The sequence below is a fragment of the Rutidosis leptorrhynchoides genome, chromosome 5, assembly GCF_046630445.1.
Source record: "Rutidosis leptorrhynchoides isolate AG116_Rl617_1_P2 chromosome 5, CSIRO_AGI_Rlap_v1, whole genome shotgun sequence".
Classification (NCBI taxonomy): domain Eukaryota; kingdom Viridiplantae; phylum Streptophyta; class Magnoliopsida; order Asterales; family Asteraceae; genus Rutidosis; species Rutidosis leptorrhynchoides.
Window position 1 is genome coordinate 403,749,063 of NC_092337.1, and position 144,179 is coordinate 403,893,241.

General features: G+C 33.4%; 7 protein-coding genes across 9 annotated transcripts; 6 read left to right on the forward strand and 1 right to left on the reverse strand.

Annotated features, from left to right (window-relative positions):
• Positions 1-51,255: 51,255 nt before the first annotated feature.
• LOC139847185 (uncharacterized) lies at positions 51,256-56,230 on the forward strand. Of its 2 annotated transcripts, XM_071836817.1 has the most exons (6): positions 51,256-52,333; positions 53,242-53,297; positions 53,810-54,040; positions 54,119-54,413; positions 55,138-55,334; positions 55,802-56,230. In XM_071836817.1, the coding sequence occupies exons 1-6, from the start codon at positions 51,278-51,280 to the stop codon at positions 55,953-55,955; spliced, it is 1,989 nt and encodes a 662-aa protein (XP_071692918.1). In that variant the 5' UTR covers positions 51,256-51,277; the 3' UTR covers positions 55,956-56,230. The 2 variants fall into 2 exon arrangements, with proteins under 2 accessions (XP_071692918.1, XP_071692919.1); XM_071836818.1 differs by lacking the exon at positions 55,138-55,334 and having other exon boundaries at positions 55,802-55,938.
• An 8,384-nt stretch (positions 56,231-64,614) lies between these two features.
• LOC139847248 (uncharacterized) lies at positions 64,615-68,556 on the forward strand. 2 transcript variants are annotated; one of them, XM_071836909.1, is made up of 11 exons: positions 64,615-64,806; positions 65,000-65,237; positions 65,392-65,461; positions 65,617-65,741; positions 65,873-65,981; positions 66,412-66,475; positions 66,571-66,626; positions 66,752-66,859; positions 66,937-67,086; positions 67,177-67,347; positions 68,032-68,556. In XM_071836909.1, exons 2-11 carry the CDS (start codon positions 65,002-65,004, stop codon positions 68,263-68,265), a joined length of 1,323 nt encoding a protein of 440 aa, XP_071693010.1. In that variant the 5' UTR covers positions 64,615-64,806; positions 65,000-65,001; the 3' UTR covers positions 68,266-68,556. The 2 variants fall into 2 exon arrangements, with proteins under 2 accessions (XP_071693010.1, XP_071693011.1); XM_071836910.1 differs by having other exon boundaries at positions 64,617-64,777.
• A 479-nt stretch (positions 68,557-69,035) lies between these two features.
• On the reverse strand, positions 69,036-73,776 carry LOC139850270 (DNA repair RAD52-like protein 2, chloroplastic). The gene is made up of 4 exons (XM_071839855.1): positions 73,340-73,776; positions 73,197-73,234; positions 70,382-70,473; positions 69,036-69,371 (listed from the first exon to the last, which is right to left on the reverse strand). The coding sequence occupies exons 1-4, from the start codon at positions 73,666-73,668 to the stop codon at positions 69,231-69,233; spliced, it is 600 nt and encodes a 199-aa protein (XP_071695956.1). The 5' UTR covers positions 73,669-73,776; the 3' UTR covers positions 69,036-69,230.
• Positions 73,777-79,665: 5,889 nt separating this feature from the next.
• On the forward strand, positions 79,666-81,208 carry LOC139847727 (histone-lysine N-methyltransferase ASHR2). The gene has a single exon (XM_071837451.1). It carries the CDS (start codon positions 79,707-79,709, stop codon positions 80,892-80,894), a length of 1,188 nt encoding a protein of 395 aa, XP_071693552.1. The 5' UTR covers positions 79,666-79,706; the 3' UTR covers positions 80,895-81,208.
• Positions 81,209-82,977: 1,769 nt separating this feature from the next.
• On the forward strand, positions 82,978-88,825 carry LOC139849897 (DNA replication licensing factor MCM2-like). Its single transcript, XM_071839512.1, has 17 exons — positions 82,978-83,273; positions 83,372-83,550; positions 84,140-84,351; positions 84,457-84,649; positions 84,740-84,959; positions 85,048-85,255; positions 85,327-85,461; positions 85,556-85,747; positions 86,307-86,479; positions 86,559-86,747; positions 87,139-87,255; positions 87,351-87,435; positions 87,526-87,675; positions 87,900-88,025; positions 88,109-88,291; positions 88,370-88,531; positions 88,630-88,825. Exons 1-17 carry the CDS (start codon positions 82,978-82,980, stop codon positions 88,744-88,746), a joined length of 2,937 nt encoding a protein of 978 aa, XP_071695613.1. The 3' UTR covers positions 88,747-88,825.
• A 2,341-nt stretch (positions 88,826-91,166) lies between these two features.
• LOC139847011 (uncharacterized) lies at positions 91,167-94,476 on the forward strand. Its single transcript, XM_071836608.1, has 2 exons — positions 91,167-91,547; positions 93,872-94,476. The coding sequence occupies exons 1-2, from the start codon at positions 91,228-91,230 to the stop codon at positions 94,290-94,292; spliced, it is 741 nt and encodes a 246-aa protein (XP_071692709.1). The 5' UTR covers positions 91,167-91,227; the 3' UTR covers positions 94,293-94,476.
• Positions 94,477-101,634: 7,158 nt separating this feature from the next.
• On the forward strand, positions 101,635-102,281 carry LOC139849898 (uncharacterized). Its single transcript, XM_071839513.1, has 2 exons — positions 101,635-101,824; positions 101,932-102,281. Exons 1-2 carry the CDS (start codon positions 101,635-101,637, stop codon positions 102,279-102,281), a joined length of 540 nt encoding a protein of 179 aa, XP_071695614.1.
• Positions 102,282-144,179: the final 41,898 nt, after the last annotated feature.

Genomic DNA, 144,179 nt, shown 5'->3' on the forward strand with positions numbered 1-144,179 from the left:
TCTCCGATCACTTACTCCGTTCATTTTTCTTTGCGTGGAATAACTTACTTGCTACTAAGGTGAACTTCATAGCCCCACTTTTTACTATTTCATAACTGTTTTACAACTTTGGGGTGAGACACATGCTTGCTTTTAAAATGTTTTACGCTTAGACACAAGTACTCAACTGTTAACTATGCTGTCTTGCTTTGATTCATGCTAAATCCCTACCGTAATATCGTTAATTGCTACGTATAAATGCAAACTTAATTATTGTGAGTAGGCCAATTGAGAGTAACGTCTCTAACCATTCGACTGTTAGTCTTTGGTTACATAATAATAATTCCACGACACTGACAGTACAAGGTGTCATAGGGTAAATTGTTTAGTAGCGATATTACAAACTACAGCAACACTTTTAGATTGATATATCTATATTGATCAACTTTGAACAAAATCTTGTGGTCTAAAACTTTGGATATTATTTATAAACCTGTGAATTTCACTCAACCTTTTTGGTTGAAACTTTAAGCATGTTTTGTCTCAGGTGATGATTGAACTAGCTGTTTGCAACTTTGTGACGATAGATTTGATGCTTGCATGGAGTCCACATCGCATATTATATTTTACTTCATAAACATTTATTTTACATTTTAATAATAATGTAAACATTTATTACTGCTTCCGCTGTTTTATTAACAAAGGATTTTTTTTTTAAAAGTCTCATATAGAGTCGTTCTCGTTTATACAACTGTGTTATGATATGATTGGTCACAATTACCCCTGGTCTATTTTGGGGGTGTGACATTTATAAACAACTAGATACTTACCATCGATTTCGATCATATTGAGTCTTCTAGTCATCGTATCAGCAAGATGTGTGGGGACATTCTTGTAACGAACGAAACCGAAGTGACTACCGTTCTTCAACCTTTTCTCTGGCATATAAACTTCTGCTATATCGCCATAGTGTTTGAATAGGCCCCAAAATTTGGCAGAAGTCCAAGAGTCTGGAAAGTTGAAGAAAAGGTAGGATGTGATGGGGTTGTGACCGGTTTTAGGCGGTGGGTTATTAGGGTTTCCAAAATTTTTAATCGGGCTTTTGGCATGTTCCTGGGATTTAAAGCGCTGATATATTGAGTAGTTTACGGTATTCATGTTAGTGAAGGTGGGGGTTTTAGGGTTAGTATGTGACGGCCCGGAGATTTCCGATCAAATTTAAACTTTAATCTTTATATGAATTCGACACAATAAGCAAAACCTGTTAAATTGAATCTCAAAATTTTGAACTGTTGTTATACATTCAATTAACCTTTGGCCATTTCTGACGATTCACGAACAATTAATTGTAAATAGAGATGTGTGTATATATATATATATATATATATATATATATATATATATAATAATTAGAAATTTAATTTGAAATATTATATGTTTTTGTTATTAAAATTAATTATGATATTATGATAACTACTATTTAAAACACATCTATATAAATAAAGTATATTAAATATATATTTTGTGATTTCGAATCTATTTAGTAAATGACGGTAACACTCAATTGTCATTCGATCAATATTAAGCAAGTTAAATTCGAACCTATGTGATTATAAAATAAACGGTGATTTGAAAAAAATGAGTTATATAAATTATAGGCTTATTAAAAGTATATTTAGGATTTAATTATTAAATTTTAACACTTTTTATATTTTACTCAGGATTGAGCACGGACAGTTGATGTAATTTTTTTAAACAATTAATAACCGTTTTTTATAAAATAATAATTATAATAATTAAAGATATTTAATTTGGGATTTTTCCAAAGACTTTTATCCGCCGTTGAGCAACAACGGAGTACAAAATTCAATCCGTGAATGAAATAGTAGACGACGTCTAACAATTCACATGTTTTATTTTAAATTATATTATAATTATTATTATTATTATATGTTCTCGATTATTTCCGTGATTTGAATCTACACACAGTGTAATACTATTTCCTTTTGACTATTAGGATATCAGGTAATTTTTTTTGTTACTGTTCTTGTTTGTGTCACAATTGAGATATTTACTATAGTTTACTAGTCACCTTTAATTAAAGGTTAGTAAACATACATGCATCTCCAGCCATAAATCATTATCATATTTTGTTTCTTTGCTTTTGATTACGAATAATGACTACCCCATTAAGTACTTGTTGTCTCCTATTCCTCTTCTTATTTTATCTCTTTCCATTCTAGCACGGAACAAAAACTCATTCGATTATTATGTTGCTATCGAACTATTATTTATTTCTGTCATTGTAAACAACACATCATCGTGAACTACTACAGCTGTTCAGTTTCTATTTCCAACCCACCATCTTGTTCATTTTTTTTAGATCACCAACACAGCCCAATCACCACTGATAAGGCTAAAAAGGAACATATATTTCATAGCATTATCCCTCAAGAAATACAAGATTTTAGTTGCAATTGTTCCATTTTCAAGTAATATTCGTTTATATTAAATAAGTGCGAAGACAAAAGGCGAAAACGACGAATTGAAGACACAAAGGTCCAAAAAGCTCAAAAGTACAAGATACAATCAAAAAGGTTCAAATTATTGATGAAGAACGTCTAAAAATGACAAGAGTACAAGTTACAAAACGCAAAGTACACGATATAAAATTGTACGAAAGGGCGTTCGAAAATCCGGAACCGAGGCATGAACCAACTTTCAGCGCTCGACGCAACGGTGTAAAAATTACTAGTCAACTATGCACAAGAATAAAATATAATATTTAAATAATTCATAATAAGAATAATATTAAATAATAAAAAGTTGTTAATTGAGCATAGTTCAGGGGTCGTAAATGAAAATTTCAATTCTAATTTCGCCTATAAAAGGCTATGTAATACGATCAATTGAATCATACCTTTTTTCGATCATATTTTCTATCTATATATCGATCCATCTATCTATTATCAATATCAATTTTCAATATCTATATTCTATATCTCTATCATAATGTTAACTTAATAAGATATAACAATAATCTTAATTTTAATTTTAAATTATGATAATAATAAGATTTATGATAGAGATCGTTTGAGTGTGTAAGTCGAAATTCTGTCCGTGTAACGCTACGCTATTTTTAATCATTGTAAGTTATGTTCAACCTTTTTATATTAATGTCTCGTAGCTAAGTTATTATTATGCTTATTTAAAACGAAGTAATCATGATGTTGGGCTAATTACTAAAATTGGGTAATTGGGCTTTGTACCATAATTGGGGTTTGGACAAAAAAACGACACTTGTGGAAATTAGACTATGAGCTATTAATGGGCTTTATATTTGTTTAACTAAATGATAGTTTGTTAATGTTAATATAAAGATTTACAATTGGGCGTCCCTATAAATAACCATTTACACTCGATCGGACACGATGGGCGGGGTATTTATATGTACGAATAATCGTTCATTTAACCGGACATGGGAATGGATTAATAGCCACTAGAATTATTAAAACAGGGGTGAAATTATGTACAAGGACACTTGGTATAATTGATAACAAAATATTAAAACTTTGGGTTACACTCAGTCGACATCCTGGTGTAATTACTAAACAAAGTATTAAAATCTTGTTACAGTTTAAGTCCCCAATTAGTTGGAATATTTAACTTCGGGTATAAGAATAATTTGACGAGGACACTCGCACTTTATATTTATAACTGATGGACTATTATGGACAAAAACCAGACGGACATATTAAATAATCCAGGACAAAGGACAATTAACCCATGGGCATAAAACTAAAATCAACACGTCAAACATCATGATTACGGAAGTTTAAATAAGCATAATTCTTTTATTTCATATTTAATTTCCTTTATTTTATATTTAATTGCACTTTTAATTATCGCACTTTTATTTATTGTTATTGTATTTAATTGCACTTTTAATTATCGTACTTTTTAATTATCGCAATTTTATTTTATCGCACTTTTATTTATCGTTATTTACTTTATGCTTTAATTTAATTCTTGTATTTATTTTTAATATTTTACATTTGGTTTTAACTGCGACTAAAGTTTTAAAATCGACAAACCGGTCATTAAACGGTAAAAACCCCCCTTTATAATAATAATATTACTTATATATATATATTTGTATTTTTACAATTATTGTGTGCAAAAAAATATAGTGTTATACTTCACGAGCTCCCTGTGGAACGAACCGGACTTACTAAAAACTATACTATAATACGATTAGGTACACTGCCTATAAGTGTTGTAGCAAGGTTTAAGTATATCCACTCGATAAATAAATAAATAACTTGTGTAAAATTGTAGCATATTTAATAGTATTTCGCACTAAAAATAATACTATTTTGTATACACCCCCTACGACATCAAGTATTTTTGGCGCCGCTGCCGGGGAACGCTAAAACGCTATATTTTTAATTTATATTTGTAAAAATAAAATTATATAAAACAAAGTAATTTTGGGGACACGTTGTGTCTAATAGATTTTTTTTTAATTAGTTTTTATAGATTTTCACTAGATTTCACTAGATTTTCACCCTTCTTTTTCTTTGTTTCTATCGTGACCACCAAAAGCAAAAGCAAAACAATGGGTCCCACTTCTTAATTGCCTACTAAAAATACCTTATTCATTTTCTTGGATGCTGTGCTTTAATAGAAATCAAAAAAAGAACGAAATGAGATTTGGTACAAGTTAATGACTGTAATTAATTTAATTGTTAATAAATCTAGTCGCAGATCATTTATATGAGATTTGGACTTATTTCATTTATAAAAAAAAAAAAAAACGTAAAAAAAAAAAACAAAAACAAAAACGTAAAAAAAACAAATTGTGTAAAAAAATCGTGTTTTTTTTAAAAGAAAAAAAAACGATATGAGTCCGCCAAGTGTAATTTTGCTAAATTAATAAAGGAAGTGGACAAACGCATTTATAATTATGACCATGTCGTTATTTTTACTAATAACCTTATACAAGTTATTTTATTTATTGTAAATAAGTCTCCCCACACTCAAATTTACTAATTACACAAAGTTATTTCGTAGTAAAAAAAAAAACGGGCACATTTATATTTATAACGACATGACCAATGAAATATGTAATTTTGCTACCTAATTATTAAAGTATTTTTTTTTAATAACACTCTAGTTACAATTTTTAGTATTAAGATTAGTTTTGCCATAGTTATTTTTATTTCTAGATTTTTTTTAGGATTGCCGTAAAATCCCTTAAGTGCTTATTCCTTAAACTAAGTTTTAGGCGCTTTAGAATTTTGCGACGCCATTTTTCGTGCTACTTTCTTATTTTTATTTATCTTTCGACGCCGTTTACCTATGTATCAATTACAATTCCAATTAGTGATCTCTATTTATAGTTTTAATTTTAAGATAGTGATAGTTATAAGGTTGGATTAACCGCGTGTTTACAAACCACTCTTCGTCTTTTTCATTTTTCGACACTTTTCGACGCGCACTCTTTTTCTCTCTTATTTCTCGCCATTCTAGTTTTTAGGACTTAGATTTTTTTCTACTTCTTCTCTAAATTTCTTAAAATTACGAAAATTTATTTTAAGTGGTTAAATTGATAGACATCAAAATTTTCTGGTTCGTAGTAATAGTTGGATTTGTACGTGGACCGGGTTATTGGAGCCAAACAGTACTCAATTATATTGAGACCAAACGAATCCTGCCCCTCTGCTGCATCTTTTGGCTATTCGAAACGTGGGCAAAATCAGAAAAGTCTATTAATTGGATAACTTATTATAATTTTTCTTTCCTTTTTAAAACTAATAGGATATTCAGTGAATGCACCGAGCAAGACGTTCACCACCTTTTGTACGTTCACCACCTGTAACTAGATCAAGACATTTAGCAAATATAACCGCCGTTGATTTTTCTTTAGAATCGTCATCCAGTAGACCAAGTACTTCAGTTCAAATTTCCGATAATCTATTTTTTGAACCCAACCTCACAATTGAGAATCCGGAAAATATTCAGGAACGGTTCGTAGATCCTGAACCATTAAACTTTCCTCCGGAGCCACCAATCATTCAAACAGAGATTGTTGAGGAACGAACCATTAAATCAGAATCATCTAGTGATACCGATTCAACAAATTCAATTATGGAGAATCTGGAACCTTTAAGTATGGAAGACCGAATGAGAGCTAAACGCACTGGCCAAGGTCACGCAATTACTCATCCTGACATTAATGCGCCAGATTATGAAATCAAAGGACAAATTCTACACATGGTGACTAATCAATGCCAATTTAGTGGTGCACCGAAGGAAGATCCAAATGAACATTTACGTACCTTTAATAGGATCTGCACACTATTTAAAATCCGAGAAGTGGAGGATGAACAGATATATCTCATGTTATTTCCCTGGACTTTAAAGGGAGAAGCCAAAGATTGGTTGGAATCGTTACCTGAAGGGGCGATTGATACATGGGACGTTTTAGTTGAAAAATTTCTTAAACAATTCTTTCCTGCATCTAAAGCAGTAAGACTTCAAGCAGAAATTGTTACGTTCACACAGAAACCAAATGAAACTCTATATGAGGCATGGACTAGATATGGAAAGTTATTAAGAGGATGTCCGCAACATGGTTTAGACACCTGTCAAATAGTACAAATATTCTACCAAGGATGCGACATCACTACAAGAAAAGACATAGATATAGCAGCTGGTGGTTCTATTATGAAGAAAACTGAAACTGATGCTTACAAAATTATTGATAACACTGCTTCCCACTCACATGAGTGGCACCAAGAAAAAGACATCGTTAGATCATCTAAAGCAGCTAGAGCCGATTCTAGCCATGACTTAGATTCCATTTCTGCAAAGATAGATGCTGTGGAAAGACGAATGGAAAAGATGACTAAGGATATTCACTCAATACGAATTAGTTGTGAGCAGTGTGGAGGACCACATTTGACAAAAGATTGTCTCAGTATTGAATTAACAATGGAACAAAGAGAAAATATTTCATACATAAACCAAAGGCCTGGAAATAATTATCAGAATAATTATCAACCGCCAAGACCGATTTACAATCAAAACCAGAATTATAACAGAAATATTCCATACAACAACCAACAAGGTCCTAGCAATCAACAAGTATCCAATAATAATTACAATCAGCAAAGACCGAATTTTCAAAACAAACCACCACAACAAACCGATGATAAAAAGCCGAATTTAGAAGATATGATGACAAAGCTAGTTGAAACTCAAACGCAGTTTTTCACATCTCAGAAACAAACCAATGAACAAAATGCTCAAGCATTTAGAAATCAACAAGCTTCTATTCAAAATCTGGAACAAGAAGTAAGTAACCTAGCAAGATTAATAGGTGAAAGAAAACCGGGAAGTCTACCTAGTGATACAAATGCTAACCCCCGGAATGAAACAGCTAAAGCTATTACCACAAGAAGTGGTACAACACTTAAACCACCTGAAATACCTGTAACTTCTGATGAAGCTATTCCTATTCCACAAGAACCACAACCTAATCAAGATAAGGAAAAAGAACCGGTAGTTGAAAAGGTTAATGAAGATAACACAGTTAAGGATAAACCTTATGTTAAACCATACCAACCACCACTTCCTTACCCGAGTAAAATGAAGAAAGAGAAACTTGAAGCCGAGCAATCCAAATTCTTGGATATGTTTAAACAGATAAATGTAAATCTTCCTTTCATTGATGTGATTTCAGGAATGCCTAGATATGCTAAATTCTTGAAAGATCTAATCTCAAATAGAAAGAAAATGGAAGAACTCTCGGCTGTTACCATGAATGCTAATTGTTCAGCAGTGCTGTTGAATAAGATACCAGAAAAACTATCTGATCCAGGAAGTTTCACAATTCCATGTTTTTTGGGTAGTCTTAGTTCAATAGAAGCATTGGCAGACTTAGGTGCTAGTATAAATCTAATGCCGTATTCACTATACACTAAACTAGACCTTGGAGAATTGAAACCAACAAGAATAAGCATACAACTAGCCGATAGATCAATAAAATATCCTAGAGGAATAATGGAGAACATGCTAGTTAAAGTTGGTACTTTAGTATTTCCAGTAGATTTTGTTGTCTTGGACATGGAAGAAGATTTTCAAGTTCCTCTCATATTAGGAAGACCATTCTTAAACACGGCTAAAGCAATGATAGACGTGTTCGGTAAGAAACTGACCCTAAGTATAGAGGACGAGAGTGTTACCTTTTCAGTTGATAGAGCAATGTAACAACCGCAATCTGCAGATGATACATGTTATTATATTCAAACTATAGATGCACATGCAGAATTATTAGAAGAATTTCCAGAATTACAAGGAACAGGAGAATGTTCTTTAGGAGAAGGAACAGAACAAATTGATGAAGCTGAAATGTTAGATACACTAATAGCTAATGGATATGAACCAACAACAGAAGAAATCCAAATGCTAAAAGAAGAAGACAGATATCGATACAAATCATCGATAGAAGAACCTCCGAAATTAGAGTTAAAGCCACTTCCAAACCATTTGGAATACGCTTATTTACATGGTAAATCTGAATTACCTGTAATAATATCGTCTTCTCTTACTGAAAATGAGAAATCACAACTCATTTCTGTGTTGAAAGCTCATAAACCAGCCATTGCATGGAAGATTCATGATATTAAAGGAATAAGTCCTTCGTATTGCACACATAAAATCTTTATGGAAGAAGGTCATAAAACGTATGTGCAACGCCAACGAAGACTAAATCCTAATATGCAAGATGTAGTTAAGAAAGAGATTATTAAACTGCTAGATGCAGGTTTGATATATCCAATTTCTGATAGTCCATGGGTAAGCCCAGTTCAATTGCGTGCCTAAGAAGGGTGGCATGACTGTCATTACAAATGAGAAAAATGAGCTTATTCCTACTAGGACTGTAACAGGATGGCGTGTGTGTATTGATTATAGAAAATTAAATGACGCCACCAGAAAAGATCACTTTCCCTTACCTTTCATAGATCAAATGTTGGAAAGATTAGCCGGAAATAGTTACTATTGTTTTCTAGATGGATTTTCCGGATATTTTCAAATTCCAATAGCACCCGAAGATCAAGAGAAAACCACATTCACGTGCCCTTATGGTACTTTTGCTTACAAACGCATGCCATTTGGACTTTGCAACGCCCCTGCAACCTTTCAAAGGTGTATGATGGCGATTTTTCACGACATGATAGAAGAATGCATGGAAGTATTCATGGATGACTTTTCAGTCTTCGGTGATACATTTAAATCATGTCTAGTTAATCTGGAACGAATGCTAATTAGATGCGAACAATCAAATCTAGTTCTTAATTGGGAGAAATGCCATTTCATGGTTAAAGAAGGCATCGTTCTTGGACATAAAATTTCAAAAGAAGGAATTGAAGTGGATAGAGCTAAAGTAGATGTAATTGCTAAACTTCCACATCCCACCAATGTTAGAGGAGTTAGGAGTTTTCTAGGGCATGCCGGTTTTTACCGACGTTTCATAAAAGATTTTTCTAAAATTGCCACTCCTATGAATAAACTCCTAGAAAAGGATGCTCCATTCATCTTTTCAGATGAGTGTATCAAATCTTTTAATATTCTTAAAGAGAAACTCACTAATGCACCGATCATGATAACACCAAATTGGAATCAACCATTTGAACTAATGTGCGATGCAAGTGATTTTGCAATGGGAGCCGTCTTAGGACAAAGGATTGAAAAACGATTTCAACCTATATATTATGCTAGTAAGACGTTACAAGGAGCACAAACGAACTATACAACTACTGAAAAAGAACTCCTTGCTATTGTCTTTGCTTTTGACAAATTTCGATCATATCTCGTTCTAGCAAAAACGGTGGTCTATACCGACCATTCTGCTCTTAGATACCTATTTTCAAAACAAGATGCTAAACCAAGATTAATCCATTGGATCTTACTCTTACAAGAGTTTGATATTGAAATCCGAGATAAAAGAGGAGCAGAAAATCTCGCCGCTGATCATCTTTCTCGTCTTGAAAATCCCGAATTAGAAGTTCTAAATGAATCAGCCATACAAGACAACTTTCCTGATGAATATCTATTGAAGATAGATTGTAAAGAAATCCCATGGTTTGCAGACTATGCAAATTATTTAGTATGTGGATTCCTTGAAAAGGGATTATCGTACCAAAAACGAAAGAAATTCTTCAGTGATATAAAACACTATTTCTGGGAAGATCCACATTTGTTTAAAAGTTGTCCAGATGGAATAATACGCCGATGTGTATTCGGAGATGAAGCCAGTAAAATATTAAACCATTGTCACACAGGACCAACAGGAGGGCATTATGGGCCTCAACTAACAGCAAGAAAAGTTTATGATGCTGGATTCTATTGGCCTACAATTTACAAAGACGCACACCTTCTTTGCAAATCCTGTGATGCATGTCAAAGGGCCGGAAAAATAAGTCAACGTGATGAAATGCCACAAAATGTCATCCAAGTATGTGAAGTATTTGACATTTGGGGTATTGACTTTATGGGTCCATTTCCAAAATCTCATAATAATCTATATATACTCGTAGCCATTGATTATGTATCTAAATGGGCGGAAGCACAAGCTCTCCCAACTAACGATGCACGAGTTGTAGTCAACTTTTTAAAACGTCTTTTTGCAAGGTTTGGAACACCGAAAACTTTAATAAGTGATCGGGGTACTCATTTCTGTAATAATCAACTTGAGAAAGTTCTTAAAAGATATGGAGTAACTCATAAAATCTCCACCGCATATCATCCACAAACAAGTGGACAAGTTGAAAATACCAACCGAGCCTTAAAATGTATTCTAGAGAAAACCGTAGGATCAAATCCGAAGGAATGGTCCATTAAATTGGAGGATGCACTCTGGGCTTTTAGAACAGCCTACAAAACTCCAATTGGAACCACACCTTTTAGACTTGTTTATGGAAAAGCATGTCATCTTCCAGTAGAAATTGAACACAAAGCATTTTGGGCTTTGAAATCATGTAATCTTGATTTACATGAAGCTGGACGTCTACGATTAAGTCAACTAAATGAATTAGAAGAATTAAGACATGAAGCATACGAAAATTCGTTAATCTATAAGGAAAGAACGAAGAAATGGCATGATAAAAGAATCAGAAGTTCAAAAGAATTTAAAAAAGGAGACAGAGTTCTTCTTTTCAATTCAAGATTCAAGCTATTTCCTGGAAAATTGAAATCAAGATGGTCTGGACCATTCATAGTCAAAAGAGTTTTCCCATACGGAACGATAGAATTAATAAATTCAAATGGGATTGAATTTAAAGTTAATGGTCACAGAGTTAAACATTACATACATGGTCCGATGGAAGTCGACAACGAAGTTAATCACAATTTCGACACCACAGCTAACTAAGTGTGGGGGGAATCAAGTCTTTAAAGGATAATATGTATTTCTGTTAGAGTTAGATTGTCTGTTTTCTTGTAGTTCTCGAAAATGGAACCCGAATGGTCTTTCTCTAGCAGACCCTAAAGAACTAGTCTTCTCCCCCCATTCTGAATTTTTATTTTTTTTTAGGTTTTTACAAAATGAAGACTGCCTGTGAACTAAACCATGGTCTAATGCTACACGCTTTGATCACTAAACGTAATAATGACATACTCCCGAGTAAATTAGTATCAGTAATCAGAGAAAGAATGAACGGAGTTAGAAAAGAATCCAGATGCGAAGATAATAAATTACAATTTGGTAAAGGAAAATCAAAATCCGCAGCGAAAAGAAGAGCACGACACCTAGAAAGATGTCACAAATGCGGAAAATGGTCACATGGAGGTAAATGTTCAAATAATCAAACCTATTCAAACACCGAATTTGTTACTTTATGCAGAGACGGACCGTTCATATGTTTAGAAGAAAAGACACTGAATGCTCGAGGTTACGCCTATGTAGCCATGGAAAACCAATTAAACCGACTATCTTATGAATGGGATAGATCATATAACTAAGAAATCTATTTCACAGGTATGTCTGTACAGTTTTTATTTTTATTTTTATTTTTAACCTTTTGATAATAAACGCTAATTTGTTCGCTAAAAAGTATTAAATTGGTATTGAATAAAATTAGGTTTGGCGACCGAAATTATTGATATCATTCAAAAATTTATTATATCACTGCGAAATTTAACGTTTATTCTTAAGGTATAAATATCTTTAATCAATCAACCCAAAATATTTCAAAAATTCGTCATGAGTTAAATTAGGTCTTAGAATCGAAATTACTTTACCGAAAAGAGGGGCGCATATTTTTGATAATATTTGATTGATTAAAGTGGGATAAAAAGCCAAAAAGATTTTTAATTTTATTTTTACCATATTTTTAAAATTAATATATAAATCTTAAATTAATATTGTAAACTTTGTAAAAACAATATTTTTAAAATTGTAAATATTTGAAAAATTAATATAAGTTTGGTGTGAATTTATAATATGAATTTTTAAAATTAAGTTTGGTGTGAATTTTTAATTTTTAAAATATGAATTTTTAATTTTATGCATTTCAAATTTTTAAGTTTGGTGTGAATTTTTAAATTTTGAATTTTACATTTAAATTGTGTGAATTTAAAAACAAAAATTTACTTTATCTCATTAAGTTAAAAATATGATTTTTAAAATTCGTCGTAAGTTGAAGACTAGGTCATTGAACCGAAATTGCTTTACCCGAGGGAGGGACGAGAGTTATTATTATCATTATTTTTAATCTTATTGATTTAAAGTATGCCAAAAAAATTAAAAAATCCAAAAATCTAAGCTTTTAAAACAATTGCTTGAAAATGACAAATTTTAAAATTTTGTCGAGGGACGGACTAGGGCATCGTTCCGAAACGCCCTCATTCTTAAAAGAAACAAATTTTTAAAATTAATTAATATTTGTTTTATAAGTTAAAGGTTTTATAAATAAAAAAAAATAGTATGCATATATTTGTTTGTAGTTTATCTTACAAGACAGGGTAAAACAACGCGTTTTCAAATACTGGCATTAAGTTCAGCAAAAGCAAGTAATTTTGACGACAAGATGCAAAATATGTGTGAAATAACAAACAAGACGAAATAAACAAATGACGTGCACCATTTATCATTCAACAAACAAACAACAATATGTTTGAAACTTTGGTAAAATTTAATCACTTTTCTACGCTTATCACCCTCAATAATTTAAATTGTTACTGATTTCTTGCAAATGAGGGCATTGCAAGATCTTAGGTGTGGGAAAGGGTTAAATTCTTTCGGATTTTAAAAATTTTTTGATTTAAACACTTGGTTACCATTAAAAATACTAGTAACGCAGTAGTTGTATTAGAATCTAGTGCTCTCTGATAACAAGGAACACCCCTAGTCTTATATACTGACTACCCACTTCTAGTAAATTTTTCAAAATTTTCAACAAAATGGATTCAAAATCATGTTTATATATATTTATGAACGATGAAAACTAGGTCATTGAGCCGAAATTATCGTTACCTCGAAAAGGACATAAATTGAGAAACAACCCAAAATGTTAGAATTCATTTAAGAATGGAATAGAGGAGAAAAAGGCAAAGAAAAACATAAATAAAAGCCAAGTGTGGGAAAACTTTACCAAGTTATTCAAAATATATCACATATTTTTGTACAAATAATTGAAAATACTTTTGTTTTGAACAATAATCAATAATCAACTGTTTTATCCGATGAAAGAAAAGATAAAAAGATGGATCTACACGATGAATCAATTCCATCATTTGAAGGAAGTAAAGTCTTCCGAAAAAGACACACGCTTCTTGATTTAGGTCAAGAAGTTGTCATCCAGACCAGCTGTAGGTTGACGAAAAATCTAGAAAAGTCATCACTAAAATCGGCTGGAAATCCACGGACCTCAGCATCAAACAGGGTAGCCAAGTGGTCAGATTTATCCTAACCATGAGAAGGATTTATCTCGTACAATGGGGGGGCACCGTGCAAATTAGCTGGATAAGACTAATGAATCAGATCCCCAGAAAGGATAATCTCCTTAAAGATTAAAAATCAGCTTTTAAGCCTGATATTAATCAATCCTTGAGATTGACCTTAAAGATTGAGAATTCAAACTCATGGAATTCGATGATATCTAAACTCGAGCTTGAACGAGAAAATATTTTGATCAAAAATTACAAACCGATTTGTTTTCTGAAAAACCATTTTCAATGCGTTCATTACCATTGAACGTAAAATCCTAGGAATTCACCTGGAATTCATTAGGTCACTTGAACCAAATCGGGTGTCAACCGTAAGAACGGTGGTTGCATAGCATGGTCGGAGACAGGACCTTGTGCCAGACCGAAAAATTATAGGATGATCTTTACTATTGCTCCTACCAAGGATAGTTCTAGCATCCGACACGTTAAAAAGACCATAATCAAATGCATGTCATTAGACATTGCCTTAACAGTTTCTTGTTCATCGCTTTCCTTTACAACCGGAAGGTAGTTTACCAAAAGGTAATATACGGAACAAGTAAACTGGATGTGTGCTTTCCGATACCGGGATAGCAGTGGATTACATGAGCCTAAAAGTTTTAGCCAAAATAATGATCCACAAATATATTTTGCAACACCGATGGTGGATCAAATCAGAAAACTTGTCTAGGGTAAAATCTAGCTTGAATTTTCAAAAGATCAAATGTTTTCATAAAGATCCAATTTCCTTAAAGGATCTAAATTTTTATAGTCATGTGGGACTGTAAACCGCCTTTCAAATGTGCACTTTGCTTTGGAAACCGAAAGTAAATCGGCTATTTGATTGCAAGTGTCGTTGACCTAAACCCAAGGCAACTGTGGATGACACACCCACCTTTAACCATATCGTTACTACCATTGTTTATACCGCCGTATTGAAATCACTGATGTACAAAGTGTGAAGAATAAAGAAGTGATTCAAGTGTTTTTCAAGACTATATTGCTTGAGGACAAGCAACGCTTAAGTGTGGGAATATTGATAAGGCTAAAAAGGAACATATATTTCATAGCATTATCCCCCAAGAAATACAAGATTTTAGTTGCAATTGTTCCATTTTCAAGTAATATTCGTTTATATTAAATAAGTGCGAAGACAAAAGGCGAAAACGACGAATTGAAGACACAAAGGTCCAAAAAGCTCAAAAGTACAAGATACAATCAAAAAGGTTCAAATTATTGATGAAGAACGTCTAAAAATGACAAGAGTACAAGTTACAAAACGCAAAGTACACGATATAAAATTGTACGAAAGGGCGTTCGAAAATCCGGAACCGAGGCATGAACCAACTTTCAGCGCTCGACGCAACGGTGTAAAAATTATGAGTCAACTATGCACAAGAATAAAATATAATATTTAAATAATTCATAATAAGAATAATATTAAATAATAAAAAGTTGTTAATTGAGCATAGTTCAGGGGTCGTAAATGAAAATTTCAATTCTAATTTCGCCTATAAAAGGCTATGTAATACGATCAATTGAATCATACCTTTTTTCGATCATATTTTCTATCTATATATCGATCCATCTATCTATTATCAATATCAATTATCAATATCTATATTCTATATCTCTATCATAATATTAACTTAATAAGATATAACAATAATCTTAATTTTAATTTTAAATTATGATAATAATAAGATTTATGATAGAGATCGTTTGAGTGTGTAAGTCGAAATTATGTCCGTGTAACGCTACGCTATTTTTAATCATTGTAAGTTATGTTCAACCTTTTTATATTAATGTCTCGTAGCTAAGTTATTATTATGCTTATTTAAAACGAAGTAATCATGATGTTGGGCTAATTACTAAAATTGGGTAATTGGGCTTTGTACCATAATTGGGGTTTGGACAAAAGAACGACACTTGTGGAAATTAGACTATGAGCTATTAATGGGCTTTATATTTGTTTAACTAAATGATAGTTTGTTAATGTTAATATAAAGATTTACAATTGGGCGTCCCTATAAATAACCATTTACACTCGATCGGACACGATGGGCGGGGTATTTATATGTACGAATAATCGTTCATTTAACCGGACATGGGAATGGATTAATAGCCACTAGAATTATTAAAACAGGGGTGAAATTATGTACAAGGACACTTGGTATAATTGATAACAAAATATTAAAACTTTGGGTTACACTCAGTCGACATCCTGGTGTAATTACTAAACAAAGTATTAAAATCTTGTTACAGTTTAAGTCCCCAATTAGTTGGAATATTTAACTTCGGGTATAAGAATAATTTGACGAGGACACTCGCACTTTATATTTATAACTGATGGACTGTTATGGACAAAAACCAGACGGACATATTAAATAATGCAGGACAAAGGACAATTAACCCATGGGCATAAAACTAAAATCAACACGTCAAACATCATGATTACGGAAGTTTAAATAAGCATTATTCTTTTATTTCATATTTAATTTCCTTTATTTTATATTTAATTGCACTTTTAATTATCGCACTTTTATTTATTGTTATTGTATTTAATTGCACTTTTAATTATCGTACTTTTTAATTATCGCAATTTTATTTTATCGCACTTTTATTTATCGTTATTTACTTTATGCTTTAATTTAAGTCTTGTATTTATTTTTAATATTTTACATTTGGTTTTAACTGCGACTAAAGTTTTAAAATCGACAAACCGGTCATTAAACGGTAAAAACCCCCCTTTATAATAATAATATTACTTATATATATATTTGTATTTTTACAATTATTGTGTGTAAAAAAATATAGTGTTATACTTCACGAGCTCCCTGTGGAACGAACCGGACTTACTAAAAACTATACTATAATACGATTAGGTACACTGCCTATAAGTGTTGTAGCAAGGTTTAAGTATATCCACTCGATAAATAAATAAATAACTTGTGTAAAATTGTAGCATATTTAATAGTATTTCGCACTAAAAATAATACTATTTTGTATACACCCCCTACGACATCAACCACCATGCCACTTTCTAACACCATTGAACCACCACACATCATCACCTAACTACTACTGCACGTTATTGTTCGAAACCAACCCACTATCATCACTTGATATGCTGCAATCCGTTTTCTATTTTGATTGAATTACGACCACTGCTACTCTCCCTCTCTCTCTATTTACCTTCTGTTTTCTTTTCAAAAACCAACCCATAATAATCACCCATCTACATCACGTGTTGTTACTACTATATGTGATATACGAGTAAGAAGGTGATGAATAGAAGATGAACGATGATGATTAAATGATGTTGATAATAGTGAAGTACACGATGATGATGATGATAACGAGTCATCTGCAACTGCTATTTTAGTGCTACTGCTGCTGCGTACCTTGTTAATATTGCTGTTATACGATCGAGTTAATACTACACTCATTCCTGTTTTGTTGCTATCTATTTCCGGTTTTAGACAAAAGCTCACAAACCAAAACCCACTTGCTAAATAATCGAATGATTCTGTTGTTTGATGCGTTATATTGGATTACAGTAGGGTCAAAACCCACACAATCATCCACTAGTTTCTTTATATAAAGGTAATATTATTATTATTATATTTTTATTATATTAATTATTATTATCTATATTATTGTTGTGAGGATTAATATTAAAGTCATATTTTTGCTCCTCTCTTGTTCGATCACCAAACCCAATCCTTAAACCTGCAACAGTATGATGATGAAGATGAAACACGTATTTTTAATGGTGATAAATAGATGATGATAGATAACGATTTCTAGATGATGATGAAGTAATGATGGAGTGTTACAAAAATGATTATGGTGATGACCTGATCACAATGATGATTCGATATTGATTATAAGATGAGTGGTTATGAAGATGAAAATGATACAGTTTCGTATATGATAAATATTTATACAGGCGAGTTATTATAAGAAAGCATCTGACAGTTCATTGGTGTGGTGTGAGCCTGATAAGCGAGAGGTACTGTGTTCAATTCTCGCCTACTGCAGCTTTCTTTTTTTATTTATTAAACAGCAATACCAGACCAGGCTTGATTAGATCTTTCCTGGGCCAAATGACTTCCTGTTGGGCATGTCTTTGATGATGGACTATGTGGTTATTGAACTAAAATTAGACTGAGATGTTGGGCCAAGCTTTATTGGACTAAAAACGAAATAATTACGGGTTAAATAAATCTAGAGGGGTTATAATTTCAGAAAAACAGATTAGAACAGATGGTTAAGGGGTGTTGTGGGTGAGTGAGAGGTCGCAGGTTCGAGTCTAAGCAGGGATGTTTATTTTTTTTAAAGGCTTATTACAATTATGACGACCCGTAAATTTTCGACCAAATTTAAACTTTAATCTTATATGGTTTCGACACGATAAGTAAAGTCCGTTATGTTGCATCTAAAAAAATAAAAAAAAATTGAACCGTTTGACCTTCGACTGCTCGCGACGAAATCAATTAATATGGAATGTTTATAATCAATATGAACGGGACATTTCAGTTGGTATTATAACTATTATTATTATTATTACTAATACATGTACTAAGTATCATTTATTATTATTATTATGATTATGGTTACAATTATGATTATTATTAGCTTTATTATTAAGTATCAAGTATTATTATCTTTATTATCATTATTAGTATTGTTATTATTAAAAATTATTATTATTACAACTCTATTATTAGTAAAAGAATCATTTTTAGTAAAAGTATCATTAAGATTATTATTTTAAAAATTAATATTTTTATTATTACTATTATTACTATTATTATTATTATTATTATTATTATTATTATTATTATTATTATTATTATATTACAACAAATAAAGATTTTTGTACATAAAATATACTTATTACATATACTATAATTTTATTAATATTTCATATAACTAAATATCAAACATATTAACATTTTTATATATAAATGCATACATATAACAAACTATTTATTCTTAAATCTAATACTGATCATATAATATATATAGATATATTAATATAACTAAATGTATAAATATTAATTATTTTAAATATATATACACAAAATAAATATATATAACATATAATTTAAGGTATAATATATATATATATATATATATATATATATATATATATATATATATATAACTAAAGTATATGTTTTAAATAGAATTTATTATAAAACCTTATATAACTACGAACACATAAATATTATATAATTAATAAATAAAATTATGTGATTTCTATTATATGTTTTAATAGATATATAATTGAATATAGGTTCATGAATCCGAGGTCAATCTTGCAATTGTTCAATGCCATCATATGTATTTTAATACGAAATTCAGTATCGTGAGTTTCATTTGCTCCCTTTTTAAATGTTTTTGCAATATATATTTTTGGGACTGAGAATACATGCGCTGTTTTTATAAATGTTTGACGAAATAGACACAAGTATTCAAAAATTACATTCTATGGTTGGATTATCGAAATCGAATATGCCCCTTTTTAGCTTGGTAGCCTAAGAATTAGGGAAATGGCCCCTAATTGACGCGAATCCTAAAGATAGATCTATGGACCTTGACATGTCCCATTCGGGTTACGAATGCTTTAGTACTTCGATTATCATGTTCGATGAGAGTCCCGGAATGATGGGGATATTCTATATGCATCCTGTTAGTTTGGTTATCAAGCGTTCACCATATGAATGATTTTTATCTCTATGCCGTAATGCCAGATATGAAATTATGTTTATAAGAAATGGAAATGAAAATCTTGTGGTCTATTAAATTATGGAAATGATTGATTACGATAAACTAATGAACTCACCAACCTTTTGGTTGACACTTTTAAGCATGTTTATTCTCAGGGATGAAAGAAATCTTCCGCTGTGCATTTGCACATTTTAAAGATATTACTTGGATTCATTCATGGCATATTTCAAAAGACGCTGCATTCGAGTCGTTGAGTTCATCAAGAATATTATTAAGTCATTTATAGTTGGATTTATTATGAAATAGTATGCATACCGTCAACTTTCGATGTGATGAAAGTTTATCTTTTAAAAACGAATGCAATGTTTGTAAAATGTATCATTTATAGGTTAAATACCTCGCAATGTAATCATATGTTATTGTATTCGTCCTTATGGATTGGGACGGGTCGTCTCAACAATAAGGTAGCCTTTCTATTACTTTTATTATTATTATTATTATTATTATTATTATTATTATTATTATTATTATTATTATTATTATCATTATTATTGTTGTTATGATAAATATTTTTATTACTAATATTAAAGATATAATTATTATTATCACTAATATGATTAATATTATTATTATTATTATCATTAGTATTAAAGTGATTAATAAGATTATTGTTATTATTATTACTAACTTTAGTATTGGTATTAACATTATTATTATCATTAATATTAGTATTATTATCATACTTATAATTATTATTATCACTATTATTATTATTATTATCATTTCTATTAGATGGATCATTATAACTACAGTTATTAAACTTATTTTTTTTATTTAAAATTTAACATTATTAATAAAGTTATTATCTTAATCATTATTAAAATTAATATTATCATTATTATTACTATTATTACTAACATTATTATTATCATTCTCATCATTATCAGCACTATTACAATTAGATATTTTTATATAAAAATACATTACAATAATATTAATATTACGTATCACTATTTTTTTTTTTGTTATTAAAATAATATTAATTAAGCTATATATAAAAGATATCAATTAATATATAAAATATATATTTTTATCATACATAGACCTTAATATAAATTTTATTATTAATATGTTATAATGGATGATATAAATAATAGTTATATAAAATATATAAAGTAAATATATTAAATAACATAATATAACAAGTATATTATTAATAATAAAATATATAGACTTGCTCGATTACGATTATATGATAATATATTTACTTGATATAGGTTCGTGAATCCGAGGCCAACCCCACACTTGTTCAATGTCGTCATATGTATTTTTACTACAAAATACAGTATGGTGAGTTTCATTACTCCCTTTTTAAATGTTTTCGGAATATATATTTTTGGGACTGAGAATACATGCGCTTCTTTTATAAATGTTTGACGAAATAGACACAAGTACTTAAAAACATTCTACGATTGAGTTATGAGTACACCAGATATCACCCCTTTATAGTCTGGTAATCTAAGAATTAGGAAACCGAGCTCCTAATTGACGCAAATCCTAAAGATAAATCTATGGGCACTCACAAGCCCCAGTCAGAGAATTTGAACTGCTTTAGTACTTCGAAATAGGTATACAACTGCCAGCTTTAAAAGATATGATCTGTTTGTGAGGTGTACACAACCATCATATTTAAAAGAGTGGCCTGTTTATATGCTTTTGCATGATCGTGCGGAATGCCGGTATGCGGGGGATATTCTATATGCATCTTGTTAAGGTCGATTACCAGGTGTTTATATATCGTATGAATGATTTTCCAGCAGTGAGCAGATCTGCACAGATTGTTTTCGAAATATGAGTATCTTTTGGTCTATTATATTATTGGAAATGATTGTTTATGATAAACTAATGAACTCACCAACCTTTTGGTTGACACTTTAAAGCATGTTTATTCTCAGGTATGAAAGAAATCTTCCGCTGTGCATTTGCTCATATTAGAGATATTACTTGGAGTCATTAATGACATATTTCAAAAGACGTTGCATTTGAGTCGTCGAGTTCATCAAGATTATTACTAAGTCAATTATAGTTGGATATATTATGAAATGGTATGCATGCCGTCAACTTTCGATGTAAATGAAAGTTTGTCTTTTAAAAACGAATGCAATATTTGTAAAATGTATCATATAGAGGTCAAGTACCTTGCGATGTAACCAAATGTAATGTATTCGTCCAGATGGATTAGGACGGGTCGTTAGATAGTAACAGTAGGGTTAGAGGCAGAAGATATTTTAGGGTTAGGGTTAGGCTTTTTAGGGTTAGAAGATGAAGGGTGTAGGGGTGGAAAGTCGATGGACTGTGGATTACCCGGTTGGTGGGCAACATTTCTCTTACGATTCCTATCAACCTTGATCCAAATCCCTACATTTTCAGGTTGATATTTGATATTATTAGTAACGTTTGAAGATCTAGATTGTTGCTGGGGTTTTGATGTTTGAGATCATGGGGTGAAAGGAGATATAGGAATAGAATACATGATTCAGTGATGAAAACGAATTAAAAAGAAAATAAATCGTCGGTGAAGAATTAAAACAGTGATGAAGATCGCCGGAGGATGATATCGGAGTTCTCTTTACGAGATTAATCACGTTATATAGGTATACAAAATAAATGTTTCAATAAAAGGTTCTAATGTAGGTTTTTATGACAAGAAAAATAGTAATTGTGATGAAAATTGGAAGATGATGGTGAGAGAATAAATGTAATTCATTTATTCCGACCAAGTTAAGTACATCAATGTATTTGAAAAAACAACGAGAAGTTTCTTAGTCGAAATCCGTCGGGTCATTAAACTAAATGAATTGAGCGTTTAAATTCACTAAATACCTAAAATATACCATTAAACTGTTTCGTTTAAACAAACTCGTAATTCAACGGGTTATTTCACTAGTATATATATTTATAGTTAATATTAAAAGGGTTAAAGCCAAAAATATGCTACAAACTTACACAAATGTTACGATGTCGCCCACAAACTCATTTTCGTCCTACTGTCGCCTACAAACTTATAAAAAATGTGTTGATGTTAACATTTCGTTACCGGTTACCTGCTGAACCGGTAAAGTTAATTATTTAACTTTTTGTATTCATTCTATATGTCCCGATGTCGCCCATATACTTTTAGTTGTGTCCCGATATCACCCATATACTTTCAGTTCTGTTTCGATGTATCACCGACGTGTCATGACTACTTAGAATCCACGTAATCAACCATTTTGGTTGACGGTTAAAAAAGTATTTTGTTTATATTAGCACATTTTTTATAAGTTTGTAGGCGACAGTAGAACAAAAATGGGTTTGTGGGCGACATCGGTACATTTGTGTAAGTTTGTAGCCTATTTTTGGCTTTAACCCATATTAAAATCCTATAATGATGATGTCATTATTAGGCTAATTCTTTTGTTAAGAAAAAATCAAAAAGAAAAAGAAAAAAATCTAAGAATGGTGGGCGATGTCATTAATCTAAATAATTTTGAATTAAAATTAAATCTTATTAAATAATTATTCTTATTAAATCTCATTAATAAATATTTTAATTATTAAAATTAAATAGTTTTGTGACGATCCTTCCAAATCCATTTGGACGAATACATCATTCATTGATTTCATAGTGAGGTTTTGACCTCTATATGATACGTTTTGTAAACATTGCATTCTTTTCAAAAGGTACACAATAAATGAATATCAATTTCTAAGGTTTTCAACATTTGATAATTTCTATATATAGACAATCACCATAAATAATAGTTTACCATAATACATCCGTTGACAATGCAGTCAAAATAAGATACACGGTGATGATTTTGTGAATGCAAAGTTTTCTTGAATAAAGCATGTATGACTCCATGCACATAGCTTGTATCACATATAAGCAAACAGCGGAAGACTTCTAGGAATTTGAGAATAAACATGCTAACAAGTGTCAACATAAAGGTTGGTGAGTTCATAGTTTTAGTGTTTCACATAATCTGTATATAAAGGTGGATCACAAGATTTCAGTTGTTTCATCCGAAACGTTTTTCAAAATATTCTACAAGATTGAGCACCCTGGTAACTAAACTTAACGTATATATAATTTATACCCTTTGTATAATCATCTTAGTAATACACGCAAACCAACGTGTATGCTTCTCAAATAGCATACGTCCGTTAAAAGGCTAGTGCTCTAGCTCGGACGGGGATATCAAGCCCTATGGATCCATATACTACTACTCGCACCCACCAGTTCTTATAACTGGCAGTTACTAGTTACCAAAGCTAAGGGATTTTCGGTTCAAACTCGGTGTAGAATTTAGTATGTACTTGTATCCATTGCGTTTAAAATAAAGTACATGTATTCTCAGCCCAAAAATATAGATTGCAAAAGCAATTAAAAACGGATCTATAAACTCACCTTAGCAGCACATAAGGTCATTCATCGAAATGTGACCGAAACTCGAAATGCAACATAATCGTAGATCTCAACCTAGAGAACATATGTTGGTCAATACATGTCTAACAAGCTAGGTCGGGTCATAGTGTATCACAATCCTAATGCTCGAGACCGACATACAAAAGTCATCTCAAAAGTTAATCTGACACAATATGATCTTTAAATCTATACATGCTTATTATATTAACATAGTATAAGTCTTGATAGTTGAACGAATTTATAGTTTATTAAACTCAAAACATTATTTATCTCAAGAGTTATATTGTAATTGAATGATCATGACAATTGGATATATTTTAACATTTCATATAGTTTTTCAATACTTGTAAAATCAGATTATAGTGTTTATAAAGCTTTTAAAATATGATAAGACAGTCAACTTGACAATTGGTCAACAAAACAAAACGTACCTTATATAGAAATTCATTTACTCGATTCGTAATATCTAAAAATCCACTTTATCAATCTCATAGACAAGTTGTTTAAATATTAATTTACAGTTTCAAACACAATTTCAATTAACGTCAACCATAATTCAGTTGACCGTATCTTTTAAACCGTTCATCGAAATCATGCGATTTTTAAATGAAAAGTTATTGATTTTTCGACAGCTTTCCAACGACATGCATATCATATATCTTTTATCAATAACATATGTATCAAATTCGTGATTCATCATAGACTATCTAACGACAAAATTAAAGCATACAAGCATGCATAAACATATATACTCGAGCACTAGACATGGATACACTATTAATATTTAAAAGATAAGATATGAATACTCACGTATTAATATTGTGATTCAATATTGTAGGAAAGTACGTAGACGCAACAGAGATGATAAACACTAGTTTGACCTCACGAGCATACCCATGGTCCATACCCATAGCCTCCATAGCCATAACCCATAATTTCCTTAGCTTTATCCTACTCGAAAACCAGTTTTAAAAACTCATTTTAGATCACTCGAGCAGCACTCCATCGTAGTATTTTATGTATATTACTTAATGATAATAAAAAAATACTAATAATACTAATAATAAGATTAATAATAATATTAATCTTAATAATAATAATTATAATTATAATTTATATATATGTAAAGAGAGCATGCGAGAGACAGATGAATGATGAAATGAATTACAATTGCGTTCGTTCGAGATTTAAAGGATGTCAAGCCCACCTACTCCTCATGCGATCGCATGAAGGTTGTGTGGTGAGCCCAAGTGATCGCATGAGGCTCAATCACAGCTCATATCCCACGAATCAAAACTGCCAACACCAGATTTCACATTTGTGTAATATGAATAATATTATTTAATATATAATATATTTAATCTTTAGAATTAATTAAATATTATATTATATTCTCGTGCATAGTTGATTTGTAATTTTTACACCGACGTGTAGTACGTTGACCCTCGACTTAAGTACCGATTCCGGTTTTTCGAACGCATTTTCGTACGCTTAGAAAATTGGTACTTTACGTTTCGTGTAATGTACCTTTATTAATAGTTTGACTAACTCATCAATAAATTACCTTATAAAAAATGTAACTTATAAAATTGAGCGTTGTGGTCATTTGCTTCTATAAATCAGTGACTCGTTGTTTATCAAAATATATTATTTTAAATCAGGACGTTTTATGACTAAGTTAAAATATATATATATTTTTATTTAGAATTGTAAATTTGTACGTAATATATATGTTTGAAATATTTATCTAATGATATAAAGATAAAGTTTAAATTTGTTCAGAAATTTCCGGGTCGTCACAGTATCTACCCGTTAAAGAAATTTCGTCCCGAAATTTGATCGTGGTCGTCATGGCTAATCATAAAAAAATATTTTTATGACGAATATGAGTTGGTATATAGAGTTTTATCACTATTGAGTAATATAGATAAAACGATTCGATTAATTGAAGAGTACGAGTGAAGCTATCCTAAAAGGAATAAAATGAGAACTAAAGTTTTGTCTTAACTTTTGACGTTGTCTTGGTTGAATTCCGGGATTCAAGGGATTTAAAGAAAATCTTCTAAATCTAAAAGATTTGATTCTTCGGCGAATAAGGAAATTAGGATCTCTCTAATTAAATGCGGAGATCTGCCTTGATTTCTCTATCAAATATTTCACTATAAATTAACTTCTTCCGGTTTGTCACTTTTACCATTCCTATACTTAATTCTCAAATTCAAAAGATTGTGAAAATGCTTAATCCAGTTCTGATCCTTGTCCTTATCCTTACTATCATAACAATCATTCTCCTTTTCCAACTTCCACAGAGGAATCTGCTTACTTCTACTTTGCTCTTGGGGTCATAGTGCTTTTAATTCTCCCGTGTCTTTATGTTGCGATAAATATAGATATTCATGGTTTGTAATTTATGCGTTGTTATCGGGTTTTATATCTCCCCTTATATTTCAATGTCCCTACTTCTGTATTCTATAATCATTGTCATCCACAGTTAATACTCCCTCCTATTTGCTGCGATTTATACTCCAATTTCTATTTCGGAGCTTTGTCCCTTCGTTTCTTCTTCTTGCGATTAGGCATCTCTTGTAATGGTCCAGAATTCGCATATATAAATTTTGGAATGAACATTGTTAATGTTCTAGGAAGGAAATGGTAATGGCACGATTTTGATTTGTTAAATTACCAGAATACCCTGAAAAAGACCGAATCATCAAGAAATATTTTTTTGATATTTTAGAGGTTAAATAGAATACAAAAGTCGTTTAACATGGCACATGATAATGTTATGATCTGTGAATCATCATGTTTCATTTGAAAACTCAGCATGACTTACTGTAATATAATCACGTTGATCAAGTGTCATTATATTATACTAACTCATGCTTCAATTCCCAACACTACTTCAGAATTCATTCATAGTTTATACTTAGATTTTACAGTCAATATAATGTATTGCAGATAGCATGAAAAGGTATATAATTTCGGACGAGAATATTTATGAAAATATCTTCAGAAGTATCGAAGATATTTATGATGATATTTTGAAATTTCTAGGTTCGAAAGTTGATAAGGAAAAATTTTTCGCAAGATTTTAACATGACTTCGAAGCAGGATATTCTCTAAAGATTTCATCGGGAATTGAATCATTTGGATTCTTTGAAGGAAACTTTAGTCTTTGTGATTTGTCCACGGCTTCCTTCATAGTTTGCTCAATCCGTTTTTCAGTACCAAACTTTCTTTTTTTCTGTGCTTTTCCAACACACTACTCTTTATCATCAAACTTTCGACTGTTAAAGTCGTTTACAGTTTTTGCTGCTTCATCAGCATTTTTCCAAAATTCGGAGAACTAGTTTCGCAGTTTGAGTGTTTTTCAGAAACTTCACATTCGAAGTAAATAAGTCTAGGAGATAGACATTATATGTATATATATAACTGTTGGCATAGAATTGCTGTGAAATTCAAAATACTGATTGCTAATTTCCGGTAGTTGGTATGGCAATTACCGTTACAAGATGTGGATGAGTACATGATAGGGTTTCAATGAACAATTATAATGGTTTTTCGGAGAGACTTTAAGTCACAGATTAATGAATTTGCTGGTACATTTACTGTTAATATGGTGGAACATGAAAGGTTCCCCAGTAACAAAAACGTATATGCCAAAGTTACAAGTCTGAAAGGTCGTCGTTGACTGGTTGAACGGTTGATAATACTGGATATTTTGAAAAGGAATTGCAAGGTTATTTTCGGTAAAAACAATGCTAAAGGATCTTACACAGATTTAAAGTCAAAGTATAGCTTTGAAAGATGTAGAGATCTAAGAATGATGTCACCAGTTCAGAGTTATGACTTGGATTGTGATCCGTCAATATCAGAATATGTAATTGAATTTGTATGAAAACGATTGTATATCATTGTGAGCATTGTTAATAATTTTTGAATCAAAGTTGAAGAATGTATAATGTAACATATTAATTGCGAACTTATATATTTCTCGGGTATTACCTACCCATTAAAGATTTCACAATTAATACTTTGTACAAAAGAATTTTTATTACCGTCTTTATGAAAATATATGTATGTATATTTTCTTCAGATGTAACACAGATTTAATGAGTTAATATCATATTAAGCTCATTTGATTTTCGGCTTGACTTAGAGATGATTAATCTCTAAAACATTAAAGATTACATAATCTTTGCGGAGTATTTCGCTAATGTAATCGATACTTCATTATTTATTCTTATTCCTTGGTGAAGGATGTTGATGCTTGTGGAATTTTTTTTTTTTTTTGTGAACCTTACAAGGCACAGATGATGTTTTCTGGAAAGTTTCGAGTACATCGAAAATGAAAATGTAAAATCAATTATGTAATTGAATAATACACTTGGTTTATTATGAAATGGAATTCATTAAGTTGAAACAGATATTGTAGTTAACAATGGTTAAGTTGTTAAGGAAGAATGTACATCATTGCATATTAGTAATATGAACTAACCGAGTAGTACCTACCAGTTAAGATTCTCACGTAATAGCTTAGTACGAAAAGATTTATTTTGATTTTAAAATTCATATATATTAAATATACATAAAATTTCTTCAGGGGAAATGAGTTAATACTTCATCGGTTATTGTTGCTGGTATTTCTTGGTAACTACGGTGCGTATGACGTTGATGCTCGTGGAACAGATTGTGAAGTTGAGGTTTGCGATGCGGTTGTTGTTGGTGGTGGTAATGGTACTGTTGGTGTTGTTGTCGGTGGTACTGTTGATGCCGGTGATGCTGCTGGTGCTTGTAACCTTTGCACCATATTCTCCAAAGCCACTACCCGAGCGCGAAGCTCGTTGACTTCTTCTATTACACCGGGATGATTGTTAGTTCAGACGAGCGGATAAATAAGATTCAGAATTTGAGATAGTATATTATCGTGATGAGATACTCTGGAAATGAGAGAGAAAATAGTGTCTCGAACAGGTTTGCCGGTAAGTGCTTCAGGTTCTTCGCCAAGAGGAAAATGTGGTGGATGGAAGGGATCACCTTCTTCTTGTCTCCAATGATTAAGTAAGCTACCAACCCATCCCCAATTCATTCAGAATAGGTGATGACTGATTGGTTGATCCATTCCGGTTACACTGTCTTCGGAGTTCAGGTGAATATCCATATCGGAATAGCTGTCGAAATTTAAGGAATTTGAACTACATACGGGATCCATTTTGTGTAATCAGGGAAATTATTTTTTTTTTGATGTGAAATAGATTATAGGACTTAGATTTGGTATTCTTCAATACATAATTTACATATGTATATATAATACCAAAATCCCATAAATTATGGAGAAATTTTCGGAAGATGTCAGAAAAAGTTTAAAGTAACAGATACGCTAAGATATGAATTTTATCGATACACTATATGTGCAGTAAATACAGTAAGACATGTCTAGACTTTGGAATGATAAGCAAGTAATTTCCGACAATCAATGGTAAGCAAAACTCGGTAAAAACAGATACGGTCATAGTCCAGACTCACTAATGCATCCTAACGATTACCAGTTAAACACACTAATGCAAATTCTGGTTCCCTATGACCTCAAGCTCTGATACCAACTGTGACGATCCTTCCAAATCCCTTTGGACGAATACATCATTCATTGATTTCATAGTAAGGTTTTGACCTCTATATGATACGTTTTGTAAACATTGCATTCTTTTCAAAAGGTACACAATAAATGAATATCAATTTCTAAAGTTTTCAACGTTTGATGATTTCTATATATAGACAATCACCATAAATAATAGTTTACCATAATACATTCGTTGACAATGCAGTCAAAATAAGATACACGGTGATGATTTTGTGAATGCAAAGTTTTCTTGAATAAAGCATGTATGACTCCATACACATAGCTTGTATCACATATAATCAAACAGCAGAAGGCTTCTAGGAACCTGAGAATAAACATGCTAACAAGTGTCAACACAAAGGTTGGTGAGTTCATAGTTTTAGTGTTTCGCGTAATCTGTATATAAAGGTGGATCACAAGATTTCAGTTGTTTCATCCGAAATATTTATCAAAATATTCTACAAGATTGAGCACCCTGGTAACTAAACTTAACGTATATATAATTTATACCCTTTGTATAATCATCTTAATAATACACGCAAACCAACGTGTACGCTTCTTAAATAGCATACTTCCGTTAAAAGGTTAGTGCTCTAGCTCGGACGGGGATATCAAGCCCTATGGATCCATATACTACTACTCGCACCCACCAGTTCTTATAACCGGTAGTTACTAGTTACCAAATATAAGGGATTTTCGGTTCAAACTCGGTGTAGAATTTAGTATGTACTTGTATCCATTGCGTTTAAAATAAAGTGCATGTATTCTCAGCCCAAAAATATAGATTGCAAAAGCAATTAAAAAGGGATCTATAAACTCATCTTAGCAACACATAAGGTCATTCATCGAAATGTGACCGAAACTCGAAATGCAACATAATCGTATATCTCAACCTAGAGAACATATGTTGGTCAATACATGTCTAACAAGCTAGGTCGGGTCATAGTGTATCATAATCCTAATGCTCGAGACCGACATACAAAAGTCATCTCAAAAGTTAATCTGACACAATATGATCTTTAAATATATACATGTTTATTATATTAACATAGTATAAGTCTTGATAGTTGAACGAATTTATAGTTTATTAAACTCAAAACATTATTTATCTCAAGAGTTATATTGTAATTGAATGATCATGGCAATTGGATATATTTTAACATTTCATATAGTTTTCCAATACTTGTAAAATCAGATTATAGTGTTTATAAAGCTTTTAAAACATGATAAGACAGTCAACTTGACAATTGGTCAACAAAACAAAACATACCTTATATAGAAATTCATTTACTCGATTCGTAATATCTAAAAATCCACTTTATAAATCTCATAGACAAGTTGTTTAAATATTAATTTACAGTTTCAAACACAATTTCAATTAACGTCAACCATAATTCAGTCGACCGTATCTTTTAATCCGTTCATCGAAATCAGGTGATTTCTAAAAGAAAAGTTATTGATTTTTCGACAGCTTTCCAACGACATGCATATCATATATCTTTTATCAATAACATATGTATCAAATTCGTGATTCATCATAGACTATCTAACGACAAAATTAAAGCATACAAGCATGCATAAACATATATACTCGAGCATTAGACATGGATACACTATTAATATTTAAAAGACAAGATATGAATACTCAAGTATTAATATTGTGATTCAATATTGTAGGAAAGTACGTAGACGCAACGGAGATGATAAACACTAGTTTGACCTCACGAGCATACCCCTGGTCCTTAAGTCGAGAGACAGATGAATGATGAAATGAATTACAATTGCGTTCGTTCGAGATTTAAAGGATGTCAAGCCCACCTACTCCTCATGCGATCGCATGAGGGTTGTGTGGTGAGCCCATACGATCGCATGAGGCTCAATCACATCTCATATCCCACGAATCAAAACTGCCGACACCAGATTTCACATTTGTGTAATATGAATAATATTATTTAATATATAATATATTTAATCTTTAGAATTAATTAAATATTATATTATATTCTCGTGCATAGTTGATTTGTAATTTTTACACTGACGTGTAGTACGTTGACCCTCGACTTAAGTACCGGTTCCGGTTTTTCGAACGCATTTTCGTACGCTTAGAAAACTGGTACTTTACGTTTCGTGTAATGTACCTTTATTAATAGTTTGACTTACTCATCAATAAATTACCTTATAAAAAATGTAACTTATAAAATTGAGCGTTGTGGTCATTTGCTTCTATAAATCAGTGACTCGTTGTTTATCAAAATATATTATTTTAAATCAGGACGTTTTATGACTAAGTTAAAATATATATATATATATATTTTTATTTAGAATTGTAAATTTGTACGTAATATATATGTTTGAAATATTTATCTAATGATATAAATATAAAGTTTAAAATTGTTCGGAAATTTTCGGGTCGTCACAAGTTTTGAATAATTTTAATTAATTATTTTGAATTGAGTACGAGAATGTATAAAATGATGATGACATTATTAGGCTAATTCTTTTGTTAAGAAAAATCAAAAAGAAAAAGAAAAAAATCTAAGAATGTTGGGTGATGTCATTAATCTAAATAATTTTGAATTAAAATGAATTCTTATTAAATAATTATTATTATTATTATTAAATCTTATTAATAATTATTTTAATTATTAAAATTAAATAATTTTGAATTAATTAATTATTTTGAATTGAGTACGGGAATGTATAAAAGCTAGGCAGAGGAAACCAAATCTAAATTTATATTTTAATTTACACTTTTAAAATAAAATGACAACCAATATTATCTCTTATGATTGGATGTTGATTGTTTAATATGCATTTTAGGTGTTTGATGAAATGTTCAGCTGACGAGTTTCTTAGTCGAACTATGTGGTTCCACGGGTCATTAAACTAAATAACTTTAGCATTTACGTTCACATAATACCTAAAATATATCATTAAAACATTTCGTTTAAACAAACTCGTGATTCCACGGGTTATTTCACTAGTATATATATATATATTTAAGTTGAGAAAATATCATATATCCCATTCTTAAACAACAAAATAACATATTTCCCCAACTAAACTGTGACGACCCGGGAATTTCCGACCAAATTTAAATTTAATCTTTATATGATTTCGACACGATAAGCAAAGTCTGTAATGTTGAGTCTCGAAAACTTTGGAACTATGTTCATATGTTCAATTGACCTTTTGATTATTTCCGACGATTCACGAACAATTAGTTACAAATAAATATATATATATATACATAAATAAGTGTGTATATATATAAGTATATATATATATATATATATATATATATATATATATATATATATATATATATATATATATATATATAAACAAAGGTATATATATAATAATGTGAAATAATAAAATACAATTTAATCAATTGAAATTAAAAGTGTAAACTAATGAACAGAATAATTAAGTTGATATGAATATATATATTTATGAAATCTATAAGTAATGGTATATATATAGTAATATATATAATTTATAAATATTCAATAATTGATAAAAGATATTATGTAATATATATATATATATATATATATATATATATATATATATATATATATATATATATATATATATATATATATATATATATATATATATATATATATATATATATATATATTACATACCTATTTAATATTACATCAAATGTATTACAAGTTTGAAATATAATTGTTATACTAATGTTATTATTACTTTCATTAGTATTATTAACATTGATATTAATATCACTACTTGTTAAATAAATAAAATCAATATATATTATATAGATATGAAAGAAATCTTCCGCTGTGCATTTGCTCATTTTAGAGATATTACATGGAGTCATTCATGATATATTTCAAAAGACGTTGCATTCGAGTCGTTGAGTTCATCAAGATTATTATTAAATCAATTATAGTTAGTTATATTATGAAATGGTATGCATGCCGTCAACTTTCAATGTAAAGCAAGTTTGTCTTTTAAAAACGAATGCAATGTTTGTAAAATGTATCATATAGAGGTCAAGTACCTCGCGATGTAATCAACTATTGTGAATCGTCTGTAATCAATATGGACTTCGTCCAGATGGATTAGGACGGGTCTTTACAGTTGGTATCAGAGCGGTGGTCTTAGTGAACCAGGTCTTGCATTAGTATGTCTAACTGATAGTTGTTAGGATGCATTAGTGAGTCTGGACTTCGACCGTGTCTGCATGTCAAAAGTTTTGCTTATCAGTTCGTGTCGAAAATCATTTGCTTATCATTCTTAGTCTAGACACATCTTACTGCAATGATTGCATGAATAGTGTATAGACAAAATTCGTATCTTAACATATCTGCTAATTCATATCTTAGCATATCTGTTACTGTAGACTCTGCCTGACAGCTTCCGGATATTCCTCCGTAACTTATGAGATTTTAGTATTATATATGCATATGTAAATTATGTATTGCAGGGTACTAATCTACATCCTATAATCTATTTCTTATCAAAAATCCTTCATCTGATCGTACGAGATGAATCCCTCAACCAGTTTGAATCCTCGGATTCCGACAGCTATTCCGATATGGAGTTTCACCTATCAGCGTCACCAGAATAAATCAACCAATCAGTCATCCCCAATTCATATGATGAGTTCGTAGTTGACTTCATCAATAGAGACGCGAAGAAGGCGATCCCTTCCACCAACCGAATTTACCTCTTGACGATGAACCTGAAACACTTACCGGCGAACCAGTCTGAAACACCATTTTCACCTTCATTTCCCGAATATCTCAACACGATTATATTCTATCCACAATTCTAAACCTTATTCATCCGCTCGTTCCGACCGACAATCATCCCGGAGTAATACAAAAAGTCAACGAACTTCGTGCACGAGTAATCAATTTGGAGAATATGGTGCAAAACGTACCAGCTTCAGCAACATCACCGACATCAACAGTACCACCAACAACACAAGTTTCAACATCACATGCCCCAATATCTCATTCTGTACCTCCAATATAATCATCGTTCTACGAATCGTTCTACATAAACTATCTTCGTCCTTCATAGCAAATATGTAATCTTTAATGTTTTAGAGATTATGTACTCTAGTTTTAGCCGTAAATCTGATGAGTTTAATATCACATTGACTCATTAAATCTATGATTACGTCTGAAGAAAATATATATGTATATATGTTTTCATAAAGATTGTAATTAAAAATTCTTTTGTACAAACTGTTAATGGTGAAAATATTTTAACGGGTAGGTAATACCCGAGGAATATTTAGATTTCATATTAATAAGTTACATTGTACATTCTTCGAATCTGATTCAACAGTCATTTACTATCGTATTTACAACCACCGATATACGTATCCTTTCACCGCAGAATAACCATTTTCATTAAATTTCATATTTGGATTTTGATCTATCAGAATCCAACAAGTGGCATAATGAAGAAAACATTGGACAAAAAATAAAATTTGTTAGAAACAAACGAATTAACTATGAGAAATTCTATTAAGAATCCACGCTAACAAAATCCTAGCTAACTGTTAATTCCGTATTACATTTTAATTATCGCAATTTAATTATCGCAATTTTAATTCTCGCAATTTTATTTATCGTCATTTAATTTCTGTTATTTACTTTACGCACTTTATTTATCGTCATTTAATTTCTATTATTTATGTTACACACTTTAAATATCGGGACACGTATACAAGGTTTTGACATATCATATCGGCGCATTTATATATATTATTTGGAATAACCATAGACACTCTATATGCAGTAATGATCGAGTCCGAGACATGTACACGGGTCACGATACGTATTAATTAATTCAAATATTATATATTAAATTATATATGAATTATTGGACTGTCAACTGTGGACTATCAACTGAGGACTACCAACATTGAACAATTAAAATGAATTAAAATATTGATTATAACATATGAAACAAAACAATTCTTCAAGTTTGCCACTTGATTTCATCTTAAACCTCATTTGTATCTTGACGATTATAATCTGCGTTCAAACATTTCATGATTCTTGAAAACACCTCAATCAAGAGGATGAACCAACCGCACTTCATCTACGGAAGGAAAGATTTATGTATATAGTATTGCACCTGAGAAACTCTCGGCAACTGAGTAAAAGTTTAACACGTAGCCGCGTCAGATCCTTTGGCATTTATTAGCAAAAATAACTTTGCGATCTCTTTTCAAAGTAGCAAATTTTGTCACAGCTTCAGCAAATTAACTTCGACTTTTCGTTCGAAACAACCTTATTATCACCTTGATTTATATGTATGCTCTTTTATTGTTACCGGGGAACCTTTTATATTCCACCATATTACCGTCAGCGTTTAATCATCTAAAAATGCAATTTTCTTGAAATCACCTCGAATCGATAACCAATGATTCATATATGGTAGCAGTAAATGTAGAGGAATCGGTAATCAGTACTTTAAAAACTCACAGCATATCTACATCAACAATTATATGTATAACATTTATCTCTTAGAATAATGATCTTCCATTCTAAAATTTTGAAAAGCACCCAGCCTACGAAACAATACAATGAACTTTGAAAAAGCTGAATGAAGCAGCACAAACTGTACACGACCTTAACCGTCGAAAGTTAATGATTAAAAAAATGGAGTATTGGAAACATTCAATAGAAAATTTAGTACCGAAAAGCGAATTATGCGAAACTATGAAGGAAGCCGTGGACAAATCACAAAGAATAAGTTTGACTTCAAAGAATTCAAATGATTCAATGCCTGTTGAAATCTTTAGAGAATATCTTGCTCCGTACTCATGTTAAAACCTTGCGGAAAATCTTTCTTTATCAACCATCGAACTTAGAAATCCCAAAATATCATCATAAATATCTTCGATATTTCTGAGGATATTTTCATCACTCTTCTTGTCCGAAATTAGTTATCTCTTAGTGCTATCAGTGTTACATCATATAGAAACTGTAGCGACCCGACCAAATCATGTTTGACGGCGCCGTCTACTTAGGTCCCGTTACGTGGTCATAAGTCTTTAAGACAAAGTTTGACCCAAAATATGTCGCCTTCATTTCAAAATAAAGATTGTTCCCAAAGTTTACAAGAATTGTTCAACCAATAGTTAAGTTACAACGTCATAATACGAATGAAATCTAGGCGACACGGTTTAAAGTAATGTCAAAAGACGCTCCATGAAATGCACATATACTCGACATCCAATGCAAGTATCAAATAATGAGCGGAAGCATGTATCATGTATCGTTCAAGGACCTGAGAAAAACATAGAAATCTGTCAACGAAAACGTTGGTGAAATCATAGGTTTAAGTAAGTAAGTACAAGTGAACCACAAGATTTGCATCAATGAAATAATAGTAATACATTCCAAAAGTTTGTTTCACGAGCACCCAATTATCAATGCTTAACGTTTCCTTCCATCGAACCCCATCACTTAGTGCTAGAACATACACTGTTTCTCGAAAATATATTTCATTCGTAAACGGTAGCGAACCGTTTGAATGAGGGTTTGTCAAACCCATATGGATCCATACAACATAAGTTCTCGCTTACACCCGGCAAGTGTAACTAATGATAATCGAATTGAGGATTTTGTTCTAAACTCGTATGTAGAATGTTTGTTTTCCTGTACTTGTGTTCACTTAGTAAAGAAATGTTTATGTTTTCTCATCCCAAATGTAAGTTCAAAAAGAGTAAAAGTGGGACTATGATCTCACCTTGAGTGCACGAGTAGTAAAGTACTTCAACAAGTAAACGTGTGCAAAGAACAATGCTAGTCTTGACCTAAACAATAGGTTTGTATCAATAACGGTAAACACGATAGGTCAAAGATGTTCAATTAGTCCTATGGCTCGTTACGACTCAATAATGTAGCATGTGAATCAAGTTGTCATGTTTCATGCAAGATACAAGTATAAAAACATGTTAGAACGATTGCACAATTATTTGGTTAAGTTTGATTAAAAGTCAACTTGGTCGGGTCAAAGTCAACAGAAAAGTCAACGGGGTCGGGTTGGATATCCGACAATTTTTCTAAGTTATATAATCATATATGAGCATGTTGGCCAAGTTTCATGTTAATCGGAGGTCCGTAGCATAGCAAACATTTTCATGTCAAATGACCAAAACAAACAGCCAGTTTTAGCCAAATGGGACGGCGTCCCAAATGGCTAGACGGCGTCCCGGTTTTAAGGTTGGGACGGCGTCCCGAGAAGCTAGACGGCGTCCCGGTTCAAAAGGTGGGACGGTGTCCCAAGTATCTGGACGGCGTCCTGATCTTTTCCCAGGCCCTGTTTGCTGTATTCCTCAAATGGACGAACCAAAACACAAACAATCACATTTTATGATCCGCAAACAATTAGAACATGTATTTTATATCATCGGAAAGCTCTTTCGACAAGGAACGCAACTAAGCACTTTTCATCAAGCAAAAACATCATATACTATAACCGAAATCCCGTCAAGTGATCAATAGAGGTTTATTTTCAAGTTTCAAGTTTATCAATTGAAATTTAAGTTTCGGGAATCCAATTTATACATATGATATGCCGTTTCGAAGGTAATGAAACATGTAACACAACTAAACACTTATCAATAACATTAACAAGCATTCAACGCATCAAAAGTTCGTTTTAAGAGTTGTCAACCCTAACCAAAAGTTCACAAAATCAATAATCGCGTTTATGAAGTTTCTTAAATCAATCTATACATCAAAATGAAGCTAATGATACTAGGAACACAATTAGAACATGAACTTTTAACATCTAACAACATATGATCATCCAAAATTCAAGAACAACACACCAAAATTCAAGTTCGTGCTAGTTACACTAAAACAACGAGATCGAGCATACAAATTATATACACGACATCACAATGAGCCATAGACACTAACTAACACCATTTCAAGTCAAAAACACGAATTTAGAGAAATCTAGAGTTTTAGAAATGTTACCCAAACGAGATGAAGTTGGTACCAAAATGAAGAGGATGAAGAGAGGATCACGAATATGTAATTTATTTTGTTGTAAGCCTCCTAGATCGGATTTAGATGATGATTGAATGAATTTGGTTTTGAGTGTGTGTTCTTGCTAGAGAGAAAGAGAGAGAGATGGAGGTGGAAATGAATGGGTGAAAGGGGTTTGACCCTTTGACCTAGTCAAGGGTTTAATCCCTTGTCAAGTTTAGTCCCTCAACTTTCGTTCGGGTGCGGGAATTACCTAAACGAGATAATTTAAAACGCGTATCAACGGGAGATGTTATAAACATATAACGGACTTTATATTAGCATAACGGAAAAGTAAATGGAAAAAGGCGAGATGTTACATTACCTACTCCTTAAAAGAAATTTCGTCCCGAAATTTAAGTAGGCGTAGTAGTCGTTGTTTCTTCCTCGAGATCTTGCGTTTCCGAATTCACGAATAGATGAGGATACTTCCTTTGCATTTGATCTTGTCTTTCCCAAGTAAACTCGGGTCCTCTTTTGGCATTCCAACGAACCTTGACAATCGGGATTCGGCTTTGTTTCAATGTCTTGACGGAGGTGTCCACAATTTCAACCGGTTCCTCCAAAAAATGAAGTTTGTCATCAATAGCAAGTTCTTCGAGAGGGATGACGATATCGGGTTCGGCAAGACACTTTTTCAAGTTAGATACATGGAAGGTAGGATGAACGGAATTCAATTGAGGCGGAAGATCTAAACGATAAGCAACGGTTCCAATACGCTCCAAGATTTCGAAAGGACCAATATACCGCGGATTTAGCTTCCCGCGTTTCCCAAAACGGATTACACCCTTCCAAGGTGCGACTTTTAACATTACTCGGTCACCGACTTGAAATTCAAGATCGTTGCGTCGTTTGTCGGTATAGCTCTTTTGACGACTTCGGGCCGTCCTAAGCCTATCTCGGATTTGAACGATTTTCTCGGTGGTTTCGTGAATGAGTTCGGGTCCGGTGATTTGCACGTCGCCTACCTCGGCCCAACAAAGAGGTGAACGACATTTGCGGCCATATAGCGCTTCAAAGGGTGCGGCTTTAATACTCGCGTGATAACTATTGTTGTAAGAGAACTCGGCGAGAGGTAAGTGCTTGTCCCAAGCTTTTCCGAAATCAACCACGCAAGCTCGTAACATGTCCTCTAAGGTTTGAATTGTACGTTCGCTTTGTCCATCGGTTTGAGGATGATATGCGGTGCTCATGTCTAAACGTGTTCCCAACGCTTCTTGCAATGTACGCCAAAATCTAGAAACGAAACGGCCATCTCGGTCGGAGATAATCGATAAAGGTACACCGTGTCGGGCTACGATCTCCTTAATGTAAAGTTGTGCAAGTTTCTCCATTTTGTCCGTTTCTTTCATGGCCAGGAAGTGTGCGGATTTGGTGAGACGGTCAACAATAACCCAAATGGTATCATAACCGCCCGTCGTTTTTGGTAGTTTGGTGATAAAATCCATCGTTATCCTTTCCCACTTCCATTGCGGGATCTCGGGTTGTCGAAGTAGTCCGGACGGTCTTTGGTGTTCGGCTTTGACTTTGGAACATGTCAAACACTTGGAAACATAAGTAGCTACGTCCCTTTTGATGTTCGGCCACCAATATAGCTGTTTAAGGTCGTGGTACATCTTATTGGCACCGGGGTGAATCGAGTATCGTGACTTATGGGCTTCATCTAAAATAAGGCTTCGTAGGTCCCCATAACTAGGCACCCAAATCCTTCCGGCGAAATATCGGAGTCCGGTTTCTTTAACTTCGAATCGAGAGGTGAGGACGTTCAAGTGTTCGAGAGAGATGTTTTCATCCTTGAGAGCCTCATCTTGGGCTACCCGAATTTGGCTATTAAGGTTTGTGTGGATGGTGATGTTTAAGGCTCGGACACGAAGAGGCACCACTCTTTCTTTTCGACTTAAGGCATCGGCTACTACATTTGCCTTCCCGGGATGGTAACGAAGCTCGCAATCGTAATCGTTTAAGGTTTCAATCCACCTTCGTTGTCTCATGTTTAGTTGCTTTTGATCGAAAATGTGTTGAAGACTTTTGTGATCGGTGAAGATAGTACTCTTGGTTCCATAAAGATAGTGTCTCCACATTTTAAGTGCAAAGACAACGGCTCCGAGTTCGAGATCATGTGTCGTATAGTTTCGTTCATGAATTTTGAGTTGTCGAGAAGCATAAGCAATGACTTTCGTTCGTTGCATCAATACACACCCAAAACCATGTTTTGAGGCATCGCAATATACAACAAAGTCATCATTGCCTTCGGGAAGTGACAAGATAGGAGCGGTGGTTAGCTTCGTTTTCAAGATTTGGAATGCGGATTCATGTTCGGTCGCCCAAATGAATTTCTTTCCCTTGTGAGTCAATGCGGTTAGAGGACGTGTAACCAAAGAGAAATTTTCGATGAATCTACGATAGTACCCGGCGAGACCCAAAAATTGACGAATGTGAGTAGGAGTAGTAGGAGTCTCCCATTTGCTAATGGCTTCGATTTTCGTTGGATCGACTTTAATACCTTGGTCACTTACAACATGACCAAGAAATTGAACTTCCTTTAACCAAAATTCACACTTGGAGAATTTGGCATAGAGTTGTTCTTGTCTTAAAAGTTCAAGCACGAGTCGGAGATGTTGTTCGTGCTCTTCTTCATTTTTAGAATAGATCAATATGTCATCGATGAACACAATAACAAATTTATCGAGATACGGTTTGCACACGCGGTTCATAAGATCCATGAACACCGCCGGTGCGTTAGTGAGACCAAATGGCATGACAAGGAATTCATAACTACCATAACGAGTTCGGAAAGCGGTTTTGGAGATATCTTCCCCCTTAACCCTTAATTGATGATAACCCGAGCGGAGATCGATTTTCGAATATACACAAGACCCTTGTAGTTGATCAAAGAGGTCATCGATGCGAGGAAGAGGATATCGGTTCTTAACCGTCAATTTATTTAGTTCACGATAATCAATGCACATTCGTAGGGATCCGTCTTTCTTTTTAACAAACAAAATCGGAGCGCCCCAAGGTGAATGGCTAGGTTGGATAAAACCACGATCAAGTAGTTCTTGGATTTGACTTTGCAATTCTTGCATTTCAGATGGAGCGAGTCTATATGGTGCACGTGCTACGGGTGCGGCTCCCGGAATGAGATCGATTTGGAATTCAACCGGTCGATGAGGCGGAAGACCCGGCAATTCGTCGGGAAATACATCGGAATAGTCACTAACAACTGGCACATCATCGATGTGCTTCTCATCGGACTCGACTTTCTTAACGTGAGCAAGGATCGCAAAACAACCCTTACGGAGTAGTTTTCTAACTTTAACACACGAAACGAGGTTGAGTCCGGTGCAACTCTTATCGCCATAAACAATCAAAGGTTCACCATTCTCGATGGGAATTCGGATTGCGTTAAGATCACAAAGGATGTGAGATTTCGTTTTGACTAACCAATTCATACCGATTATTACATCAAAGCTTCCTAGTTCCATGGGTATCAAGTCAATTTCAAATTCCTTACCCAAAATGTTTAACGCACACCCCCGGTAATATGTGTCGGCACTTAATAGTTTCCCGTTAGCCACTTCAATGGTATAAGGGGTATCTAATGGAAGAGGTGGAGTGCTAAAAGAATGAGTCAAAGTCTTGGATACAAAGCATTTATCGGCACCTGAATCGAATAAGCAAGAGACATAAGAATTGTTGAGAAGAAACGTACCCGTGACTAGTTCAGTGTCATCCCGGGCTTCCTCGGTGTTGATGTTAAAAGCTCGGCCGCGCGTGTTGGGGTTATCTTTCTTCTTTGGGCATGCATTTCTATAATGACCCGTTTGGCCACATTCGTAACAAGTGCCCGTCTTTGGTGCATTGGGCCACTTTCGAGCGACGGGAGTGGCACTTTTACAATCGTTGGCCTTATGACCAATTCCTTGGCACCGGTGGCAAATTAACTTACTACATTCGCCAAAGTGATGTTTGTTGCATTTGTTGCAAAGAGGTAGGTTCCCGGCATAACCCTTCTTGCCGTCGGAAGTGAAAGATTTCTTGGCAAAGTTGTTGTTGCTTGATTGGGAGGGTTCCCACTTTCTTTTGTTGCCGCCCGATTTATCCTCGGCCTTAGGTGCCGGAATTACGATTTCGTCAACCGTTTCAATTAGTTGGCGAGCCATGTTCATAGCGGCTTGATGAGTAGTGGGTTTGGATGACATCACCCCTTGTTTGATGCTTTTTGGAAGACCGAGCATGTAGAGCTCAATCCTTTGAGATTCGGGGTTAACAAGATTAGGACACATCAAGGATAGTTCGGCGAAGCGTTGATTATAAGCTTTAAGATCGTTTCCGACCGCTTTCAAAGCTCTTAGTTCTTCCTCAAGCTTTCGGGTTTCTTCGCGCGGAAAATATTCAACAATCATCTTTTCCTTTAGATCGGCCCAAGAGAGGGTATGAGCTTCATCGGTACCCACCGATTGAACATAGGTGTTCCACCATGTTAGAGCAATTCCGGAGAAAGTGTGAGTGGAGTATTTGACCTTGTCTTGGTCCCGACAACCGCTTATGCTAAAGACGGCTTCCGTTTGCTCAAACCATCGGGTGAGCACGACCGGTCCCCCGGTTCCATCAAAAGTGTGAGGTTTGCACCCCATGAAAGCTTTATAGGAGCATCCCTCGTTTGAGTTTCCGGCTCCATTGTTGTTGTTGTTGTTGTTGTTGTTGTTATTGTTGTGGTTGTTGTTATTATTGTTGTTGGATGAGTGACCGGCCATGGCCGCATCTACGGCGGTAGCTATCATCCGTTCGAGAGCTTGTTCGGGAGTTTCATTGCGGCGTACACGACGAGGAGCCATTGTTCCTTCAAGACACAAGAATATCATTGATTAGTATTCTCAATAATACTAACCGTGATATAGAATAAAGATAAAGAGAAGTTTTTCCTCGACTCGCCTTAAATTCTTTATGTCATAATGTCGGAACGTTCATATGAGTCACCGTAATATAATCCCGGAAATTATATTACCCTGATTCATATGTGCATTCGACATCATTTCATATAGTCAAGGTGGCGTGTCAATCAAATTAAACAACGTGAGATTAAGATGAACTAAGAGTAGATATGAGTAGAAGCGTTCGAGTATAAATGCACAAGTAGTCAAGTAATTCCTACTTCAAGTCTATATGCCGGTTGTAGTCTAGACTCACCAATGTACCCTATGACTCGGGGTCGACACCAATGAATTCTAAATCCCTACAACCAAGGCTCTGATACCATCTGTAGCGACCCGACCAAATCATGTTTGACGGCGCCGTCTACTTAGGTCCCGTTACGTGGTCATAAGTCTTTAAGACAAAGTTTGACCCAAAATATGTCGCCTTCATTTCAAAATAAAGATTGTTCCCAAAGTTTACAAGAATTGTTCAACCAATAGTTAAGTTACAACGTCATAATACGAATGAAATCTAGGCGACACGGTTTAAAGTAATGTCAAAAGACGCTCCATGAAATGCACATATACTCGACATCCAATGCAAGTATCAAATAATGAGCGGAAGCATGTATCATGTATCGTTCAAGGACCTGAGAAAAACATAGAAATCTGTCAACGAAAACGTTGGTGAAATCATAGGTTTAAGTAAGTAAGTACAAGTGAACCACAAGATTTGCATCAATGAAATAATAGTAATACATTCCAAAAGTTTGTTTCACGAGCACCCAATTATCAATGCTTAACGTTTCCTTCCATCGAACCCCATCACTTAGTGCTAGAACATACACTGTTTCTCGAAAATATATTTCATTCGTAAACGGTAGCGAACCGTTTGAATGAGGGTTTGTCAAACCCATATGGATCCATACAACATAAGTTCTCGCTTACACCCGGCAAGTGTAACTAATGATAATCGAATTGAGGATTTTGTTCTAAACTCGTATGTAGAATGTTTGTTTTCCTGTACTTGTGTTCACTTAGTAAAGAAATGTTTATGTTTTCTCATCCCAAATGTAAGTTCAAAAAGAGTAAAAGTGGGACTATGATCTCACCTTGAGTGCACGAGTAGTAAAGTACTTCAACAAGTAAACGTGTGCAAAGAACAATGCTAGTCTTGACCTAAACAATAGGTTTGTATCAATAACGGTAAACACGATAGGTCAAAGATGTTCAATTAGTCCTATGGCTCGTTACGACTCAATAATGTAGCATGTGAATCAAGTTGTCATGTTTCATGCAAGATACAAGTATAAAAACATGTTAGAACGATTGCACAATTATTTGGTTAAGTTTGATTAAAAGTCAACTTGGTCGGGTCAAAGTCAACAGAAAAGTCAACGGGGTCGGGTTGGATATCCGACAATTTTTCTAAGTTATATAATCATATATGAGCATGTTGGCCAAGTTTCATGTTAATCGGAGGTCCGTAGCATAGCAAACATTTTCATGTCAAATGACCAAAACAAACAGCCAGTTTTAGCCAAATGGGACGGCGTCCCAAATGGCTAGACGGCGTCCCGGTTTTAAGGTTGGGACGGCGTCCCGAGAAGCTAGACGGCGTCCCGGTTCAAAAGGTGGGACGGCGTCCCAAGTATCTGGACGGCGTCCTGATCTTTTCCCAGGCCCTGTTTGCTGTATTCCTCAAATGGACGAACCAAAACACAAACAATCACATTTTATGATCCGCAAACAATTAGAACATGTATTTTATATCATCGGAAAGCTCTTTCGACAAGGAACGCAACTAAGCACTTTTCATCAAGCAAAAACATCATATACTATAACCGAAATCCCGTCAAGTGATCAATAGAGGTTTATTTTCAAGTTTCAAGTTTATCAATTGAAATTTAAGTTTCGGGAATCCAATTTATACATATGATATGCCGTTTCGAAGGTAATGAAACATGTAACACAACTAAACACTTATCAATAACATTAACAAGCATTCAACGCATCAAAAGTTCGTTTTAAGAGTTGTCAACCCTAACCAAAAGTTCACAAAATCAATAATCGCGTTTATGAAGTTTCTTAAATCAATCTATACATCAAAATGAAGCTAATGATACTAGGAACACAATTAGAACATGAACTTTTAACATCTAACAACATATGATCATCCAAAATTCAAGAACAACACACCAAAATTCAAGTTCGTGCTAGTTACACTAAAACAACGAGATCGAGCATACAAATTATATACACGACATCACAATGAGCCATAGACACTAACTAACACCATTTCAAGTCAAAAACACGAATTTAGAGAAATCTAGAGTTTTAGAAATGTTACCCAAACGAGATGAAGTTGGTACCAAAATGAAGAGGATGAAGAGAGGATCACGAATATGTAATTTATTTTGTTGTAAGCCTCCTAGATCGGATTTAGATGATGATTGAATGAATTTGGTTTTGAGTGTGTGTTCTTGCTAGAGAGAAAGAGAGAGAGATGGAGGTGGAAATGAATGGGTGAAAGGGGTTTGACCCTTTGACCTAGTCAAGGGTTTAATCCCTTGTCAAGTTTAGTCCCTCAACTTTCGTTCGGGTGCGGGAATTACCTAAACGAGATAATTTAAAATGCGTATCAACGGGAGATGTTATAAACATATAACGGACTTTATATTAGCATAACGGAAAAGTAAATGGAAAAAGGCGGGATGTTACAGAAACTGTTAGTTTCTATATTCTGTAAACTTTCGAGCTTAAAATATGAATGTTATTGAAGTAATGTTGGGAACTGAGGCATGAGTTAGTATAATATAATGACACTTGATCAACGTGATTATATTACAGTAAGTCATGCTGAGCTTCTAATGAAACATGATGATTCACAGAACTATAACGTCATCAGGTTCCATGTTACATAACTCTTTTATTCTACTTAACTTCTGAACATATCAAGAAAGTATATTCTTGATAGTTCTATTCTAAGTGATTCTGGTAATTTGACAAATCAAATCGTGCCATTACGTTCTTTCTTGTTTAGAACATTATAATCATTCGAAACTCTATATCTACAAATTCTGGACCATTATTCGCTTGACTTAAAGTCGGGAAGAGAAAACAAAAGCATAGAGCTTTGAAATATAAGGAAGAATATAAAGTCCGATAACAACACATAAATTACAAACCGTGTATATCAATGTTTATCGTAACATAAAGACACGGGAGAATTAAAAACATTATAATCCCAAGGGCGAAGTAGAAGAAAGCAGATTCCTCTAGTGAAAGTTGGAAAAGAGAATGATTGTTGCGATAGTAAAGATGAGGACAAGGATCAGAACTAGATTAAGCATTTTCAAAATCTTTTGGATGTATGAAACAAGAAGGAAAGTATAGGAATGGTGAGAATAATGGAACGGAAGAGTTTAATTTATAATGGAAATATCAGACAGAGTAATCGAAGCAGATCACCGTATTTAACTAGAGAGATCTTAATTTCCTTATTCGCCGAAGAATCAGATCTTATAGATTTCCAAGATTTTCTTTTAAATCCCTTGAATTCCGTAATTTAATCAAGGCAACGTCAAAAGTTAAAACGAAACTCCATTTATTCATTTCACTCTCTTGTGATAGCTTCATTAGTACTCTTCGAATAATCGAATTATTTTATCTGTATTATTCAATAATGATAAAACTCTATTTATCAGCTCTTATTCGTCAGGAAAACATATTTATTGTTAGCCATGACCACCTCACTCAAATTTCGGGACGAAATTTCTTTAACGGGTAGGTACTGTGACGACCCGGAAATTTTCGACCAAATTTAAATTTAATCTTTATATGATTTCGACACGATAAGCGAAGTCTGTAATGTTGAGTCTCGAAAACTTTGGAACTATGTTCATATGTTCAATTGACCTTTTGATTATTTCCGACGATTCACGAACAATTAGTTACAAATAAATATATATATACATAAATAAGTGTGTATATATATAAGTATATATATATATCTATATATATATATATATAAATATAAACAAAGGTATATATATAATAATGTGAAATAATAAAATACAATTTAATCAATTGAAATTAAAAGTGTAAACTAATGAACAGAATACTTAAGTTGATATGAATATATATATTTATGAAATCTATAAGTAATGGTATATATATAGTAATATATATAATTTATAAATATTCAATAATTGATAAAAGATATTATGTAATATATATATATATATATATATATATATATATATATATATATATATATATATATATATATATATATATATATATATATATATATATATATATATATATATATATATATATATATTACATACCTATTTAATATTACATCAAATGTATTACAAGTTTGAAATATAATTGTTATACTAATGTTATTAACATTGATATTAATATCACTACTTGTTAAATAAATAAAATCAATATATATTATATAGATATGAAAGAAATCTTCCGCTGTGCATTTGCTCATTTTAGAGATATTACATGGAGTCATTCATGACATATTTCAAAAGACGTTGCATTCGAGTCGTTGAGTTCATCAAGATTATTATTAAATCAATTATAGTTAGTTATATTATGAAATGGTATGCATGCCGTCAACTTTCAATGTAAAGCAAATTTGTCTTTTAAAAACGAATGCAATGTTTGTAAAATGTATCATATAGAGGTCAAGTACCTCGCGATGTAATCAACTATTGTGAATCGTTTGTAATCGATATGGACTTCATCCAGATGGATTAGGACGGGTCTTTACATAAACTACTTATTATCCTATATACATCTTGAACCGTCAAGTCTCTCAAATTTAACCATTTTTTAATTGAATTATAATTTATAAAACTAAAAGCGTATATTCTATATGTCCATTTACAATTATACGATTGGTCTAACAAACACATCCCGGCAGCGTAACGTTGGTTGTTGCAGGTTCTCTTTTCATCCTCGTAACCATCGTAATACGACGCAACTTTGGGACTTAGATGATTTATAATGGACCCCAATAAACTTAAGTATGGTACGTGTGCTAGTGACATGAATGAATACAATAACAAAGTCACATTAAGGCCACACGCAATGGCTCGTGAGAGCCACCGCCACCTGCCGCCACCCGTGTCACCCCCACCACCACCAAACCGCCACAGGTCCCGCCAGCCACTCCCCTCACCCTTCTAACGTTCGATTTGTGGGGCCCACGTCCTATTTAATTTTTTTCTTTTTCTTTTCTTTTTTGCAACGGCTAGTAGATTTTTATTTTTATTTTATTTTTTTTTTATTTTTCCAACCCATTTCATATACATATACACCATTACACTCTCAAATTTTTACACTTTCAAATCCATTTCACTCTCAATTTTTATTTTTCCAACCTATTTCACTCTCAAATTTTTATACACAAAAATGGTTACCCTAAACATTGTTACGTTCGAGATTCACGGCGGCGGTTTGTTTTCCGATGACATGGACCGCTACGTCGGTGGGCGGGTCGATTATGTAGATGTTACGGTCAGTTGGTTTCGAGTTGACGAAATTTTTGATTATTTAAGGCGAAACGCGCACTGCAATGAGATTTCGCAGTTTGCATACTGGAATCCCGAGAACAAGGTCTTCGAGTGGCTTTAGGATAACGATAAATGGGTGTGGCTACTCGGAACCGCAATAATCAAATCCACAAATGTCGTGTTGTATACCAAACCTATTTGGGACAATCTTCCTCACGAAACCGATGGTAGTGCGGATGGTTATTATACCGATTAATCGGTATTTAGTTTATGTACTAGTCTTTTTTTATGTAATCGTGTTTTTTTTTGTACTCGTTTTTTTTATTCGTAGTTTACTTTTAATGTAAGCGTATTTTTATTAATTTATGTAATCGGCTTTTTTATTATTTTTAATGTAATTCGTATTTTTTTTTAGTTTATAAATGTTATTTATATTTTAAGTTTTACATAAAAATAAAAAATAGGTAAAGTGGGGTGATGAAGTTTATGATTGTAGGTGTTTATTGAAAGGAATGTGAAAGAAATGTTAAATGGTTTGTGCTGATGTGACGCTGATGTGACGGGTAAATTGAATGTGAAAGAAACTAACGATTGCATGTGGCCTAATTGGTAAGAGATTCACGTGTGGTGTTTATCTCATTTTTAGCTTCACTTTTACGGAGTATCAATTAGTATCTCAAGTGGCTACCGATATTAAGATGGGAAAATCATCTACTTTAAAGCATAATTTCTTTTCTTTTTTTTTTTTTCTTTTTTTTTTTTTGAAAAGCCAAATTTTGTATTATAATACTCACAACAGTTTACAATCTCTTGAAGCATATAGCTTCACAAAACACACACACTATATACTTTCATACAGCACCCACTATACACAAACTATATACATATACATTTACAATGATTCGGTACTAATACACAAGGACTTTTTAACCCGGATCAAGATTGTGAACTTGAGGAAAACTTAGACTACTCGGATGAAGTAACCATTGTTGCCAACCAATGTATAGCAAGTTAGAACGGTTTTTAATCCACTCGAATGATTGAGTTTGAATTTCATTGATTATCTTTGGTGTCGCCCAATTGTCGTTTGAGAAAACTTTTAAGTTTCTATTTTTCCAAATGCTATATCCCGTTACCCATTCAATTGCTTGCCATATCCGTTTTTCAATCGTTGACCTCCCACCAATATTTGTACCACGAAACGCGTTCTCAAGCATAATTTCTTATTATTTAATATTTGAATTTGAATATTTGAATTTGATTACTAAAAGGGTGAGTAAGAGATTGTGAATCATAGGTGTTGACTGTAATTAATTAGTACTCCGTATATGAGATGATATGATGATGAAGAAATCAGGGTTTAGTACAGCATAGAGTATTTGTTTCTAATGGAATTTTATTTTTAATGGAATTGGTTGTGAAAACTAGATTTAAAGAAATGTTAGAAATTTGATTTTATTACGATACAGAGTAAAATATAGGCTTATGTTTAATGATTATAATTAATAATTAATATTAAAATTAAATAATTAAATTAAGGAAATGGGTAAATTTGAGAGATTTAAAAGTTAAAGATGGGTATATATGATAATAAGTAGTTTGTGGAAATACGTTATTTGTTGTTTAGGAAGGGGATATATGATACAATCCTATCACGTATTTTGAAAAAAGATGATTTAATACGGAGTATTTATTTATTCAAATAAGAGATTTGGATATATTAATTCCATATCAGATTATTTAAATTAATTAAGCAAATGAAGATTAAAAATTAAAACCACCAAAACTACGCCACCTATAGATATACCAAGTATATATCTCTATAATACGGAGTAACTACGTAATACCCTGACCCCGTCGCCGGACCCCGCCGGTCATATTTGTCCCTTTCCACCTCTTTCTGTTGACCAGCCCTCCTTTATATTTCCCTCCGTTATCATCGCCACTTTCAAATTCATTTCTCCATTTCATCATTTTCCTAAAAAATGGGGCAAATAACAGCCACTATTGATACTGATATTCACGTTAAACCTCAATCACCTGAGTTGTTTAATAACGAAAGTAACAACAAACTCGAAAAAAACGGCGATCATCCCGGTGATCGGAAAACAGAACAGAAAGTTGATTATGATGCTGATAGTTCATCTGTTGATGATTCCAGTAACAGTGACGGAGGTAGTTCTGATGAGATCTGTGAACCGACATTAGATAACAGTGTCGTTCAACAGACCACGGTGTTTCCGCCGAATCCACAGCTTCCACGGCCGGAAGCACCGCCGGGATTAACGGAATCGAAATCTCCACGGTCAATTACACGATCAAACTCTTCACCGGAAACCGCCGTTCCAGCAATTGGAAAATTTTTCAGAGAAAAGAGTAGTAGCTTATCAGCGGCCATAACAAAACGATTATCGTTATTAATTGACGATAACGGTAACGGTAACAGTAACAATAACGACGTCGTTTTTAATAAACAAAAGGTATCAAACGTAACGGAGTTTAATCTATCAGGTCTCAAAGTTACAGTAAACCTAAAAAACGAAAAAAATGAAATTGATCAGTTCAAAGGACGAATCACGTTTTTTTCGCGGTCTAACTGCCGTGACTCAACGGCCGTTAGATCATATTTCAGAGACCGAAATTTACGGTACGTGGAGATTAATATTGACGTGTATACATCTAGAGAGAAGGAACTGATCGAACGGTCAGGAAGCTCTGCTGTTCCTCAGATATTTTTCAACGAGAAATTGTTTGGCGGACTTGTGGCGTTAAATTCGTTAAGAAATTGCGGTTTGTTAGAGGAACGGATGAAGGAATTGTTGAGCCGGAAGTGTCCGGATGATGCGCCGGCCGTTCCGGTTTACGGTTTTGATGAACCGGAAGAGGAAACGATGGATGAGATGATTACGGCGGTTAGAGTGTTGCGGCAACGTTTACCGATTCAGGATAAGTTGATAAAGATGAAGATTGTGAAGAATTGTTTCTTGGCGACGGAGATGGTGGAGGTTTTGATTCAGCAGTTTGATTGTGGGAGGAAGAAGGTAACGTGGTTGACTTGTTCCTTTGACTTTTGTTGTTTGATTTGACTTTTAAATTTAATTTTGAAATAATATTATTTAATATATATATTAGAATTAATAAAACTAAAATTAATTGAATGAAAGATATCAAGTTTTGGTTACTAGGAAGTTGGTACAAACAAATATCGTAAAAACTACTCAGCATGTGATATATGAATAATCTTTTTTGCATATATCACTACTTGAAATGTATGTTTTGATGACGATTGTTATTTTTTCAACTATAGAATTCAAATTCAAATGAAATTGAAAGCGATAGAGTTGTAAATATTTTTGTATGATGTATGAAACTTGTAAGATGTTTTGGGATTAGTGAATTTGTTTAGTTTAAACTAAATTTTGGTAAATACCGTAAATAGTTGAGGGATTTTCAAAAAGGCATTAAAGTCATCATTGATGACACATGGTTTACTGCCCAATTGATTCTTTATATGCAGCATGTATAATGACTTGTTGCCATGCTGCTGGATCATGTGCTTCCTTGAAAATTGCAAACAGTCTATATATTATATATACATCTTGTCTTCAATATTTTAACAGTAAATAAGCTCAGTTACCGGGCCTGGGTTCCCGGTTAGAATCTAGACCACTGTTTTAACTGAACTTGTCACAATGCTTCAAAAATAAATTATGTAGACAAAGTTAGTCTAGTAGAATGTTTATCTAATGCCACACAAGGCTTGTTATTATGACAGTATTTACGGCTGTACGCATTACTGCAAATAAAGTTGGCAGTGTGCTTGAAGTAGATTTACTATTATGGTCATTCACTCATTCCACACGCATTATTTTTACTACCAAGATTGGTTTGTACATGTAGTAAGTTTTTTATTAACTCAATTGTAATGTAATGTAATTGTTGGCATTAGGCTGTAGAGATGGGGAAGCAGCTAGCCAGACGACACTTTATTCATCATGTTTTCGGGTAAAATCCTAATGTTCCTTTTAAGTTTATGTTCAAACTAAGGCCAGCAATATTGACCCATTTACGTGTAAATGAGCTGATTCTGATAAGTCAATATCGTAGAACATATAATGAATAGCTTCAAGCCTTCAAAGGATTGGAGTCAAATGGGACGCGATGTATTTTAATTGTATAATAAAAACCTCGAAAAGTATATAAGTATTGGTAAATATAAATGATTAGGAGGCAAGAAATTGTGTTTAAATCTTGGCCTTACAAATTATTGATGCAAATGTAAACTTGATTTGTGAATGTAAGGACTGATAATTACTTACTTGACACACAACAAATATGTTTGTTAGCAACACCTATATTCGGTGTAACAAAGGCAAGATTTAATGTAACAATTTACATTTGTAGTCCTTTATTTTTTTATCTTAAACATAATCAATCCCTGTTACCTCTAGTTAGAGACGAAGGGTGTATTACTGTATAAGTAGTGCAGCTATTGACCATGCTTTATGTGCATACAGGGAAAATGAATTCGAAGATGGAAACCATTATTATCGGTTTCTTGAACACGAACCTTTCATTCCTCAATGCTATAACTTCAGGGTTTCTACAAATGATCTTGAGCCAAAATCTGCCACTGCAATCAGCCAAAGACTCGCCAAAATAATGTCAGCAATACTCGAATCCTACGCATCTGAAGATGGTTGCCATCTTGATTATTTGGGTATCAGCAACAGCGAAGAATTCAGGAGGTATCAAATAAATCTAACAATTGACAAATGATAAACTTCGTAGATTCAAATGATCGAATTTATTGAATTATTTTACAGATATGTGAATCTAATGCAAGAACTTCAAAGAGTGGATATATCAACTCTCTCTGTTTCTGAGAGGCTTGCGTTCTTTCTAAACCTACACAACGCAATGGTCATTCATGCTGTTATTAGTATTGGACATCCTGGGACCGCAGTAATTGAAAGGAGAAATTTTAATACTGATTTTGTATATGTTATTGGAGGCTATCCGTATTCACTTACGACAATTGTAAATGGCGTTCTTAGAAATAACCGAAGAGCACCTTATACATTTACAAAACCCTTTGGTTCTGGTGACAAGCGTTTAGAGGTAAGAGTTTTACAAATTTTCATTTTATGCTTATTGTTTCTGGAGGGAAAAGTGGACACGTCTGTGTTGAAAAACAGGTCAACACAGGCTCCCAATGGGTCAATTTTTTGATATGGGTTGAAAAGGTCGGTTGAACGGAACTATTTGTGCCCAAAAGTTTAAATTATTAACTCAAGTATGATTACATTAAATCATATCGCCTCAATATCAATAACAACATTTAAAATTTTAAAATATGATATAGGAGGTTTTAACGTTAAAAATGACAATTAGTGACCTCCAACGTGTTTGGCGTCTTCTTTTTAGCTTATCTTGCTTTTATTATTAGGGTATGTTTGGTAAAATTAGCTAACTAGTACGGAGTAGTTGTTAGGTGGTAGCTAGTAGCTGGTAGTTAGCTTTTTAGATGTATTTAGGTGTTTGACAAAGTAGCTGGAAAAAATAGTAAACTGACAAAAAGGTAGGAGTTATTTCTCAATCGCTAGTTCTAGTAGCTTCCAGCTTCAAACTCTTCTAATTAAACGAAGCTATTTATTAGATAAAAGTTTTTTCATAAAAGTTATAAGGTCCAAAAAGCTTCTTACCAAACATACCCTTACATTTTAAGCCATTAGAGATGTAACATAATTAGAGTCAACCTATTCATAACTATCCCTTACTAATGGTAGTCTAGTTTCCATGATTCCGGATGTTAAAACTACACTGTTTTATTTTCCTTCTACAGTTAGCTTTTCCCCAGGTCAACCCATTGATTCATTTTGGTATCTGCAACGGGTCGAAATCATGTCCACCCGTTAGATTTTTCACTCCCCGAGCGATTGAATCTGAACTAAGGTTTGCTGCCCGAGAGTTTCTACAGAGGGACGGGATTCAAGTAGATCTTGCCAAGAGAACAGTACACCTCACTCGAATCTTCAAATGGTGAGCCAAAAACGTTAACCACTTAAGACATTAATTTAGTTTACAGACGCAGTGACTAAGGGCATGTTTGTTAACCTCTTAATTGAATGGTTCAACGCTGAATGCTCATCCAATCAACATTCAACGTGTTTGTTTCTAACATTTTAATGACATATGATGCTGAATGGTTCAGCATTCAGTGTTGAACCATTCAGTGTTGAAACACTCTCTTAATCATTAAGTACCTAAATTTTTATTGAATATCCTTCTTAAATCATGTCCACATCATTTAACAAACAAATATATTGAATTTTTTATTCATTTAACACGTTAATAGGGTAATTTTACCAAATTCATATCGACATTCAAAATGATTATCAAACAAACTATTTTCATTCAGAACCAACTTTATTAAAAGACTTTGAATCATTCAGATTATGAACCATTCAACGCGAGATCATTCAGTAAGATTGTGTTATTTGTTTCAGGTTTAGTGCCGATTTTGGGAACGAGAAGGAGATCTTAAAGTGGATTAGTGGTTACTTGGATGCAACCAAGGCTGGCCTATTGTCACATCTTTCAAGTGATGGTGGTCCTGTGCATGTTGCTTACCAGGACTATGACTGGTCCATCAATTGCTAAAGAGCTGTGACCGTTAGCTCAATCATTTTGTAGATAGAACCATAAATTCAGTTTTAAATTAAACAAGAATTTCTTCAATTATTTCAAACCATGATTTAGAAAACACTGCTCTTTATACAGGTATTTGTTGACGTGCTTCTCACGTACTATAAGTTGTATTTTTGTTCGATTAAAGAACCCGTTTCAAAAGCATAGAAATGGAGTGATTGTATTTATTTTGTATTGCTATTGCCTATTGCTATTAGTAGTTTATGTCCTAGATATCGATTGTACTTTATGAACAATATAAATAAATATAATTCCTTAGTCTACTGTCTTCGTTTAACTTAGTTACTTTTAATTGTGTGGTGGTTTCTATGTTTATATGTGTTGTTTTTGTTTATATGTTTTTTTTTTTTTTTTTTTTAATTAAAAGCCAAATCGGCAAACCAAAACAACAATGTGCAGCCCAACAGGTCCACCAGTCATATGTTGTTTATATGTTTTTGTTTATATGTTTGGTTGTGTAATAGTTTGTTTTTTTGAAAAGTTAAGATTTTTATTGCAACCAAGAATAAGATTACACCAAGATACAAACCAGAAGCCCACCAGCAGCGGACTTTGACCCAAAACCAAACTGCATCACATAACATAACAGTTTCTATTACAAAGAAAGCAAATATGGGCGTTGATCAAATTTGATCAAACCGAAACATCTGCATTATAATCCTTACAATATCACTTTCCTTGGGTTATCCTTCCACAGTTGAGAACTTGCGGCCTCTGCGTGAACACCTTAGATGAGATAATAGTATTAAACTGGCCGGAGTATTTTCTTTGACTACAGAGCTTCGATTCCCTTGATCTTTGTGTATTAATTTGTTTCTCCATCTCCAAATTAGCAAAACCAGGGTAGCCGAACATACTATGTTGATGTCTTTTGAACCCAAACATACTTTGTAGTGCAACGGTTTGTGTTTTTTATGTTTTCATGAACTTTTTGATTGTCTTAATTTACATTTTGATTTAGGTGAATATTATGAATCGTGCCGAACATACTATGTTGATGTCTTTTTCCCTTGTTTCCCTCCATCCATTAAGGTATTATATGTAAACCGAAGAGTTAGCTGGGTTGTAGCCTTGAAACATCTTAAACTTAGTTTCAGAAAAACGGCAATCTTTTTTTTTTAAAGAATGTTAGGTGCGACGGACCAGTGATGATTGCGTCGGACCAAATGAAGAAATGTAGCAGACCTTAAAGCTTAGAAAAGACACTTCAAAGTCAGTAGCTAAATGCTCCATGTCTAGTGCGGCGCACCACCCTCAGGTGCGGCGCACCATGACAACCATCTGTGAATAACTGTAACTCGTACATGAAAACTTGCAACTTTTCTGGGTAACCAGCAGTGTGCTGCGGGGCACCATTGGAGTGGTGCGCCCACACCTCTCCCTTTTCCAAGTATACGGTGCGACGCATTTACAACGAGGGGTGCGGCGCACCTTAACTCACCAAAACTTTCTGTTACCTAAAGGTTCGTTTCACGTTATATGGTGTGGCGCACTACTCAGGAGGTGTGACACACCTCAAGCATGGACAACCAACTTTAGTCTGTTTTATCACAAACTAAATCCCGACATAAGCCATCCCTTTAACCTTTTGACGGACGCGTAATCCGCACTTCCCGAATCTGTTCTAAAGTACGAGATTTTTTTTACGCGTCAATCGAAATCCGATATAGGGTACGAGATTTTTTTGTCATTAATTTTCGATTGACAGACAAGGAATCACTTTCGTTAATTACTCCCTATTTTTAATTTTTAATGTCAAAGTTAATAAAATATTTTTGTTTTTCATCAATGCGAATAAAGTCCCGAATTTGCATTTAACTTGTGAAGCAAGGCCCGATAAGTCAAAAGTCGAGAAATAAAGCCCGTTCAAACATTCGCTACTAACCCTATTTATATACGTGCAGTTAGACGATTAATTCTCCCGCATTCGGATTTACGATAAAGGTAACATATCTCCCCAATTTTTTGTATAACAATCGTTACTTGATGGGATGGTTAGGTCAAAAGCGATTATTGAAACCTAGGTTTCTTCTTCTTCTTCTTCTTCTCTTATTTGTAACGTTTTGCAAATCAACGAGGGGAACTTGTTTCTTTGTGAACTTACAAGTACCGATGGAACTTTTGTGGACTTGCATTACTTTCATCCTTACTATTTGATTACTGTAGAATTTGAAGCCACTTTTGACAGTTTCTGTTTCTTTGTAGGGTAACTTTTGGAATTCGGCAAACTAGATCCGTTTGGAGTAACTAACTACTGTAGAATTTGAAGCATATTTTCGAAAAAATGGTGGATTCATTGCCAGAATTGCCCTTCCCAGTACCACCATCTGGTGGTAGTTTTAGTCCCAGAGCCTTTATAGACAAAATCGCAAGTTTGTGGCAAAAGATGGTGCTGAATATGAGCAAAGAATAAAGATTACCTATGCTGGGTATCCCAAATTCAACTTTTTGAATGCTTCTGACTCGTATCATGCCTATTACCAACATCGACTCTCTGAATTCAGGGCTCAAAATGCAACCTCGAGCCAATTGCCCTTCCCAATACCACCATCTGGTGGTGGTGGTTTTGGTCTCAGAGCCATTATAGACAAAACCGCAAGGTTTGTGGCACAAAATGAGGCTGAATATGAGCAAAGAATACATATAACCCATGCTGGGGATCCTGATTTCAGCTTTTTGAATGCTTCTGACTCGTATCATGCCTATTACCAACACCGACTGTCTAAATTCAGGGCTCAAAATGCAACCTCGAGCCAACAGACTCCTGCTACAGAATTGCCCTTCCCAATACCACCATCTGGTGGTAGGTTTGGTCCCAGAGCGCTTATAGACAAAATCGCAAGGTTTGTGGCAAAAAATGGGGCTGAATATGAGCAAATAATCAATTTTACCCATGCTGGATTGCTGGGGATCCCAATTATGGCTTTTTGAATGGTTCTGACTCCTATCATGCCTATTACCAATATCGACTGTCTGAATTCAGGGCTCAAATTTCAACCTCGGGCCAGCAGACACCTGCTACAGAATCAGCCCCGTCTGCTGCTCCCAATGATGCAACATGATGTGCAACCGGATCATCAAAGTTTAGACGTGTTTTATGTACAACTTGAAATGTATTATAGTAACTAGTCATTGGTTCTGGATTTTTGGATGTCTTGATTTCACCGAGTTGTTAAATCTCAAGAAGCAATCTCTTTTACTCTCAAGTAAATGTTACTTGTTATAGTGTTGTTGTTGAAAGAATGAAAATCATTTTTACTTGTTATGGTGCTGTCGAAAGAACGAAAGTCCTTTCTCTTATCGTACGTAAAAGACACTCTCTTGAAAATTGAATACAACGATTTTCGTCTCAACTTATCCTATCACTGCATTTTATCATCTAAACTTCATCTGTTCATACACTAAAGAGCACTTACTATCTTTAATCCAAATCCTTTACGACTTGAACACACATTCACTCGATCGTTTCTTCCTTGAGAAGATGCGAGAACTCTGTCGGTGTTTTGGTTTTAGATTAAGCTAACAGTTGAATATGTTAGGGTTTGGCCTTTTGATTTTTATTTTTATAATCATTGTAGTAAAATGATTAACTAATTTTGTAATGGAATTATAGCTACTTTACAGACCCAATTCTGGTGCACACCAGTTGTTTGATGAAAGTCCATAATGGAATATCCTTTAAGATGGCAGATATTATGATAGAGAAATTATAGTACAATATTGTTAATTGTTACTGTAAATTCTATTTGCAATGCATTATTTATTGTTTTTTGTAACTTCAAACGTCTCATACTTGGATACAGGAGATCAAGGCTATTTCAAATTTGGAGGGCTTTTTAGTCATCAAACGTTTGTAATTCTCTTGCTGATTAAGGTAAGTTTTATTGTAAATAGAGACTGGTTTAGTGAAAAATAATTAATTGTTTACATTTTATAATTTTTTAGCAGATAATTTGTGTTTGTAGTTTTGAGTTGGGATAATTGTGCAGATATAGTTACATATTCACATCTTTAGTAATAGTATATACTCTCATTTGTTACAAAAAAATATAGCAAGTGTGAGGAATGAGGATATAGTGTTGTTATATAAATATATAATGTGTATGTCACGATGTTAATAATTTCACATTTTAAAATAGTTATAAATCTAACTAATTTTGATTGGGATTTTGATGTATGCAAGTTTTTGAGAAAGGAAGCTCATTGGAATTTTGATTCTGTAGCAGACTTATTACTACATACAAGAGAAATTGGATGTGTTGAGTATTTAGCATCTCATTAATATTGTTATTGCATTGTATGTGGTTGGTTTTCAAAGTATATAGGGAAAAAGATCGTTTATCTAATATGGCCGGTAACGAAGATGATGCAAACACCACCGACGATGAATGACAATGACTGTGATCACATTTACTCCTTCAAGTAATTTCGTTATACTTGGTTCGCTCCTATTACTATTTTTTATTACGTAGTGCACTCATAGTAATAGTTCGTTAATAATGTTAATTAGGAAAAGAGAACTTTGTCATGTTTATAGCTTAATCCATGTTCCTTAGTATCATTTGCGTCATTTTGCATTCAAATTACAAGATTTTAAAAGTTTATATAAAATGAGTTATGATATTTTCTTTAACCATTTCTTTGACTTTTTTAAAAAAGTTTATATAAAAAAGCAATTTATATTTTCTTTAATAAGCCATGCGTCTTTGATTTTATTTTAGCTAAAAGGAACTTTTTCTTTTTTTGATTGATGATGAATCTTTAGTATGTTGAGTTTCCTAATAAGCTATTTCTATAGTTCCACTTGATTTTTCGTTATTTCGCTAATAAAGGTTGTTGATATCATTTGATAGGTGAAACTTATAGATGCTGACGAATGTGCAATGTGGAGTATAGTTGTTCCCTCTTACTAAGATAGTAAGATGGATGATAAGACTCAGATGAATATTTAGTATACAACTTTTTTTACTCAAAATGTGCATTATGTATATCTATAGGTGGATGTTGATCATATCTTCTTTTATAAGGTAGAGTGACGTTGAAATTGCTGTCTTATGTCATTTACACATTTCTAGTTCATGTTAGAAAAAAGATAATGTAGGTTTCTTTGTGTTTTAGGCTGCTATGGAAACATGTGCAAAGAAGATGGTAATTGTGATCAAATGTAACTTGTTATAGTGTTGTTGAAATTCTTTTCCCTTATCGTACGTAAAAGACTTTCTCTTGAAAATTAAGTACAACGATTCTCGTGTGTGCCCGAACTTACTAATGTGCGAAAACATGAGCATTGCACTGTTGGTGGCAGTGAGTGGTGGTGTGGAGGTGTTAGGGCTTGGAATTTGATAAGAGACGTTTCAATTGAAATGTCTAATCTTCTATAAAAGTAATAAAGTGTGTTAAGGTATCTCTAGTAACAGAATAGTTGCTTTTAGCATCTCAATATGAAGGAATTAGTTAAACATAATTGTATACTCTTCCTTTGTAACAACTGTGCTGCAAGTCTACGTTGAAGGAGGATATTCAGGGATACTTGTATTCTGTTTGGGCTTTTGTAAATGGAGAATGAAACCAAGGAACTATTTTTATCTCAATGTGATTCAATGTGCTAATATATAAAGTTTTTTAATGTTTTTATATAAGAAACTATAATTGTTTTATATAATATATATAATCCGTTTAACCTTTATTTTTAGTTTAAGAATAGTTTTTGTTTATAATGGATTTATTTAAGAAAGAAAAAATATCATGGTTGGTCCTCAACGTTATACCAACAATCAAGCGGGGATCTAAACTTTAAATCGATTATGGTTGGTTTCACAGTTTTTAAAATTGTATTCGAATGATCCACAATCAAACTAAAGAATGACCCCACGATTAAACTAAAGTTAATACCATCCAGTTAAGGGGACTGATTATAACACACTCGTTACTAATTCATACACAATATAAATTATATATTCCCATTTCTACCCTACTATTGTTTGACTTAACAGAAGGCATAGCACCACCACCACCAAATAGACCTCGTCAATCTAGGTATATCATTGCTGTTAAATTAGTGCTTCTGAATCTTTAATTAAACATAATGCTGCACAACGGTTTTGTTCTAACCAATGGTCAACCATATACTTGTTGATAAATCGGCCAAAGAAAAGTAGAATTCAAACCTTCCACTATTAGGTTGAGGAAAAGAAAATATGCTCCGTAATATAATTCAGATCACTGAACCGTTTGACCAGTACACCTCAAACACAATCAATTATCTTCATCATATGCAATAAAAACATATATGAGCACTTTACAAAAACCGAAAAAAAAGGACAAAAAATGTAACTAATAAAGATCGAGAGTTTATAAATAAGTTTTTGGAACTTGCAGGATGTGGGTTAGATTCGATGAAAGTGTGTTTGAATGATTGCAATGGATACGAGGTTCAACCCATGTGAATTCGATCCATTGAACGCTATCAAGCCTTCTTCTTCTTTGGATAAAGTAAGAACCTAACATGATGCATATCCGTTTGATCCGGGAGGTTCTACGAAATGGGTTCCGGGTTTAACTAGGCTTCGCATGTGGCATGAGTTGAAACGTGATGGGCTAAATTAATATTGTTTGAATTGGAATTGCAAAATAATTTGGAAATGCATGTGGACGTACATGGAGCAAAGGAAAATAGAGACTAATTAGAATTGGAGTCTAGTTTGAAATTTAAATATTACTTCTTATCTTTTTGTTATCTTTTGTTTAGCTATTTAAAAGGTCATCGATGAATTATTATTATTCAGTTGATTGATATTATTATATTTTAGTGGAATAAAAGAAAAGAAGCTGTAGCTTTGTTTCTTGTTTATCTTTTGTCGTTAAATTCTGTTTAGCCACGGTTGTTTACATTATAACATTTACTACTAAAGTACTAAGTACTAACTGAATGGTATTAACTTTAGTTAAATCGTGGGACTATTCGTGTACAATTTTTAAAACTTGAGACCAACCATGATCAATTTAAACTTTAGTCCCCTTTTGATTTCTGGTACAAACTTTGAGGACCAATCATAAAAAAAATTTCTTTTTAAGAAACTATAATTAGTGATGTATATGAGTTGTTTGATAAGTGAAATTCATTTTAGATTGGTGGAAAAAAAATCAAATTATTATGAAAAAAATCAATTTTTTTACGAAAAAATTAAATTTTTAGTTATTATTGATAAGTCTTACTATAGTTTTTATGAAAATTTGATGATTTAGTATTAGGCAAATTATTCTCATTCATTTGCGTTCAACAAGTCAATTTTGCTCTTTAGAATGTGAAAGAGCAGTTGGAGCGGACAATTTTGGTCTCGATTAGTTCACAAGATATTAAATGGCTAATTCTCATTATTATTATTATTATTATTATTATTATTATTATTATTATTATTATTATTATTATTATTATTATTATTATTATTATTATAAACTTAAAAGTTTTAAAACTTACAAAAAATTAGTGGGAAGCCTAGAGACAATCTGGGCCCCCACACCTCTAGCAATAGCAAAACCTATCCTAGTAAAAATATGAGTAGCAGCACCGGCACCAATATCTTGCGCCATCGAACTCTTCTGCACCCGCTTTAGTAAAGAAACAGCCTCCTTCTCTAATTCCCCAAGGGAAGAAAATGAGAAAGGAATGAAACATAACCAATCGCCTGACAGCTAGATTCGTACTTGACCCGCTTCCGACGAGCCGCATCAACCACAGCACGTCCAGGGACAAAGTCAGAAAGCCCAGACTGTGTCAAAGGAGAAGACCCTGTCAAGTCAACACAAACATCGCGACCACACTCCCAGAAATAAATTAACACATCTGCAGGTCTGAGGGCCCTGTCGTTCCCTCCAGACAACCCAATGTCAACCTCCTTTCTTGCTGAAATCCCAGATCGATAACAAACATCAACAAGGGAATCCCGAACAACATTATGTCGATGCTTAATACCCACCATACCAGCACAAGACACCGCGTGATCCCCGAAAATATCCCCAGTAAAAACCCTTGAACAGGCAGAGCATGCCGTCGAGATAGAGAACAATGGAACACCCAACCGGTAGCACAACACATATCGGTAAGTCTTTGCGTTCATCGTCTGACCCAACCCCAAAATAGGGACTGCCCTTAGCCAAGCAGAGGTGTGATCACCCTGCTGTGATTTTCATAAGGCCGATTGTCGGGGAGATAACGAAAAAGTGGATTCTGCAGAAGCGGTAACCTTTGTGAAATAAACATCTGCCAATTTCTTCATGAGTATTGGGGCAGCGACCTCACTCGGATTACCTAAAATATCAAACCCAACCGTTTTATTAAACAGACCCAATGCATCTTCAAAAGCACGACCAAGACCAACAATACCCGCATGACGTAGGAGCTTGGTCTGCAACCCAGCAGACTGTTTTATTATTATTATTATTATTATATTCCATGTGACTGGTTTAACACGTCGATAATTACGTTCTAACTGATTTGGAACCACGTTACACGTTATATCGCCTTAGAAAAAATACTCCAGTATTCCGTATCTTTTATAGAAGGTGTTGCATGCACGGCTCATTTTAGGAACTACTCTAAAGTCTAAACACACACAAATTTATATTTATAAATTATTAATCAAGTAATAAATCTAATTATTACTCCGTATTTAATTATTATTATTACAGTGCTAAAGATATCCGTTTCTGACTACATCTTCTAATCTCAACGGCATCGACGGCCGATGCTTCGAGTGATTACTTTTCAGTAGCAGGTTCACTTCTCGATTTCCCCTAATTTTAGGTGATTTCTAACCCTAACTTACTACAAACTCTATAACTGATTGAATCAATCAAATTATTATTAGTTGCACTCTTACTACCTTATAATTAAATCCTCGAATTATATAATACATGTGAAAAACTTACGTGTTATTCTTGTATATATTTGAGATTGATGTTATATATGCTATTGAATTGATGCTGATTGCTCATAGGCATGGCTAGTTCGTTGTGGATACCTCGATTTGGTTTTTGTCCACAATTTGAGTCTAAATTGTGTACGACTCAGATACGGTTGTGTGATATTCATCATCGTCATCATCATCATCATCAGTCATCTGTAAGATATGGTAAAGTCAGTAGGTTGAAGGTTATATGTCAAAATTCGAATAGTTCACAAGACAATAATCGTCCGGAACGAACTGGAATACAGCTTTACGGCGAGATCGAGAGGTAGTGAAGTAGTCTGTCATATCAGTTTCTTTAATAGAAATGCAACCTAGATTTAAATTAAAAAGATATATGTTTACATTTCTAATGAGTTGTTTGTTTCGTGTCATGTGTTAAATGTGTACTGATATCGATACAAGTCTCGTGCGTTCTGTAGATTACTTACAGAGACTGTGCGACAATCTCAGGGTGGGTGGAGTAGTTCAACAGACTGGCAAGAAGTTGAGGTATAATTCATCTTATAAGTGTTCTTTGTTGATCTTTTTAACCTTTGTCTGTTATATTTAACTGCAGTTAGAAATGGTGATCTGTACTGATAAATATATTGAGGTCTATTTGGGATTCAATATATTTCTTTTTGCTGTAATTTGTGCAATATCAGGGAGCTTGGGTGTTGAGACCGAAAAACTCAAAGCCAATGGCTGTTGTGCATTTTGTTGGTGGCATTTTTGTTGGAGCGGCTCCTCAGCTCACATATCGTTTATTTCTGGAGCGCCTTTCAGAGAAGTAAGTGATCTTATGTATCTATATGAATTTTATACGACTTTATACAAATGTTGTCGGCTTATCCTAGTAAGAGGATTATGTAAACAAGATTTACCTTATCCAGAAATAAAATTTCGTATTGTGTTGCCTAGGGGTATACTGGTGATAGCAACACCGTATGCTAGCGGCTTTGATTACTTCTTCATTGCAGATGAAGTTCAGTTCAAATTCGACAGGTGTCTTAGGTCTCTACACGAAACAGTGAGCTTTAAACTGTAATCTCCAGAGTTTTTTTTCGTTTGGATAATGATTATTGTATTAAAAGGGGAAACCAACTTTGATCGGTATTTGTGTGGGTGTATATTCTGATGTTCAGTTTTTCATCCATACAATTATCCCAAACTTTCAGTAATTTCAATAATTTTTCTCAAACATTATAATAATTTTAATTAAGGAAATCTGTAATGTGGCAGATGATCAGAAAACCGTTTTTCCTTTTGATAAAGAATAAAGCTTACCATGGATCGAAACTTTCCAAATTTGCTTACCTTTTTATGAGCAAAATTTACGTTGTTATCAAAAACAGAGATAGCTGTATAGCACTCAAGTTGACACCTTTTTATGTAAAGACCCCTTCATGTGCAGCCTCTTTCTGTTATTTTGTGCTGAATTGATGTTGGTGTATATATAGGTGCACGATCTTCCATCTTTTGGCATTGGACATTCTCTAGGATCCGTCATTCACCTTTTAATTGGTATATTTTTCTTTTTTCCCTTAAATTTTAGGTTTCGAGAAGTTATTTTTAGGTCTGAATGTCCGATAATGACCAGCCAGCATTTTCTTAATCAGGATCTAGGTATGCTGTACAGAGGTGTGGTAACATATATATGGCGTTCAACAACAAGGTACTTATTCATTTCGCATACCATGTCTATATTGTTTTTATGTGTTATTATAGGACTCATTTGAATGGCAAATGACTACTTATTCACTATTTATCCAGTGAGTAGTTTTTGTACTGATATTTCAGGATGCCAGCCTGGCGGTCCCATTATTTTCACCTGTTCTTCTACCTATGTTTCAAAGTCTTGGACCAATCCTCTCACAGATTGCATCATCACCAACAATCCGTTTTGGGGTAAGAATTATTACTTTAGACCTTATCCAAGAATTTATTTTTATGCTATATTATTAGATTTATTTTTTATTTTGTAGGCAGAGATGACTATGAAAAATTTAGAGAACCTAAGCCCTCCGATTATGAAGCAAGTTATACCTCTGGTGGAGCAACTTCCTCCTTTGTACATGGACTTAGTTAATGGAAGAGAGAATTTCTCTCCAAAACCAGAAGAAACTCGAAGACTGGTATGTAATTATGTATATCTGCTATTATTGTATGCGTATATAGATATTATTCATCTGAAGTCTAATGTTACTGTTGATTTATTTGTCAAGATAAAGTCATACTATGGAATCTCAAGGAACCTCCTAGTTAAGTTCAAAGATGATACAATCGATGAAACATCTGTCTTAGCTCAGGTCCTTAGCTCAGAGGCTGCCATTAGTTCAGTTCTTGATATGTCAATTCGTTCACTGCCTGGGGACCATGGACTACCCTTACAGCAGGTATAATATTACTCTTAACTATGCCTGGCAAACGGGTCGGGTCGGGTCGAGACCCGAATGGGTTTGGGTCGAAACGGGTCAGAATATAAATGGGTAAACGGGTTGGGTCGAGACCCTGGTTGGGTCTGAGTGGGTCGAGACCCAAACGGGTTGGGCCGGGTCGAGAACCATTTTGTTCAATGAAATTTTAGTTTTATATTTTTTTAATCATTTTATTATTTTATTATTTTTATTATTGTATTATTTTTTATTTTATTTTGGAAAATTACATAGTGCAACTAAAATTCAAAATTTTACAGCTCGACCCATTCGACTCATATACATGACCCGTTGGACCCATCTCTATTTGTTGGACTTGGTGGATTTGAACCCGATCGACCCATTTCTTATTTTTTGTTTAAGACCCAATATGTTTTAGAAAAACTCATTGGACCAATTTTTAGGGATGCGAATCTCAAAAACTGAAAACTTTACAACTCGACCCGTTTGAAACATATGCAAGACCCATTAGACCCAAATTGAGCACTTTGGGTTTGGATTGCTAGGTATTCTTTTAACGGGTCAAATTGGGTCAGTTTTTTTATACTGGTTGTAACATAGTGTAACTCAACCATTTCATAAGTAAATGGGTTCAAATTGTCACCTTAAGATAACCATCCAATATACGTTGATTGTATTCCTCAGGCTTTACCCAATGTTCCACCGGGAATGGTAGATGCTGTAAACCGTAGTGGTGAGTTTTGGGCGAATTTGACAGTTGGGACACCATTAGAAGCCGTTGCAAAAGAAGTGAGCAATTCATTAGGAGTAGACTCTACGGGTCTTCGTGCAGACCTTTCAAAAGAATTTGACTTGCTTGTGGATACAATTTCTTCTTGGATAAGTACCAATGCTGCTACAAAACTTTTAAAGCCATAAGAAGCCACAAGCAATCTCACAGTAATACAAACATGATGTAGAAAAAGAACAAAAGCATTGGGGGTATGCTGCATATGCATGATTATTTATGTAACTTGAAATTGTAATGCCTAGCCGCTAGCAGGCTGGAATTGTATAACTGATGTATATGTATACGTAGGCATGTAAACATAAATGCATATTGGCGCCTGGAAACAAATACAAAGATATCTCAAGTAAATTGGGGTAGTATTGCATTACCTAGTTACAGTTAACACATAGGAAATATATACATTTCATCGATTTGAAATCTGTGCAAATGCCTTCAGTATGTTTTCTTCCCTTCATGAGATCTCAAGATGTTGATGATTGACCAAGGGTGAGTTCTTCCATTGTTGTAGTTATTGATCTTATTTTGCACTTTGAAAATACGGATACCCAGATTCAAATACCCAATTCGTTGCACGTTGTCTGTTGTTTTATATATGTGATACATGAACTCAGTAGCGTAAGTTTCAGTTCATAATGCCCACATTTTTCTAAGTTTAAACTTGATTTTCATTAATTCCGGATATTCAAAATACCAGACTTTGTTTGGATATAGGAAATTTTGGATTCAAATTTGGATATTAAAATCTGGTATCTGTAATTTTGAATATCTGAATTTGAACACCCTAATGGCGATGTGCAGACTGAATTTGAACTCTAATAGTAATGACGATGTACAGATCGGATTACGTATTAGCTTTAGTTACTTGGTAATTTGCTATATATCTTTATGACAGAAGCCAAAGATGCTAATGCTCGAAATGTACAATTTCATGGTCCTGCTAATTCCGTGATGCCATACCGAACATGCCAATATGTCACTACAATATGGAAACTTGTCTATACACAAAAATGTTTACGCAACTTCTTAAATTGAAACGAAAATTTTTCACGATGTATTATTAAAAAATCCTGCATAACAAAATCATGTATGGCATTTACTCTTCATGGTACAGGTACAAGCCAAGCCCAAAACGAGCACATGCTTTGCCAAAAGCTATCTCTTCGGCTGCAGCAACAGGATCAACGTTCTCACCATTTGTGGTTGAGGACACAGTTCCAGTTGATTCACGGTGTGCCTGCATCAGTAACTTATGAATAAAAGACTGACAAACAATAATGCACACTTTGAACCGTCAAAAATATAACCCGAATCTCCCTCTCTTTCACATCAAACATTGCATAAAAAAACAAGTGTAAACCTATTAATATAAGTAAGAGCTTGCAAATATGTCATATACAATGACAATGAGCTTTTATGTAATAGTTTGTTTTGTGGGTCTAAACTGTAAGTTTTCAAGATCACATACCCACAATTCACAAATCCAGAAAGTGAAAAATACCACGGCACACATCATGATGGACCACATATTTCCCTTCATTCATGTAAAAATTCAAGAATTTTGATGACTAGTTGATGGTGTACAGTTTATTTCACAATCAATGTATTCCATCAATAAAATGACATATAAGCCTTTAATTTAGTTTAGCCTTAAAAGTAGTAAAAAGTAAAACTACTTTTAAAATATAAAAGAAAAAGAAATAGATAAAGATCTACATGTAAGTTAAGCTCAGGAAAAAGAGCCTCATATTATTTCATACTTCTAAAAAAAAAAAAATCGTTGGTGTCACATAAAAATTGAAAATGCCAAGTGATACCAAGCTTTCCTCTCTTCCTTTCTTATTCATTTATTATTATTTTCTTAAGAGACTTTATTGTAGGGCTTGTCAACTAGCGAATATGATTAATCTTTCACTATTATTAAACATAGCACCACACAACCAACAACGGTACAGTTAAAAATTCGAAAACCAAAGCTAGGATACTATCAAAAATAATATATACGTAGTAGTTTACATGTACTATAGATAATGTAGCCATATTTTAGACGGTTAAAAATAAGATATGCCTGCATGAATGTTACCATTAAGTAAATAAGTAACGATTTTGAAGGTTTAGACTACATGAATAGAGATTGTAACACTATTTTTAAGGGCTATGATGCAAATAAAATAATTTAAGTCTGCCTATTAAAAAAAGTCTAGCTAGAAACAGTGTGTCCACTTGGAAGTAAAGATTTTAACATACCTCTCCATCAGAGCCACGTACTGTGACACGATAAACGACAGTCACACTTCCAGTATCTGAAAAGATAACATCGCGTATTTCTCCACACCAACCTGAAATATATTAGATGATAGACGTAACATAAGACTTATTATTGATCTTAAAATACGAATTCTAAAAGCTATAAGCTGCAAACAAACTTAGATACATTGCGAAACCAAAAAAATTAGCCATTTCACTAACACTTCTAAAATGCAGATAGAACCTTTGGTAGGTTATTGATTAAAAAATCAGCAGGATGTTTGTGTGTCCAAAAAGCTATAAGTGGGCTGCAGGAACACTACATGTAAAATTAATATTTTTACCGAGAAAAGATGAATGTGAAAATGAAGACCAGATGAAATCTTACAAATAAGGAGAAAGAGATATTTTTCTTTTAATTATAATAATAGGTTAAGTTCTTTCAATGTCAGTTGTGCATCTGCCTTAACCTCTAGGCTTAACAAAAATACTAATACTGATAAACCTGAATGAAGAACAAGATTAGTTGCTGTTGAGAGGCGAGCTTTTCTCCAAGACAAGGTTGAAGAAGGCGTGAAACGGGGTCGAGACGGTCAGGACCTTAAAGGGTCGAGACGGGGTCAAGACGGATGTTGACTTTTAAATATATATATATATATATATATATATATATATATATATATATATATATATATATATATATATACACACACACACACACACACACACTTTAAGCCAAAAAACTTTCGCTGACCAGTTTGTACATACAACTGCTATTACCGCTAATATAATACAAAAAATAACACTAAACTATGTCAATTTTGATTGATTTGACCGACTTTAACCGAATTTTCGACTTTTAACCGGCAATGACCCGACCTTTCCCGTGTTTAACCGAACTATTGACTGTTGACCGACTTATTGGACTCCGAAAGTCGAGACTGACTAGTCACCAAAACGCTGCAACCGGCGACGTGTTCAATCATGCTCCAAGATACTTGACTAAAATCTGGAGTGTTCTTATAAAAATTTATGAATGACCCCTAATTTCTTTTTCCAAAAAATAACGAAGACAATATAACAAAGTCCTTTCATCGACATCTGAAAGACAAGGCACTAACAAGGATACAGACAAAACGACAAGGCTCGAGAACATTAAACAAACCGTAGCAAAACGAACAAGCTAACACTAACTAAACAAGAGCCTTGGCAACACCACAAACGACCCCGGGAAAGCACAACGAAACATCCAACAAACCAAACCAAAACCTAAAGAAGCGCACTAAGGACCATAAACCACCCAAACATCTACAAAAACAAAACAAATACAAGAACAGGCAATCAACCGAATCGAGTATCCGACAACGCATTTACCCTTTCAGTTCTTAGAGACAGGCCTAGACACCTTTGCCATCAATTTTAGTATAATTGATTTTCTTAAGTCCTACTCATGAAGAACTTTAAATATGTATTGTAACTCATTCAACTAAGAACTTAATCCAGAAGTTTTTCCACAAACTCATGGTAAGGACTACGGAAGCTTACAATCTTAAAACTTCATTTTCTTAACGGTAAACTCACGCACCCTACATAACTTCACACGAATAATTTCCTAAACAGGACTCGAACCCATTAATGATATGCATATCAGTATGCCTATGCGGAATACGCGTATAAGTCCTAACCTGCCTACTAGATACTACAATATCTATACGCTAATAACGAAACAAGGGTATAGCCGCGCTTTCTATGCGCCTATACCATTGGATGAGTTCCTTTTTGACTTGGTCTTCCGTTTGCCTTGTCAATCAAGTAAACGATAAGATCAAACCTTTATTCGGTTTCCTTAATTAACGCAAGTTGGTTATGGAATGGATTACGATTAAATGGGGATAGAATCTTATTCAAACCCTAATTGCTAGCCTATAAATACATGGCTCTAAAACCCTAAGAGTTACCACGTTGCATACGTAAAACATACTACATTGGAAGACTAAACATTCGTGTAACCATCTCGTTCATCAAAGACTTTCAGGTATGTTCTACGAACCATGAATCCTTCATGTCATATGGCCACTCAACCTTGTTGTTGGACTTACATTAGGCCACCCTGCCGGAATTGACATGATTCGGTGTGGGTTATCCACGACTATTGTCGGATGTTCGAATCTTGTTTGTCTTAAACCCTATTATTGCACTCAAGCATATGTTCACCCTAACCCTGTGAAAATATGCTTGATCACATATGACCTCAAGGTCAGAGGGGCTCCTCGACACCGCTACATAATATTTCTTAAAACTTCATTTAACTCAGATTTCCATCCACTTGCACCTTTCGAAGTCGAGGAGTGCGACAATGTACACTCGTACATGATTCCCTTCACTTAAAACCTAAGACCTTTTCATTGCTCACAGGATTCGTTGGTCTAAAATTAACTCGACTTTGCAAAAAGTCTCACCTCTCCTCTATCGTGACACGCTATGTTTCCTCTCTTTACTCCCAAATAAAGGGTTTAACTTGTCGCCCCATCCGTTAGTTTGTAAAGCACGGTCTCACACACTAATCCATATAGGCGTCCCTAGTAAGGCCGTTCCTACCTACCTAAAGCAAACAGACCAATCATTCAACTAAATCCAACTACTTAATAAAAAATACACCTACCAACCTCATTCATATGAATAAAAACACACAATTAGGTACATAACCATAGAAAGAAACGCCTCATAATTATCCTATTTCCCCCTAAAATCAACTATTAGGCATCAGTTACAAACAACAATGTAGCAAAAACCTTCATACATTAACCAAACGCACCTGGAGCATAGAAACTTAGCATCCTGTTTGCATGATACCTAGAAATACAACAGATCATCAAACCATTAACCAAATTTCAGATCAAATAAACAACTAATTTACAAATAAATACAAAGTAGTAACAAAAAATTAGGGTAATGTACCAAGGGATGAAGGCGGAATTTGCAGTATTGACAATAATATTATCAGGGATCCTTTTATTTAGGTCACGCAAAATCTCAGCTAACGGACGAGTAATACACGATGATGAAATATCTAACGGCACCACATAATTCGAGTTAGGTACAGACACTCCTTTGCTACCGTCAAGTGCCGCCGTTACCGTCAGAAAATTCCTTCTTCCGTTGCTTTTAAAGTTTGATTTGACGGAATTTACATTGAATGTAACGACCGTTGAAAAGTGAGAGGATTTAGTTTGTGGACTTGTGATTTGGCGGGTAGCAAATGTGGTGGCGTTGTGAACGGTGGCCATTTCTTCGGCGGGTAGGATGACCGGTGACGGAGGTCAGGGCGGTCAGGTGAGTAGATGGAACGGGTTGGTGAGAGTGGTCTTTGCAATGTTGTTAGTTACACACCGGTCTTGGTCCAACCTTCCCAGCCAACTGATATTTACGGAGTACTTTTTTTTTTTTTTAACTAACGTCAACTCCAACCATTGACATTTTTTTCAGTGACACATTAACGTCATATCACTTACTCCTATCACATTTCAATAAGAACACTTTTATCCACGAGGATCCGTCATGGGATCACTGACTGCCACATCAGCGTCACATCAGCACATTCTTTCCATCACTAACCAACCACTAAATGCTAACAACCATGACGTACCCATCACACATTTTTTCACACCCACTAAATTAATTAATTATTTACGAGTACAAGTAATAAAGAAAAATGTACCACAAAAAACTGCATGACATCCGTGATCCAAATTATCATCCAACGACATTTTGCAGCACGGGTCTTCAAACACGGACCAAGGGCTAAATGCTAATATCGGCGTGCTCCTCTCACGGGATCAAAGACGGATCCAAGCACTAACCGATATTAGTGGTCTAACACACCACTACTAATCAGTACATACTTCCACTTCATCACATACCTCACCAAATTAATTAAACAAATTAGTTTACAAGTGTCTTAGATGTGAATACAAATACATTATGCATAAATAAATGAAGAGAGGTAAATATTTCGTCTTGCAATATGCTTTGTGAGAAATTCTCGAGGGCGAAACTGGATGAAATAGTTGAGGACAACTGAGGGCACAACCATTGCCAATGGCGCCCTCGGAGGGCAAGTTTGAGGGCAACTCAGAACGTACACCGTTGTAAACAAATTACTTTACAAGTGTCTTAGATGTTAGTACAAATGCATTATGCACAAATAAATGAAGAGAGGTAAAGATTTCGTCTTGCAATATGCTTTGTGAGAAAATTCTCGAGGGCGAAACTGGAGGAAATAGTTGAGGACAACTGAGGGCACAACCATTGCCAATGGCGCCCTCGGAGGGCAAGTTTGAGGGCGGCTCAGAACGTACACCGTTGGGAATGATCTAAATTGATGGTTTTTTCACGTATTGTGATGCATAAAAATTGTACAATTTCATAAAGTATAGTATACCACTTTCAATTAAACAAGAGTCCTACTATTGGGACTGAGTGGTCCAAAAGATAAGTCTAAAATAAGGTAAAAAAAAAATTGAGACTGAAATTGTTACACATTTTCACGAGCAAAAAAAGATTATGTTAATAAAGCGAACTTTAGCAAGACGCTAAGAGAAAATTACAAAGGCATAGAGCGCCATAAGTTCCAATTTGAAACTAGATGACTTCTACTTTTAATCCAACGAAAAGAAAGGTAATCTAATGACATCAAAAAGACTACTAATATTACAAAAATAATCGCTAAAAACCACTCCGTTTCGAAACCGCCAAACAGCCCAAAAAGACGTGATCACAATAGCAACGATCCGATTCTTTATCGGTAATCCATTTTATCACGTTTGTTTTGTACAATAAGCAAACTAAACAAATGAAGACATAAAAACCACCATGGTATTCTTTCTCCCCCTATTTTTCTCTCTAATGGCTTTTTCACTCACAAACTCCAAATAACTTGATTTGTATGTTAATCTCAAATGAGTGGTTGTTAAACGACACCTCCACCACCTTTGAACAGCATTGTAAATTATGAACCATTTCGAAACTGATTTGACAGTATTATGAACTACCACACGCTACCGAGATTACCAATAGGAGTTTTGCAATTTCCAACCACTGTACAAGATTTTCCGGCGTGTTTTATGGCAAGTGAGGTTCCACCATCCATTTCCCCGTCTCCGGAAGGAAGTACTACAACGACACCGCCTACACCCGAAAAAGAAACTTTACGGCATCAGAGAGTGGCGCCACGTGGTGGCGGTATGGTTATCAGATATGGACGAAATTTAAAGGGTTCAGTCGGATTTGTATTCCTAACGCAGTGATGTGTACGGTGTTTCGTAATTTTTTATATATCGGAGTAGATCTGGAAAAAAGTTGGTGGCCCCTTTCCAACACCGCCGCTCCTGATTTAGATCTAAGATTCTATGTGCTTTTTCTGGTTTGTGGTGGTGGCCTAAGATGGTTGGTAGTGGTGACTGAAAATGGAAGGTGGTGGTAGATGGAAGTTAATATTAATAGATTATGAATTTGATTGTTGATTTAATAACTAATTAAATTGTTACTGTAATCCATTTAACGGTGGTGTAAAACATTTGATGGAGGTGGTCGTTTAAAGTTTACCTGATTTCTAATTCATTATTTTTGTTTTTATATAGATCATATTGTTTTTTAATTGTAAAATAAAACTATGGTTGTACATGTATCATAATTATCTTAATGGACTGCTTTTCAAAAAAAAAAAAAAAAAAAAAAAAAAAAAGTCTTCGTGGACTTCATGGACTATACTTCGCACTTCATGAACTTCTAAATAAGATTCTTCGAAGTCCACAGAGCGTGAAGTATATCGCGTCTACCACACCAACCACGACCATTGTAAAAATGAAATTTTAATTTTGTATTTGTTAATCGAACTAAGGTTGCAAACGCTGAAGCATCAATTGAATTATGATTACCAATGAAGAACTGATGATTTAAGTATATTTTAATAAAGAAGTCCGTAAAAAGACTAAAGTGCTCTTATATGTAACTCACATGATGCACACTAACGACATTTAAATGATGTCTGTTACTCTCAGTTATCGACGACGCAACATTTTCAAATATTATGGTACATCAAAATATACTTTAGATTCATCAATGAAGTTTTAAGCGAAAATCAGAGACCATCGAAGTATTTTTGTCTTTTATCTTACATCTTTTTTTCACATCAATAAAATTTAACTGATGTATGTACGGAGTTCATTTCAAGTAGAGGGGTTAGTTTTGACCCATTTAGGTTATAATGTTTTGAAATTTATCATAAAACTCACATAATGAAAACTCACGTTATTTCTTTTTCAAGGTGCACATGGTCCAAGAAATGGACAAAGATAGTTCAAGTAAAAACAACCCTTAAATAAATAACTGCTACAGATAAAATTAGTGTTTCCGATTACTGGTTAATAGTCTATTTCGTTTTTTCAAAACCTGTTTAGAAAAAATCAGCGTTTTCGATTACTAATAAATAGTCTTTATCGATTTTTCAAAACCTGTTTATTTAAACGATCAACATCGGTTAATGTGCAAAAACGGATTTGTTAATCAAAGTCGATCAAATTTAAAATTAATCAATATTTTAACATGAAATTAAATTAAACTGGAATTTAAGACAAAATTACATTCTTGCTCCATAATGTTTTCTTAAAGTTTCATGGATAGACCTATTTTTTTACGTGGATTGTCCTAATGTTTAAAAGTGATTTGTCATTGGTACTTGAGAGTAACGGGACATTATTTCAATATCGCTAGTGTGCATCACGTGAGATGCACACGAGGGCTCTTTAGTTCTTTTTTGTATTCCCCTATTAAACTAGTTTATAATTCACTTATTCTTCACTTGTAACCCATAGTCGATTGTTGCTTCAACCTTTTAGAAGTATAATTCGATTTCCAAAATTCGAAATCAAAATATAATTTTCGCGATGGTCAACTGCTAGCGTGCTAGACACACTATATTTCGCACTTCATGGAATTCTAAGTAGAAAATTTCGAATTCCACAAAGTGCGAACTATAGCGCGTCTGCCACACCAACAGTCAACCATTGTAAAAATGAAATTTTGATTTTGTATTTGGAAATCAAATTTGAGTTCCAAAGGTTGAAGTATCAATTGAATTAGGGTTACCCATGAAAAATTGATGAGTTAAGTATAATTTAATAGAGAAATCCGTAAAAAGACTATAGAGCTATCGTATGCAACTCACGCAATGCACACTAACGACATTTAAATGATGTCTGTTACTCTCAGTTATCAACGACACAATATTTTCAAGTATTAGGGTACATACAAAATATTGTAGATACATCAATGAAATTTTAAGTAAAAATTAGAGATCAACGAATTAATTTTGTCTTTTCTCTTACCACTTTTTTCACATCAATGAAATTTAAATGATGTATATACGGGGTTCATTTAAAGTAGAGGGGTTGAATTTTGACCCATTTAGGTTATAACGATTTGAATTTGGTTTGTATTTTTTTTTTTAACACAGATAACCCCAAGTGGTGGCTTGGTAATAAGATGCTTTGAAATTTCCAAATGGACCCATGTTCAATCCCCACTTGCTGCACTTTGAGGGTTTGCCTTTCAAATTTTTATTCTTTTTACACAGATCAAAGGGACTCGATTAGATTGGTTGGATGGGCCTAACAGGTTGGATGTCACATGCGGTTAAAAATAATGCTCACAAGCTCCGGTTTTATCGCCCAGAAAATGTGAAGTAAATGGTGGTGTGTCACTATTGTGACAATGTGCTAATTTGAATTTTGAAGAAAGGCGTTATAGTTGGAAATATTGTAATAAAACAATTTTAAAAAGATACGAGCATTTAGTTATGTAAAAGTAATTTTAATTTTTTATTTTAATAACTAAATAAAAATAAATCGTCGGGGTCTATTAAGCTATCACTAGTCAGTATCACTAGTCGCTAGTCTATATCTAACTAAATATTGACTCCTGGTGAATAAGCACAATTAATTCAATTACTTAATATTTTAATATTTTTACTTTATTTATATTAAATAGTTTAATAATAATCATCATAAAATAAATACATATATTATTAATTTCTAAAGGTAACAATGATTGATTAACCATTATGATAAATGATGTTTAAAATTTAAAATGTGAAATATTTTGAATAACATATATTAAATATTTCAAATATAACTGTTATTTAAGAATGTTATGATTAATTATTTTGTCATACATAATAGTAATAGTTTCAATATACTTAATTGTTAATTATGATAAAATTAAGCTATAGGAAAAAATTATTAATCCTATTTTATTATACTTAATTATTAACTATTAGTTTAACTAATGGTTCAATACGTTCATTGTTAGTTTATGATGATTCTTTAGTCTTAAATTATGGTAAACAAAATTTACAACACCTCAAAGCTACATCTATATCTACCTCTATCTACGATACTTTTAAATTTAAGTTCTTTACAATACTCATAAAGTTGAGTCCTATATACGATATATTAATGAACTTTTAACCATTTAACCAAACATTACCCTTAAAGTAAATAAAATTTAAACTTAATTAAGTTATGTCATAAATAATAGCGAGAGTTATAAATTTTTCATTTCCTTAAATTAAATACCTCATTTTTCTTATTCCTTTCATTTTCTTTGAGTTGCTACATTTTCTCCTATAAATACTCAATTTTCATATACACATTACTCACATTTCATAAATGAAAGTGTGAAACTCATCATTAACATCACTTATATATGTCGATTTGCTCTTCTAATGTCCATTTCATGATTCAGTTAACGTTATGTGTATTGCGTTATCACTTCATTAAGATATTACTATTGTACATATAATGTTTTTCTTTGGTTTTTGTAGTTTTTTTTATCATCTCTAAGTCATTTGAAGTTCATCTATGGATATATAATTTCGTGTACAATTATGTTTATAGTTAAGTAAATAGTATGTTTTCTTTAGTGTTTTTATTAAGTTGGTTATAGAGATTTCATTTAAATATTATTAGCATTTGTACTTTAGTTTTCAAAATATTATTTATTGCATCTCTTAACTAACAAATCAAGTTATATTCACTTTTCAATTTAAAATTATTGTTTCTTCACCCGTGCATCATCGCACGGGCCTTACTCCTAGTAAATATTTAAAAGTGACAACTTTTTAAAGTCAGTGGTCTAAGATAGCAAGTACAGCGCCTCAAATCATGTTCTACAGTTCAAAGCATGTTTGACTTAAATACACGTCATCACCTGACACAAACCCCTTTATAAACCCTAGAACCAGCTGAAACAAACAAAGCAGATAGCCATGTCAACACCGCAGCCGGTAGCTATGACGGAGATTAACGGAAAAGGAAGAGCAATAGTCGCTCTCCGCCCCTTAAAAGGCGGCGAAATCATCCTCCGTGACTCTTCAATCCTTCTCTACTCCGCCCTTCCATTTCACCCCAACAATCACACCACCACTAATTACTGTTCAAATTGCTTCATAACAATCTCACAAAACTCACCAATCATCTCTTGCTCCAATTGCACCTCCCAATTTTGCACAATTAATTGTCAATCAATGGCTTCCACAACCTCACACACTTCATGGACCTGTCAAACCCTAATTCATCTCCGGCAATACTTTTCCGACCACCTTGTTCCGTTAGAACTCCAATTACAAGCTCGATTTCTAGTTTCGGCTTATAACCTCGCGTTAATTTCACCTGAAAAGTTTCAATTACTACTATCTCTTCAAGGATCTGCATCAGATTCGGAATTGGAATCAGTTAGTTTTCTGCATTCACTTATTTCGTCTGTATGTCGTCCTCCGTCTATTGAATTAGGGTTTAGTGTGGATCTAGTTAGGGTTTTACTTGCAAAGGATAAGTTAAATGCGTTTGGATTAATGGAACCGTTTGCTGAAGAAACAGAGGAACGGTCGGTTAGAGCGTATGGAATTTATCCGGTTGCGTCGTTTTTTAATCACGATTGTCTTCCGAATGCTTGTAGGTTTGATTATATTGATGTTGTTGGATCAGAATTAGGTAAGAATACTGAGATCACTATTAGGATGGTACATGATGTGCCGCAGGGTAGGGAGATTTGTTTGAGTTATTTTCCGGTAAATTTGAAGTATTCTGAGAGGCAAAAGAGGTTGAGTGATGATTATGGTTTTGTTTGTGATTGTGATCGGTGTAAAGTGGAGGCGAATTGGTCCGAAAGTGAGGAAGATGGGGTCGATATGGATGAAAAGGATGGTAAGAACGAAGAAGAAGAAAATGATGATGATGAAACGAATATGGATGAGGATGTTGATGAAGAAATGCACGGTGAAGATGGTGATGCGATGAAAGGGGATGACGAGTTTCCACACGCGTATTTCTTTATGAATTATATGTGTGATCGAAAGAACTGTTGGGGTACGTTGGCTCCTTTGCCTGACCCTGCAAATCAGGGTGTGATGGAGTGTAATGTTTGTGGTAGTTTTAAAAGGCTTGATCTGGTCTGATGGTGTTATGAAGGTGTGTGTTTGACATGATTAGGCTAATTCCATTGTGGTATGCTTTCTTTTGAGTGCGCGCAAATGGTGAGTTATAGTTAATAAACCTGGCATGGTGTGTACCTGTATGAATTTTGGTTTTAAGAACTCATGATGAGTTCAATAAAATGTATTGTAGAATGTGATATGTAACATTGATGGCATTTGCAAATGCTAGGAAGTATGAATAAGTTATCATCATGATTTATGAATAACTTATCCGATGTAAGTTGGCATTGTCGAAATCCAACATTTTGAGCTACATTCTAATTGTGTTTAATCAAAGTTTGTTTTTGCTTTGGTCTTTAATTAATTATTGATAACAGGGTGGGTTGAACTTGAATGAGTTCATTTTATCCATGGACATCACAGGATATAAAACTTGAATGAGTTCATTTTATCCATGGACATCACAGAATATAAAGTTTATGGTCGATCGCTTTATGTTATATAGGAAAAAGGTGTCGTAGGGGGTTGCTTGTTTGGAAGTGTTACACTGTTGATGATTCATTCTATCGTAAATTGGAGGAAATGAAGATTTTTATAATCAAATAAGTGATTTCAAATAACTTGATATCAATGAAAGCATCGTTTTACATCGGCAAAGTTGATGGGTTGAATTGTGTTAGGTTGGGATTGTTGTGTAGATCCATGTGTCACGCCTTCAAGTCTGGTAACTAGCAAATCCTCGTTCAGAGACAATGGCTGTTTTTAGTGCCGGTTCATAGTTTAGGCTACAAGTTTTTTTGAGTCGAGTTTTGCTAGTTATCCAATGCGGTTATGGTTCTGATTTCGATGTTTATACAAGTTTTGCAGGGTATATATGCAATCTTAAATGTGTTAATTGATCATATCTTGATGCAACTTCATATTACATGCCAAAGAGGAAGTATTCCTACATAACCATTTATCAACTACCTATAAATTAATCACAGCCTTTATAAACTACCCAAGTACCTAGTGATTTTGTGGATTTTGTTAATTTAGACCATATTAATTCTGTGTCAAAATGCAAGGTGCCTAATGTCTCGGACCAACAACTATTGGGGTTATTGTTTCTTCGGCCAAACTTAATTGAGTGGCTAGTAGTGTTGTTGGTAAAACTTTGGAAGACGGTCCGTTAGCGTTCTAGTGTTACGGCAAGAAATGCGAAAAAAATGTCTAAAAGCTTGGAGGTTTACCTGTGAACACAATGTTGTGTTTGAATGTGTTGGAGCGGTGAAAAACAACCATCAAATTAAAAAGAAGCCCAGGCCGATTGGAACATTTTCTTTACGGGACGAAGATAATGATATTTTATTCGGTTCTTTTGACTAGGGGATGGAGCAAGTGGATGTTCGAGTCGGGCATAACTCAGTCTCAATTTCTTTTGATGGTAACGCATCGGGGTCTTCGTAAAGACGACGGTATTTCCTACGATTATAGGTCATACACGGGTAATGTGGTCACGTACAAACAAGTCAAGAGCAAGTTTTTCAAGCCGGATTTGAGGGGCAAGAAGGCTTCCAAGGTGGTGGACAACCTCGGTGTTTGAGTTCCTTGGCGCTTTCGGTTTAGTGTTAGTTGATAGGTTATATGTTTTGTGTATTGTTCGCGTATCTGTTGTATTTGTGTTTAGGTCGACATTTTTTGTTTGTTTGTTGTCTTAGTTGGGTTTTTCCGATCGCTTTGCCCCTTATTTTAGCAAAGTTGCTTGGTTTGTTTCTATAGGGTAGTCTATGTTCGCTTTTCAGGTGTGTTGCGATCCCGGTATGTTTAGATTTTTGTATTTGCGAGACTTTTTTCACTTTTGGTGAAATGTTTAAGTTCTATATAAGTTTTTTGTTTTTCGGAAAAAAGAAAAAATAATATTTCTATATTACCAACTTTATTGCTTAACCGTAGATCATGTGGTTGGGCCATGTACCATATTATGTGTCATATTGGGCCAAATCTGCTGGGTGTGGGCCTACTCATGGCGCGAAAATTTCCCGCCAAAACCAGAGCGACCTAAAACCTAAAAAGTGAAAGAATACGGTGAAGCACCCGTCACTCACAACCAAAGAACATAATAATGGCGGGAGAAAATGATAATGGAGGTAACGGTTCCAATCAGTCGCCGTCTTCATCTGATCACGGAAACCTAAATTCCAGTCAATTTAACGGCAATCCACCGTCAACACCTGACTCTCCTACGTCAGCAGGATTTAACACAGATCAACTTCCTTTCAATAGCCGTACGTCTGAAAACAACTCCGATTACGACGAAGAAGAGGAGGCTGCTGTTGATCCAGAAATTATCCGTGACGAACTTGATGACGTCGATGAGGATGAAGGTGAAGGCGAAGATCTTTTTGGTGATTTCATTAAGTAAGCTTTTAATTGATTTCTGCTTTTCATTTTTACTTTCATATTTCATATTACTAATGATACTTAATACTTATATATGTATTATTTTGAAAATGTAGTGATTATCGGAGGATGGATGAGCACGATCAATACGAATCGGTTGGGTTAGATGAATCTCATGAAGATGAGAGGGATTTGGATCAGATTATGGCGGATCGTAGGGCTGCAGAAATTGAGCTTGATGCTAGAGATGGTGTTGCTTCACAGCGAAAGCTTCCTCAGCTACTTCATGATCAAGGTCAGTTAGGGTTTTACTGTTGTGCTGTTTAAATCTTATACAACCAGTCCATTAGTTATCTCTAATTACAAATAATTGTAGCCGGACTTGATTTTGCTGTTAATTGTACAATTTTAGGTGCTGTATGCCTAAATAGCGATTAGACATCTTAACATTGCGATAAAAAGGGGGCAGGGGGCTCAAAAAGCTTTATAATATGTACAAAAATTGTATGTTTAGGGTATTAATGACATTTTATATATTTTGCACTTTCAAAAAAATAAATAACTAGAAAATCTATATTGTTCCTCAATGAAATTAATCATTGCTCTGTCTGTAGCCATGAACTCTAAGTTATGTTAGAGTTTCACGCGGTGTATGATATTATTACATATGAATATATGCTAAACAATTTGCAGTCTGTATAACGGTATTACACTATAAAGTACCAATTTACATAAGGTCAATAAATATTAATGTAAGGTTAAGATTCCATGTTTAAACTTTGTAACTTTGTGCGTATGTCATTTATTGCAAATTGAAAGGCTTTACAAAACACTACTACTATTTAAATTTTGATTCAACTGTGTTTTCATATTCATGCTTACAGATACAGATGATGACAGCTACCGGCCTTCAAAAAGAACTAGAGCATATTTTAAGCCTCCAGGTTCACCCCCAGACGGAGGTGATTCAGTACCAAGTAGTCCACCAGGAGGTGGTGGTTCACCAGGCGGCAGCGGTGGTGGTCGACGAGGTGGCGGCGGCCGACAAGGTGGTGGGGACAATGATGACACTGATGTGCCTATGACTGATTATGAGGTATGCATAATGGAGTTCCTCTCATACTTCAGATTGTTTAATTATTTCATCATCAGCAGTTTCTCTTTATTTAACTTATCTGAACTATCATTTAACATGTTGTAGGATGATGAAGACGATGATGAAGGTGAATTTGAAATGTACCGTGTTCAGGGAACACTAAGGGAGTGGGTCATGAGAGATGAAGTGCGACGTTTTATTGCCAAGAAGTTCAAGGAATTCATTCTTACTTATCAGAACCCGAAGAGTGAACATCGTGACCTTGAATATCTTAGGCAAATAAACGAGATGGTGTCAGGTTAATTGTCTCATTTTTGCTTGGGTTTAGTTTTAACTTATGGATATTGGCTGCGTGAGCATTATATAATTGTTAAATTCATTTTTGCAGTCAATAAGTGCAGTTTAGAGATTGATTACAAACAGTTTATCTATATCCACCCAAATATTGCCATATGGCTGGCAGATGCACCCCAGTCTGTTCTTGAGGTCATGGAGGAAGTTGCCAATAAAGTTGTGTTTAATTTACATCCAAACTACAAAAGAATTCACCAAAAGATCTATGTTAGGGTTACCAACTTGCCTGTATACGATCAGATTCGCAACATAAGGTAATTACTTTTTGCTGGTTAGAAACTGCTATATTCTTGACTTTAATGTACGCATTTTGAGAACAGCCTTGTATTTTTTTTTCTTCAGGCAGATTCATTTAAACACAATGATTCGTGTTGGAGGAGTTGTCACCCGGCGATCTGGAGTTTTTCCTCAGTTGCAACAAGTGAAATATGATTGTAACAAATGTGGAACAGTTTTGGGGCCTTTTTTTCAAAATTCATATTCAGAGGTCAAAGTTGGTTCTTGCCCAGAGTGCCAATCAAAGGGGCCATTCACAGTCAATGTTGAGCAGGTGACTTATGTTTATTGATGTTTTTTGTTAGTATGTAAAAAAATCTGTTTGCTGAAACTTTTTTGTGACAGACCATATACAGGAATTATCAGAAGCTTACTCTGCAAGAGAGTCCCGGCATTGTGCCAGCTGGCAGATTGCCAAGATACAAGGAAGTGATTCTTCTGAACGATCTGATTGATTGTGCTCGCCCTGGAGAAGAGATTGTATTATGCTTACCTTAACTTATATGCGTTACTGTTTACTTGCTTATCAGTAAAGACCTGAACTTTTTTTTTATTTTTTTGATTAAATCTCCAGGAGGTCACTGGCATTTATACAAACAACTTTGATTTATCATTGAATACAAAAAACGGGTTTCCTGTCTTCGCGACTGTGATTGAAGCAAACCATGTTACGAAGAAGCAAGATTTATTTTCGGCCTATAAACTTACCCAAGAGGATAAGGAAGAAATCGAGAAGTTATCTAAAGACCCACGGATTGGAGAAAGGGTACGATTTTCGATGCTTATTTATTGAAGTTATTATATATTATATGCTACATCTATACTTATATTATATCTAATGCCTCGGGGTTGATTTAAGTTATGCCTTATCATTTTTTTATTCTTTCATGATGGTTTAAAATGTGGTTCAAACCCTTATGGAAGACCCAAATTGACTAACTATTTAGAGTCAGGCATGATTGACATCAGTATGTAACTTGAGGAATATGATAAGATGCATTGATGATTTGCACATTGTTTCATTTTTTTTCATGATGTATGCCATATAATTAGTGTTTTTTCACATTGAAATGCATGGTTACAGCTCTAAGATTTTTTGTCAGCCATGATCGACATTTTTAATACGAGGAGTCTTAGAAGATACAAATATATTTCGTTTTTTTTTTTCTGATTTATGTCGTTAGTGTTTTCTCTCTCGTAATAAGATGCATGATTACTACCCCCATCTGAATTTTCGATATCATACCTTTTCTATGTTGATGTTATTTGTAAATATCTGTTGTGTAACACCTGATTTTAAACTAAGATTGTTGGATAATGTGCAGATTATCAAGTCTATTGCTCCATCAATCTATGGACACGAGGACATAAAGACAGCAATTGCTCTTGCAATGTTTGGAGGCCAAGAGAAAAATGTGCAAGGAAAACATAGATTGCGTGGAGACATAAACGTGCTACTTTTGGGCGATCCTGGTACCGCAAAATCCCAGTTTCTCAAGTAAGCTTTTTTTTATTCCACATTTGAATCATACATGAATCAGTAACAAGTTTTAACATTTGTTTAAATTTGTTTCTAGATATGTTGAAAAGACTGGACAAAGGGCAGTTTATACAACTGGAAAAGGAGCTTCTGCTGTTGGGCTTACAGCTGCTGTGCACAAGGATCCAGTTACAAGAGAGTGGACCCTTGAAGGCGGGGCCCTTGTTTTAGCTGATAAGGGAATTTGTTTAATTGATGAGTTTGACAAAATGAATGATCAAGATAGGTATATAAATATGGTTGTGCATTGTTTCTCATCGTTCTTTTTTTGTAGCTTTGAAGTAAAAGTATGACAAAATCTCACAGGGTAGTCCCTTTTGGTCTTTACCAAATTGCTAGGATAGTAAAAAAAAAGAATTTTTTTGATGCTGATAGTCCCTGTGGTTTGTACACATTGCAAGGAAAGTCCAGATCACTAATGTCGCTAGTTTAACGGAAAAAATTAATGATGTTAGTGATTTGGACTATCCGTGCAATGTGTGCACATCACATGGACTATCTGCATCAAAAATTTCTTACTTTTGACTATCCTAGCAATTTGGTACAAAACCAAAGGGACTATCTGTGTAATTTTGTCTAAAAGTAAATATCTGATAATGGTTTTTTACCTTCGCTAGAGTGAGTATTCATGAAGCAATGGAACAGCAAAGCATCAGTATATCTAAAGCTGGAATAGTGACATCACTTCAAGCTCGTTGTTCTGTCATTGCTGCCGCTAATCCAATCGGAGGAAGGTGGGGCAAAATTGTAAATTTAGTTTTGATGTCTTAAGTTTTTCTAGTTACACTTATTGTCCCATATGAATCTAATGCCTGATCATCATTTGCAGATATGATTCTTCAAAAAACTTCTCTCAAAATGTTGAATTAACAGATCCAATTGTCTCCAGATTTGACGTTTTGTGTGTCGTGAAGGTTAGTTTTATATCATATAAGCAATTTTATTTCCATCTTCAGGTGTGTTGTATACTTGTGGTTAACATGTATGGTAATGATTTGATGCAGGATGTAGTTGACCCGATCATGGATGAGATGCTTGCAAAGTTTGTTGTTGATAGTCATTTCAAATCCACGCCCAAAGGTTCTAAGGATAACAACTCTATCAACAATTCTCAGGAAGATTTTCAAGATTCTTCCATGTTAATGGATCCTGAGGTACCTTAACTAAATACGTCTCCTGTAAGTTACTTAACATGTTGCCTTGTTGATAAAGGTAGCAAATGGGTTGGTTTTTTTGGTAAATGGGTTAGAATGACCTTGGGTCAATATGGGTAATGTTTGAGACCCGGTCATGTTGGCCAGGCTGGGTTGGGATGAAATATAACTTGATTTGACCACCTCTACCATTCTAGTTTGATAAAAATTAACATTCTTTTCAGATACTCTCTCAAGATATGCTTAAGAAGTACATCACGTATGCCAAGTTAAATGTATTCCCAAGGTTGCATGATGCTGATCTAGACAAACTCACACAAGTGTACGCTGAATTAAGAAGAGAATCATCAGTAAGTTTTTCATTAAATTGTTGTAACTTAAAATTAAAATATATGTGGATTCATTTTGTTCTAATTGAATGTCAATCATTTAGCATGGGCAAGGTGTTCCAATAGCTGTGAGGCACATAGAATCGATGATTAGGATGTCAGAAGCTCATGCCAGAATGCACCTCAGAGGACACGTCACTCAAGAAGATGTGGATATGGCAATTCGAGTTTTACTCGACTCATTTATTTCCACTCAAAAGTTTGGAGTGCAAAAGGCTCTACAAAAGGTATTGTAAAACTATTTAGGAAGCACATTATTCTAATGTATGAGATTATAAGATTCTAAAAACGAGTTTTTTATGCAGAGCTTTAAGAAGTACATGACATTCAAGAAGGATTTCAATGCGACTGTGTTGCATCTTCTGCATCAAATGGTGAAAGAGGCGCTGCAGTTTGAAGAAATGGTACCTGGATCTAACAGAGATGTTACACATATCGACGTGAAGGTGGAAGAGTTGCAAAACAAGGTATAAAGTATAAACTAGTTCTGTATTATTCATCTCTATATAGATGGGAATTAGTTGCATGAGCTGATGGTTGTTTTGGTTTGTGTTGATGCGCGCAGGTGTTGGATTATGGAATTACAGATCTGAAGGCATTCCTTACAAGCCCAGAATTTGATCTTGGTAACTTTGAATTGGATGAAGAAAGAGGTGTGATAAGGCATCACTTTGTAAGATGACGTGTGGTTTACTTAACTAAGTGACATTTAAAAAATATGTTAGTTATTGCATTGCAAGAAACAGTTTGCCTTGTTTACCCATAACATTGATTTGCCATATGAGGTTGTAATCGAGCCGACCTGGAGCTCAACGAGATTTCACATTGTATGTTCAAGCTCCTCTAGAAAAGCTCGCATTTTTTTTTATATCTAAAAGCTACTGTAATGTTCAATACTCAACCTTAATCAAAATGCTATTTTTCTAGACGTTATATACTAATAATTTATCCTGATTTTATACCCTTGTAAGAGTAAGCTTGTGAATGGGGTTGCAACCTGCAATTGTCCGAATTGCAATTCCCAAATTGCACGCTGGCTCTTGCGATTTGTGACCTGATTCGTATTCGAATAAGATTTCAGATAAGAATTTTCATATTTTTATAATTTTTTTCGGATAACGTTTTAACCTTATAAATAGAATAGTCGATCAATCATTTCCTAAGCGTACACTGGTATAACATTGTGACGCATAAATGTTTTCTAGCCTTTCTATTTACATGGCTAAAAGGTTATCAAAAATAATCTATAACATTCGGTAAATCTTATTTGGATAAGGATCAGGTAGCAAATCACGAAAGCCAGCTTGGGATATGTGAGTTGCGTTTTTGGAGCTAGTGTGCTCCTCATGCGCAAACATCATCAACAATTATCATTTGGTTGATAGTTTAATGCCAAATATTTTAAAATGATCAAAAGCCTCGTTTTTGTGTTTTAAAAATTGTCCATGTATACTTAAAAAAATCAATAATTACTTACTAAAGTGTAGAAGTTTGCTCCAGAACTTTGGATTGAGATGGTCGAAATAAGTTCATGTGTAAGAGTTCTAGGTAATGTTTTAATATAATTTTTTTTAAAGTTTATGGTTTGTATGGACTTGTTTATCTACTTTACATGTGTCACAAAAATGATTATTGTACTTTAATTTAGACAAGTCTCTAACAATTTTTTTAAAGGATATATTGTGAATTAATTTCATGTTAACATGTCTTAGTCTCCTATACTATAAGGTAGTGTTATTATATATTGATGTGAGGCATATGTCAACATGTTTATGATCATCTAACTTATAAGTGTATAGACATATTTTCGTAGTACCGACTATAGCATATTCACCATTTTTGATAATATGAGAACCAAACTTAGTGAATAGCATGTTGTAATCTTTATCACATATTCTATGAACACATATCAAGTGAAAGTATACATTAGTAATATGCAACACATTTTCTAGAATAATCTTTTAATAATTTTTTCTTTTACATCACCTCCAAAAGATTATGTCACCAACATTGTGTTCCTTATATTCAGTGAAGAACTTCTTGTCACCAGTCATGTTGGTTGTGCACCACTATCAATTATCCAATCATCGCCTTGTAGAACTCCACTCAAGCATACCTAAAACAAGTTATGAGACTCAAAACACTTGGGTTTGTTGGGTCTATGATGGTTAGCATCATAAATTCCAGTTTTAATCCATTTCTTAACCATTTTGAAATCCATTTCTTAACCATTTTGAATTGATCGTATCCGTGATAGTTAATTTCTCCTTGATTGAGAACATTTCGTATTGAGTTATTCTAAATCTCAAAAAACTAATTTCATGTTTAGAGTGAGAGTTTATGTTTTCTAATACTCAATTATGCACTAACGAGTAATTCTCGAGTGATCCCTTCTTGATCCTAGATGATTTGGCTAGTTTTTGAAATTTAGATTTTTCACGAAAAATTGCGGTGTTGCTCTATATCGATTTCATCCCTTTCTCTTTTGACATGAATAGTGTTGCGCAGTTAGTACGAGTCGAATTAAAAGTTAGAAAGATCGCATAAAACGGAGTATGTATGTATGATTACCCCAAGTTTCATATTTGTTCATTAGTTTATATTAAGTAATTAAACAAACTCTCTTAGATGGTTAGATAGTTATTTTCTAATTGGATCAAATAAGATTGTGTTTTGTTTACTTTAAAAAATACCGAGTAAAGTACCATATATTTAAAAGAGAAAAATTTTATCCGAAAAATCAATAAAATCTCGAGAGAGATTTTATCCGAATAAATAGTGAAAAGAAAGTAACCCGCAAATTGCATGTTTGCATATTGCGTTTAGCAGGAGTATTTTTACAATCTTTAAGAAAAAAGACTAATCGTTATATAAACTCAAACGATTTTGCTAACGATAGTTCTTAGGGTTGTGGTTAGTGTACTTTAAATGATTTACCGTGTTTAAATACATGTTAATGACAATACTTAAAGTTATCATTAGCAAAATCCAAATCCATCAAGTATAATAGTGATCAAATAACCCATTGGGCTGTTTAGGTCTAGAAAACCTGGGCCATATAACTGGGCCAACGTTTAAAACAACTTGCCGGCAATATTTCATTTCATTTCACTTCACGTAGTAGCTGCAGAAGCAATCGCCGACCTCGTTTCTAACAGTCGCGATGGCCGGTGGTCGGAAGCTAGGGTTACTATTACTAGCATCGGTGCTAATCGGAGTAATCACACTTTTAAAATTCAAAGGATCATCATCGTCATGGAACAAAGAAGCGGTTGTTGAATCCTTCAAATACATGTCAGATCGATTAGGTAATTGGGCGATTCCTGTGTACGTAATGATACATACAATTACACTCGCTTTATGTCTTCCGTACGCCGTGTTCTTCGAAGCCGGTGCTTCTTTACTGTTCGGATTCTTTCCGGCGTTGCTTTGTGTATTCTCCGCTAAAGTTCTCGGTGCTTCGCTCTCATTTTGGATCGGAAGGTACATAATTATAAATTGTTACTGAATTTATTACTGTTTAACTGTTACTGTTGAAATTAGTTACGATTAGATTGTTGATCTGTGACTAATTTGAATTTAACTTTGAATTCTAGTTTGTAGCCTTTTAGGGTTAACATTCAATAGCTGCATATGTATCACCTGACACAATATTAGTCAAATTTCTTTAAAGTTTATTCTAGAAGTACAGAAATTTAAAGATGTCTTTTTCTAATACTTGTAGTAAGTTAAGATTTACAAGGTGTTGCACAGTTTTGTGAAGTTTCATTCTGTGGAATTTTAGCTGAATTTGTTTTTCAGTTTGCGGTAACTAAAATTTGTGCGGTTTTGCCTGTAGATATGAAATTATTAGAGGAGTTTTTTGGATGAAAGCTTACATAGTTCTGCATTAATGATAAGTGAATAATTAAATTTTTTGTAATCTTTGAGGTATTTATATGGAGATTTTGTTGCTTGTTGGTCGGAAAGAGCCACTTTTTTTTACTCCTTTAAGATTAAAGGCTTGTAGAAGATAATTGAGTGGATCTTGTTGCAGCACTTGGGCATTTATATACACATAAGAAAAGTTAACTTATGGAGCAGTATAACACCTTTCTTGTAGGAGGAGGACAATAATCATCCTTCCACTTGAACATGACATCCATTGCATTTTATTCATATATTGCATGTTGATATTTTATGGTTTTGACATTCTGCTGATTACACTTGTTATCAAAATAATGATCCTTATTTCTTATTTGAACCTTTTCTCTTAATAATGTTCTTGGTCGGGGTGGAAGGACTCATTTAAATGTTCTTTGATTAGTAAACGTTGATAATTGCATGTGCAGGTTTGTGTTAAAAACTTACCTTGCAATTGCAATTCAATATTTTACAAGTTTCGCTTGGATATTGATTGTTCAGTAGTTTGATTATTAAGCTTGATGTCTTTGTCTTGAATTATATGTGACTATAATTGATTTTGTTGCTAATAATAGGTCCTATTTATCAATATTTGTATATTACGGACTAGAACATATGATTAGAGGTCTGTTCCTTGATAGAACGTAGACTATCTTGCGCATGTGGCTTTTTCTCTTGAGTATATTCTATTGTGTTTCTGATATAATTGTAGAATTTTGCTGCTTTTTTACTTTTGTCATGTGACTTTGGTGACTCAAGAGATTGCATGTTCTAGATGAGCTTCTGGTAGTTTACATATTAACTTATGGATAACTAACGCCCTCCTTGTTAGGTTATGGTGTTTGATATGTATATGTAACTCCCATACATACATGAATCTATATACACTTCTCTTATCCTTAACTGTTTGGAATCTCATTCTCAGTGTAATGTATCTGGATCCTGTCAACAGCCTTTAAATATCATCTTGTACGTGTTTGCTGCTGTAAGATCAACCTAATTAGCCCATGAGTTGTCTTCATTCTGAGTGTCACATCTTATTTTCCTGAAACTTGACACATCTCATTTGTTTAATGATCTTTCGCCGTGTAAACTTGGAAAGCAAATTCACATGTCTCTAACTCCCTAGGAATATGAAACTCGTCTATCCAAATATAGTCCTAATTGATATGTGATTGCTGAATCCGCGCTAGGCTATTTAGATGTTTTGTCATTTTGTCGTTCTTGTAGATGATATGTCACAACCTGGCTTTATTTTATGAAATCTAGTGGTCGTTTGCTTTTCCTTAATTTTTTTTTTTTTTCTAGATTTTTATCAGTATACAATTTCAATTGTTGGGCAAGGCTGGTATTGTAAAAATTTTACTTCGGAGTTCTCACTGTTTTCACTTTCCATGTCATAATTTAGGAGTATCTTAAAATCTTAAATGAACATTTGAAACTTAATGTGCATTTAAATTCACATAGCCATCTGTTATTAATTTAATTACTACGTTATATGTCGTATTTGGATATTTACTTGGTGTTTGTAGGTCTAATAATCAGAGGATTTATATGGTGTTGACGAGTCCTAATATTTTATGGAATAAACATGTTGATGATCAAAAAGGACATTAATTATGAAAATGAGACTATATATTGTTACATGTGATGATTAATTTTGTTGCAGCTGCCGTGAACTTGGTCAGATTATTTGCAACTAAAATGGATTAAAGCTTAATTGCATTGTGCTTAATGTTTTTTTTTTTTTCTATCTTAAATCAGTACACTTTTAAGGAAGGTTGTTTTTACTTGGTAAGCATAGTATTGTTATTTCTTGTCATTGTTGAAGGTACAGTAACTATCGATCTGAAAATAAAGTTGTCCTTTATTAAATTTGATAATCCGTTAATGTTCCTTTTCAGGCTGCTTTTCCGGAGCTCTAGTTCAGCAACACAATGGGCACATGGAAATAAATACTTCCATGTGCTTTCAAGAGGAGTCGAACGTGACGGTTGGAAATTTGTTCTTTTAGCTCGGTTCTCTCCCATACCCTCGTATGTCATCAATTACGCTTTAGCCGCCACAAACGTCCGCTTTTTTAGGGACTTTTTCATGCCAACTGTCCTCGGGTGCTTGCCTATGATCTTACAAAACACATCCATCGGTAGCCTTGCTGGTGCAGCTGTAGCTTCATCCACCGGGTCTGACTCAAAAAAGTCAAACATTTGGTCATACTTATTCCCAATGTTGGGAATTTCGTCGAGCATCATTATCTCTTTGAGAATCAAAAAGTACTCTTCCAGTATCGCAATTGATAATAAGCCCGAAGACAAGACCCAATGACAACTAAAGAGTATTGACTGAATTTCAATGTTTGTTTGTTTGTTAAAATAGTTGCAGGTAGCCAGTTATGGCAAGTGTATTACTAATACTGATATCTATATGTCAAACTTAAATTAATCTTCAACTTTTTTAAAATGCTAACATTATAACTATTTGAATGTGTTACATGATTTGTTCATATATACTTTGAACAAGTGGTCACGGGTAAAACTAATGTCATGCTATTGCTTAGAAAGACTAAAAGACAGTAGAATTTTACTTTTTTTGGACCACACTTAACTATAGTAGTGGATTATGTACACAAACAATGAAAAAAACAAAAAGGGGGAAAGTTTGGCCTCACTTTGTTTCGTTGCCATTGGTTTTTTCCCTATGAATTTCGTTACAAAGATGCTTAAAAATAGTTGCTATTTGTGAATCTTTATAAACGCCAAGGACGCTGAACAACTCATTATGAGTGGTTAGTGGTAATTTTTTTTTTTGAAAGGCAAGCAAATTCTATAAATAAGAAGAAACAAACTAGCAAGAAGCTAGAATTACACGAGGCCACACAAACATACTTACAAACAAAAACTCGAACGAACCTAATTTACACGAGAAACAATCTAACAAAGCCTCACACCCCTAGCACAACAACCAAAGATCCAAACGAAAAAACCATACACGAAATCTCAAAACATACACAACCTCGAAACGTTAAAACACCACGACCATGAAATCTACGTTTCCGAGCCCGAGGATGAGTAAGATGAGCAGGATGAGCAACATGAGCAACAATCAACTTCATCATCGTCCTCCTCCGAAACTTTCATCACATCATCGATAACATACCTTGCATACCATCGACTTTTATCTCGACGTCTACTACGCTTCAAATTTTTTCTTCCCCAAACATATTTAATGAAATGACTTTTAATTAAAGGTTGAATTTTTCTCTCTTTACGACGAAAACGAGCTACCGCGAATTGGGTTTCTCTCTAACGTGTGTGTGTGACATATGATCGCGAAGGGGGTTAAGTTCCCTCTGGGTGATGCCGATATCGTTGTTCGTAAAAAAAGGAAAAGAGAATAGAACTAGAGAACCTTTGGGCAAGTGTAATGCCACTGGCTTTGGGCAAATGTAATGCCAGTGGAACGCCGGTGGGAGTTGGATAAGGCTGAATTTCGACATTCCATTTGTTGAACTTTGAGAAAAATGTGCTAAAGTTCGATGACTCATGTTGCCTTGAATGAGTATATTATACTCCATCCGTGTCACTATAAATGTTCACTATGAAATTGTACATATTATTGGACTAGATGATATTATTGGGAGAGATGGTTCGGCTGGGCTAGATGCAAACGTTTCATTAGAAGGTAAGGATGGCCCAATTGATTTGGGTCCCAATAATGTAAATTCAGGTCCAGTTGAACCTGAAGTCGATGGGCAATCTTTGTATAAAGGCGATGAGGAAATTAACTGTAGCGGTCACCGGATTAATTCGACTGGAATCAAAAAAGGGAAATCAATTGGTAAAAGTTTAATAAATCAGAAGAAAATCAAGATTCCACCTAAACGAGACTGTTGTTGGGCATCGATAAACAAGTGGAAATCTTCATCACGTATGATGAACATCAAAAATATTGCCAGGAAGACTAAACCAGGCGATGGTCCACTTCGATCTAAGTGCACTAATTGTAATTCCAATTCTTCCAATACGAACGGTAGTGAAGCTACAAGAGCGGCCATTTCAATCAATAGTGAGACGGTTCGTGAATACGGAAGTAAACTGGGGTTAAAATGGAAGGCAAGGCCTTCTAAGCAGTAAGGTTTCTTTTCTCAAATCGTTTTCATTCTTTTTTCCATGAAAATAATTTCATTAAATATCAGGGGATTTTGTATCGAGAATTCTAGTAGGGATAAGGATAAATTTGGGTGGACTAAAAACTTAATTTGTAAAGAGAAACCTAGCTTTCTTGCCCTCCAGGAAACGAAACTGAATCAGATCAATGGGAGATGGATTTGTTCATTGTGGGGTTCCACTGATTGTGAATTTATTCAAAAACTAAAAGTTGGGAAATCGGGTGGTCAGTTATTAATATGGGATACTAACTGTTTCGTAGCAGATGATATCTTTAGTTTTGAGTCTGTTATTGGAGTTCGGGGTACATGGAAGAATACGAGCTGTAGAGTTAATGTCATTAACGTGTACGGTCCACACGACGACTCTAATAAACAAAAGCTGTGGTGTTCTCTTTCTGGACTTCTAGAGAAGTATCGGGATGAAGCATGGGTTCTCTGTGGTGATTTTAATGAAGTGCGAGATCGATCTGAAAGGTTCAATTGCGATTTCATTGAGTATAGGGCTAAGTGGTTTAATGATTTTATCAATAACAATATCCTTTTGGATATTCCACTAGGGGGTAGGTCCTTCACTCGGGTCAGCGACGATGGGTTAAAATTTAGTAAGTTAGATCATTTCTTGGTTTCCGAGGAGTTCTTTCGAAACTGGAGTAGCCTTACAGTTACCGCGTTAGATAGAAATCACTCGGATCATTGTCCAATTGTGCTAAAAGACGAAGAGAAGAACTTTGGGCCGAAACCCTTTAAGATTTTCGATATTTGGCTTGATGAAGATGATTTTGAACAGGTCGTTAAAGAGGCATGGGCTGCTAGTGTTCCAACTAGTAACCGTAAGGATTGTGTGTTCAGAAATAAACTCAAGAATGTTAAAGAGGCATTAAGAAGTTGGAGTAACAAGAAATTCAATAACTTAGATGGGGAAATTGAAATGCTAAAAAGTATGTCCACTAACCTTGAGCTGAAGGCAGAATCCGGACAGCTAGATGAGAATGAATTGAAATTATGGTGTGATACTCGTAAGCTATGGTTAGATAAGGAGAGGACCAAATCTGAAATGTTAAAACAGAAAGCCCGATCCCGTTGGGTCCTTGAAGGCGATGAAAACACAAAATTTTTTCATTCCTTGATGCGTAGAAGAAATAGCAAATGTAACATTAGAGGACTAGCCATTAATGGAGTTTGGAGCGAATCACCGAAGGACATCAAATCTGAGATTTACAACCACTTCAAACGGAGATTCGTAGAAACTGATGTTGATAGACCGAGTCTCGAGAATCTCAGCTACCCTACACTTTCTGCCGAAGAATCTGCTGATCTTGAACTACCATTTGATGAGAAAGAGATTTATGAGGCTATTCTCGAGTGTGGTAGTACAAAAGCCCCCGGGCCCGATGGTTTCAACATGCGCTTTTTTAAAAAATTCTGGGAGGTAATTAAAACTGAATTGACAGACGCAATTGTATGGTTTTGGGATAAGGCTGAATTCTCTCGTGGGTGTAATGCGTCATTCGTTACCTTAATACTAAAGAGGAATGATCCGTTGGGGTCCAATGACTTTCGCCCGATTAGTCTCATCGGTAGCTATTATAAAATTATAGCTAAAATCCTTTCTAATCGGTTTAAAAAAGTTATTCCCTCACTTGTGGGCTCGGAGCAAAGTGCCTTCCTCAAAGGAAGATTCATACTTGACAGTGCTTTAATTGTTAACGAAAGCATAGATTTTTTGAAAGCAAAGAAACAAAAAGGTATCCTCTTTAAAGTAGATTTTGAGAAGGCTTTCGATTGTATCAATTGAGATTTCTTGTTGGAGGTTATGGATTGCATGGGTTTCGGGTGTAAATGGAGGAAATGGATTTTGGCATGTTTAAGCTCCGCTTCCATATCGGTCTTGGTAAACGGTTCGCCTACTATCGAATTTTCTTTAGGGAGAGGGGTGCGTCAGGGTGACCCTCTCTCCCCGTTTCTCTTTATTCTCGCGGCCGAAGGATTGAACATACTTACCAAAGCCGCCACGGATAATGGTCTTTTTAAAGGGGTGGAAATTGGCAATGACAAGGTCCTTATCTCTCATCTACAATACGCGGATGACACTATATTCATTGGAGAATGGAGTAGAGCAAATGCTTGTAGTCTCCAAAAGTTACTTATTTGTTTTGAGTTAGCGTCGTGGTTAAAGGTTAATTTTCATAAAAGTTTCATTTATGGCGTTGGTGTCGGATGTGAAGAGGTAAATCACATTGCAAATGTTATTGGATGTCAAGCCGAAAAATTCCCATTTACATATCTTGGTTTACCTATTGGATCAAAAATGAATAAAGCAAAAGTATGTGATCCGGTGATCGAAAAAATAAAAGCAAGGCTCTCGGATTGGAAAATGCGAATGTTGTCTTTTGGAGGAAGAATGGTTTTGATTAAATCGGTCCTCAATATTCTTCCGTTGTATTACTTCTCGTTATATCGTGCGCCACCATGTGTGATAAAAAAGCTTGAGAGTGTGAGGCGAGCTTTCTTTTGGGGCGGGTCTAATTCGGGTCATAACATCTCGTGGGTCAAATGGGAAAATGTCATGGCACCATATGGGGTGGGGGGTCTAAATATCGGGTCTTTAAAAAATAAAAACTTAGCTTTATTATGCAAATGGTGGTGGAGGTTCAAAACCGAAACCAATTCCCTTTGGGTTAAATTAATTCGTAGCATTTATGGTCCGAGTGGTGGCTTAGAGATGGGGAGCGATTCTCTTCGCTCATCATCTTTAGGTATTTGGCATAATATATTGTTCTCGCAGGTAAATCACTTGAATTGAATATTCCATTCATCAGCTCATTTCACAAATCAGTAGGCGACGGGTCTGGAACATTATTTTGGAATGAAGCATGGATCGATGGTGTAAAACTGAAGGATAAATTCCCTCGCCTGTTCAGGCTTGAAGCATCAAAGGACGCTTATGTCTGTGATCGGGTCAATATATGCGATTCTGGTGCTCGAACAAATTGGAGCTGGACGCGGCTGCCTAGAGGTCGTACAGAAATTGAATTCAGAGAGCTGTAAACTTTGATTGCAGGTTTCAATTTCAACAGTGGTAGGGCAGATTCGTGGAGCTGGGGATTGGCTACGGACGGTAAATTTACAGTTAAAAATCTCTCATGTATCATTGATGATCGTTGCTCTTCACATATTACCTCTTATCAAGAATCGTTAAGAAACAATCTCGTGCCTAAAAAACTTGAAATCTTCGTGTGGCGAGCCAAAAGGAAAAGGTTACCGGTCAAGGTAGAGTTGGACAAAAGGGACATTGACATGCCTAGCATAAGATGTCCTCTATGTGACGATGATTTAGAAACCGTTGACCATAGCCTTATATTTTGCAAATTCGCGTGGGATATTTGGACTCGGGTGTTTAATTGGTGGGGTCTCGGTACCTTTTCAAATCCGAGTATCATCGAGATCCTCCAAGGTAATGCTCCGGTCCCCTTGTCTAACCTAGGAAAAAAAGTATGGCAAGGGGTAGAATGGGTGTGTGCATATTACATATGGAAGAACCGAAATAATGTGGTATTTCGTGGCAAATCGTGGAGTGCACCGGTGGTGATAAATGAGATTCAAAACAAATCCTATGAGTGGATCTCTAAAAGAATCAAAGGAAAGAAGCTAGACTGGACCACTTGGTTGAGTAATCCTCATGTGTTTTTAAATTTATGATAGCATTGTATTTAGCTTCTCGTGTTGTAGCTCTGTACTAGTTCAGTGTGTTGCTTCAGTTTGCTATCTTTGCAAACTCGTGTGTATCTTTTCATTGGGGAGGTGCCTGTTTCATTGACCTCCCTGCCTTCCGTTTTGAATTAATAGATCTTGCTTTTCAAAAAAAAAAAAAAAAACATAGTTTTAGAAGACACTATTCTTTCACTAATAAAATATCTTATCTTCACTATAACCTATTTGATTCGTTGAAATGTAAAATTAACATTTGAAATTGTACATTTCATACTATTGTGTAGAGTCGAGTTGCGACGGAAGAGGATTCTATATTTTATATTTTTTTGTATTAATAGAAAAATTGGAAAGGGGTGAATATGAGGATAATAGGTGTCGGTAAGTGATGGAAGAAGTTAAAATAGAGTGACTTGATTGTAGATACCAAAACAGACAATTAAAAGGCAATATCATGTTATCTGGGTCGACGGGTGCGTGAATCTTGTCTTAAAATAAACAATTTGTTTTTGGCGGGAATGCATTATTGTAGTTTGGTATAAACTATTTTTTAATAAGAATTCTCCTAGGTTTCGGTGTACACATAAAATTATACGAAGTTGTAACTTTAACATTATATAAACATCGAGTGAAAGAGCTCTCACATTGCGTGAGTTTTGTTTATTATTAAAAATAAAAATTTGCTTTTAGGTAAATATTTTCTGAAATTCTTAAGAGCTCAAGGTGTGGGAAAAAAAAGAACCGGCGTCGGAGGTCCCGACGTCGTCCGCTCGACGTTGGCTGAAGGAGAGAAAGTGGGATCCAAATTCAATTCGACCGTTGGTTTTTTTCTTCTTTTAAATAACACTAACACACACACACACACACACACACACACATATATATATATATATATATATATATATATATATATATATATATATATATATATATGTATATATATATATATAGTGGTAGGATCAAGAGGGAAGTAACCAATCGGGGGGGAAGCAAAAACTTTTTTTTTTCTTCGTTTTTAGAAAAAACTTTGTTCACGAACATTGTAGATGAGATGAAAATATGAACATTTAGTAGAGACACTTTGTGATAAATGTTTTTATTTTGACGGAAAAACGCTCGAAGAAGTAATATATAACAATTATCGTGTTTTTCGAGCGTATGTTGAGGTTTTAGCTATTGGGGTTTAGATATTAGGGTTTAGATATTAGGGTTTATAGGGTTTAGATATTAGGGTTTAGAAATTTAGGGTTTAGGGTTTAGATTTAGGGTTTAGATTTAGGATTTAGATTGAGTTTTTAACACGAACGGTTTAGAGTTTAGGGTTTAGGGTTTGGTGTTTTGGGTTTATGGAATAAACCCAAAACACCAAACCCTAAACCCTAAACCCTAAACCCTAAACTCTAAATCGGGCTAAATTTTACTTCACAAAAGATGAAAAAAAAAACGTTCATATTCTTCTCGAACAATATTATCTTGAATGTTATTTTTGTCGATCGTTTTCCCGCCTAAATAATAAAAAAAAAAACGTTCATATTTTTCACGAACAATATTATCTTGAATGTTATTTTTGTCGATCGTTTTCCCGCCTAAATAATAACATTCATGACGAAGTGTCTCTTCTAAATGTTCATATTTTCGTGTGATCTTGATGCCGGAAAAAAATTTCCAAAAAAAACGAATTTTTTTTTTGCTTCCCCCCGCTTCCCCCCGATTGGTTAATTCCCCATTGATCCTGCCTATATATATATATATATATATATATATATATATATATATATATATATATATATAATGCTTGAAGCCGTTGCCTCGTATGATAATTGGATATGGCATGCTTATTTTGGGGTTGCTGGGGCAAACAATGACATAAATGTGTTAAATACCAGTCCTTTGTTCGAATCGATGATTAATGACGAATCGATGATTAATGATAATTTTCCAGACATCCCTTATGTTATTAATGGTGTAGAGTACAAAAGAGGTTATTATTTAGCGAATGGAATTTACCCTCAATAGGCATCGTTTGTTAAAGCGTATTCGAGTGCAGCTGATCCAAGAGTAAATACTTTTCACGCAAACAATCTAAAGCAAGAAAGGATGTTGAGAGGACTTTTGGTAATTTACAAGGACGTTGGCATATACTACAACAACCTGCAAGGGTTTATTCGGTGAAGGCTATTCAAAGAATTATGTATGCGTGTATCATAATGCATAACATGATAGTTGAAGATAATGGGTTCAACAATTCTGAGAATAATTGGGTGTATGAACTGGTTCAGAACATGCAAACTACTTGGTACGAGAGATGTGAAGAGTATAAAGTCAGGATGAAGGAATTACACGATCGGGAGGTGCATGAACGTTTACGAGGCGACTTAGTCGAACATGTTTGGGCTATTCGAGCTCAGGAGGAGGAGGAGGAGGAGGGGGAAGAGTGACATTAGTCGAACATCTTTGGGCTATTCGACTTACAAATAACATCTTTATTATGCATTGTATTTTTATTTTGTAGTTTAATTTTTAATTATGAATTTTTTTTATTATTAATGAAGTTTATTTTTTTATTTTGTGTTAATATTGTTTTTTAAAATAATTTAATTAATTTTAAAAATAATTAAATAAAAAACATAAATATTTACTCTTTTCAAGATACTGAACTGACACTGAACTGACCATCTTCTCAATTCCCCTGTTTTTTCAGCAATGTCAGTTTACAGTGTCAGTCCAGTCAGCGTCCAGTCATCAGCAAGACACTGAACTAATACTGAACTGACGCGTCACGACACCATGTGCTCTAATAACTGAGTTTGTTAATAGTACATATATAAAACTATAAACGTTTAATCTTGTTTTAGTTACATTACACAATAACTGTCTATTGAAAGTTGAAAGTGATTCAAAATATTGGAATTTGACCTGCTAGTCAAGAGTTGCTAATCCAATAATATTCTGCCTTTATCGGAAACATTATATATATTGGGTATATTTGGCAACACACTTATTTGAGCTTTTAACTTTTATGAAAAAGTTCTTTCAAGTAAAAACCTGCGTTTGGTAAAAAGAGTTTAAAGTTTTCTTATAGAGAGAAAAAAGCTAAAAGCTAATTGAACTAAAGTTTGAGAAAAAGCTCTTAACTTTTGTCATTTACGGAGTAACTTTTATTTTAACAATTTTAGCTAATCTGTCAAACACCTAAATACACATATAAAAAGCTACCAACAAACAGTTACAAGCTATCTACTATCAGCTAAAAACTACTAGCTATCATTTAATTTTGTCAAACATACCCATTATAAAAAAAGTGACACCTCTTTGATTTTCCGATTTTATGTATTTAAAAAAAATGAATAAGTAAAAAAAGTTACTGGATATGACTGTTTCTCAGATAATTTGTAAGTAATTAGAGGGGGTGAATAGTTACTTAATACGTTTTTAACACTTTTTCAATTGATCACCAAATTCAATTAACTATGATCAACCAATTCAACTCAAACTTGATGTGTGTAGTGTATATGTTCAAAATGATGAATGAAGTAATGTAAAGAACATAGACACAAGGATTTATAGTGGTTCGGGTGGATGTTAACTAATCCACCTTAATCCACTCTCCGATTACACTAATCGGGATTTGTTGCTTCACTGAGCACTTTTCTCCAAACCCGGTGGAGATCCGATTTACAAGTCTTCAACTTCTTTGGTAGACAACAAACCTAATCTTTCTATCCCTTTGAAAGATCAACTCTAACCTAGATCAACTTGTCTTCACCTTGAACAAGTATTAATCTTCAAATAAGATTAATCAACTTCCTAAGTCCCTTTAAGGAAGTAGATCACTAAGCTAGCCTATGCTTCTATTAATTGAAGTTACAAAACTTATACACTTTGTAATGATAATCCTAAGACAATACTAGGACATACATTACACTAAGTAAACTCACAAGATTAATGATTTTGATTAGTAAGCTTACAACAACCAAATTCTATATCTATAAGATCATAGAATCTTCTCTTGCTTGATCACATTTAAGTAGTAATTAGAGCCCTTGTGATCTCTGAAAATAAGCTTTTGAAATATGCAAGGGGTCAGCTTCAAATGCTCTTCAATGCTTGCCTTTTATAGTAGGATTCAAAAAATAGCCGTTGTCACACGGTTGCCAGCACGGTCGACCGTGGTTCGACCGTGCGTGCTCCAGTCTAAAATATGTATCCGTTGTATGAACGCTTGACTGAGATTTGAACCCTACATTTTGGAACCTTTACTCCATCTAGCACCTGCAAAAGAAATCCAACATTCTATACAAGTATTATATGCGTTAAGTGTGTGAGATTTGGTCTTATTGAGTGAAAGTGACATAACACTCCAATAGTGGTAAACCAAACATTCTTGGAGAAGTGTCTTGATTGATATTTTGGGAAATCTCAGTTTGGTCAAGATTTAGTTAGTCACATTAATGCATTTGTGTGATGACCCGGAAATTTCTGACCAAATTTAAACATTATCTTTAAATGATTTAATGTTTCCGACACGATAAGCAAAGTCTGTAAAATCGAATCTCAAAAATTTTGAACTATTCAAGTACCCTTCGATTGTTCTCAACGATTCGCGAACCATTATATGTAAATAGATACATATATATACTATAACTTGAAAACGTAACAAAGTTTTAATTGCATGATATCGTACATTAAACTTATTGGTTTGTATATCTATTTGAATATATATGATTTCAAGTTATTTAGTAAACGATAGTAACATTCGATTATTGATTCGATTGATATTTAGATAAGTTAACTAAAACGTTTAAGATGAACCAGTAAAACACTAATTTGATACAGTATTTTCGAATTACTACAGTACCCGAAAAGCTACAGTGTTTTCAAAAATCACTATTTGCTACAGTAACTTTGCTACAGTAAAACACTATTTCAAAATGAAAATGTATATATGTATATGTATATACTACGAGACGATGATTTATAGAAGTAAATGACCAAAACACTCGAAAGTTTAAGATATACTTTGAGTGGTGTAGTTTATGGATGATTTAAGGCTATATTTTAACAAAGGTACGTGTCACGAAACGTAAAATGCAAGTTTTCTAAGCGTACGAAAATGCGTTCGAGAAACCGGAACCGGGACATAACTCGAGTAACGACGTACGACTTATCGGAACAAAAATTACAAGTTATCTAGGTACGAGAATATAATATAATATATAATTAATTAATATAAATTATATATATTATATATTAATATAAAAATACGTCGACAAATTAAAAACCGAACAAGTGTGAGCTGGATCCTCCAGCCATGCGATCGCATGGCCAAGGAGGCTAAACCCCATGCGATCGCATGGGGTACTTTTTTAGCTGAGGTCCTATAAATTCAAACGATTTCAGTGCTGTTTTCCTCACATTATTCTTAATATTACTCCGTAAGTATTTATTTATATTATTATTATTATTATTATTACTATTATTATTATTATTATTATTATTATTATTATTATTATTATTATTATTATTATTAATATTATTAAGATTAATATTATTATTAATCTTATTATTATTAGTATTATTATTAATTAGTATTATACATAAAATACTACGACGAGGTTATGAGCGTGTCACCTTCAAAATGGGTTTTCGAGCGGGATAGAGCTAAGGAAATTATGGGTTATAACTATGGAGATTATGAGTAATATTCGCAAGTCAAACCTAGTGTTTATCATCTCTGTTGCGTCTACGTACTTTTCTGAAATATTGAATCACAATATTGAAACGTAAGCGTTTATATTTTATCTTTTATAAATTAATAGTGTATACATGTCTAGTACTCGAATATATATATTTATACATGTTTGTATGCTAAATTTCGTCCTTAAACAGTTTATAATGAATCACGAATTAAATACATATATTACTGGTAAAAGGTATATGATATACATGTTTTTGGAAAGCTGGCGAAAAATCAATAACTTTTCATTTAGAAATTGTGTAATTTCGATGAACGGATTAAAAGATATGATCAACTGAATTATGATTGACGTTAATTGAAATTGCTTTTGAATCTGCAATTAAGATTTAAACAACTTGTTTACGAGATTGATAAATTGGATTTTTGAATATTACCAACCGAGTAAATGAATCCTTATATAAGGTACATCTCGTTTTGTTGAACTTTTATCAAAATTGACTTTTTGAAATGACTTTTGATAACTTTTGTATGACGATCTCGAGCATTAGGATTATGATACACTATGACCAGACCTAGCTTGATAGACATTTATTTACCAACATATGTTCTCTAGGTTGAGATCAACGATTAATTGGTAATCCGAGTTTTGGTCACATTTTGGTGAACAACTTTATATGCTGCTAAGGTGAGTTTCATTTGCTCCTTTTTTAATTGCTTTTGCAATCTATATTATTGGGCTGAGAATACATGCACTTTATTTTAAACACAATGGATGAACACGTCATTCATCGATTTCATTGCGAGGTATTTGACCTCTATATGATACGTTTTATAAACATTGTATTCTTTTGAAAAGGCACACCATAAATGAATATTTAAATCAAAGGTTTTCGACATCTGATGATTTCTACATATAGACAATCACCGTAATAAAATAGTTTACAATGATACTTCCGTTAACAATGCAGTCAAAATAAGATACTTGGTGATGATTTGGTGAATGCAACGTTTCCTTGAAAAATATGTCATGTAAGACTCCAGGCACATAGCTTGTCTAACATATAAGCAAACAGCGGAAAACTTCTAAGAACCTGAGAATAAACATGCTAACAAGTGTCAACACAAAGGTTGGTGAGTTCATAGTTTTAGTGTTTCGCATAATTTGTATATAAAAGTGGATCACAAGATTTCAGTTGTTTCATCCAAAAACGTTTATCAATAGATTCTACATAACAGAGCACCCTGGTAACTAAACTTTAACGTTATAATGATAAATACCCCATTCATTATAATACACGCAAACCAACGTGTCCTAAACTCAAATAACACACGTCCATTAAAAGGCTAGCGCTCTAGCTCGGACGGGGATGTCAAGCCCTATGGATCCATATACTGTTATTCGCGCCCACCAGTCCATATCCTATGTACTGGCAGTTACTGGTTACCAAAGCTAAGGGATTTTCGGTTTAAACCCAGTGTAGAATTTAGTTTGTACTTGTATCCATTGCGTTTAAAATAAAGTGCATGTATTCTCAGCCCAAAAAAATATATTGCAAAAGCAATTAAAAAGGGAGCAATGAAACTCACCTTAGCAGCATATAAAGTTGTTCACTAAAATGTGACCGAAACTCGGATTACCAATTAATCGTAGATCTCAACCTAGAGAATATATGTTGGTCAATAAATGTTTATCAAGCTAGGTCTGGTCATAGTGTATCATAATCCTAATGCTCGAGATCGACATACAAAAGTTATCAAAAGTCATTTCAAAAAGTCAATTTTGACAAAACAAAACGAGATGTACCTTATATGAGGATTCATTTACTCGGTTGGCAATATTTAAAAAAATCCATTTTATCAATCTCGTAAACAAGTTGTTTAAATCTTAATTGCAGATTCAAAAGCAATTTCAATTAACGTCAATCATAATTCAGTTGATCATATCTTTTAATCCGTTCATCGAAACTATTCGATGTCTAAATGAAAAGTTATTGATTTTTCGCCAGCTTTCCAAAAACATGTATATCATATACATTTTACCAGTAATATATGTATTTAATTTGTGATTCATCATAAACTATTTAACGACGAAATTTAGCATACAAGCTTGTATAAATATATATACTCGAGCACTAGACATGGATACACTATTAGTATATAAAAGATAAAATATAAATGCTTACGTATCAATATTGTGATTCAATATTTCAGAAAAGTACGTAGATGTAACGGAGATGATAAACACTAGGTTTGATTCATAAATATACCCCCGAACATTACCCATAATTTGTAATGACCCGGAAATTTCCGACCAAATTTAAACCTTAATCTTTATATGTCTCCGTCACGATAAGAAAAATCTGAAAAGTTGAGTCTTGAAAACTTTGAAATCTATGTCATGTATCCAATTACATTCGACCTCTGATTAATCCCAACGATTCACGAACCATTAATTATGGAATATATATATATATATATTTTCTACACATAATTATTATTATATGTATAATGTAAAATATACAATATTATATATATATAACATATAGATATGAAGTTGTTATATATAAATGTTTGTGTTATGGATAATGATACTGATATTCTTATTAATATTATTACTTTTATAATTACTATTAATATTAAAAATCATTGTTATAATTATAAGTTATCATTTTAAATAACATAAATATTATAACTAGTAATAAAATCATGATTTTAATTATTATTTTGATATTATTACTAATATTTTTTTTACTATCATTAATAATATTAGTATTATTATAATTAGTATTATTATTATGATTAATTTTATTAATATTAATGAATAAGATTAATCCTAATATATAGATACAAATACAAAAAATACATATAATTAGATGAAAACAGATATAAATAAATATTTAGAATTTATTATAAATATAAATACTGATATTTAATAATGAAAACACGTGTGATATATATCTATTTATATCACTATCATAATTTTTTTATCTAGTTTCTATCCAGCCAAAAACTTATCACACCCGTGAATCCATTTGTCTCCATCTTCACTAAAAACATGATCTTTTAGTTCATATATTAATTACTTGCATCATAAATTATTCAGTGAATAATCGTAAGTTAAACACAGAAAAGGAAGCTGAACAGATTAAAAAAAAAAATAAACTGAAACCAGATGGCTTCCCTGTACGTCTGGTGTTTCATCAATTCCTTGAACCTGAAACTATTTTCGAATTGTATTAATGCAATCCTCTTTGAAATCATCCACCTAATCTTTCTGAAAACTTTCAACTGCTAATTCTTTCAAACAAGTACGAATTTTTGGAATCAAACTTTAAAAAAAAAAAATCGATATTTGTTCTTCAGCAAAATTCGAAGTCTCTGTGTTAATTCGAGTTCAATTAATGATGGAGAAAGTTTTTATAAATCATTTGAAACCAATTTCATGTTATAACTTTGTCCTGAAACATTCTCTAAATCAAAATCACGTTTGGAGTTCAAAAGAGTTCTTCGACTTCTGTTTCAGCAATTTTTTTTTAAAATTAGCTTCATTAGTTCAAACAACCATTGAGGATCGTTTTTACTGGACTTGATATTTATAGAAACAACAAACTGATTCGTGTTAAAATGGAGAACCGATCTCTGGTTATATTTTGAGTTGAAGAAGATGATGAAATAGAAAAGGGTTAAAGGCAATTAAAATGAAATCTAATTAGAAAAACAGAAATGGTGGAACGGTTTAGGGTGTTGAAGTTGGGCGGGTGGTAGCGGGTTCAAGACCCGTCTGCAGCAAATCTTTTTACTCAAGATTTTAAAGGTATAATATGTTATATTTTTTGTTGTTGTTGTTATTATTATTATTATTATTATCATTATTATTATTATTATTATTATTATTATCATTAAAAATTATTAAATTAAGTATTATTATTGTTGTTATTAATATTAGTAGAATTATTATTATTAGAAAAATTATCAAAAGTAACACTTTTATTATCGTTAGTAAAATCATTTTTTTTTTAGAATTATTATTATTATTATACATTATTAATAAAATTAACATTTTTATTTATTTAAAAGTTATCATTATATCATTAAAATTAAAAGTATCATTTTAATTATATCATCATTGTCATTTTTTTTTAAATATTATTACTACTAGGAATTAACATTTTTATTAAAGTTACCAATATTATTAAAATTATCATTTAAGATTATTATTATTATTATTAACAAAATTAGTATTATTATTATCATTATTATTTTTATATAAACAATATTATTATTGCAGATTAAATATATAAGATATATAATTTAAAATATAGATATATATTTGTTCGATTACGAATATGTGTATTAATATAAATATGTATAATATAGGTTCGTGAATCGAGACCAACCCTATACGTGTTCAATGATGTTATATGTATTTTTACTACAAAATACATTAGGTGAGTATATAGTCCCTTTTTAAACTTTAAATATTTTTGGGCTGAGAATACATGCGCTATTTTTATAAATGATTTACGTTATGGACACAAGTGACTAAAATTACGTTCTACATGGGTTTGAATCAAAAATCCCCTAGCTTGGTAACTTTAACTATTGGTTTATGAACTGGTAGGCGCGAATCCTAAAGATAGATCTATCGGGTTTTACACCCCCACCCAGATGTTGTTTTAGTCACTACTAAACTAGAAGAACGGGTGTTTAGTACTTCGAGGTTAACGGAACGCACTTGATCCGGTGCACATATTATTATAACTCAGGGGTACACACTCTTGTTAAGGCTAGTTACCGGGTGCCCACTGCTTAGAATGCTTTTCATACACTTGCGAGTGTATTATGTTTATGAATATGAAATCTTGTGGTCCATAGTTATTACGCTGCTAGCATCAAACCTTTATATCTCACCAACTTTATGTTGACATTTTAAAGCATGTTATTCTCAGGTACGAATTAAGTCTTCCGCTGTGCATTAGCTCAAATTAAGGATATTACTTGGAGTCGATCAACGCAATGGGACCAACTGTTGAAGACTTCGTCCGGAAGGATAAGGTCGAGGTCCTCACAGGTGGTATCAGAGCGGTGGTCTTAGTGAACCAGGCCTTGCATTAGTGTGTCTGACTAGTAGTTGTTAGGATACATTAGTGAGTCTGGACTTTGACCGTGCCTATATGTCAAAAAGTTTTTCTTATCATTCTAGTCGGAAACCATCTGCATATCATCCTTAAGGAATTGCCTGCTCATTATTCATAAGTCTAGACACGTCTTACTGCATTTACTGCATCGATAGTGTATAGACAAAATTCATATTTTAGCGTATCTGATAATTCCTATCTTAGCGCATCTGTAGATTTGCCTGACATATGCCGTAAATTCCTCCGTAGCCTACGGAATCTTTTGATATTCTATGAAGTTAGAATATCATCTTATATTCGAAAATCGTTTCACCTCAAAGATCCTTTTCATCCACCGAATTGCCCTCTTGATGATGAACCTGAAGCACTTACCGGTGAACCTGTTCGAGAAACCATATTCTCTCTCATTTCTCGAGTATCTCGTCACGATTATATACTATCCCATATTTCGGATCTTGTTCATTCGCTCACCCCAACCGTTAATCATCCCGGTATAATAGAAGAAGTCAACGAACTCCGCGTTCGAGTAGTGGCTCTGAAGAACCTGGTGCGAAGGTTACGAACACCAGCAGCAGCACCAGCATCATAATCAGTACCACCATCATCAACGCCGACAGTACCCTTATCACCCCCAAACCACAATCACGTCATGAACCTCAACATTTCAATCTGTATCTCGGATATCAACCTCACACGCTTCAATAGCATCATCTGTACTTCGAGTATAATCTTCGTTCCACCTATCGTTCTACATCGATTAACTTCGCTTTACGTATCGTTCTACCTCATTTATCTACGTTTGACATGGCGATTATGTAATCTCTAATGTTTTAGAGATCATGTAATCTAGTATTAACGATAAATCAAATGAGTTTAATATCTTATTGACTCATTAAATCTATGATTACATCCGAAGAAAATATATATGCAAGTATATTTTTATAAAGATTGTAATTATAAATTCCTTCGTACAAACTATTAATGGTGAAAGTATTTTAACGGGTAGGTAGAACCCGAGGAATATTTAGATTTCACATTAATAAGTTACACTGTACATTCTTCGAATCTGATTCAACGGCCATCTATTATCCTACTTACAACCATCTATATTTGTATTCGCTCACCCCAGAATAACCATTTCTATTCAAATTTCATATTTGGATTTTGACCTATCAGAATTCAACAAGTGGCATAACGAAGAAAACATTGGACAAAAATAAAAATAAAAAATGTTAGAAACAAACGAATTAATTAATTGGAATTGTGATAGGATTTCACGCTAACTGTTTCGGCTAACTGTTCCCAGCTAACTGATTAACATTTAATTTATCGCAATTTACATTCTCGCAATTTTATTTATTGTCAATTAATTTCTGTTATTTACTTTTACGCACTTTAAATAACGGGACACGTACGCAAGGTTTCGACTTATCATATTGACCCATCTATATATATATTTTGGAACAACCGTAGACACTCTATATGTGAAGGTGGGAGTTGGCTATACAGGGTCGGAGTTGATTCCAAAATATATATATACTTTGAGTTGTGATCGACACCGAGACCGGTACACGGGTCACGATACGTATTATTTAATTCGAATATTATATATTAAATTATATATGAATCATTGAACCATCGGACTATTGGACTGCTAACTTTGGACAATTAAAATGAATTAAATTAAAATATTGATTATAACATATGAAACTAAATAATTCTTCAAGCTTGCCACTTGATTTCATCTTAAACCTCATTTGTATCTCGACAATTACAATGCGTGTTCAAATCTTTCATGATTCTTGAAAACCCCTCAATCGAGAGGATGAACCAACCGCGTTTCATCTACAGAAGAAAAGACTTATGCTCCTGTAAGACTCTCGGAGACTGAGTCAACGTTTAACACGCAGCAGTGTTAATTTCTTTAGTGTTATTATTACCCAAAAATAACTTTGCAATTCCTTTTCAAATTAGCCAATTTTGTCACAGCTCCAGCAAGTTAACCTTGACTTCTCAGAATGGTTAGTTTCGATATATATATACACGTTATTCTTTCGCTGTCGTTACCGGAGAATCTTTTATATTCCATCATCAGCGTTTAACCATCTAAAAACACAATTCTCCTGAAACCACCTCAGTTTAATAACTGATGACCCAGATCCGTTAACTTTGAGAATGCTGACGAAGCAGCATGTTGTAGATGGTCTTAATAGCCAAAAGCTGATGATAAAGAACGGAGTATTGGAAACACTCAATAGAAAATTTAGTATCAAAAAGCGGATTATGCGAAACTATGAAGTAAGCCGTAGACAAATCACAAAGAATAAGTTTGACTTCAAAGAATTTAAAAGATTCAGTGCCTGCTGAAATCCTTAGTACATACCCTACTCCTTACTCTAAAACCTTTGCTGACACTATTCTTCATCATCATCCTTCGGCATTAGAAGTTCCAAGATATTATCATATCTTTCATTATAAATATCCTCAATGTTTCTGAAGATATTTTTATAACTATTCTTAACGGAAATCATCTATCTTCTCGCGCTATCTGTATCATATCATAAAAGAAACTGTGTTAGTTTCTAAATTATGAAACCTCCGAATTTAAAATATGAATGTTTTGAAGTAGTGTTAGGAACTGATGCATGAATTAGTATAATATAATGAAACTTGATCAACTTCATTATATTACAGTAAGTCATGTTAAGTTTCTAATGGAATGTGATGATTCACAGTACCATCATCATGTGCCATGTTACACGGCTCTTACATTCTATCCAATCTCCAAACATATCAAGAATATATCATCTTGATAGTTCTATCTTTCTGGATATTCTGGTAATTTGACAAGTCAAAATCATGCCGTTACCAATTTTTTTTTTTTAAGAGTATTAGCTATGTTCATTCTGAATTTCATACCTACGAATTCTGGACCATTACTTGTTTGACTCGAAATCGGGAAGAGAAAACGAAAGCATGAAGCTTTGAAAAATAATGAAGAATGCAAAGGCCGAAAATCACCCAGGATTTACAAACCGTGTATATCAATGCGTATTGCAACGTAAAGACACGGGAGAATTAAAATTCCGAGAAAATGATAGAGTAAATAGATTATTCTGGCGGTAAATGAAAGAGAAGAATGAAAGATATGAAAGTTAGAAGTATAATAAGGATCAAAACGGGATGGAGCATATTAAGGAATGAGTAGAGGGGAAAGAATAGAAGGTGTGGAGAATAAGGAAATGAAGGGGTAGATTTATAGCAATATACCCGACAGAGAAATCGGAACAAATTATTGCATTAAATCAAAGAAGATCTTGATCACCGAAGAACCAAATCTTATTATGTAAGATTTTCCTAAATCCCTTAAATTCCGAAAATTCACTGTGACTACGTCAAAAGTTAAATCTCTATCTCAATCTCTTGTGACAGCTTCACTCGTACGCTTCACATAATCGAATCGTTTTATCTATATATCTCAAAAATGATAAACCTCCATTATTACCTCATATTTGTCAGGAAAACAATCTTATTATTATCCATGACGACCTCTATCAAATTTCGGGGACGAAATTTCTTTAACGGGTGGGTACTGTAATGACCCGGAAATTTCCGACCAAATTTAAACCTTAATCTTTATATGTCTCCGTCACGATAAGAAAAATCTGAAAAGTTGAGTCTTGAAAACTTTGAAATCTATGTCATGTATCCAATTACATTCGACCTCTGATTAATCCCAACGATTCACGAACCATTAATTATGGAATATATATATATATATATTTTCTACACATAATTATTATTATATGTATAATGTAAAATATACAATATTATATATATATAACATATAGATATGAAGTTGTTATATATAAATGTTTGTGTTATGGATAATGATACTGATATTCTTATTAATATTATTACTTTTATAATTACTATTAATATTAAAAATCATTGTTATAATTATAAGTTATCATTTTAAATAACATAAATATTATAACTAGTAATAAAATCATGATTTTAATTATTATTTTGATATTATTACTAATATTTTTTTTACTATCATTAATAATATTAGTATTATTATAATTAGTATTATTATTATGATTAATTTTATTAATATTAATGAATAAGATTAATCCTAATATATAGATACAAATACAAAAAATACATATAATTAGATGAAAACAGATATAAATAAATATTTAGAATTTATTATAAATATAAATACTGATATTTAATAATGAAAACACGTGTGATATATATCTATTTATATCACTATCATAATTTTTTTATCTAGTTTCTATCCAGCCAAAAACTTATCACACCCGTGAATCCATTTGTCTCCATCTTCACTAAAAACACGATCTTTTAGTTCATATATTAATTACTTGCATCATAAATTATTCAGTGAATAATCGTAAGTTAAACACAGAAAAGGAAGCTGAACAGATTAAAAAAAAAATAAACTGAAACCAGATGGCTTCCCTGTACGTCTGGTGTTTCATCAATTCCTTGAACCTGAAACTATTTTCGAATTGTATTAATGCAATCCTCTTTGAAATCATCCACCTAATCTTTCTGAAAACTTTCAACTGCTAATTCTTTCAAACAAGTACGAATTTTTGGAATCAAACTTTAAAAAAAAAAATCGATATTTGTTCTTCAGCAAAATTCGAAGTCTCTGTGTTAATTCGAGTTCAATTAATGATGGAGAAAGTTTTTATAAATCATTTGAAACCAATTTCATGTTATAACTTTGTCCTGAAACATTCTCTAAATCAAAATCACGTTTGGAGTTCAAAAGAGTTCTTCGACTTCTGTTTCAGCAATTTTTTTTTAAAATTAGCTTCATTAGTTCAAACAACCATTGAGGATCGTTTTTACTGGACTTGATATTTATAGAAACAACAAACTGATTCGTGTTAAAATGGAGAACCGATCTCTGGTTATATTTTGAGTTGAAGAAGATGATGAAATAGAAAAGGGTTAAAGGCAATTAAAATGAAATCTAATTAGAAAAACAGAAATGGTGGAACGGTTTAGGGTGTTGAAGTTGGGCGGGTGGTAGCGGGTTCAAGACCCGTCTGCAGCAAATCTTTTTACTCAAGATTTTAAAGGTATAATATGTTATATTTTTTGTTGTTGTTGTTATTATTATTATTATTATTATCATTATTATTATTATTATTATTATTATTATTATTATTATTATCATTAAAAATTATTAAATTAAGTATTATTATTGTTGTTATTAATATTAGTAGAATTATTATTATTAGAAAAATTATCAAAAGTAACACTTTTATTATCGTTAGTAAAATCATTTTTTTTTTAGAATTATTATTATTATTATACATTATTAATAAAATTAACATTTTTATTTATTTAAAAGTTATCATTATATCATTAAAATTAAAAGTATCATTTTAATTATATCATCATTGTCATTTTTTTTTAAATATTATTACTACTAGGAATTAACATTTTTATTAAAGTTACCAATATTATTAAAATTATCATTTAAGATTATTATTATTATTATTAACAAAATTAGTATTATTATTATCATTATTATTTTTATATATACAATATTATTATTGCAGATTAAATATATAAGATATATAATTTAAAATATAGATATATATTTGTTCGATTACGAATATGTGTATTAATATAAATATGTATAATATAGGTTCGTGAATCGAGACCAACCCTATACGTGTTCAATGATGTTATATGTATTTTTACTACAAAATACATTAGGTGAGTATATAGTCCCTTTTTAAACTTTAAATATTTTTGGGCTGAGAATACATGCGCTATTTTTATAAATGATTTACGTTATGGACACAAGTGACTAAAATTACGTTCTACATGGGTTTGAATCAAAAATCCCCTAGCTTGGTAACTTTAACTATTGGTTTATGAACTGGTAGGCGCGAATCCTAAAGATAGATCTATCGGGTTTTACACCCCCACCCAGATGTTGTTTTAGTCACTACTAAACTAGAAGAACGGGTGTTTAGTACTTCGAGGTTAACGGAACGCACTTGATTCGGTGCACATATTATTATAACTCAGGGGTACACACTCTTGTTAAGGCTAGTTACCGGGTGCCCACTGCTTAGAATGCTTTTCATACACTTGCGAGTGTATTATGTTTATGAATATGAAATCTTGTGGTCCATAGTTATTACGCTGCTAGCATCAAACCTTTATATCTCACCAACTTTATGTTGACATTTTAAAGCATGTTATTCTCAGGTACGAATTAAGTCTTCCGCTGTGCATTAGCTCAAATTAAGGATATTACTTGGAGTCGATCAACGCAATGGGACCAACTGTTGAAGACTTCGTCCGGAAGGATAAGGTCGAGGTCCTCACATAATTTCCTTAGCTCTATCCCGTTTGAAAACCCATTTTGAAAGTAACTCACTCATGACCTCGTCGTAGTATTTTATGTATAATACATAATTAATAATACTAATAATAATAAGATTAATAATAATATTAATCTTAATAATATAAATAATAATAATAATAATAATAATAATAATAATAATAATAATAATAATAATAGTAAAATAAATTAAATAAATATTACGGAGTAATAATACTAGAGAAAGAGAGATAGATTCAGCTGAGCCAAAAATCGCGCAATTTATAGAACCTTTTCTGAAAAAGTACCCCATGCGATCGCATGGGATTTGTGCTTCAAGGCCATGCGATCGCATGGCCCTCTGATCCAGCTCATAAACTTTTAACTTTTTTTTTGTCGACATAATTTTATATAATACATTTAATTTATATAATTAATTATATATTATATTAAATTCACATGCATGGTTGACTTGTAATTTTCGTTCCGATGACTCGTACGTTGTCACTCGACTTATGTCCCGATTCCGGTTTCTCGAACACATTTTCGTACGCTTAGAAAACTCGCAATTTACGTTTTGTGACTCGTACCTTTGTCAAAATATAGTCTTAAATTATCAATAAACTATATAATTCAAAGTGTATCTTAAACTTTCGAGTGTTTTTGTCATTTACTTCTATAAATCATTGTCTCGCTATTTGTTGATATATAATAACAAATCGTTTTATGACCAAGTTAATATATATTTTCAACATTTATAAACACGTTTTAAATATACGTCGCAATTTATTCATACAATTAATATTCCAACTTATCATATATATTCAAATAAATATTTAAACTAATAAGTTTAATGTACGGTATTAAACAATTAAAACTTTGTTACGTTTTCAAGTTATAGTATATATATGTATCTATTTACATATAATGGTTTGCGAATCATTGAGAACAATCGAAGGGTAATTGAATAGTTCAAAATTTTGAGATTCAACTTCATAGACTTTGCTTATCGTGTCGGAAACGTTAAAGATTAAGTTTAAATTTGGTCAGAAATTTCCGGGTCATCACAGTACCTCCCCGTTAAAGAAATTTCGTCTCGAAATTTGAGTGAGGTCGTCATGGCTAACAATAAAAATGTTTTCATGACGAATATGTGTTGATAAATAGAATTTTTATCACCGTTGAATAATATGGATAAAACAATCCAATTACTCGAAGTGTATAAGAGAAGTTATCGTAATAGAGTGGAATGAAAGAATAGAGATTCGTCTTAACTTTTGACGTAGTTACGATTGATTTCCGAAATTTAAGGAATAGAAAATCTTCATAATCTAAATAAGATTTGATTCTTCGGAATTTGCGGAAATTAGGATTTTCTTTGATTAAATGCATAATCTGCCTCGATTGCTATGTCTGATATTTCGCTATAAATTGACCTCTTCCGTTTCATTTATTTTTAACACTCCTATAATCTTCTTTCTTATTTCATACATCCCAATAGATTGTGAAAATGCTTAATTCAGTTCTGATTCTTGATATTTTCCTGGCTATCGTATCCTTCATTCTTCTTTTTCATCTGCCACCAGAGGAAGTTATTTTCTTCTACTATTACCTTGGGGTTATAGTGTTTTTCATTCTCCCGTGTCTTTATATTGCTATACGCATTGATATACACGGTTTGTAATTTCGGGGTTGTTATTGGGCTTTATATTCTCCATTATATTTCGGAGCTTCATGCTTTCGTTTTCTCTTCCCGACCTTAAGTCAAGCGGATAATGGTCCAGAATTCATAGGTATGAAGTTTCAGATGAACATAACTAATGTTCTAAGAAAGAAATGGTAATAGCACAATCTGACTTGTCAAATTGCCAGAATACCTCGAAAAAGACCGAATCATTAAGAAAATATTTTCTTGATATTTTTAGAGATTATATAGAATGAAAGAGTTATGTAACATGGTTCATGATGATGGTATGATCTGTGAACCTTTATCACGTTCCATTAGAAACTCAGCATGACTTACTGTAATATAATCACGTTGATCAAGTGTCATTATATTATACTAACTCATGCTTCATTTCCCAACATTACTTCAAAACATCCATTTTTCGAATTTTTCAGATTTTAGAAACTAAAATAGTTTCTTTTATGATGTAACAAAGATAGCGTGAAGATATAAATGATTTCAGATAAGAATAGTTATGAAAATATCTTCAGAAATATGGAGGATATTTATAATGGAAGATACGATGATATCTTAGAATTTCTAATATCAGAGGATGATGCGAAAAATCTGTCTGTGAAGGTTTAGAATAAGAAGTAAGGTTCTTACTAATGGTTTCAGCAGACACTGAATCATTTGGATTCTTTGAAGGTAGATTTCGTCTTTGTGATTTGTCCACAGCCTCCTTCATGGTCTGCTCAATCCGTTTTCCAGTTCCAAATCTTCTCTTTTTCTCAGCTTTACCACCATACTATTCTTTATCATCAAACTTTTGACTGTTAAGGTCGTTTACAGTTTTTGCTGCTTCATCAACATTTTTCCAAAATTCGGAGAACTAGTTTCGTAGTTTGGGGTGTTTTTCGGAAACTTCACATTCGAAGTATGTAAGTCCAGGAGGTAGACATTATATGTACACATATAACTGTTGGCGTAGACGTGCTACAAGATTTCAAAATACTGATTGCTAATTCTCGATAGTTGGTATGTCAATTGCCGTTACAAGATGTGGATGAGTACATGATACGGTTTCAATGAGTATAAGGATTTTTCGGAAGGTCAAAGATCAATGAAGTTGTTGGTAAATTTACTGCTAATGTGGTGGAACAAGAAAGGTTCCCCAGTAACAAAAACGTATATATCAAGGTTATAATAAGGCTAATATGAAAAGTTGAAGTTGACTGGTTGGAAGTGTGGTAAAACTGGATACTTTGAACAGGGATTGCAAGATTATTTTCGGTAATAACAATGCTAAAGGATCTTTCACAGTTTTAAAGTTAAAGTATAGCTTTGAAAGATGTAGAGATCTAAGAATGATGTCACCGGTTCAGAGTTATGGCTTGGATTCTGATACGTCGATGTCAGAATATGTGATTGAATTTGTATGAAATGATTGTGTATCATTGTGAAGATAGTGAGTATAGTTAATGATTTTTGAATCAAAATTGAAGAATGTACAGTGTAACATATTAATTGTGAACTTAAATATTTCTCGAGTAGTACCTACCCGTTAAAGATTTCACAATTAATACTTTGTATAAAAGAATTTTTATTACCGTCTTTATGAAAATATATGTATGTATATTTTCTTCAGATCTAATATAGATTTAATGAGTTAATATCATATTAAGCTCATTTGATTTTCGGCTTGACTTAGAAATGATTAAACTCTAAAACATTAAAGATTACATAATCTTTGCAGAGTATTTCGCTAATGTAATCAATACTTCATTATTTATTCTTATTTCTCGGTGAAGGATGTTGATGCTTGTGGAATATTTGTAAACCTTACAAGGCACAGATGATGTTTTCTGGAAAGTTTCTAGTACATCAAAAATGAAAATGTAAAATCAATTATGTAATTGAATAATACATCTGATTTATTATGAAATGAAATTCATTGAGTTGAAACAGAGATTGTAGTTAACAATGGTTAAGTTGTTAAGGAAGGATGTACATCATTGCATATTAGTAATATGAACTAACCGAGTAGTACCTACCAGTTAAGATTCACACGTAATAGCTTAGTACGAAAAGATTTATTTTGATTTCAAAATTCATATATATATTAAATATACATAAAATTTCTTCAGGGGAAATGAGTTAATACTTCATCGGTTATTGTTGCTGGTATTTCATGGTAACTACGATGCGTATGACGTTGATGTTCAAGGTACATATTGTGATGTTGAGGCTTGCGGTGCGGATGTTGTTGGTGGTGGTAATGGTACTGTTGGTGTTGTTGTCGGTGGTAATGTTGATGCCGGTGATTCTGCTGGTGCTTGTAACCTTTGCACCATATTCTCCAAAGCCACTACCCGAGCGCGAAGCTCGTTGACTTCTTCTACTACACCGGGATGATTGGCGGTTCGGACGAGCGGATGAATAAGATCCAGAATTTGAGAGAGTATATGATCATGACGAGATATTCTGGAGATGAGAGAGAAAATGGTATTACGAACAGGTTCGCCGGTAAGTGCTTCAGGTTCTTCGCCAAGAGGCCAATGTGGTGGATGGAAGGGATCACCTTCTTCTTGTCTCCAATAATTAAGTAGGCTACGAACCCATCCCCAATTCATCCAGAATAGATGATGGCTAATTGGTTGATCCATTTCGGTTACACTGTCTTCGGAATTCAGGTGAATATCCATATCGGAATAGCTGTCGGAGTTTAAGGAATTTGAACTAGATACGGGATCCATCTTGTATAATTAGAGAGATGATTTTTGATATGAAATAGATTATAGAATTTAGATTGGTACTCTTCAATACATAATTTACATATATATATATATATATATATATATATATATATATATATATATATATATATATATATATATATATATATATATATATATATATATATATATATATATATATATATATATATATAATACCAAAATTCCATAAATCACGGAGGAATTTTCGGAAGATGTCAGGAAAAGTTTACAGTAACAGATACGCTAAGATGTGAATTTTTGTCTATACACTATTTATGCAATAAATGCAGGAAAACGTGTCTAGACTTAAGAATGATAAGCATGTAATTTCTGACAAGAAATGATAAGCAAAACTTTTCACATGCAGACACAGTCGAAGTCCAGACTTACAAATGCATCCTAACAACTATCAGTTAGACACACTTATGCAAGACCTGGTTCACTAGGACCAACGCTCTGATATCAACTGTGACGATCGCTCCAAATCCATATGGACGAACACGTCATTCATCGATTTCATTGCGAGGTATTTGACCTCTATATGATACGTTTTGTAAACATTGCATTCTTTTGAAAAGGCACACCATAAATGAATATTTAATGTAACACCCCGTTTTTCTCCGTACATGATTTATAGGTGTATTGTGTATGTACGATAGGCGTATGAAGGGTTCGGGACATATTCGGGTGTTAAGGTCTTGTATGCAAGGAAATGAGTCAGACCACGTTGAACGTCGCGGCGCGACAAAGGAGGCCGCGGCGCGGCATTTAACTGGAATCCGGATCAGAAGCTTGATAAAAAATGATCCCAGAACTAGGCAAATGTCGCGGTGCGACATTTAAGGCCGCGGCGCGGCATTCTGGGCAAACTGGTGCCGGATTTTTGTAATATTACATGAGAAGCAAGGTCATTTTGGTCTTTTCACGTTTGAGCCAGATTTGAGGCTTTAACCTCATCCACTCATTCATTTTCCTAATTTCATTTTCCTTTTCTTTTCATTTTTCTCTCAAAACTCAAACACCCATTTGATTTCAAAGGGATTTTTGGAAAGGAAGAAGCGGGATTTGATCTTTGGCGTAGTTGACTAGTTTGTTCTACTCGTTCTTAGCTACACGGTGATACTAGTGGTAAGCTCTAACTCCAAATTTTATTTTCGTGTTCATCATTCAAATTTGGAGCTTTTGATTGTATGATTCATAGATGAAACCCATTTAGTTGTTAATTGGAGATTAACACCAATATTCGGATTTATTGTTGTTATTGGCGGGTTTTGGGTTGGTTAATGATTTAACCATGTTTAAGACTTGAGAATGGTGTACAATCACTAGCATTAGTGATTATTGGTGTTTTGGAGACTTTTAGGGTTTTCGTGGTTGACTAATTTTGACTATGGGTCAAAATTAGGGTTTGTTGAGGATTATAACCCGAATGTCGATTCAATGAGGGTTGTAAACTTAAAATGGATTAATTTGAAGTATAAAATCGAGTTAAACATGTTTTGGTGTCAAAACTTGTAAATGGTGAGATTTTGACCTTATGGGTCAAAATTAGGGTTTATGGGCGATTTTGAGAACGATAAGTGTTTAACACTTGTGTTCGGGTTTAATTGGCATATTAGGACCATTCTCACTCGTGTTAGTGATTATTGGTTAGTTTGGGCGCGGTTTGTCCTAGGAAGTGCATTTGGGTCGAAATTGCACTAAGTGTCAAATTGGGTTGGTTTGTAAATCCAATCTAAGTGTGTTGTTGAATTTGTGATAATGGAATAGGTACTTTCCATTGACGAGTTGCGGATTACTTGGAAGCATTTCTTCAAGGCGACAAGGTGAGTGTTAATATCCTATATGCATATGTATGTGTAGGATGGGTGCGGGTCGGGTGAAGTGGTTCTCGGTTATAGAGCTCACTTCACATATAGGTGGTTTTGATGGACTTGTGTATAGGTCCAATTGGCACGGTTGTGCGTTTTAGTTGACTACCTTTGGCGAGGTGCACACTTTGTGTGTACGTCATCACACTTGGTTGTGATGTGGATGACCCCGATGTGGTAGATTTTATAATCCCGTGACCGTGGGTTTTGAGTTGGAGAAGTGGATCTCGTGTAGTTCGGATTCACGATGATGCGTGTAGTTCGGTCATCTTATCAGAAGTGAATCTCGTGTAGTTCGGATTCACGATGACGTGTGTAGTTCGGTCATCTTGTTGAGGTAGTAATCTCGTGTGGTTTCGGATTACTAAGGCTCGTGTAGTTCGGCCAACCTCGATGTTGTGAAGATAGTAATCTCGTGTGGTTTTCGGATTACTAAGGCTCGTGTAGTTCGGCTAATCTTCATTGTGGCGTTTGGTATTCGGTAATGGGTTAAGGGGTTAACCTTATTCGTTTTATATTGTTATATATATTAATGTAATGTTGTGTTGTAGCTAACCCTCCGGGTGTAGCTTATTGGCGTTGTTCACATCGTCGTTGGTGAACTTATACTTTGTTGATATCTTTAGCTTGTTGCTTAGAGATCGTACGGTATGCTTAGTGTAGTTGCCTTATACATGGATGCTTCGGTATGCGGTATTTGATATTTATGTGGCGTGTCCATTTTATACATATATATGTATGTAGTATATTATCATTCACTAAGCGTTAGCTTACCCTCTCGTTTTTGATATTTTTATAGGTTCGCATGCTTGGCGGCTCGGGTAAGCTTGGGGATTAGAGATCTTGGCTAGGTTGCTTAGAAGATCTTGCTTTTGTATTCGATTAGGATTTGGGTAGCGTAGTCCCAAATCACCATGCTCGGTTTTGGTTGGAAACTAAACTAGTCGGGTCGTGTATGTCCGTTTGACAATTAATTAATGTATTAAATGTTTTAAGGTTTATTAAACCTTCTATTGTATTAAAGATGTTTATGGGAACACAATTGGGACCTAAAGTATTATTTAACGCGCATTAAAAGGAAACAATTTTATGGGCCGGTTTTAATACGGGTTGGGCTGTTTCAAGTGGTATCAGAGCATGGTCTAAGGGATTTAGGGGACTTGAGATAGGTGCCTAGGCTTAGACTTTTGTGTGTGCTTATTTGTTGCGAGACTTGTAGGTGAACGGGTCGGAACGGGTTATAGTTAGTGCCTTGTTTGTAGGTGGACTAACTAGGATTTTTTTGGCTTGTGTTGTGATGCTATTCCCTTGCGTGTGTTTATATCGCGTGGAATTGTCGTTGTCTTGGTTATATCATCGAGCGAGGCGGTCGTTGTACTAACGAGTTGAGACGACGTGTGTGCGTAATAAGGACTTGCAGACCTTATTACGGGTGCAAATCGTGTCTAACAAGTGATGTACGACGAGTGTTGAGCAAGATGGGGCGGTGTTATGCGTGTTGTTTTATACGTTCGTGGACTAATCGTTTTGCATTCTTTAGAATGACGACGCAAAACGAGATCGAGACGAATGACGAGGAGTTTAACTCTAGAGTTGCGGCCGCAGTTGCGGAGCAAATGCGTGCGTTTTGAGAAGAAATGGATAGGAAGTATTCCGAATTTTGGGGTAGTAGTGAAATGGAGCGTTGTCTTAAGAGCTTCATGAGGACTAAACCCCCGATGTATGACGGGAAACCGGATCCTTTGGTAAGCACAACTTGGATCTCGGATGTCGAAGGGTGTTTTCGTACTATCGAATGCCCTCCTGAGAAGAAGACGAGACTCGCTACTAGTTTGTTGCGGGGTAGGGCAAAGGATTGGTTGGATGGTAAGATTGATCTTGTCGGTGGTAAACCGTTTATGACGTTATCGTGGGACGGGTTTAAGAAGGAATTCTTCGAGGAGTTCCGGACTTCAACCGATTTATCGGAAATGCGTAATGAGTTGCGAAATTTGCAACAGGGTTCTATGGATTTGAATACTCTCAAGACGACCTTTATGGCGAAGGCTCATTTTTGCCCGGAGTATTTGGGGAATGATAATTTGTTGATGCAAGATTTCTATCGAACCTTGAATGATGACTTGAAGAATAAGATTAGCCGGGGTCACGCGAAATCGTTTGCGGAATTATTCATCGTGGCTAGAGGTTTCGAGTCGTATACGCGATCAAAGATTGGTGAACCTTCAAGTGAGAGAAGGGTTGTTTCGTATGGTGCTCCGAGTAAGAGGACTAAGGGTCCGAGTGTGAGCACGGGTGGTACGCAGACGGGTATACCGGATTCTAGTGCATCTAGATGTTACAATTGTGGCATGAGGGGTCATAAGTCTTGGGAATGTTCGGTACCAAAGAGTGATGGTATGGTGTGTTTCAATTGCCAAGAAGAAGGACATCGTAAGTCGGAATGTCCCAAGTTAGCGGGGACGGGTGCGGCAAGGAGACGTTAAGGTACGTTTCGTTTTAATAAATATGTCCTTTGATTATTTATTAAGTGCCGTTTGTGTTTGAGTTGTAAAATGCCTTGTGTTGTGCATATTGTTGTTATGGGTGACGTTCCTAATGGAAGTACCCTATGGTGACGTTTGATTAACGGGCGAAGGGCGTAAGACTTGGTGCAACCAAGCATTCCTTAGTATTTGGGAAATGTTTCTACCAAGCCATGGAAATGGGTTTTGGTGTTCGATTGTTAAGCGCGTGTTCGCTTGTATGTTGGAGTTGATGAACCATGAGGTTCGACGGGTGAGATGAAACCCTTGAAATCGAGTGTTTTGGATCTCGATGTACGTTGGTAAAGGAGTCTACGTGACGCGACATTAGGTGCCTCTTTTATACCTACTAGCGTAGTGTTCGACTCCGATTGTGTTGTAGTTACATTGTACTTAGGGTACCGGAGTGAAACCCTTAGGTACATGAGTGACTAGGTGGAAATTGACAAACTAGAGCAATTGGATGATTGCGAGGGTGTGGTTTGTGTAATCGTGGTACACTTTTTGTTTGAAGTGTTTAAGGATTGATTGAAATCCTTCGTGTGCTCAAGGCTGGAGCAAGATATGGTAATGGGTCGTGTGAGCCCAATCGTTTGTAAAGTCTACCTTTGGTAGCATTGTACGGTTGTACGAGTTGTGGATATGGGACGTAGTTCCAAGTGGGGGAGTTACACTCCCGCACGAGGAAGTTTTAGTGTGAGATTTCGAATGACGTTTTAGTAGGTCCGAAAATTGTGTTGGGACCTAGTTTTGGTCGATTTGTGGTAGAGTACAATTTTGGTTAAATTGTACTTATGATTTTGGATTTGAATTATCGCCGATGTAGTAATGTGGTAAATCTCGTTGAGAGATAATGGACGTGTTTGACGAGCAAGGTGAAATCCCTCGGTTAAGGGATGTGCGTATTGGATTCTCTTCTAGAGAACTTTTGTTTTGTGCCTATGTTTGATATAGGTGGTTCTTACTCGATTGTGTGGATGGTTAGTGGTATCCGTTAGGGTTCACTATAGTGTAGCAGAGCGCGATGTTACGCTACTCGTTGTTCGAGGCCAAAAGGACATTGATTGGTGAAGCATGACCTTCGGGGTCCGCTGACTTCATCATGGTTATTGATTGGTGGAGCATGACTTTCGAGTCCACTGACTTCATCATGGGAGTATGCGATTGGTGGAGCATGACCTTCGGGGTCCGCTGACTTCATCATGAGCGAGGTGTTATATCGGTGAAGCATGACCGTTGACGGGGTCCGCTGACTTCATCCGGTGTTGAGATTGGTGAAGCATGATCTTCGGGTCCGCTGACTTCATCATGGTATTAGATCGCGTGTGGTTTCGGATTCACGATGACGCGTGTGGTTTCGGTCATCTTATTGTGGAAGTGAGTCGCGTGTAGTTCGGATTCACAAATGACTCGTGTGGTTTCGGTTATTGTATTGAGGAGTGAGTCTCGTGTAGTTCGGATTCACAAATGACTCGTGTAGTTCGGTCATTCCTCTGGGATAGTGACTCGCGTGTAGTTCGGATTCACTAAGGCGCGTGTAGTTCGGCAAATCCCGAGTGTTGTTGTGGTGAAGGTAGTGAGTCGCGTGTAGTTCGGATTCACTAAGGCGCGTGTGTTTTCGGCCAGCCTTCGGGTTGTGTGATCTGTCAGTTGTTTTATACACCGATGGTGGGGTCGTAAGGACCATGATGTTTGATCTATTAGTTGTTTTATACACCAATGGTGGGGTCGTAAGGACCATGTTGTATGATTAGTGATGCGATAGCCGTGTTTCGCTCACATGTTGCTACGGGTGTGACGATAGTCGATTTTGTACACCTTGGGATTAACGTTACCATAGTCGTTTTGGGCGTTATCGGTCTTAACCGTTTATTATGATGTTACGGTAGTTGCGTATTGGTCGTATTGCGCACTACAAGGGATGTATAGTGATTGGTGTTATCCGTCAGGATTCGTTTGGTTCGGTCTTCATCGTCTCGGATTGTTGACCTTAGGTTGAGACTTGGTTGCTTTTAGCGTTGTACTCGGTAAGGGTACGCTAAGGGGTTGATATCTCGGTACGAGATTGGTTGAGTTTTCCCGATGTTAGGGAATGAGCATGGTTTTAGTGCTCGGATTGTGGATTTAATAAATCGCGGGTGACGATTTAGTTGTTAAAGGCATTTCAGTGGGAAGAATTGCTTAGGAAAGTCGGTTGAGACTTATGTTTGAGGACCGTGAAGTGTGGTCCGTTTGGTTAAGTGGCGAGGATCACGAGGACGTGATCGAATTTAAGTGGGGGAGAGTTGTAACACCCCGTTTTTCTCCGTACATGATTTTTAGGTGTATTGTGTATGTACGATAGGCGTATGAAGGGTTCGGGACATATTCGGGTGTTAAGGTCTTGTATGCAAGGAAATGAGTCAGACCACGTTGAACGTCGCGGCGCGACAAAGGAGGCCACGACGCGGCATTTAACTGGAATCCAGATCAGAAGCTTGATAAAAATGATCCCAGAACTAGGCAAATGTCGCGGCGCGACATTTAAGGCCGCGGCGCGGCATTCTGGGCAAACTGGTGCCGGATTTTTGTAATATTACATGAGAAGCAATGGCATTTTGGTCTTTTCACGTTTGATCCAGATTTGAGGCTTTAACCTCATCCACTCATTCATTTTCCTAATTTCATTTTCCTTTTCTTTTCATTTTTCTCTCAAAACTCAAACACCCATTTGATTTCAAAGGGATTTTTGGAAAGGAAGAAGCGGGATTTGATCTTTGGCGTAGTTGACTAGTTTGTTCTCCTCGTTCTTAGCTACACGGTGATACTAGTGGTAAGCTTTAACTCCGAATTTCATTTTCGTGTTCATCATTCAAATTTGGGGCTTTTGATTGTATGATTCATAGATGAAACCCATTTAGTTGTTAATTGGAGATTAACACCAATATTCGGGTTTATTGTTGTTATTGGCGGGTTTTGGGTTGGTTAATGATTTAACCATGTTTAAGACTTGAGAATGGTGTACAATCACTAGCATTAGTGATTATTGGCGTTTTGGAGACTTTTAGGGTTTTCGTGGTTGACTAATTTTGACTATGGGTCAAAATTAGGGTTTGTTGAGGATTATAACCCGAATGTCGATTCAATGAGGGTTGTAAACTTAAAATAGATTAAGTTGAAGTATAAAATCGAGTTAAACATGTTTTGGTGTCAAAACTTGTAAATGGTGAGATTTTGACCTTATGGATCAAAATTAGGGTTTATGGGCGATTTTGAGAACGATAAGTGTTTAACACTTGCGTTCGGGTTTAATTGGCATATTAGGACCATTCTCACTCGTGTTAGTGATTATTGGTTAGTTTGGGCGCAATTTGTCCTAGGAAGTGCATTTGGGTCGAAATTGCACTAAGTGTCAAATTGGGTTGGTTTGTAAATCCAATCTAAGTGTGTTGTTGAATTTGTGATAATGGAATAGGTACTTTCCATTGACTAGTTGCGGATTACTTGGAAGCATTTCTTCAAGGCGACAAGGTGAGTGTTAATATCCTATATGCATATGTATGTGTAGGATGGGTGCGGGTCGGTGAAGTGGTTCTCGGTTATAGAGCTCACTTCACATATAGGTGGTTTTGATGGACTTGTGTATAGGTCCAATTGGCACGGTTGTGCGTTTTGGTTGACTACCTTTGGCGAGGTACACACTTTGTGTGTACGTCATCACACTTGGTTGTGATGTGGATGACCCCGATGTGGTGGATTTTATAATCCTGTGACCGTGGGTTTTGAGTTGGAGAAGTGGATCTCGTGTAGTTCGGATTCACGATGACGCGTGTAGTTCGGTCATCTTATCGGAAGTGAATCTCTTGTAGTTCGGATTCACGATGACGTGTATAGTTCGGTCATCTTGTTGAGGTAGTAATCTCGTGTGGTTTCGGATTACTAAGGCTCGTGTAGTTCGGCCAACCTCGATGTTGTGAAGATAGTAATCTCGTGTGGTTTCGGATTACTAAGGCTCGTGTAGTTCGACCAATCTTCATTGTGGCGTTTGGTATTTGGTAATGGGTTAAGGGGTTAACCTTATTCGTTTTATATTGTTATATATATTAATGTAATGTTGTGTTGTAGCTAACCCTCCGGGTGTAGCTTATTGGCGTTGTTCACATCGTCGTTGGTGAACTTATACTTTGTTGATATCTTTAGCTTGTTGCTTAGAGATCGTACGGTATGCTTAGTGTAGTTGCCTTATACATGGATGCTTCAGTATGCAGTATTTGATATTTGTGTGGCGTGTCCATTTTATACATATATATGTATGTAGTATATTATCATTCACTAAGCGTTAGCTTACCCTCTCGTTGTTGATATTTTTATAGGTTCGCATGCTTGGCGGCTCGGGTAAGCTTGGGGATTAGAGATCTTGGCTAGGTTGCTTAGAAGATCTTGCTTTTGTATTCGATTAGGATTTGGGTAGCGTAGTCCCAAATCACCATGCTCGGTTTTGGTTGGAAACTAAACTAGTCGGGTCGTGTATGTCCGTTTGGACAATTAATTAATGTATTAAATGTTTTAAGGTTTATTAAACCTTCTATTGTATTAAAGATGTTTATGGGAACACAATTGGGACCTAAAGTATTATTTAACGCGTATTAAAAGGAAAAAATTTTATGGGCCGGTTTTAATACGGGTTGGGCTGTTTCATTTAAATCAAAGGTTTTCGACATCTGATGATTTCTACATATAGACAATCACTGTAATATAATAGTTTACAATGATACTTCCGTTGACAATGCAGTCAAAATAAGATACTTGATGATGATTTGGTGAATGCAACGTTTCCTTGAAAAATATGTCATGTAAGACTGCAGGCACATAGCTTGTCTAACATATAAGCAAACAGCGGAAGACTTCTAAGAACCTGAGAATAAACATGCTAACAAGTGTCAACACAAAGGTTGGTGAGTTCATAGTTTTAGTGTTTCGCATAATTTGTATATAAAAGTGGATCACAAGATTTCAGTTGTTTCATCCAGAAACGTTTATCAATAGATTCTACATAACAGAGCACCCTGGTAACTAAACTTTAACGTTATAATGATAAATACCCCATTCGTTTTAATACACGCAAACCAACGTGTCCTAAACTCAAATAACACACGTCCGTTAAAAGGCTAACGCTCTAGCTTGGACGGGGATGTCAAGCCCTATGGATCCATATACTGTTATTCGCGCCCACCAGTCCATATCCTATGTACTGGCAGTTACTGGTTACCAAAGCTAAGGGATTTTCGCTTTAAACTCAGTGTAGAATTTAGTTTGTACTTGTATCCATTGCGTTTAAAATAAAGTGCATGTATTCTCAGCCCAAAAATATATATTGCAAAAGCAATTAAAAAGGGAGCAATGAAACTCACCTTAGCAGCATATAAAGTTGTTCACTAAAATGTGACCGAAACTCGGATTACCAATTAATCGTAGATCTCAACCTAGAGAACATATGTTGGTCAATAAATGTTTATCAAGCTAGGTCTAGTCATAGTGTATCATAATCCTAATGCTCGAGATCGACATACAAAAGTTATCAAAAGTCATTTCAAAAAGTCAATTTTGACAAAACAAAACGAGATGTACCTTATATAAGGATTCATTTACTCGGTTGGTAATATTTAAAAAACTTCATGTTATCAATCTCGTAAACAAGTTGTTTAAATCTTAATTGCAGATTCAAAAGCAATTTCAATTAACGTCAATCATAATTCAGTTGATCATATCTTTTAATCCGTTCGTCGAAACTATTCGGTGTCTAAATGAAAAGTTATTGATTTTTCGCCAGCTTTCCAAAAACATGTATATCATATACCTTTTACCAGCAATATATGTATTTAATTCGTGATTCATCATAAACTGTTTAACTACGAAATTTAGCATACAAGCTTGTATAAATATATATACTCGAGCACTAGACATGGATACGCTATTAGTATATAAAAGATAAAATATAAATGCTTACGTATCAATATTGTGATTCAATATTTCAGAAAAGTACGTAGACGTAACGGAGATGATAAACACTAGGTTTGATTCATAAATATACCCCCGAACATTACCCATAATGTCCTTAGCTCTATCCCGCTTGAAAACCCATTTTGAAAGTAACTCACTCATGACCTCGTCGTAATATTTTATGTATAATACATAATTAATAATACTAATAATAATAAGATTAATAATAATATTAATCTTAATAATATAAATAATAATAATAATAATAATAATAATAATAATAATAAAATAAATTAAATAAATATTACGGAGTAATAATACTAGAGAAAGAGAGATAGATTCAGCTGAGCCAAAAATTGCGCAATTTATAGAACCTTTTCTGAAAAAGTACCCCATGCAATCGCATGGGATTTGTGCTTCAAGGCCATGCGATCGCATGGCCCTCTGATCCAGCTCATAAACTTTTAACTTTTTGTTTGTCGACATAATTTTATATAATATATATAATATATTTAATTTATATAATTAATTATATATTATATTAAATTCACATGCATGGTTGACTTGTAATTTTCGTTCCGATGACTCATACGTTGTCACTCGACTTATGTCCCGGTTCCGGTTTCTCGAACGCATTTTCGTACGCTTAGAAAACTCGCAATTTATGTTTTGTGACTCGTACCTTTGTCAAAATATAGTCTTAAATTATCAATAAACTATATCATTCAAAGTGTATCTTAAACTTTCGAGTGTTTTGATCATTTACTTCTATAAATCATTGTCTCGCTATTTGTTGATATATAATAACAAATCGTTTTATGACCAAGTTAATATATATTTTCAACATTTATAAACACGTTTTAAATATACGTCGCAATTTATTCATACAATTAATATTCCAACTTATCATATATATTCAAATAAATATTTAAACCAATAAGTTTAATGTACGGTATTAAACAATTAAAACTTTGTTACGTTTTCAAGTTATAGTATATATATGTATCTATTTACATATAATGGTTTGCGAATCATTGAGAACAATCGAAGGGTAATTGAATAGTTCAAAATTTTGAGATTCAACTTCATAGACTTTGCTTATCGTGTCGGAAACGTTAAAGATTAAGTTTAAATTTGGTCAGAAATCTCCGGGTCATCACACTTTCTATGATAATCACTAAGTGTGTAGAGACATCAAAGTTAAGTCATACTTGAATAAGCAATCACAACTTGTTACTTAGACAAGACCAAATAAGCAATTGACTATAATTCCATTGTGAACCATTTTACACTTAATTCATTGGAGTATGTTAGTTACTTGAATCCTAGTATTTTAACTAGTAAGCACATAGCAATCATATTAATTAAGTTGACAAATTTATGAGTATTAAACATATTAGCAAGTAGCAAGTAATACTCACACATACCAAGAGATAGTTACTCTAAGATCAAATATATAGACATTTGCACAACTTATAATTTAAGCTTTAGCAAGCTTACTTGCAATACACATTAATGTCCAACACATACACAAGGGAAGAGCAATCTCTAGTTGGGACTTGATGACCATCCTAAATGTATCTAAGTGTATTTTAGGATTACAAGTCTTTACTAGTTACACTTGAAATCATTGTTCTTCATTTAGCCTTAATTAATCACTAATTCATCTTTAATAGTAATTATTGTTCTAGTGACATTGGCTTAAGTGTGTTGGTACTTGATGATCATACTAAGGATGTCTAGATAAGATTTAAGATCACAAGTTGTTATTTAACACTTATGTGTTATGCCTAATCTTGGTTAATTTGTCATTAAGATGTCATTAGGCGTAATTAACCACGATTAGTGTTTTTATGACCAAAACTCAATTGAGTATGGAGAAGGCATATATTCTAAGCATGTTGAGAAAGGTTTCATGAATTAAAGATGTCGGGAACTAGTCAAACTTAATTTGGTCAAAAGTGGCAACAGAGAAAACTGCGATCGCACTGCGATTGACCGTGGTGGCGACCGTGCAACTTGTTTTCACAAAACTGCGTTACAATTCAGTTTGAGGTTCTACGGCTGGCTATGCGGTCGACCGTACCTTTGACCGTATATTTTGCTGATCTTTAATTCTATTCTTTAGGCTATGTTTGACTTGGTCATTTGCAAGATAAAGTATGGATTAGTGACCTTGCGTGTTTCATGTTAAGATGTCGGTCATCATTTATGCATATGTATGTGTCATCATCAAAACATATTCTTTGATTAACCATTATACTTAACTTTGTTGTTTAATTCATTAACCAACATTCAACCAACATAATTTATATCACATTTATGTGTATATGTCATCACTTTAATTATATAAAAGTATAAAAAATATTAAATTTGATCTTATAAAATTGATCATATTTTTAAATGATAGACAATTATTATTTAATTATTACGGTAATTCAGTCTTTGAAAAAACATTTCAAGATGGGCCTAAATTTGTCTATCTATCCACTACTCTAATAGGCTAATAGCATTAGCTAATTGTACTAAAAACATGTTCCCTTGTACTTTATTGTATATACATTCACTACTCTAGTAGTATTAGCTAGTTGTACTCAATGCATGTTTCCTTGTACTTTACTACTTCGCTACTCTAGTAGTATTAGCTAATTGTACTTTTTTTTGGACAGCGAATGAGATCACCCGAGGGGGACTAAACCACCCGTTGCAATCATCTTCCGTTTCGACTACGCCGATGCAGCGATAAGAACCCCGCCCCCATCGCTTTCCGGAAGAAAACCTTGAAACCGATCCTGACCTCCCCTAAAGGAGGCAGGACCTCCCCTAAAAGAGGCAGGACCACCAACCGTTGTCCATCCAGTACTCTAGTAGTATTAGCTAATTGTAGTTAAATCATGTTTCCTACTTTACTACTACACAACTCTAATAGTGTTAGCGAATTGTAATTAATGCATGTTTTCTTGTATCTTATTGTTCATAGTGTTTCCTTTTAGATAATAAATAATAATAATAATAATAATAATAATAATAATAATAATAATAATAATAATAATAATAATAATAATAATAATAATAATAATAATAATAATAATAATAATAATAATAATAATAATAATAATAATAATAATAATAATAATAATAATAATAATAATAATAATAATAATAATAATAATAATAATAATAATAATAATAATAATAATAATAATAATAATAATAATAAAATAAAATAATAATAATAATAATAATAATAATAATAATAATAATAATAATAATAATAATAATAATAATAAAATAAAATAAAATAATAATAATAATAATAATAATAATAATAATAATAATAATAATAATAATAATAATAATAATAATAATAATAATAAAATAATAATAAAATAATAATAATAATAAAATAAAATAATAATAATAATAATAATAATAATAATAATAATAATAATAATAATAATAATAATAATAATAATAATAAAATAAAATAAAATAATAAAATAATAATAATAATAATAATAATAATAATAATAATAATAATAATAATAATAATAATAATAATAATAATAATAATAATAATAATAATAATAATAATAATAATAATAATAATAATAATAATACCTAAATGTTCATAACTTTTCCTTTTAGATTAGAGAGTAATAATATCCAATCTTGTACTATTAATTTTTACACTAATTGAAAGACTCTTAGAATTATGAGTTTGTTTAAAGAAAACTATTTAATTTTAATGATATGTTATAGCTAACAAATTTTTATTAAACAACTATATATACGAATCTTATATTAAGTTTATCTATAATCTATAATATAGTAAGATTTCAACTATAAAATTAACATATACATGATATGTTTTTTTTTCGAACTTTGCTAATTAAAGCAAAATTGAGTATATAATATATAATATAATATAACATAAGTGATAACATCAATTAACGAAAATAAACAATTTGTGAAAGCGAAATTCGAAAACAATTCGTGATATTGTTAAAATATGAGACTATAAATAGCTTATTCACTATTGTACAATTACAAATGAACATGTTAGTAAACAAATTATATTGGATGTGAGTACCATTAAGTAATTTAGTTGATGTATATGTGGGTTCAACTCAAAGAGCATGGCTCAAATTGAACCTTCATAAACCCTAGTGGTATTAGAGGATTCGTTTACACATTTTAAGGTATTAGACGCTACAACATGTTTAGTTTAAGATGAATTATTCATGGTACATAAGTTAAATAAAAAAAAATACTCCGTAACAGTTATTGAAAGTATATTATAATATACCTTAATCGTATTAGAGTGTTTTATATGGGTTTATCTAATAATCAGACATATTATAACAACAAAACTCAATTCTGTTGGCGGTTGTTATGTGTCATGTATGCTAAGGATGATAACTAGCAAGTGTAGAAAAGACACCTAGAAAGTAGAAGAAAAAAAAAAAATAACAGTTCATAAGTACATTAAATAGTTAATAATCAAAGCTTATAAATTACAATAACCTAAAATTGTTAGTTAGATCACACCATGTAGAAACATAATCAATAAACTTACAAATTCAATACTACAGAGTAACAATTTTTATCGATTTAACTAAACTTTACTAAATGAATAAACATTAGTGCTAACTTTAAAGAAGACTTCCTCACATATCATATGGGTGTTTACTAAGCAAGCGTAATCTTCATACTGTTACAACTATAAAAATGAATAATCAGATTAACTTCAAATATAACGGACTAAGGATCTAAAAATCATCACACTATGAGAAATTCCATATTTATATGGATTGGTTGAAAAGAAAACAATTAATTTCAAACAACAAAAACAACTAAATTAAAGAAGTATCGATAACAATAATGTAATTTCATGAGTCTTATAATCCTCAAACGTCACAAATGAAATCATCAAAAAAAGTTTATTAAAACAATAATTTATTTACTACGTATGATCTTAAGTGTTTACCACAATTCGGGTTTTCGTTTCCATGTCAAAACGAAACTGCAATGTGTAGGACGGTAATTGATAATCCGTGCACTAAAACGTCAATTACTTTTTTCTTACAAATTTTTAAAATAATGTTATACTAAATAAAAACTGTACTAATTAAACGAAAATTCCATGATTTTATTTCCCTTTCTATTAAAATATTTTAAAATAATTTTATAGCTATCTCAAGTAAACTTGATGAAGTGTATCTTTATAAAATAAGATTTATGACATCACTTTATAGACTCTAGTGTTGACATGTGGCAAGTCTTTATCTTAAAAAGAGATAAAATATTAAAAGATAACTTTATCAAAATTTATTTATTTATTTATTTATTTTTATTTTTATTATTATTTTTTTACTTGCTATAAGAGGTGCAGACTATAAGAGGTGCAAACCTCTGTCGTTCTCCCTGATTTTTTTTGGTCGTCCAACAACTCCCATTCACATTGCGAATTTTCACTTACCACCCTCAATTATCTTGGGGTGTTAAATTCGGTAGGTTAAAGCGTCTTGGGGTGTTAAATTCTGTAGGTTAAAGCGAAATTATTTTCTAAAATCGTTAGTATAGATTTTTCATATTAAAAAAATCAAATACGTATATATTTTTTGGTAACTTGGTTTCCTATTCACTTTGCGAACATATTAATTTAGGGCGACTACCCTCCTGACAATAGGCGAGATTTTGAACTTAGAAGTTCCAGAGAGTTTCAAACATACCTATATTTTTTTTCTTCTTGAAAACCTATATATAATCTCTCTCTCTCTCTCTCTCTCTCTATATATATATATATATATATATATATATATATATATATATATATATATATATATATATATATATATATATATATATATATATATATATATATAATCTCTCTGTCGTTCCCCCTGATTTTTTTTTGTCGTCCAACAACTCCCATTCACATTGCGAATTTTCACTTACCACCCTCAATTATCTTGGGGTGTTAAATTCGGTAGGTTAAAGCGTCTTGGGGTGTTAAATTCTGTAGGTTAAAGCGAAATTATTTTCTAAAATAGTTAGTATAGATTTTTCATATTAAAAAAATCAAATACGTATATTTTTTTTGGTAACTTGGTTTCCTATTCACTTTGCGAACATATTAATTTAGGGCGACTACCCTCCTGACAATAGGCGAGATTTTGAACTTAGAAGTTCCAGAGAGTTTCAAACATACCTATATTTTTTTTCTTCTTGAAAACCTATATATAATCTCTCTCTCTCTCTCTCTATATATATATATATATATATATATATATATATATATATATATATATATATATATATATATATATATATATATATATATATATATATATATATATATATATATATATGTATGTATGTATGTATGGGCAAGATCAATGGGGAAGTAACCAATCGGGGGGAAGCAAAAATTTTTTTTTTCGTTTTTTTTGAATTTTTTTTTTTCCGGCATCAAGATCACATGAAAATATGAACATTTAGAAGAGACACTTCGTGATGAATGTTATTATTTAGGCGGGAAAACTATAACAACCCTCACTTTTCGACTTCTGATTTTACTAAAATACCTAGAGTTGTTATATACGAATAAATTTAACGTTGACCGAATAAACGTACGCTTAAAATAAATAATATAATTATAAATTTTATAAATAAGATTATGATATATAATATAACATAATTACATCAATGAATATATATATAATATTTATATTACTTTTGTTATTTAGTTAATAGAATATATAATTAACTAAATAATACATAATATTATAACATTTATAAAACTAATAAAAACTATAAATTAATAATCATAAATTTTAATTTTTATAAAATCTAAATATAATAATAATTTTTATATAAAATTCGTATTTAATAATTAAACAAATATAGAAATAAAATGTTAAATGTTCTTAGAAATATATTAAACAAATTTTTTTTTTAGAATTTTATACAAAAAAAAAATCAAAACTATATCTACTTTTAATAAATAAATACAAAAATATAAACTACTTTTTCTTTTAAGATTTACTTTTAATAAAAATACAAACTACTTTTCTTTTAAGATTTACTTTTAATAAAAATACAAACTACTTTTTCTTATTTTAACTTTTAAGATTTACTTTTAATAAAAATACAAACTATTTAACTTTTAAGATTTACTTTTAATAAAAATACAAACTACTTTTTCTTATTTTAACTTTTAAGATTTACTTTTAATAAAAATACAAACTACTTTTTCTTATTTTAACTTTTAAGATTTACTTTTAATAAAAATACAAAATACTTTTTCTTATATTAACTTTTAAGATTTTACTTTTAATAAAAATACAAACTACTTTTTCTTATTTTAACTTTTATGATTTTACTTTTAATAAAAATACAAACTACTTTTTCTTATTTTAACTTTTAAGATTTACTTTTAATAAAAATACAAAATACTTTTTCTTATTTTAACTTTTAAGATTTACTTTTAATAAAAATACAAACTACTTTTTCTTATTTTAACTTTTAAGATTTACTTTTAATAAAAATACAAAATACTTTTTCTTATATTAACTTTTAAGATTTTACTTTTAATAAAAATACAAACTACTTTTTCTTATTTTAACTTTTATGATTTTACTTTTAATAAAAATACAAACTACTTTTTCTTATTTTAACTTTTAAGATTTACTTTTAATAAAAATACAAAATACTTTTTCTTATTTTAACTTTTAAGATTTTACTTTTAATAAAAATACAAACTACTTTTTCTTATTTTAACTTTTAAGATTTTACTTTTAATAAAAATACAAACTACTTTTTCTTATTTTAACTTTTAAGATTTTACTTTTAATAAAAATACAAACTACTTTTTCTTATTTTAACTTTTAAGATTTTACTTTTAATAAAAATACAAACTACTTTTTCTTATTTTAACTTTTAAGATTTACTTTTAATAAAAATACAAAATAATTTTTCTTATTTTAACTTTTAAGATTTACTTATTTTATTTTAATTTTTTTTACCTAACATTTTCAACTATAAATACCACATACATTTCTCATTTCAAACTTACACCTTAATCTCTCATTTCTCTCTTAAAGAACTACTTCTAGTTGATATCTCGGTCACTTACTTGCTTTACTTTTCTTTCTTGCGTGGAATACTTCAACTGCTATTTAAGGTGACGAATAAGATGATTGCCATGATTGCTACCTGATGAATTGAATGCTGCTACATGGAGTCTTCATTTCATTACATTTACTTTGCATTAAGACTATTATTATTATTTCAGTTTAAATTTGATGTAAAACTTTTAATGTTTCCGCTGTTTTATTAATAAATGTTTTATTCAAAACGTCTCATATAGAGTCGTTCTCGTTTATACAACCGTGATTTGATATAATTAGTCACAAATACCCTAGGCCCTAATTTGAGGGTGTGACAGATTGGTATCAGAGCCAGGTTGTTGTAGAGAACCAGGATTGCATTTTATGTGTGCCTTATACAATTAGGTACCTTAGCAATGTAGGACTACAACTTTCCTTGACCATAGTGCCTTTAATTGATAAATGCTACACTATACCTTAGAAACTATACTTAAATCTTAAGATTATAACATACACGATAATGTGAAATTACTCGAACATCAACGCTACTTAAGGCCTAGGGTGATCCTTGGTACCACTATGGGACGCTTGTGGATTTCGAATGCCAAACTTAGATTTTGGTCGAGAATTCCTGGGCCAACCGGTAACAATTGATCATTCAAGTGACTCGGCGGTGGCATAGATGTTTGGGTATGGTGCACAATATCAAACCTGACTATAGTGATCATACAACACTTAGTCACTTACGCACTTAATAAGTGGTGAACTTATTAAGAACAACTCACTTAGTCATATATCCTGGTTTTGTGTATTACATATGTATTACATGAAATATTATCCAAGATTTTTGAAACTCCTATAATTCATACTCAAACGTATATAACTCCCTGTTATATCACGAACCTATATGCCTTATGCCTTTATGCATCGGTTTGCGAATCGGGAAATGTCATTGGGTTATCACAGTATACGAATTGAAAGTCTTTAATCGAAAGATTATTAGATTACATACTTATTATTTTATAATCTCGACACGTCATACTACCATTATTGGAGTATAGATAAATCATATCTTAGCATATCTATTCCCAATAGACCTTGTCTAACATTTTTCCTAAATTTTCTCCGTAAATTACGAAAATCTTTCTGCTATGTATGTATTCAAGGAGATAAATATATCATTCAATATTCAACACCCATTTCATATCAAACCCTATTCCAAACACATAATATGGATTTCTCACCTAATTCCTCAAGTTCTTCTAGCTCCAAAGATAGCGTGACAGGAGCACACCCACCGATCAATTACCGTGATTTCTTTAGAAAATGGGGATGGGTTCGCGAAATACTCACCCAATGGAGAAATGAAGAAGGTACTCCATATCACGAGCCAAACTTACCACCAAATGTCGGAGTACTCGATCCACTTACCGGCGAACCTGTTCGCAATATCGTTTTCACTCTTTTCGCAAGGATTTTCTGCCTCGAAGGTCGACTCGATGTAACCAACGACAATATTCGTCCTCTACTCCCGAATTCTAACCAGAAAGGGTTATTAGAAGAAGTTAGAAGACTTCGAACTAAATATCAAGAATTGACAAACCTTACAGAGGAATGGGTAGAACAAATCCATAGACTCGAGCGTAAAGTAGAAACCCTGGAGGAAATAGTGCGCGATTTGGTAGCTAGGCTCACACTTACTAACCAAGTACCACAAGCAGCACCAACAGCAGCACCAGCACCAGCACCAGCACCAGCACCACCAGTACTATCAGTGTCACCACCAACAGCATCAGCTTCACCAACAACAACATCAGCATCCCACGTCTCAACATCATAATCGGTACCTCAAACATCGACATCATACGCCCATATATACTAAGGAATATTAGTAATAATGAGTTAAGATGTATTGACTCATTCTTCCTGAAGAATTATATATGTATACTTTATATATATATGGTTTGGAACAATAATAAATCTTTTCGTACTAAACTATTACGTGTGAATCTTAACTAGTATGTACTACTTGGTTAATTCATATCACTAATACGCTATGATGTACATCCTTCGTTAATGACTTAACAATCATTAATCACTGCTTCAGTACAATAAACTCCATTTCATAATAAACTAAGTGTATTATTCAAATGCATGTGTGATTTTACACTCCTATTTTTCGATGTACTCGAAAATTTCTCGAAAACGTCATTTGTGCCTTATGAATTTCACAAGAAATCCACGAGCATCAACAGCATTTACTGAGGTATATTAATAACAATGAACGATGAAGTATTGATTCATAACTTCATTAAAGAAATATTCCGCGACGATTATGTAATCTCTAAAGTTTTGGAGATTATTTATTCTCGTTTCAACCGTAAATCAAATGAGTTTAATATTATATTAACTTATTAAATCCATAATTACATCTGAAGAAAATATATATGTATGTATATTTTCATAAAGATTGTATTTAAAAATTCTTTTGTACAAACTGTTGATTGTGAAAATATTTTAACGGGTAGGTAATACCCAAGAAATATCTAACATTCACATTAATATATTACATTGTACATTCTTTAAAATCCTTGAAAACATATCGGATTGATAATCAATGATTCAGATCAGTTAACCTTGAGAATGCTGATGAAGCAGCAAAAGCTGTAGATGGCCTTAATGACCAGAAGCTTGATAATAAAGAATTGTGTGTTGGAAAAGCTCAAAAGAATATCTGGTATTGAAAGACGGATGAAGGAGACCAAGGACAAATCCCAAGGACTAAACCTATAACCAAAGAATCTAGATGATTCGATTTCTGAAGGAAATCATAGAAGATCTTTTTACGCATTCTAAATCCTTACAGAAGAATTTCTTCATTATCCATCGATTTTAGAAATTCTAAAATATCATCATATCTTTCGTTATAAATATCCTCGATATTTCTAAAGATATCTTCATAACGATTCTTGTCCGCAATTAATTATCTCTTTGCAATATCTTTATTACATCATAAAGAAAAACTGTTTAAGTTTCTATATTCCGTAAAATTTAAATTCAAATTTTGAATGATTTGAAGTAGTGTTGAGAATTGAAGCATGAGTTAGTATAATATAATGACGTCAGGCCAACATGATTATATTACAGTAAGTCATGCTAAATTTTTAATGGAAGATGATGATTCATAGACTTTATAATCATCATTTGCCATGTTACACGACTCTTACATTCTACTTAATCTCTGAACATATTGATAATGCTAAAAACGAACATATATTTCATAGCATTATTCCTCAAGAAAGACAAGCTTTTAGTTGCAATTGTTCTATTTACAAGTGATATTCGTTTAAATAATAAAAGGTGAAGACAAAAGACAGATTCGACGAATTGAAGACGCAAACGACCAAAAAGCTCAAAAGAACAAAAGACAATCAAAAAGGTTCCAATTATTGATAAGAAACGTCTCAAAATCACAAGAGTACAAGATTCAAAACACAAAGTACAAGATATTAAATTGTACGCGAGGACGTTCGAAAATCCGGAACCGGGACCAGAGTCAATTCTTAACGCTCGACGCAACGGACTAAAAATTACAAGTTAACTATATATATAAATATAATATAATATATAATTAATTATATTAATTATATATATATTATATATATATATTTAAAACCGTCGGCAGCAGGAAACTCCAAGGGTGTAAACTGTAAATACCTCTCCGCGACTCGCGGAGTTTTAAGGGTATTTTGCCGCGAGTCGCGGAGCCCCAAAATTCACTTCTGGCTATAAAGCCAACCGAATTCTGATCGAATTTTACATCCTTTTTTCTCAATCTCTCTCAATATATACGTAATATATATTTATATTTATAATTTATATTTTAATTTTAATTATAATTCTAATAATAAGGGTATGTTAGCGAATGTTGTAAGGGTGTAAGTCGAAATTCTGTCCGTGTAACGCTACGCTATTTTTAATCATTGTAAGTTATGTTCAACCTTTTTATATTAATGTCTCGTAGCTAAGTTATTATTATGCTTATTTAAAACGAAGTAATCATGATGTTGGGCTAATTACTAAAATTGGGTAATTGGGCTTTGTACCATAATTGGGGTTTGGATAAAAGAACGACACTTGTGGAAACTAGGCTATGGGCTATTAATGGGCTTTATATTTGTTTAACTAAATG

Bases quoted from the DNA above. Each gene is read 5' to 3' on its own strand.
- LOC139847185 (XM_071836817.1), top strand. From the start codon at position 51,278: ATGGGGCAAATAACAGCCACTATTGATACTGATATTCACGTTAAACCT. The intron at 52,334-53,241 runs GTAACGTGGTTG...TGTTGGCATTAG, and splicing joins TTGATTGTGGGAGGAAGAAG to GCTGTAGAGATGGGGAAGCA. The intron at 55,335-55,801 runs GTGAGCCAAAAA...TATTTGTTTCAG, and splicing joins CTCACTCGAATCTTCAAATG to GTTTAGTGCCGATTTTGGGA.
- LOC139847248 (XM_071836909.1), top strand. From the start codon at position 65,002: ATGGCTAGTTCGTTGTGGATACCTCGATTTGGTTTTTGTCCACAATTT. The intron at 65,462-65,616 runs GTATAATTCATC...GTGCAATATCAG, and splicing joins CAGACTGGCAAGAAGTTGAG to GGAGCTTGGGTGTTGAGACC. The intron at 66,476-66,570 runs GTATATTTTTCT...TTTCTTAATCAG, and splicing joins CGTCATTCACCTTTTAATTG to GATCTAGGTATGCTGTACAG.
- LOC139850270 (XM_071839855.1), bottom strand. From the start codon at position 73,668: ATGGCCACCGTTCACAACGCCACCACATTTGCTACCCGCCAAATCACA. The intron at 73,235-73,339 runs GTACATTACCCT...TTGTATTTCTAG, and splicing joins AATTCCGCCTTCATCCCTTG to GTATCATGCAAACAGGATGC. The intron at 69,372-70,381 runs GTATGTTAAAAT...TTACTGATGCAG, and splicing joins TACGTGGCTCTGATGGAGAG to GCACACCGTGAATCAACTGG.
- LOC139847727 (XM_071837451.1), top strand. From the start codon at position 79,707: ATGTCAACACCGCAGCCGGTAGCTATGACGGAGATTAACGGAAAAGGA.
- LOC139849897 (XM_071839512.1), top strand. From the start codon at position 82,978: ATGGCGGGAGAAAATGATAATGGAGGTAACGGTTCCAATCAGTCGCCG. The intron at 83,551-84,139 runs GTCAGTTAGGGT...TCATGCTTACAG, and splicing joins TCAGCTACTTCATGATCAAG to ATACAGATGATGACAGCTAC. The intron at 85,462-85,555 runs GTATTATGCTTA...TTAAATCTCCAG, and splicing joins CTCGCCCTGGAGAAGAGATT to GAGGTCACTGGCATTTATAC.
- LOC139847011 (XM_071836608.1), top strand. From the start codon at position 91,228: ATGGCCGGTGGTCGGAAGCTAGGGTTACTATTACTAGCATCGGTGCTA. The intron at 91,548-93,871 runs GTACATAATTAT...GTTCCTTTTCAG, and splicing joins CTCTCATTTTGGATCGGAAG to GCTGCTTTTCCGGAGCTCTA.
- LOC139849898 (XM_071839513.1), top strand. From the start codon at position 101,635: ATGCTTGAAGCCGTTGCCTCGTATGATAATTGGATATGGCATGCTTAT. The intron at 101,825-101,931 runs GTTATTATTTAG...AACAATCTAAAG, and splicing joins TGGTGTAGAGTACAAAAGAG to CAAGAAAGGATGTTGAGAGG.